The sequence below is a fragment of the Dendrobates tinctorius genome, unplaced genomic scaffold (genome assembly GCF_039654945.1).
Source record: "Dendrobates tinctorius isolate UK_male_01 unplaced genomic scaffold, ASM3965494v1 ptg000186l, whole genome shotgun sequence".
Taxonomy (NCBI): Eukaryota; Metazoa; Chordata; class Amphibia; order Anura; family Dendrobatidae; genus Dendrobates; species Dendrobates tinctorius.
In genome coordinates, this window is record NW_027361853.1 from 346,267 (window position 1) to 468,162 (window position 121,896).

The 121,896-nt window shown below is 46.3% G+C and overlaps 1 protein-coding gene and 1 long non-coding RNA gene across 4 annotated transcripts; one reads left to right on the forward strand and one right to left on the reverse strand.

Annotated features, from left to right (window-relative positions):
- Positions 1-48,526: 48,526 nt before the first annotated feature.
- LOC141055527 (uncharacterized) lies at positions 48,527-84,618 on the reverse strand. The gene is made up of 3 exons (XR_012221483.1): positions 84,486-84,618; positions 49,576-49,634; positions 48,527-48,697 (listed from the first exon to the last, which is right to left on the reverse strand). It is a non-coding gene; the product is annotated as an uncharacterized lncRNA (long non-coding RNA).
- A 140-nt stretch (positions 84,619-84,758) lies between these two features.
- On the forward strand, positions 84,759-120,702 carry ARHGAP11A (Rho GTPase activating protein 11A). 3 transcript variants are annotated; one of them, XM_073552145.1, is made up of 12 exons: positions 84,759-85,180; positions 95,878-95,948; positions 97,542-97,638; positions 97,808-98,064; positions 104,406-104,566; positions 106,431-106,574; positions 108,705-108,779; positions 109,208-109,378; positions 112,702-112,813; positions 115,560-115,668; positions 116,995-117,124; positions 118,413-120,702. In XM_073552145.1, exons 1-12 carry the CDS (start codon positions 84,899-84,901, stop codon positions 119,774-119,776), a joined length of 2,973 nt encoding a protein of 990 aa, XP_073408246.1. In that variant the 5' UTR covers positions 84,759-84,898; the 3' UTR covers positions 119,777-120,702. The 3 variants fall into 3 exon arrangements, with proteins under 3 accessions (XP_073408246.1, XP_073408247.1, XP_073408248.1); XM_073552146.1 differs by having other exon boundaries at positions 112,738-112,813; XM_073552147.1 differs by lacking the exon at positions 108,705-108,779.
- Positions 120,703-121,896: the final 1,194 nt, after the last annotated feature.

Here is a 121,896-nt window from a genome sequence, read left to right on the forward strand (position 1 = left end):
GCAGGGCGAGGTAACAGAACAAAGCAGGAATCAAGGCAGGGACTTTGGTACCATAACCGAGACAGACGAGATCCACAGACACGAGACACACATGGCAAAGTCATGGAGCTTTGTGAGTTGTGAGTAGCTCTGGCCCCGCCCATAGGGCAGGGTAAGTTTATAAAGGAGCTGCCCCTCAGCAATTGGCTGGGGACAGCATTTCAAGTGCACACACTAACCCTGATAAAATCAGGGGAGGTGTGGCCGCGCACACCCTAAGCACACACAGAAACCATTGCAGCACAATCAGTGCAGGAACTGCAGCTTAGAGCACCTGGCATCGTCTGCAAGCCTAGACACACATGAAAAGTCATGCACCAGCTGCAAATGACCTCACAACCTGCGGACAGCTTCCACAGCGGCGACCAGGGACCGCACATGCGAATGGTCAAGCAGCAGAGCAAAGACCTAACACCACATGTGCAGCTACGCAGCAGAGCAGGGAACTGAGCAGGCTCCATACAGGTAACAGCCAGCAGTATCCCAGCTCAATTAGGGGGAAAGGAGTAAGGGGTTAAAGCAGACACCTGTATTGTCACGCCGACAAGCAGATACAGACAGAACGGCGTGACAATATCCCCTCCTAAGGCCCCCTCTTCTGATGTCCCCAAAAAAAAAAAAAAACACAGAAACTTTTCTTGGGATAGGCGGTAAGTCCCAGTTCACAAGCAGCAGAGTTCATTGCTCCAGAAATCCAAACCGCTTACCAAGTGCAGGGTTGAGCAATCTCGTCCACTACCAGCTGGGATCCGAGCCATCTCATCCGCTGGCCAAGCGGGGCTCGGAAAAAGTCCTACCGTCCATACATGCTCAGCTGAGTCCAATGGGAGGGCTTCTGTCACGACTGCAGCTGCAGACGCGGCCCAGCAGGTGCCTCCATGCCGACGGCGAGGGGGCGGGCATCCCCCAGGGACGCAATATGGACCCTCTATATCACAGAGGGGACCCGGGCCTACGCGAACTAGGGAAGGACAGCGACCGGGATTCTGTGGCAGCTGAGCATGTGGACAAGGACACGTAGGACTTGACGACACCGCACAACTTCAGGTATAAATAAAGTAAAGTTTACTTAAAGTAAAGTCACAGTACATAGACAAAACAGGGCTAAACCAGGCTCCCAATTCCACACCTCCCAGAAGGCTACCACCCAGTGGACCCCAAGGCACCATCGGATCACTGAGGCAATCATAAGTGGGACATTGGGACACAGGCAGGACATCAGGACACACGAGGTCATCAGGACATCAGGACACACGAGGTCATCAGGACACACGAGGTCATCAGGACATCAGGGTACATGAGGTCAATAGGACATCAGGGTCACCCACAGGACATCAGAGTCACCAGCAGACATCAGACGGGAGTCGTTTGGTTCCGGACATCCAACACGACCTACAGGCACCACTGCAGTCATCCAACTCCAGGCAGCGGTCATCAGGTTCCCAGACTGCGGTTGACACGCTCCAGGCATCGGATCTAGGAAGGAACTCAATCGTGATGGTGCTAACACCGCAGGATTGCATGGCTTGCATGGAGCTAGCACCGCATGGTAGTCAGAGCACAGCATATTAGATGCTCAGCAGGAACACTGGTTACAAGAGTCTCAGAGTCACTGGGTGCGGGGCTCCAAACACAGAGGCAGGCTCGGACTGGCCCACTGAGGTACCGTTGGATCCCTCTGTGGGCCCCGCCCCCGCCCGACCATGAATGTCACTGAACAAGCCCGCTCGCGGCCCAGCTGCTGGTACCTGTGAATCACAGTCACCTCTCCTAGCATGTCTCTTGCAGCCCCCTGTGCTTATTCCATCTTCAATCTCAGCGATGTTCTATCTTCCTGTATTCAGCGGCCGCTCATTACCTATGCGCATAAGTAATGAGCGGCTGATTACATATGCGCATATGTAATGAGCGGCTCATCTGAACCACGTGGACGCTGAAAGCAGGAAGTAGAACAGCGGTGAGATTGAAGATGGAATAAGCACCGGCCTGGGGCTGCAAGAGACATGCTAGAAGAGGTGGTGAGTGCCTCTGTCCCCTCTGTTTCCATTTGCATGACTGATGATCACTTACGGTACCCCATTTGTCTGTTCCAAAAACAGTACAGATATGTGGAAGGTCTGGACAGACGTGAGCACCGCTTAACTTTTCTGTCAGTGCCTGCAACTTACACGCTGCAGAATAACAGACTCCTGTACACCACATAAGCGCCTATTGTCACATCACATCTCATTTATTAGACATACGCATTTTCAGAATACCTAAAGCTGAGAAAGCTGAGCACAATTTATGCTGCCATGGGCAAATATTCAATATGGATCCATGCCCTCTTACCCTAGCTTCACCCTCCTTTTATAACTAATCCCCCGCCTGTTTCAATTTACATATCCTACATAATATGGCATCACCTAGTCCTGTCCCTGCGCTCTGCCCCGTCCTGTTCCTGTGCTCTGCCCTGTCCACTCAGCTGCACTCTGCCCTGTCCCTGCGCTCTGCCCTGTACCCTCTGCTGCACTCTGCCCTGTCCCTGCACTCTGCCCTGTCCCCTCAGCTGCACTCTGCTCTGTCCCTGCACTGTGCCCTGTCCCCTCAGCTGCGCTCTGCCCTGTCCCTGCGCTCTGCCCTGTCCCCTCAGCTGCGCTCTGCCCTGTCACTGCGCTCTGCCCTGTCCCCTCAGCTGCGCTCTGCCCTGTCCCCTCAGCTGCGCTCTGCCCTGTCCCCTCAGCTGCGCTCTGCCCTTTCCCTGCCGCCGCTCTCTTCTCTTTGGCTATGTGCACACGTTGTGGATTGTGCTGCGGAATTGGCTGAATCCGCAGGTAAAATGACCTGTGCTTTACCTGCAGATTTAGTGCAGATTTTGTGCGGATTTCGCCTGCGCTTTTACACCTGCGTATTCCTATAATGGAATGGGTGTAAAAACGCTGCGGATTCCGTACAAAGAAGTGACATGCTGCAGAAAATAAACCGCAACAAATCTGCGTAGAATTTTCCGCAGCATGTGCACAGCGGATTTGGTTTTCCATGGGATAACATGGTACTGTACACCGCATGGAAAACTGCTGCGGATTCGCAGCCAAATCTGCAACATGTGCACATACCCTTCCTCTGCCTGTGCCAACGCACTCTTCTCTTTCTCTGCCTGTGCCAACGCTCTCTTCTCTGTGCCGCTACGCTCTGCATGCACCTGAGTTTTGTACAGGCCACAATATGTTTTGCGCTGTACACAAGAAATGGCCGTCAGTGTCAGTAAAACTCCAAGGAAATCTATCAGCAGAATTCACATTCCAATCTGCCGGCATTAGCGGACCTGATGAGGCTGGTAAACTGACTGCAAATCCATGTCTGGTTGGCTGGATAATCCTGCATGAAGGTTTCGCTGCCTGAATCTCCGCTGGGCGTTTTCTGAGCGCTAGTCGGGTTGTGAAATTCTCATCTTATAAGGTCCCAGGATTATAGAATCATTCCTACAAGCCGTGCACCAACCGGAGGAGCACAGGAGGGAGCGCTGAGTAATTACAGGGGGTGGGAGGGTGAATGCACAGGTTACACAGCCTGGAGCTGTAATACTCCTATGTCACGGGGAGCGCTGCTCCTGCAGCTGTACATTCTATCATCCCACAAGGGAGAGACGGATGTGAACTACAGCTCTGGAAAGTAATACAGCAGGTAGCTCAGGATCAGTAATGAAATGTTATAATTCTGTATGGAGGCCTATGTGGTGCCTATAATACTGTATGGAGGACTATGCGGTGCCCGTAATACTGTATGGAGGACTATGCGGTGCCCATAGTACTGTATGGAGGACTATGCGGTGCCCATAATACTGTATGGAGGACTATGCGGTGCCCATAATACTGTATGGAGGACTATGCGGTGACCATAATACTGTATGGAGGACTATGCGGTGCCCATAATACTGTATGGAGGACTATATGGTGCCCATAATTCTGTATGGAGGACTATGTAGTGCCCGTAATACTGCATGGAGGACTATGTAGTGCCCATAATACTGTATGGAGGACTATGTGGTGTCCATATTTCTGTATGGAGGCCTATGTGGTGCCCATAATTCTGTATGGAGGACTACATGGTGTCTCATAAATCTGTATGGAGGACTATGTGGTGCCCATAATTTTGTATGGAGAGATACGTGGTGTCCCATAATTCTGTATGGAGGCCTATGTGGTGCCCATAATTCTGTATGGAGGACTACATGGTGTCCCATAATTCTGTATGAAGGACTATGCGGTGCCCATAATACTGTATGTAGGGATATGTGGTGTACTGTATGCTATGCCAGGCCTGCCATTGCCATTAATGATCCCTCTTCTGGATTCTTCTGTTTGGTTCTTGTATGTGCGGTGATGGCGCTGACATCCTTGTGTTCAGACATCTTTTCTCCAAGTCTCTAAATTAAAATGTCCACTATTGTACTAATGTACGGCGAGGGGTTCCGTCGGTCCCCGCAGCTAATCGCACGGGCACCGGGAGGCTTTTGCCGCTAAGACCGGCAGGCAGCAACGCTGCCTGGCTGGTCCGGGCGAATTTTAGCCCCCCCTGCAGATCCGAACGCTTCAATTGGCTGGGCTGTGTAGCATCTACCATGGAACGCTTGTTGGGACAAAGTGATCACTATACCCCCTACGTCAATCCTTGGGGGTGTAGATTCCAAAATGGGGTCACTTTTTAACTTCAAAGTAACACAGATCAGATTTGCAAAAAAATGGCCTGGGCATTAAGGTGAAAACAGGCCTGTGGCCCTAAAGGATTAAATGAATCGTAGTGCGGAAAGATCTGCAGCATATGAACAATGGTGCAGCTTTTAGTAGAATTAGGATGCTGAAATGATGCAGATTTGGCGTGGGATATATGGCAAAAGAACCCATGGTGTAATTCTGCGGTCTCAAAGCCTAAATGTTGAGTTGTACATTACTGTAGGTGGGCCCCTAAAATTCATTCCCTTGGTGGGCCCTACACACCCCAGTCCGACCCTGCACAGAGGGATTCCAGGAACATCAGACAGTTCAGACATGGTCAGGCACAGGATAGGTACAGGATCAAGGATTCAAGCCTGGATACACCGCCTCCAGGCCAGGGCGAATTTAGACAGGGTCAGGTACAGGATCATGGATTCAGGCCCAGATATACCGCCTCTGGGGCAGGGCGAGGGAACAGAACAAAGCAGGAATCAAGGCAGGGACTTTGGTACCATAACCGAGACAGACGAGATCCACAGACACAAGACACACATTGCAAAGTCCAGGAGCTTTGTGAGTTGTGAGTAGCTCTGGCCCCGCCCATAGGGCAGGGTAAGTTTATAAAGGAGCTGCCCCTCAGCAATTGGCTGGGGACAGCATTTCAAGTACACACACTAAACCTGATAAAAGCAGTGGAGGTGTGGCCGTGCACACCCTAGGCACACACAGAAACCATTGCAGCACAATTAGTGCAGGAACTGCAGCTTAGAGCACCTGGCATCGTCTGCAAGCCTAGACACACATGGAAAGTCATGCACCAGCTGCAAATGACCTCACAACCCGCGGACAGCTTCCACAGCGGTGACCATGGACCGCACATGCGAATGGTCAAGCAGCAGAGCAAAGACCTAACACCACATGTGTAGCTACGCAGCAGAGCAGGGAACTGAGCAGGCTCCATACAGGTAACAGCCAGCAGTATCCCAGCTCAATTAGGGGGAAAGGAGTAAGGGGTTAAAGCAGACACATGCATTGTCACACCGACAAGCAGATACAGACAGAACGGTGTGACAGTAACAAGGTACTTGGTCCCCACCCGGCACTATTTCTCCCAGTCTGCCGTCACGATATTAGACAAGCAAGCATGTGTCCCACAACATTACCCGTGCCATCAACAATGCTGGTACAGGGAAAGTGCACCTAACCACGGACACGTGGACAAGTGCTTGTGGGCAGGGACGGTACATCTTGCTGATGGCACACTGTGTTTGTGTAGAAAAAGTCATGACCCAGTCGGACGTTGGGAGACCATGTCACAGATGTATGGAGGAGACAGTTTGGGGAAGGTTTTGTATGTCATACTTAGGGTTTTGAACTGTAGCCTATGGGCAAGGAGAGGAGAGGCTGTGGCATAAATGTGGGACAGTTGGATTACTCTGGCAGCAGAGTTTTGGATAGATTTAAGTGGTGCAACAGTGCTAGATAGGAGGGTACAGAGTATATGGTTGCAATACTTGAGGCGGGAGATCATGAGGGCGTGCACAAACATTTTTTAAGTTTCTTGTAATGTACGGATACAGGAAATGTTTTTGAGTTGCAATGGACAGGAGGAGGCAAGGGCTTTGATATGTACAGTAGTATGAAAGAGAGGGCAGAGTCGAGGATCACCCCGAGGCCACGAACATGCGGGAATATTTGTCCCGGTGTGCCGTCCCGGCATTACACAGGCACGTGTCCCACAACATTACCCGTGCCCTCCACAATGCTGTTACTTGGAAAGTCCACCTAACCACAAACACATGGACAAATGTTTGTGGTCAGGGACAGTACATCTCACTGAGAGTACACTGGGTTAATACAGTGGAAGCCGGGACCCACTCCGACCTTGGTATGGTGCCTGTACTCCCAAACATCGAGTATTGCGTGCCCTATGTCAATCTGGGTTGCCCCCACAGTGTACAGCTCCTGCACCTCCGGCTCCTCTTCAGCCTCCAGCTACAAAAGGTAGCACATCAGTCACAAGCTGGAAGCACTGCAGCACTGCCAAATCAAAGCGGGAACAGGCTGTGCTGAAGCTAATATGCTTCTGTGACAAATCCCACAATGCTGAAGAGTTGTGGACAGCTCTGAAAGAGCAGGCAGATCGGTGGCTGAGACCGCTGAACCCACAGCCAGGCATGGTTGTGTGTGACAATGGCTGCAACCTGGTGGCTGCTCGGTGGCGAGGCAAGCTCACACACGTGCCATGCCTGGCTCATGCGCTTGACCTAATTGGTCATCGCTTTTTGAAAAGTGACACAGAGCTGGCAGATCTGCTTGGAAAAGTACAACGCTCTAAATACCCATTTTAGAAAGTCAGCTACAGCTTCATCCGCCGTTGCCGTGATTTAGCAGCGCTTGCAGCTTCTGGCTCACTGACTGGTGTGTGATGCACCCAGGCCTTGGAAGTCTACACTGCAGATGTTGGAAAGGATTTATGAGCAGAAGAGGGCAATTGGTGACTAGTCTACCAGCATCAACAAGGTTGTCGGTATTCAGTTCTGTCTTCACACATAACATCTGAGGAGTGGACATGAATGTCTGAGATATGTAACATCCTCCAAAACTTTGACAAATCCACAAAGAAGTTGAGCGTCAATGACACCATAATTAATGCTTCCATCCTGCTTATGTGTTCTAATTTTAAGACTGAGAGTTATTATAGAGTGAAAACATATTTAGGCTGTGTGCCCACGTAAGCATTTTTGAAGCGTTTGTCCCGGTCAAAACGCTTCAAAAATGCATAGAAGCATTCTATTCATTTTAAATGAATTCCGCACTTTTTGTGCACATTGATGCTTTTTTTTCCACGCAGAAACGCTTAGGAGTAAAAAACACAGCATGCTCATTACTTTTGCAGAAACATCCGCGTTTTTAGCTATTTTCGATGTCAGAAGACGCGCGGAAAACACGCAAAAAATGTACGGAAATAAAACGCGCGTTTTCTGGGAAGGAGTCCGGTTTTGAGGCAGAAATTTTCTGCATACGTGGGCACATAGCCTTACAGTTTAACAGTTTCAAACACAACAGTTCTAAGTAAAATCGAAAACAATAATCCTATAATTAAACCAAAATAAAACTACCCTGCTGGTGACAGCTTACAATCTACACTAACAACGATAACAATAATTAAACCCAAACAAAACAATCATTCTCGTGACAACTTACAATCTAAAATGAGGTGGGGGAGAGAAAAAATACAGGGGTGTATTTACAAGAAGGTATTTACAATGATGTTTGTACAATGATATTACTGAGGTTAGCTCTAAGTGTTGGAGGCCTGAGGACAAGGAGGAGGAAATCATGGTCAGTCATCCTCTTGGTGAGGACACGGAAGTATTGACTGTTAGCAGTCTTGCACGCATGGCTGAGTTTATGTTACGCTGCCTTTCCCGTCACCCTCACGTTATCAAAATTTTGGGTGACGGGCAATACTGATTGGTGGCACTTCTAGACCCACGCTACAGGGAGAGCTTTACATCTCTTATTCCAGAGGCAGATGTGCGCTGTACTCACAGTCAAGGAGAGCAAGGCGCCTCTGTTATGATTGGGTCACTGAAGAGGAAAGAAAGACCAAGCTAAGCCACAGAAAACCAGAGATGTTGGTATCTAAGCGGATTGCAGACCCCTGATCCTAGCCACACAACTAGCAGTAGCCGTGGAGCGTGTCTACGATGATCCTAGATGCCTCGAAATAGCCAGAGAGCTAAATAAGCCTAAAGCAAGAAAGGGGAAATCTAAACTGCCCCAGAGCAGACCCCAAAGGAATAGAGAGCCCCCAAACATATATTGTCGGTGAGACAAGATGAAAACACAGGTAGGAAAATAGATTGAGCAAACGATGGGGCCCACACTAACTAGACAGGACAGAAAAGGAAAGACAATGTCTGCAATCATGCAAAAAACCCTGCAAAAAATGTCCAACACGTCTGATAGAAAAATACTGAAGTCGCACGACTTCGCCCACTATATCAGCATTCTGGTATATCATAGAATCGTAGAGTTGGAAGGGACCTCCTGGGCCACCTGGTCCAACCCCCTGCTCAAAGCAGGATTCGCTAAATCATCCCAGTCAGATATCTGTCCAGCCTCTGTTTGAAGACTTCCATTGAAGGAGAACTCACCACTTCTTGTGGCAGCCTGTTCCACTCATTGATCACTCTGTCAAAAAGTTTTTTCTAATATCTAATCTGTGTCTCCTCCCATTCAGTTTCATCCCATTGCTTCTAGTCTTTCCTTGTGCAAATGAGAATAAAGATGATCCTTCTACAATGTGACAGCCCTTTAGATATTTGTAGACAGCTATTAAGTCTGCTCTCAGTCTTCTCTTTCGCAAACTAAACATTCCCAAATCCTGCAACCTTTCCTCATAAGACAGGGTTTGCAGACCGGTCACCATTCTGGTCGCTCTTTTCTCTACTATTCTGAAAGCAGAGCAAAAAGAGGCCAATCTACTAAGGGACAAAAACAAACTGGCACAAGCAGTAACATATGGATGGAAATTCAGCACAGCCCCAGCTGGAGCTGGCTGACCACACAAAACTGAAATAGACAAAACCAGATCAGATGTGAACAATAGCGAAAGAAAACTTAGCTGAGCATGCAGGGACTGAGCTGGAAACTAAGACCTCAGGAGGCAGGAAAAAATAACCAGCAGGGAAAGAGGGAGTAGGCTGTCTTAAATCCAGTCAGAAACTCCAGATCTCCAATCGTCCGCCTCATTATCAGGTGGCAAGCCTCTGTTAATCAGATCAGCTCCATTACCTCCAGTAACCACCAGAGGAAGCCCAGAAAGAGAACTCTCGACCCCTCTGTCAATATAACCAGCTCCACTACCTTCACTAGTAACCAGAGGTAGGCCAGAAAGCGAATTCACAACACGCCTCGCTCTCTGGCGGTTACTGGGCAAATGGCACCTTGCTAAATGGCAGTATCGCTTTCAGTGGCGGGAGACAATGGGAACAGTCCTTTTCAGCGCCACTGCTTTATGGACGGAGCATGCTACTCAGCCTCCTATGCGCTGCTTGTCCACACCAAAAGTCTTTGATGTCTTGCCCGTTTTCTCTTAAGCTGGCCCCATGCCTTTAGGTCACCGGGTCTGTCTGTCTGCTGTTTTTCGCTGCCACGTCAACGCTTCGGGTGCATAGTGCACTGCCCTCCTTGCTGCTCACACGGTCACAGCTGGGGACTCATTCCTGCTTTGCTTCTTTTCTCCCTCAGCTTCCGGGCAGGTTACCTTTCTTAAAACGACCCCTCTTCCTGTGTAATGGGGCCTATCCATTCCCCTATTCCTTCCGCGGGGAATCAGGGGACGCAGCCTTGACAGTTCTGGACACGGCGTAGCACAGGTACCTGCAGCCCGGTCATCCTGACTCCGTACATATCTGGCAAATCAGTTCTTTAATGCAAGCAGCATAGAAGGCATGTACTTCCAATTTTCTAGAGAAAACTGTACAGTACATCCAGCACAGTTTCAATTTGAAGGACTTTGTGGCTCATATCATTCCACAAGATGACACTAGTCTCATACTTAATTTTCGGTGGAAAATAATGTTGACATAGTTTGTACACAGTTGAACAGTTGTCAGAAAAAAATTCCTTCAATAACATGTTTGATGGATTGTCTAGTGGAAACACCTATATAGTATTATTATTATTTATATAGCGCCATTAATTCCATGGTTCTGTACATGACAAGGGGTTACATACAAAGTAATAGGTATCGTTATCAAAAAACAAATTACAATGACAGACTGTTACAGAGGGGAGAGGACCTTGTCCTTGCGGACTTTCATTCTGTGGGAGAATGGGAAAGAGGCAGAAGGTGGGGGGTGCAGCAACTCGGGTGGTGGAGAGGCGACAGCTCGTGTGATGGTGTAGAAGTCACATCTCCGACCACCACGCTCTCCAATTGACATTTCTTGAAATGCAGCCGAAATGTCCAAATCTCCAGTTTCAGTTATAGAAAATGCATGGGCTCGTTTTAAATGTCATCGTCCAACCATTTCAGTATTAGTAGGTGAGGGCTTGTCAAAATCCTGCCCAGGAACACCAGGCTTCAGTAGTTGCGAGTCCTGTCCCCGTGATCTTCAACGTTATCTTGCTATGGCTCTTCTAGGCATGATTTCATCAAGAAGATTTAGCCTTCGTAATACAGAGACAGAGTACAACACCGCCTAAGCATTCACCCTCTGCTACTCAGACTTTCTATCTGCGCAGTGACTGCCTCTAGGCTGAAGATGATGATGGTGGTAGTAGTTTGAGCATTTAACACAGTCATGAAGCTGCCATAACAACTTTTTACCGACATTCCACACTGTAAAAAAAAATTAGTTTTTATTTTTGGATAAAAAAAGAGTGCTGGATATAACGAGAGTGACAGACTGCAAAAAAAAAGTGAACTTAAGCCTAAAATGACACAATTTTTGGCTCACGGATATATGAGGCGTGTCAGAGATATACTCCACTGTAAAATGTGGCCTGTTTTTTTAAAATAATGCAACATAGTGCTGTATATAACTTGAGTACCAGACAGGAAAACCCTGGAATATCAGCCTAAAATCCACAAATTGTAATTACGCGGATGTATGAGGCATGTCAGAGATATACCCCACTCTAAAATGTGGCCTGTTTTTAAAATAATGCAACACAGTGCTGTATATAACTTGTGTACCAGACAGGAAAACACTGGAATACCGGCCTAAAATCCACAAATTTTTATCACACGGACATATAAGGCGTGTCACAGATATAACATACTGTAAAATATGTGGGGGGGGTTTGGATGCAAAAGAGTGCTGGATATAACGAGAGTGACAGACTGCCCAAAAAAAGGGAATTTAGGCTTAAAATGCCTCAATTTTTGGCACACGGATGTATGAGGCATGTCAGAGATAGACCCCACTGTAAAATGTGGCCTGTCTTTTAAAATAATGCAACATAGTGCTGTATATAACTTGAGTACCAGACAGGAAAACACTGGAATACCGGCCTAAAATCCACAAATTCAGATCACACGAATGTATGACGCATGTCAGAGATATACTGTAAAATGTGGCCTGTTTTTTTAAAATAATGCAACATAGAGCTGTATATGGGTCACCCTCCCAGGGCTGTGGGGTACTCGGTACCGGGCCGGTGTCAGTGGGATGTGTCACAGCAGCGGTGACCCGGTCCATGGCCCTGGGCGCCCAAGTAATGGTGGTTTGTAGTTAATGGAATAGTTCGTGACGCCACCTGTGGTGTTTGGCAAGCAAGATGTTAAGCCAATGCTGCGTGCAGATACTCTGGGGCTGATGGTGTGTTGCAGCATAGATGGTGTAGCTTCCCACAGGTGAAGCTGTAACCCCAGGGCAGTGTAGTTGCAATAGATGAGAATAGGCGCAGGTGGTGTGAGGAATGTTGGTACCCAGATGTAGCGGTGCTGACGGTGTTAGCGCACAAATGAATGGAAGACACCAGGGCTTGCAGTTCCAAAGCTTTACTCACAGTCCGTGGTACACACTGGTGGCTGCCTCCGTGCCGTGTCCTCCGGGGCAGAGACTCAATCAACCTCCCGGGCAAGTCAGGATTCTCCTTTCCAACACTCCTCTATTGTGCCTTTTAGTGTGAAGAGCTCCAGTACTGTGGTACTCTGGAGTTCCTCCTGTCAGATGTTCCTAACAACTCTACTTGTATGGCAGACAGCTGTAGCCTCTCTCGGGGACTCCCTTCTCCGGAGTCCTGGCTCTCTATTCAGTTGCTGTTGTGCCCCAAGTCTTTGATGGGAGTAATGCATTTACAGCCAACTACTCCACCAGTGTCTGCTGCAGAACCATAAGTGTCCATACAACCTCGGGGACCGGGCCCCGGCCTTGCGCTGAGAACTTATAGGCAGGGTTCCTCTCCCAACCCACAACTCCTCTCTGTTCTCTCTACTCCTATTTCCTATGGAAGCTTAGGTTGCAGTTCTACGTCCTTCTCCTTCTGTTCCTTTCCCGTGCCAGCTGGCTCAGATCACTGAGAAAGCTGCAGCACTCCTTCCTCCATCCCTTCCTCCAGGGATCCCCACTCCTCCCGAATGGCTTCCTTCCTCACTGACCTTCTGTCAGACTGATCTGTAATTCTAAACCTTCCAAACCTTTTATATGGATCTCCACTCCACCCACCTCCCAGCACATCAGTGTTCCATGCAGGGAACCACCAAGGCACTCCTAATGTCTAGGAGGAGAGAGACACCTCACTGTGGATGTGCAGAACTACCCTGTTGTGTGGGATGCGAGTGTTGGAGTGTGGAAAGGAGTTCCCACCTTACTTGGATGGTGGGGCACTACACCTTAGGAGAAGGTGCAGTACCTCTGTGGCGACAGCCTCAGGGGCACCACATACCCCCCCGTTAAACACAGCACATCCGCGGGCTGCAAGACAACAAAGTTGACAGTACAGGAACATACAAAAATTTTTATAATGCTGCATAAACAATTCTTATACTAAACTTTCTAGCATAGGAGGTACGTATTCTTGAACATGACAAACAATTCTTATTTAACTAAGGTTCAAGTCAAAAAGTGCAATTCTTCATTCTAAGTGCCATTATCTGTGACTCACTATCACTTCAGTATTATTCAGCTTTTCCTTCTCTAGTACACATTTATTTTTCTACTTTCACTGTCTCTTCTAGACGCAAGACGCTGACCGCAAGTACCTAGTCCGTCACCTGTCTACTTTCAATTCTTTATTTTTCAATTCTCTATCTAAAAGCCATTTCTCAGTTACTAATACTCTTATTAAACACATTATCAAATACTTCACAGTAAAACATTCAACAATTATTCTTGTAAGTGCTGGACACCGCTCCCAGCCGGGAGTTCTTGCAGTGTCCTTTGAGGTAAACATCATCTACGAAAAGTGTCCATGCAAAACACCATCTTCGCAAAGTGTCTTTATGTAAAACTAAGAGAGAGCACCTAAAGAGGTGCAAACTATTTACAAGAGAGTTTGTGATACACTCCAAATTCATGATCACGGTAGTTCAAAATTGAAGAACACTGCCACTGCAAAAATTAGGCAACAAAAGTGCTACCAGAAAAACAAAAACATGATGAACAAAAAGGCACAACTGGTGCAAACAAACCCTCCTGGGTAACGAGAGTTACTACTTATTTATTTTTAATGCTGGTCCCCTCCTGGGGTTCTGGAAGCTGCTGAATGGGAACTGCTACCAGATGTGGTACTTGGAATGCCCTCATCCTGTTGCTGGTTGCTTGACAGCTCTGGTGCTGCGGCGCCGCCACCTTCAGGGGTTCTGGTGTTCCCCCCCGGGGACTGGTATCCTGGTCCCAGACCAGATCTAGCACAACTACAGCCGCTGCAACCGTGGTACACCCCAGGGCCTTCCCAGGTGTAGGGGCATCGGACATACCTGGGGCCTCCTGGCGGTGGGGTCTCTGCTCCGGTGCCGGTGGAAGCGGGCCGGTGGCAGCGGGTGGTGGCTCCGGGTCCGCGGGGGCCTCCGATGCGGCAGTGGTGGGTACCAGTATCTGATATGAATGAGTCACCGAGGAGGAAAAAAACAAAAAGCAAGCTAAGCCCAGAAAACCCGGAGAGGTTGGTAACTAGCGGATTGCAGACCCTTGATCCTATCCACAACTAGCAGTAGCCGTGGAGCGTGCCTACGGTGGTCCTAGACGCCTCGTCACGGCCGGAGAACTAAATAAGCCTAAAGAAAGAAAGGGAAAATCTAAACTGCCCCAGAGCAGACCCCAAAGCAATAGACAGCCCCCAACATGTATTGATGGTGAAACAAGATGAAAACACAGACACAGGTAGAAAGATAGGCTGAGCAAATGATGGGGCCCTCGCTAACTAGAAAGGACAGGAAAGATAAGCTGCTGTCTGCAATCACGCAAAAAACCCTGCCAAAAAGAATGTCCAACACATCTGATAGAAAGGCCCTGAAGTCGCTAGACTTCAAATCACTATATCAGCACTCAGGTATATTCTGAAGACAGAGCAAAAGAGATCAACTGATCAGAGACAAAAATGGGGATTCAGCCCAGTCCCAGCCAAGGCTGGCTGAACACAAAAACTAAGTAAACCAGACAAAAACTCATCTGAACAATAGCAGAGAAAACTTTGCTTTAGGAAGGCAGGAACCAAACTGGAAACCAGGAGCCACAGTCAGGAAAAATCACCAGCAAGAAACTAGGGAGTCGGCTACCTTAAATCCAATCAGAAACTCCTGATGTCCAATCGCAGTCCTCTTGCTCAGGTGGCCGGTCTCTGCCATTTAGATCAGCTTCATTACCTCCCTTCACCAACAGAGGGAGTCCAGATAGAGAACTCACTACTCCTCTGTCAGCACAGCCAGCTCCATAACCCTCACCAGAAGCCAGAGGCAAACCCAAAAATGAGCTCACAACAGGTATTGCGGGTACTGCATGTGTAGGCCCCTCCTGGGCGCACTGCAGATTCAATGTCCATAGCGCTTCCTGCCTCAGTTGCAGGCGGCGTGTCAGCTGGGCAATCTCGTCCTCCAGGTGCTGGCGGTTCATCTCAGAGACGGGGTCGGAGCCTTCAGCCATGGCGCCGGGGAGATCCAACTCAACCACCGCGTGCTCTCCAGGCCTCCTTCCCTCTCCTTCCAAAATGGCATTCTGGCGTTTTTCTTCCTGCCTCGGCCCCTTTCCCGCCACTGGCTTCTTCTGCCCCTCCTTCCAGGGTCGGCGTCTTCTTCCAGCGCCTCCATACCAAGCCAGTATACGAACCCCTCGGGGGGTGGGCCATGTCGCTGTCACATAGTAATTCAGGCAGGGAAGGCCCAATACTCTTCAAGGTCTTTTCCTAGGACCTCCCATCTCTTCACACCCTTCTTCTCCGTGCCAGCGGTCATTTCTAATGTCCATTTTACAGTCTATCAAATCAGGTCTTCTGCACATTTTCAAAAGTACAAAGTCTCACAAATTTCAGGCGCACATAACCCGATGGTATCGGGTCTCGTCATCCTGTTCGTGATGCCAAGTTGGGTCACCCTTCCAGGGCTGTGGGGTACTCGGTACCGGGCCGGTGTCAGTGGGATGTGTAACAGCAGCGGTGACCCGGTCCGTGGCCCTGGGCACCCAAGTAATAGTGGTTTGTAGTTAATGGAATGGAATAGTTCGTGACGCCACCTGTGGTGTTCAGCAAGCAAGATGTTAAGCCAACGCTGCGTGCAGATCCTCTGGGGCTGATGGTGTGTTGCAGCATAGATGGTGTAGCTCCCACAGGTGAAGCTGTAACCCCAGGACATTGTAATTGCAATAGATGAGAATAGGCACAGGTGGTGTGAGGAATGTTGGTACCCAGATGTAGCGGTGCTGACGGTGTTAGCGCACAAATGAATGGAAGACACCAGGGCTTGCAGTTCCAAAGCTTTACTCACAGTCCATGGTACACACTGGTGGCTGCCTCCGTGCCTTGTCCTCCGGGGCAAGTCAGGATTCTCCTCTCCAACACTCTTCTATTGCGCCTTTTAGTGTGAAGAGCTCCAGTACCGTGGTGCTCTGGAGTTCCTCCTGTCAGATGTTCCTAACAACTCTACTTGTATGGCAGACAGCTGTAGCCTCTCTCGGGGACTCCCTTCTCCGAAGTCCTGGCTCTCTATTCAGTTGCTGTTATGCCCCAAGTCTTAGATGGGAGTAATGCATTTACAGCCAACTACTCTACCGGTGTCTGCTGCAGAACCATAAGTGTTCATACAACCTCGGGGACCGGGCCCCTGCCTTGCGCTGAGAGCCTATAGGCAGGGTTCCTCTTCCAACCCACAACTCCTCTCTGTTCTCTCTACTCCTATTTCCTATGGAAGCTTAGGTTGCAGTTCTACGTCCTTCTCCTTCTGTTCCTTTCCCGTACCAGCTGGCTCAGATCACTGAAGGAGCTGCAGCACTCCTTCCTCCAGAGATCCCCACTCCTCCCGAGTGGCTTCCTTCCTCACTGACCTTCTGTCAGACTTATCTGTAATTCTAAACCTTCCAAAACTTTTATATTGATCTCCACTCCACCCATCTCCCAGCACATCAGTGTTCCATGCAGGGAACCACCAAGGCACTCCTAATGTCTAGGAGGAGAGAGACACCTCACTGTGGATGTGCAGAACTACCCTGTTGTGTGGGATGCAAGTGTTGGAGTGTGGAGACGGTTCCCACCTTACCTGGATGGTGGGGCACTACACCTTAGAAGTTGCAGTACCTCTGTGGCAACTGAGCCTCAGGGGCGCCACATATATAAGTACTGTGAAACCCAGGACAAAAAAGGATAACAGGCCTAAACTGGCCAATCTTTGAGCATGCACAGATATCAGCTAACCACGGAAACACCACACCGAAAAATGTGTGGTCTGTATTTTTTTATTTTCTGGCTAAATACTGCTGTATATAAGTACAGTGACACCCAGGACAAATAAAGGAAAACTAGCCTAAACTGGAGAAACTTTGAGCACACTCAGATATCAGCTGGCACGGCGATACCACTACGACAAATGTGTGGCCTGTTTTTATTGTTTAGAGCTAACTATTGCTGTATATAAGTACAGTGACACACAGGGAAAAAAAAAGGAAACCGGCCTAAACTGGCCAAACTTTGAGCATGCACAGATATCAGCCGGCACGGAGATACCACACCGAAAAATGTGTGACCTGTATTTTTTTTTATTTTTTGGCTAAATACTGCTGTATATAAGTACAGTGACACCCAGGAAAAAAAAAGGAAAACCGGCCTCAACTAGCTAAACTTTGACCACACACAGGTATGAGCTGACACGGAGATACCACTCAGAAAAATATGTGGCCTGTTTTTATTTTATTTTTTTGCGAAAGTGCTGCATATAAGTACTGTGACACCCAAGACAAAAAAAAGAAAACTGCCGTAAACTGGCCAAACTTTGAGCATGCACCAATATGAGCCGGCACGGAGATACCACACCGAAAATTGTGTGGCCTGTATTTTTTTTTGCTAAATACTGCTGTATACAAGTACAGTGACACCCAGGACAAAAAAAATAAAACCGCCATAAAGTGGCCAAATTTTGAGCATGCACAGATATGAGCTGACACGGAGATACTACTACGGCCTGTAATTTTTTTATTTTTTTGGCTAAATAGTGCTGTATATAAGCACAGTGCCACACAGCCCGAAAAAATTGAATTTAGGGCTAAAAAGACCAAAATTTTTAGCAGACGGATGGATGAGGCGTGTCACAGATATACCACACTGTAAAATATGTGACCTGTATTTATTTGGGGGTTCAGCAAAATAGTGTCAAGAAATTGTGTAAGACACTCAAAAAAAAAAAATCTACTCAACCGTACCACATAAAAATTAAATATTTCTCTGCGCACTCAAAAGGGATGTTTGGGACCCCATTAAAATTGCTGGATTTTCACGCTTTCCTAGGAAAAGGATCTAGCTGTATTGTGCAGTGTCAAAAAGCAAATGGAGGGAAAAAAAAGTGCTCTGGATTGCTTTGCAATAAAAAAAGCTCTATTAGCCCTGACTCCAAAAAATGTCAAAGCCAATTACACCTGGGGCTAGGTATATATGGCCAATATATCCTACAGAATCCTACAGCAGCACCAGAATACAGGAAGGGAATGGGCCCTCTTGATGTATGCAATGATCTATATACACACATACAGTGCCTGCAGGCCTTGCACTGATGTGTACAAAGCGACGTACAATCCCCTGCCTACCTAACACTGCAACCTATATACTCCGGAATTAGTCTTTAGAAGGACTGTTGGTTTATCTGGATTTGACTAGTTTACGATGGTAGACCCCACACTGACTAATAAATCCCCAATTCTGACCCTATCTCGGCAGCAGATTTCCCTACACTATCTAAATCCAGAGCTGAATGCACCGAGCAGGGCTGCATGCGGTTTCTTATACCCCTGATGATGCTGTGCGGCCAGCCAATCACTGCACGATCACAACAAAGATGGCTGCAGTGTTTCATTGCCTGGCAGACAATCCGTGCATCGTGATTGGGTCTGTAAAGTCCACCAAAAAAGCTGGGTGCAGACCCAAGTTCCTGTCGAGTAATCCCGGGAATGCTCGGTGCTCTCTGAGTACACCGAGTACCGTGATACTCGGCAAGTAACGAGTAGTGGCGAGCACATTCGCTCATCACTAATTATGACAGAAGAAGGCACCTATACAGGAAAAATACATGGGCCCTTTTTCTGTCCAATAGCTCATCATAATGTACAATTTAACATGCTTTGGATGTAGTAATGAGCCCCCTTACGTCTTGGGCCTATTTCCAGGTGACCAGGTTGCACCAATGGGGTGACAGTCCCTGTTTATAAGCAGTATGACACTACTTATCTGAACAGGTAGAAAGTTAGGGGCCGGTTTATTTGATGCCGATTTAGGCTTTAGATATAGGTGTATCCTCTGGTCTGATAACACCAGACAGAACCAATTTACTTATTGGATGGGGACTGAGCTAAAAGTTACTTATCACATTTATAAATTATAAATTATAAATCTGTAAAAGAAAAAAACTTTTTCTACTGTCACAGTCAATTACTTTTTCACAATGTCACTGCCATATTGGGGCACACCCATCCCTAATTCATTCTTCTAGCATATCATAGCGATTACTTTCAGAATTAGACTTCGGAACAGATGTTTGCCTGCAGCTGAGTTCCTCTATGCTAAGAATAAACCTGATTACCTGATTGCTGACTTCCTCTTATATCTGCAGATGAAGAAATGTGTATGCATGATTACCACACGGCATTCAAATGATCAAGTAACACTACTCCGTAAGTTGTTAGCGGGAATCAGTACCTGCAGTAGTCAATTGATTTATGTTCACTGTTTTGAATGATATTGTAAAGTGGCCGAGCGCGGAAGCATGACCGAGCTACTGTCCCTCATACGCTCTGGCACTTTACAGGAAAACCGTGTCCCAGCCCCAGTGTGCTGTCAGGTGTGGGGTGCATCACACTCACTTGCAGGCCTCCGCTGTCTCCTGGCCTCCATCTTTAGGAGGCGCCACACACAACTCTGGGGACACAAAGTTCATTTCAACAAACTGTTACTGGACAGTTCAAGTTCATCAGGTTGCACCATGTAGGATAGAGCCAACACATCTTCAGCCCTACCATCAGTTCCTCCTGGACTATCCCTAAGCCCAATGACTGGTGCAACAGATTCTCTCCTCATATCGACAGAGATGAGACATCATTTGCTGGGGAGCAGAGAAGTGAAATCAGAATTGAAGAAATTTGTTCCTAAATGTGGAAGACTGTCTCCTAAAGTTGACATCTTCTAAAATACTATGTCAGCACTCTTCTTTATAGCGCTTAGCTGCGTACTATATGTTGGTGTAATATGTTTTCTTCCCATCCTGTAAGTCGACTGATGACCCTGCCTTTTGGGGACGAGGAAGGAGACTTTCAAAAATTACCGTATATTCTAGTGTGTTCCTTTCTTTTATATTTCTTTATTTTAGAGGGTGCTTACTGTGCACATGAAAGATTGTGTGACTTGTCCAACCTGCATTTCCTGGGTCAGATTCAGGGAAGAAATCATTGTTATAGCTGGAAACAGGTCAATTTCATTTCCTAACTAATACAAAGTTGACAGTTTAAGGCTGTGTGCCCACGATGCGTTTTGTTAAGCGTTTCCGCAGAGTTTGTGCCGGCTCAGACGCTGCAGAAATGCTTAAAAGATGCATCAAATTAGTTAGCATGCATTCTTGGCTTTTTGTGCCAATGCATGCGTTTTTAACCGCTCAGGAATCGCTTAGCGGCTAAAAACGCAGCATGCTCATTAATTCCCGCATTGCTCAGCGTTTTTAGCCATCCCCAATGTTCCCAGAAATCGCATGTCAAAAAACGCATCAAAAACGAGTCAAAAACCGCGCAAGAAACGCGTGGAAAAAGAAGCACGTTTTCTTGGAAAGGGGATCCTTTTCCTGAGCGTTTTAAAACGCTAGCGTGGGCACATAGCCTAATTTAGGCTTTCATGATAAATGATTTTAAACATTTTTGGTAATGTTTCCTATTTTTCCAATAAAGATCTTTAATAAAAAAAATAAATAAATCTTGCATTTCCTGCAGAAATCTTTTTCTTTTTTTATTTATTTTTTTTAACAATAGCCATATTTTATATTTTTTCAGGAAATGCACATTAGCAGCAAAAAAACTGACTGTGACTATCTTTTGTATTGAAGCATTTAAAGAGCATGTGCAAAAGTAATTGTAAAGGGAGGAGCAGTGACATCAATTATTGTAATTAATCTATTCTTTGTTATCAGATATGAATGTGATCTCATCTGTCATTGAAATCCTGTCTGTGATGATAATGAGAGTTCTGAAAACACAGGAAATATAATATGAAAATATCTCCAGTGGCCAATGTGACCATTACATGGTTTATAGATAGATATGAGAAAGAAAGAAAGAAAGAAAGAAAGAAAGAAAGAAAGAAAGAAAGAAAGAAAGAAAGAAAGAAAGAAAGAAAGAAAGAAAGAAAGAAGCTGGCAGTTGGTATGAAAAAAGATGTTTTTTTTTGCTCTGTGTTTTTCAAACAAGTGAAAAATTAAAAAGTGGCACACTAGTATCAACCTAATGCCAGCACTCTATGAAGGAAACTGTCCCATGTTTCTGAATGAAGGTGATATTACATATAAACATATGAGCCATAGTTGATACTTAGAATGTACTGCAGAATAAGCTGTCATGTCTGCATGAGGAATGACATTACTTTTGGCCATTATATGACCTGCGTCATGCATTCTCACAGTTTTATTCTGTAAGCTCCATTTCTTATTTGTAGTTGTCTCTGAGCTAGTGGGTGGAGACTAGCTGATATGTTTTCAATGCACAGCACACAGACATGAGTGATTTGTGCTTTCATATATTTATACAGCAAATATTCAGAAGTGTCAGCAACAAGGAGAAAAATATACAGTAATACTCAATAGTGAAGTTGGGAATCCAGCACTCGGGTGAGATAAAACACATGTTAATCAACAGTGGAGTAACTACAGTCTTATGGGCCCTGGTGCAAAATTTAGACCGGGGGCCACAGCATGTTGGTCAGTAGTGAAGACCGAATGTGCTCAGATAAAGTGCTATCCAAGCACGCCCAGGTTTTATTCGAGTATCTTGGGCATGCTCGGATAATATGCTCAGCCCCTGCTGCTGCAAGTTTTGATAGGCAATCCCCATATGTGTTGCAGCTGTCTAAAAGGCGCAAAATATGCAGCTGCAGGGACTCTAACATATTATCCAAGCACGCCCAGTATACTTGGAAAAAACCCGAGCGTGTTCAGATAACATGTTATCCGAGCACATTCACTCATCACAATTAGTCAGATGTACGTGCCCCTGTAATAATGTCCTTCATTCTGGCCCCTATCTTATAATATACCCCATACTGTAAAAAATGTCCCCCATCCTGGCCTCTTCCTGTAATAATGCCACCAATCCTGGCCTCCGCCCTATAAAAAAAGTCCCACTTCTTGTAATAATGTCTCCTATGCTTTAATAATGCTCACTGTCTTGGACCGTTCCTGAAATAATGTACCCTGTCCTGGCTCCCATCCTGTAATAATGTTCCCCATCCTGTTGTAATGTCCCCTGTCATGGCCCCTTCCTGAAATAACGTCCCTAATCCTGTTGTAATGTTCCCTGTCCTGGCCCCTTCCTGTAATAATGTCTCCCATCCTGGTGCTCTTCTGCAACACATTTTTTAAAAAAAAAAAAACATGATCCATCTTACCTGTCCTTGGTCCCACAGCAAGCAAGATCTTCCTACTGCTCCATTGCTGGTGCAGGGGAGTGGGACAGCAATGTCATGCGCCACTCGAGATAGGCACACTGACGTCATCTGACAGCCTCTGTTTGATCGGCAGCCTTTATAGCCATTGCAGTGTAGTTGCTGTCTGAACCACAGTACATTCAACTGAAAACAGTGTTGGCATCAACGGGCCCTCTTGACTTCATGGGTCCAGTCGCGGTCACACACGCTACGACTGCGATCATTACATCCCTACTAGTAACCAGCAACATTGACAATGTGCATGGAACTTCTCACAAAATTAGAATATCATCAAACATTTAATTTATTTCAGTTCTTACAAACAGTGATCTATTTCAAGTGTTTATTTCTCATAATATTGACGATTATTGCTTACAGCCAATGAAATCCCAAAAGTCATTATCTGTCATGCACAGTGTAGGAAAGACTAAGTGCAACACGAAGGGATAAGGGAACTAAACACTAGATAAGTGGGGAGTGGAGACCTCTAGACAGATCTAACATCATCCTGTCTGACCTATCGTCCCTATATAGGTTGTGCACCTATCGCCGAGCAGGATACCTAATCTCTGCCTGACCCTGGTGATAAGCCTTGCACTGGGAAAGAAAGGATGAACACTAGTCAATCCCACTAACACTAAAGACAGCAAGTAAAAATTAAACAAGGGGACACTTAGCTTGAGTAGACTCAGAGAGAAACACCAACGTCCTCCAAACTCCAAATAGGACGATAGCAGATTGCTATAGCTCCAAGCCTCAATAGGAAATTGCAAACAGAAAATATCACCCGCACTTACCAACACCAAGCAGGAATTAATTGAACACACGGGTCTAGGTGTGGCCATTAGCTGGGGGAGGTGGCCACTGGGTCCTAGCTTCAGAAGGACCATACAGAAGTCTGCAAATCAAACTGCTGAGACCCTCTGTAGTCAGATGCAGTGCAACTGTCAGCAGCCACTGACACATCCGTGATATTATCCCAGTAAATTACAATAATTAAGGAAAAACACCCGCAAAGGCTTCCAAAGCATTTAAAAATGTCCCTTAGTCTGTTTCAATAAGCAAAACAATCATGGGGAAAACTGCTGACTTTACAGATGTCCAGATGGCAGTCATTGACACACTCTACAAGGAGGGTAAGCCACAAAAGGTCAATGCTAAAGAAGCTGGCTGTTCACAGAGTGCTGCATCCAATGTATTCAAGCATATTAATGGAAAGTTGAGTGGAAGGAAAAAGTGTGGTAGAAAAAGGTGCACAAGTAACCAGGATAACCGAAGCCTTGAAAGGATTGGTAAGAACGAGCCATTCAAAAATTTGGGGGAGATTCACAAGGAGTGGACTAGTCCCTGATTTGCCCATGCTGAGGTACTGGAACAGATTGCTAGGTGGATGGTGGTTAGTAGCAGCAGAAAGCATGACTTCACTCGGCCATGTCCAGCCAAGCCCCCTATATATATCGTCCCTTTAAATTATGGTTATACTATGTGGGCAATTTAAATGATAGTTATATTATGTGGGCGCTATTTCTTTAAATTATTACTTAGGCTAGTTTCACACTTGCGCCTTTTAGCGCTGCATTTCGAGCGCACATCAAACGCATGAAAAAACCCGCTTTCAAACGCTGCGGTATTTTGTGGCATCATCGTGCGCATGAAGCCAAAAAACGCAGCATTTTTATGCGTTTTCACGCGTTTTTCCATGCGTTTGCATTTTTTATGCGCATGGTGTCACAATCACAGGAGGAAAATTCTAGAAAAATTCTTGCAACAGACACCACCAATGGGACATCAGTGGGAGTGTGTTATGGTAATTCTTTATACAGACCATGTCTACAGCCGTATTCTTCACATTTGCTTACTTTTTCTCGTGTCAACATGGATCTGCGCTGGAAGAGTTTTCACTTTAACTTGGATCTGGACATCAGGATGGCTCAGGCTTATGCAGTTGCTTGCCATCAACAAAGGGAGAGAAACAGCGAAGACGGCAGCGGAGGCGTTTGTGGATACATCCGATTGTTGAATTCCGGGAGAGCCGTGGAGCGTACCACACCCTCTACAGCGAGCTCCAGGCAAACCCGGAGAAATTTACGGACTATACACTGATGTCCCAACAAAGCTTCAGTGATTCACTTGCGCGTGATCAACAATTCATCCGGAGACAGGACATGCAGCTCCGTCATGCGATTCCTCCTGAGGAACGGCTCCTGGTCACATTACGGTACGTAATATTTACAAACCAATGCCTGCATAATTTTCTTTGTTGTGACATGTACTTTTTTTCTTTTATTGTTTTAAAAAACCATATACAGAAAGATTAATTTTACTTCTTTCTCTGTTTCGCAGATTCCTGGCGACAGGAGAGACCTTATCTTCACTACACTTTCAGTACCGGATTGGCATCTCCACCTTGTCGGGAATTGTTGTGGATACCAGCCGGGCTTTGTGGAACGTTCTTTGTCCAGAATTTATGCCCCTGCCCACTGCTGAAAAGTGGATGGAAATTGCTGACAGCGACGCCATGGACTGTGACAGTGATCGGGCCCACTCCGGGGGATTTGACACATTGGTCACGGTCGCAGGGGAGGGCTCCTGGGCGCGTTCGGATTCGCAGGCTTCACATAATCGCTTGCTCTGCGCCCGCGGAAACGCAGCCCGACAAGAGATGCATGCAGCGTAAAAGAACGTGTTCGTCTTTGCCTTTTCGGACATACTGTATCTGTCCGCTGCTGGGGATGTGAGGAGGTAGCACCTCGTTTTCCCTGTAGCGTGGCCTCTCGGGCAGCACTTACCCCAGTCCTGCACCCCTCCGTCCTGGCTGCTTCCTTCAAATCGCGCGCCACCAGCTGTGGGAGTGAGCCAGCATGTAAAACCGCTCTAGGGGCGATGCTTCCGTTCTATGGCCTAGCCACGCTCCGAAGCCGGAGCTTAAATTTCTTCACCGCCGCCCAGTGCGGGGTGGGCCGCCAAAAGTGACGCGCGGCTCCAGGGGCGGGACTTCCGGCCACGGCCTCAATTTTTCCCCTATCCGACTGCTGTGGGGGGGCGCGGTACACAAAACATGGCGCCACCAACTGCGCGGCGCCGCCTGACGGATCCAGTCACCCTCAGCCTTGCATGGCCGGTGGCTTCCGCCGGCTGGGGGCTCCAGCCCTGAGATCTTCGCAGAAGCCCTCCCAGACCCTCTCCTCACCGATGATCCTCTTCAGCCTGAGCGCAGGTATGTGAGGGGGCCTTGATAAAATAGGATGGTGCAGGCACCCTAGCTCCATCTAACCCCTTCAAGGGGTGAGGAGAGGGACCGTCCGCCACCTTGCAGCACCGCAGTCTAAGCATTGGTGGAGCAGTGGGGGCCGCACGGACTAGTCTTGTGCCTCTGTACAGCCCATGGTTTCAATACCTAGGAGTGGTCAGAGCTAAGTCCGGCATTGTGTCCCACGACGCGGGAGAGGATACATGGAGGGACACTCGCACGTGCTCGCTCGTTGTTGGTTTGGGGAAATCGGACCCTTTCAAAAGGATCCGTTGCCCCTGTCACATCTTCATGGAAAAAACAGAAAAAGTCTGGAGAAAAAAAACAGAATGTGTGCCTCCATGGACACTAAGCAAAAAACTGATTTCCGCCTGCAATAGGGGCGAGAGTGTATACGGCGGAGGAGGAGCTAATCTCTTTTTTTCACTTAGTGCCAGCCTCCTAGCGGCAGAAGCATACACCCACAGTATCTGTGTCCCCCAATGAGGCGAAGGAGAAAAACACATTAATCAAACTTTATTATGGTAAAACAGAAATGTAAATTTATTTTAAACAAAAAAAAAAAAACATTTATTTTTTACCGCGTATGGGGGAAGATGATAGCAAGTTTGGGGTGTGCAGTGACGACGAACGGCTTATAGTGGATGAAGGTATTCTAGGGGAAGGGTGTGACAAAAGTTGTGGGGGAAGGGAGGTCAGTGATGGAAATGGAGGTAGACACACTAGGAGGAGAGGGGGGAGGTACAGTTAAAGTTTTGCGAACTTTTTTGTGTCTCCTGAAACTGTCCTGCCTGGACCTCCTTGTGCCCAAGGACCGCCTGGAATTTTGGGCAAATAAGGAATGGGGGACCCCCGTTTGCTGCTGCTGCTGTGGCTCAGTGGTGGCGGTGGCAGTGCTCGTCCTTGCAGGAGGACTGGTGGCGGCAGTGCTGGTCCATGTTTGCGGAGTGGTGGCGGCAGGGCTAGTACATGTAGGAGTGGTGGCGGCAGGGCTGTTCTATGTTTGAGGAGTGGTCACGGTGGCTGTGCTCCAAGCAGGCGTGGGGGTGGCGATGGTGCTCCAGACAGGAGCAGCGCTTGCCATGGTGGTGGCGGTGAATTGACCAGCAACACTCCGACTTGTGGTGGTGTAATGTTGGCTGTCAAGGCTTTGAATAGAGGTGGCCGTGCAGTGGTATGCAGCAGAAGTTGGTAGTTCGGTGTGGCGAGTCAGTGGTGGCACAGTTGGAAATGACACCACTGACTGCTGCACATACCGATTCTGCTGCATAGCCTGCAAGTAAGCAGTGTTGCAGGCCTGCAACACACTCAGCTGTTGATCAGGACTAAGGTGTTCCACCATGCCCCGTTCACTTTTACTGAAATGGTGCGCTGGTCTGTTGAGGTTGGCCTCCAGACGGTCAAGGCGCTGTTCGACAGACTGGAAGCGGTGTTCCATGTGGGTAAAACCTCGTTCCATGAGTGAAAAATCGCTTTCCTGTCTGACAGCGACTTGAGGCTGGCATGAAAGGCCTCGCTCAAGTGCATGAACTTGGGCAAGATATTCCTGTCCAAGGCCCTCTGCCGCTGGCGGGTAGTGCCCGCATAACCAGTGGCAGAAACCTGGGACAGGGGAACACCTGATTGAACAGCTTCCTGGGCACAAGCTGTCCGTGTTGCTGACCTGCAAGCTGCTTCCTGGCTGTCGGATGGCTGGGACGGGTCCGAGGTCGTCCGATGAAGGACCGCTCCAAGGACAGGTTGCAGGGTGCTGCTCCAGGTGCTGTGGAAAGAAAAGAAAAACATGACTATCATGCATTTACAAGAAGCATCAGCTGTGGAATAGAAAAGCATAGATAAAAAAAAAAAAAAAAAAAAAAAAGAGAAAACTTACGCTCTGGTGTCAAGGACTGGTCTTAGGAACGCCAAATTGCGATGGTACTGGTATTTGGTTGTGGTCCTTGCCGCTGAACCACTGCGAACCTGTCCCTCAGCACGAACATCAGTGTTGAAGCGGTCCTTCATCGAGCGCCAATGTGTTCGGACTTTGTTCACTGTTGGAAAAACAAAGAAAAGACATTTATGTGTATGATGCAAGATATATTCTATCAGTAAACACCACAGTGCCATCAGGAAAAACAGTCAAGGCAGCACAATTCAGCAATACAATACTCAAAGCAGTCACTCTTGATCCTGATATTACTGTTGTGTTTCCTGCTAGAATATATCTAGCAGTAAACACAACAATGCCATCAGTAAAGACAGTCAATGCAGCACAATTCAGCAATACAATAACCAAAGTAGTCACTGTTGATCCTGATATTACTGTTGTGTTTCTTGCTAGAATATATCTAGAATATATCTATATATCTTCCCCTGACGAAGCTGCAGGTTGCAGCGACATGCGTTGGGTGCTGGCAGGCAGTGTGATCTCCCTCGGCAAATATTATGTGATTCTTATTAATTGCTTTTTGTTCTCTTTCTCTTTTTTTTTTACATGGATGGAATGATTTTTGTTCATTACATGGCTCTGTCTGAACACATTATTACTATGTAAAATTGACATTGTCTCTTTTCACCCACATATGTGTATCAGGCACATTGCCTCTTGTGTATTAAGATTCAGGTCCACTTGGCAAAATTGTTCACTTTATTGTGAAATCATATTATATATTGGCTATAGTTTGGACCTTCTTTTAGAGATAAGAGACAAATAAATAAATTAAGTACCGTATTTTTCGCTTTATAAGACGCTCCGGATTATAAGACGCACCACAATTTTTGAGGAGAAAAATAAGAAAAAAATATTTTTTAATAAAATGGTGGTGCCTCTTATAATCCTTGCATCTTATTGCTTACCGGGGTTGGTGGCTGCGGTGTAGAGGGGTCCCAGGCTCGCTGCTGGAGGAGGCAGGCGTGGAGTGATGCTGCAGGCCGCATTCAGGGATGAGGGGGGGCTCCGATGTGTACTGTTGCTGCTGCAGAGTCTTTTGCTGGTGTCAGGTTTCTCCACTTGTCCGGCGGTTGGAGGCCGGTGCTGCGGGTGCTCCGTTGCGGCGTTGTGTGCCCATCGATGCCCGGGGCTCTGCCGACATTGTTTGACAGACCAGAGCCCCAGCATTTCCTTGGTTCCCCGTATATGTGCGCTGAAGTGCCGGTAAAAAAAAAATGGCCGCCGGCGCATGCGCAGATGGGATCTCGGGACCAGTTCTCGAGAGATGAGATCTGAAATCTCATCTCTCGAGAGCTGGGTCCCGAGATCCCATCTGCGCACGCGCGGCGGCCATTTTTTTGCAGGCACCACCGCGCGCACACAGGGAACCCAGGGAAAATGGCCGCCGGCGCGTGCGCAGATGGGATCTCGGGACCCACCTCTCGAGAGATGAGATTTCAAATCTCATCTCTCGAGAACTGGGTCCCGAGATCCCATCTGCGCACGCGCCGGCGGCCATCTTTTTACCGGCACACAGGGAACTGAGGAAATGCCGGGGCTCTGGCCTGTCGCACAATGTTGGCAGAGCCCCGGGCATCGACGGGCACACAACGCGGCACCGGACACACCCGCAGCAGCGGCCAGCAACCGCCGGACGCCCCGATCACAGCTTAAGTAAGGCATGTCCGCTTTGTAAGACGCACCCCTGTTTTCCCCCCAATTTTTGGGGAAAAAAAGTGCGTCTTACAAAGCGGAAAATACGGTAATCCAATATATCAACTTTCACACTTGCTGGGAGAAAAGAGCATTGATGAGATTTAATATTACTTGTTATATCATGTCTTGTATGCTTTATTTATATATGCATGCTCTTATTCCACCTGCCCACCATCTCCATTTTGGTGTTTTTTTTAATTGTTTTTATCATGTATTCGGCCTTCCTGGCATTTGTTTGATTACTAAAAGTCCCTTTTGCATATCCACATCTGGCTGTGAGTGCGCTTTTTCTACAATTCAGCAATGCAATACCCAAAGCAGTCACTGTTGATCCTGATATTACTGTTGTGTTTCATGCTAGAATATATCTAGCAGTAAACAACAATGCCATCAGTAAAAACAGTCAATGCAGCACAATTCAGCAATACAATACCCAAAGCAGTCACTGTTGATCCTGATATTACCGTTGTGTTTCATGCTAGAATATATCTAGCAGGAAACACAACTGTGTCATCAAGGATAATAGTCACTGCGGCATCACAGAGCAGGGAAATACTTACGAAACGCCTTTTTGGAGGTTGCAGGGGCACTGACCCACCCATCCATCAACGCTGCGGCCACCTCATTCCATAGCCGCCAGGTCACCACATTGTTCTTGTGCAGCTGGTCACGGCTGTCCCACAACGGGACACGCTCCTGGACCAGGCGGATCAGGTGCTCATTATCCAGATAGACGTCTTCATCCCGTTGTGGAACCTATAAAAAAATTCATTAGAATATTGGAATTTTGTGTGAATGAAAAAGTTCAAAAAGAAACAGAAAAGAAGAAAGATGGAAGATTAAAAAAAAAAAGGACATTCAAAATCATTTTATACTTACATTACGTCTCACCGCCGGGACTTGACTTTGCTGCTACCGCTGTTCAGCCTCACTAGCCGGGTCCGATGATGATGATGTCTGAAAAAAAGAACAAAAATTATTAGACATTTGTAGATGCAGCAGCTATACTTACCTAAAGGCACGAAAATAATCACCTCACGCTCTGCTTGGGCCATTTCCTGCCGGGATGGTGAATAATCTGATCCAGAAGACATACTGCATGTAAACAAAAAGAAAAACATTAGTACAGAATACATTTGACAAGACAGGCATACATTTTAGATGTAAGAATACTCACATTCTTGCTGCTGAAGCTTTAATCCAAAATGCTCTGTTTTGCAAGCTGTCTGCTCTCCAGGCTGTCTGTAGAGTTGTGGTACAGTGCAGGCAGATGCCTTCTTTATCTAGACTCATCTCAAACAATGTTGATTGTGGAGGGGGTGGTTTGAACCAGTGTCTAGACATTGTTTACTCAAAATTTGCATGCGCTGATAAGCGCTGACGTGCGCTGAGCCATGCGCTCGCCAGCGCACCCATAGATTGTAATGTTATTTTTTTGAGCATTACGTGCGCACATGTGCGCATGTGCTTTTTTTACGAGGTTGGGCGGAACAAAAAATGCAACATGTAGCGTCTGCACGAAAAACGCTGATGAACGCGTGCAAGCGCTAGACCATGTGCCCCCATGTTAAAGAAAGGGGAGCATTGCGCATGCTTACTATAGCGCACGATGCGCTGCGCGATAAAACGCTAATGTGAAACCAGCCTCAGTGGGTGCTATTCCTTTAAATGATAGCTATTCAAAGTAAATGCTATCCCTTTAAATGGTGGTTATATTAAAGTGAATGTGACACCGGGTATGTGCTGCCCAATCCGTAGGCAGCATGTATCAGGCACTGGCTGTGCGACCTCAGCCAAGTATCTGTTACTCTGAAACGCGACAGCAGACTAGTAGTCACAGTTATATACCCAAATTCGGACTTGCATCCCTTTTAGCCGAAAGAAGAGAGTCATAAATAAATAAATATATATATATATATATATATATAATCATAATAAAACTACATGTAATTTATCACAAAGTGCCCAGTAGGGGGAACCCCAAACCAATCCAAAAATTATACAGTGTCTCCATATGCTATATCATTATTAAATGGATAACAGAAGGTTCATTTGCAATATATCCTAACTATCAGGGTGCAGTGACGATCCATAAAAAAATAAGAACTAAGATCCAATACTTAGGCATTATAGATTCCTGTAGGCACAATTATTATGATAATAGAAAGCATGTCTGCATCACTTCATAGCATTTGTCTTTTATATACACCAAAACATCACTTTCACCTATTTAGTCACTTTTTAATTTTTAGGCTCGCACATCTTTCTAATTTTACACCTGGTAACTTTAATCTGCACTATATGTGTATACTGTATCGCACCTGATAACACAGTGTCCCAATGTATAGATACATAGATGGCCATATTATAGCCTACTCTAGCCATCCGTTCTCGTTTAGTCATAGCACCTCAGGATTTCAGATAGCAAGCACACCTTTTCGCACAGCCCCAAGTACTTCTGGGAACACACTGTCCTTGGTCCACATGCGTTCCAGCATGCGTTCCAATGAGCGTTGTCCCGGAAGTAAGTTTGTTCACATGGGGAGTGACGAGTGCTGCTTGCGCCGAATAGGTCTTGAAAGCTGATTGGCCCTGTACCTACACTAAGACTGTTACATCTCTCTTCATTGATTTAAGCTTATTTAAAAGGGTCACCACCCACTACCCAGACATAACCCTGAAAGAAGCTAAAGGCGAAATGTACGCCGAGGTGAGAGGGACGCTCCATCCATCCACATTCTGAGACCAGCGCTACTGCCTCATCACTGCAAATAAGTATTGTGGTTCCATATTGCTTACCTTATCATTCATAGATATGCGGATAGTGCTACCCTATTGGAAATATATTCATCTAGGACTAGAAAGGGACTTGTAAAAGACATATACTTTACCTGACCTTTTCAAACCTGCCTATATTTCTAGGTATTGGATCCTAGTTCTTAGTTTTTTTATGGATGGTCACTGGACCCTGCTAATTAAGATACTGTATATTGCGATTGAACCTTCTGTTATCTATTTAATAATGATATAGCATATGGAGACACTATAATTTTTGGAGTGGATTGGGGTTCCCCCTACTGGGCACTCTGTGATAGGTTGCATGTAGTTTTATTATGTAATATAAGTGAAGATTTATTATTTTAATTCTTTATATGCTTCTCTTCTTTCGGCTAAAGGGGCGAATTTGTGTATAGAAGTTTATAGGAAGTGCCATTACATTTAGATATGGACACCATAGGATAAACTTCTTCTCGCCCTCTGACAGTTACTGACAGATCTCTGCCTATATGCACAGATAGGCAGAGACTTGTCAATCCAGGGCAGCGGATGGGGAGAAGCCACTAGGGCTGCGCAGCTCGGTCCCAGGCTATTAAGCTCTTTACCAGCTTGGACGTATCTGTACGTCCCTGTGGCCTGGTACTTACTGACCTGGAACCGATGGATACATCCAGGCAATTTTGCTCGCACAAATTATGTGCGTACACAATCGCAGCCGATTGTCAGTTGATTCTAAAGGCCCCTTTACATTTAGCGATGCAGCAGCGATCCCGACCACGATACGACCCGGTCAGGATCGCTGGTGCATCGCTAAATGGTCGCTAGTGAGCTGTCACACAGGCAGATCTCACAGCGATGCAGCAGCGATACAGCGGTCATTACTTACCTTTCAGACGCGGCGATCCTGACGTCCCCGCGTCGCTCGTCGGCGCCAGCAGGAAGCGCCCAACGAGAAATGGAGCTGCGCGATCAACGACAGACAGCGGGGGAGCTGGTCGGAGGTAAGTATCACACATAGCGATATCGCTAGCAATATTGCTGCTGCGTCACCAAATAGGTGATGCTTTAGCGATATTGCTAGCGATATCGCTATGAGTAAAACCCCCTTAACAGCTGACACCCAGCCCCTCTGCGCTTGGATCAGAGACCCCACAGGGTCCCAATCATTGTCATGGTGACCCAATGTTGTCATGGCAACATCCGGATCACCAGGCACCTTAAAACTGCAATCAGACTGCAGAAAGTGAAAGTCCTATAGTGGGAATATGGAAAAAAAAAAAGAGTGAAAAGTTATAAAATATTTTTTTAAAGTCTCAAAAAAGAAAGAAAAAATAAAAATATAAACAATAATAAAAGTACACATATTGAATATTGCCGCATCCAGAACAACCCATCCTATAAAACTGTTCCATTAGTTCAGGGGTCTCAAACTCGGCAGAGTAAATGGGCCACATGTAAAAAAATTTGAGCTGGGGGGGGCGCATTCCTTTCAAACTTAATACACCTCGTACACACAGGGCTCCGCTCCATACATCTCGTACACACAGGGCTCCGCTCCGTACACTTTGTACACACAGGGCTCCGCTCCATACACCTTCTACACATAGGGCTCGGCTCCATACACCTCGTACACACACAGCTCCGCTCCATACATCTCGTACACACAGGGCTCCGCTCCGTACACCTCATACACACAGGGTTCCGCACACCTCGTACACACAGGGTTCCGCTCCATACACCTCGTACACACAGGGCTCCGCACACCTCGAACACACAGGGCTCTGCTCCATACACCTCATACACATAGGGCTCCGCTCGGTACACCTCAGACACACAGGGCTTCGCACACCTCGTACACTCAGGGCTCCGCTCCATACACCTCGTACACACAGGGCTCCACTCCGTACACCTCGTACACACAGGGCTCTGCACACCTCGTACACTCAGGGCTCTGCACACCTCGTACACTCAGGGCTCCGCTCCATACACCTCGTACACACAGGGCTCCGCCCCATACACCTCGTACACACAGGGCTCCGCTCCGTAAACCTTGTCCCCAAGGGCTCCGCACACCTCGGGCACACAGGGCTCCGCTCCATACACCTTGTACACACAGAGCTCTGCTCCATACACCTCGTACACACAGGGCTCCGCACACCTCGCAACTTTATAAATTCATTAAGTGAAGCTTTCAAAGTTTCCAACGTGCTCAAAATTTGTGTGCTTCTGAATCAGAGCAAAGTTAAATGTGATCCTCTCTAATATATTTTTTCTAATTTTTTCCAACACTTAAGAAATATTTTCCCATTCCACATTTATCATCAATTTCTCCCAGAAGTCCAATTTCTGGGATTGAGAAAACTGAAACATGGATTTTTGTGACAACTAACCGTAAAATCCTTTTCTCCGAGACGCTCATTGGGGGACACAGATACTGTGGGTGTATGTATGCTTCTGCCGCTAGGAGGCTGACACCAAGTGAAAAAAAGATTAGCTCCTCCTCCGCCGTATACACCCTCGCCCCTATTGCGGGCGGAAATCAGTTTGGTGCCAAAGCAGTAGGAGGACAACAAATCAGCCTTAATACAGGTATAACATGTCCAAAAAAAACACCACCACCCTTATATCAAATAAGTAAATGCATATTAATTAAACAAAACAAGAGCCAACTGGCTAATAGGGTGGGTGCTGTGTCCCCCAATGAGCGTCTCGGAGAAGAGGATTTTATGATGAGTTATCACAAAAATCCATGTTTCTCCTTCGCCTCATTGGGGGACACAGATACTGTGGGATGTCCTAAAGCAGTCCCTGGGTGGGAGATTGACTCACCGATCCAAGCTACCTGCACCTCTTGTTTAAAGGTGCACCACGGCGGCTTGGAGAATCCTTCTTCCCAGGATCGCATCCGCCGAGGCCTGAGTCTGGATATTATAATGTTTGGCAAATGTGTGCAGGCTGGACCAGGTTGCTGCCTTGCAAACCTGCTCCGTCGAAGCCTGGTGCCGAAGCGCCCAAGAGGAGCCCACTGCCCGAGTAGAGTGCGCTCTGATCCCTGCTGGAATCGGTGTGCCTCTAATGCGGTAGGACTAAACGAATCCATCTGGCTATGGTTGATTTTGAGGCAGCGAGTCCCTTCCTGCGCCCTTCGGGGAGCACGAACAGCGTGTCCTTCTGACGAAAGGGTGCCGTCCTCGACACGTACCTCCGAAGGGCTCTTACCAGGTCTAACGTGTAAAGAGCCTTTTCCACGCGGTGCCCCGGTGCTGGAGAAAATGAAGGCACAACATCTTCATTAATGTGACAAGAGGACACAACTTTCGGCAGAAAAGGAGGGGCTGGTCTGAGCACCAGGTTATCCTTATGGAAAGTGAGGAACGGAGCTCGGCAGGATAGGGTCGCCAGCTCTGAAACCCCCCTGATAGAAGCGATGGCCACTAGGAACACCACTTTCCAGGAAAAGGAACCTCAAAGAGATATCCTGGAGCGGTTCAAATGGAGCTTCCTGCAGAACACTTAGGACCAGGTTAAGGTCCCAGGCGTCCATAGGCGCCTTATAGGGAGGTACCAAGTGGGACACTCCCTGGATGAAAGTCTTCACCTGCACAGGATGGATAAGGCCGATATTTGTCTCCTGAGGGAACTTGGGGCCAAGTCTGAGTCTAGGCTTGACTGGAGAAAAGCCAAGATGTTGGGGATCAAGAATCTCTGCGGAGCAACCGCAGCCTCGACACCAGGCAAAGAACACCTTCCAGGTGCGGTGGTAAATTCGTGCTGAAGCAGGCATCCGGGCGCTAACCATTGTGGCGACCACCTTGCTCCCAAACCCTGCCTGGGTTAGAATCCAATATTCAACGGCCATGCCGTCAAACACAGGGCCCCTAAGTTCAGGTGGCAAATCGGCCCTTGAGAAAGTAGATATGGGCGCTCTGGCAGGCACCAAGGAACGTCGGCGAGCAGCTGCATAGATCTGCGTACTACGCTCGATGGGGCCAGCAGAATCGCTGGAACCCCTTCCGTCTTCATCTTCTTGATGACCCTCGGAAGTAGTGGCAGCGGGGGAAATAGATATGGGAGGCGAAACTGGTTCCATGGCAGAACCAATGCGTCCACAGCGATTGCCTGCGGGTCCCTGGCCCGAGCGACATATGTGGGCACCATGGCGTTCACTCTGGACGCCATCAGGTCCACGTCCGGAGTTCCCCACAGCTGACAAATCTGCTGGAAGACTTCGGGATGTAGAGACCACTCTCCGGACGCAAGACCCTGCCGGCTGAGAAAGTCTGCCGCCGAATTTTCCACGCCCGGTATGTGGACAGACGAAATCACCGAGTGGTTTGCTTCGGCCCACTGAAGAACGTGCCCCACCTCGCGCATGGTTCCTCTATTGCGGGTGCCCTCTTGGTGATTTATGTAAGCCACCACCGTGGTGTTGTCCGATTGAATTCGGACAGGGCGGCCTGCTAGAAAGTGATGAAACCTTTGCAGAGCCAGCCGAATTGCTCGTATCTCCAACAAGTTGATCGGGAGGCGTGCCTCCTGTGGCGACCACCGTCCCTGGGTTGTGTGGTGGCGAAACACTGCTCCCCAGCCGAGGAGACTGGCGTCGGTTGTCATCACCAACCAATGGTCTGGGGGTAAAGATTTCCCCTGGGTCAGAGAGGAACTGGTTAACCACCATCCGAGTGACTGCCTGACTTGAGAGGACAGTCGGCACCACCGATTGAGCGTGAAAGGATTCTTGTCCCAGGCTGAGAAGAGGGCGTGCTGCCGGGGGCGAAGATGGAACTGGGCGAACGGTATCGCTTCCATTGCTGCCACCATTTTCCCTAGAATCCTTATCCCGGATCGGATGGTATGAGGGACTGGATGGCGAAGTGTCCGGACTCCCTGCCGGAGAGCTAGTGCTTTTTCCTGAGGGAGAATTACCAACCCTCGGCAAGTGTCAAAGATCATTCCTAAGAAGGAAATCCTCTGAGCTGGCACAAGGGATGACTTCTTCGCATTGACCAACCACCCTAAGTGGGCAAGAGTATCTAGCGTGATGCTGGCATTTTCCTCGCATGCCCATATTGACGGGCCCTTGACCAAGAGGTCATCCAAGTAAGGCAAGACGACTATGCCTCGAGAGTGCAGTATGGCCATGACCACAACCTTTGTGAACACTCTGGGAGCCATGGCTAGCCCGAAGGGTAGCGCCATGAACTGAAAAGGTCGACGGCTGATGGCGAAGCGTAGGAACTCTGATGAGGAGGAAAAGTGGGAAAATGCAGATATGTGTCCTGGATGTCGATCGAGGCCAAGTATTCTCCCTGCTCCATGGCCAATATGACTGAATGGAGAGACTCCATTCGGAAAGGTCTGATCCTGATGATTTTGTTCAGAAGCTTCAGGTCCAAAACAGGCCTGACAGATCCGTCCTTTTTGGGAACCGCAAACAGGTTGGAATAGAAGCCCTGAGCTTTTTCGTGTTCTGGCACTGGAACAATGACTCCGGTTTGCTGGAGCGATTTGATGGCTCCTAACCGAGCCCTTGCCTGGGTATCCACCCTGGGCAGACGAGAAAGAAAAAAACCATCTTGGAGTGTATCTGACAAATTCTATTTTGTAACCTGAAGCCACCAACATTGACCCAGACGTGGTGAAACCAGAGTAGGTGGCCGCCCACCTTTCTGGGGTTGTCTGGGATTGTTAATAGAGGAAACACTAGGTACAGATAACAGGGTTTTAGCGGCTAGGCGCGAAACCGGTGGATCCACCATCGGGGATTCCATCCATTTTTTACGGAGGTCTGGAGCAAACGGATACCTTGTTTCGAGTGCCTTTTGACCCGAGAAACGCCTGTCTGGACATTCTCTGTGCCGCTGCGCTATGTCCTCAAACTCCGGGTGAGAGGAAAAAATTCTGTGTGGGTGCTTCACTCGCTTAAATGCCACTTTATGCCCCGTAGCCGCTGTGGGATCATCCTCAATCCCCAGGGTCTGAGTCGCAATGTGAGGTCTGCTCGCTATCAACCACTGGTGACGGGGAGCGAGAAGCAGAGCTTACGGATGCCAAGACACCGGATGGACTGGGCGACACCGTGTGGATTCGTTTCCTCCGGGTCTGCCTGGAGTGAGAGCGGCCCCTGCAGGCCGGAGGCTCTTGTGAGGTGGAGGTTCCCTCTAAAGGTCGGCGAGCCATTGTCCCGGCCCCTATCTGGGGCTTGAAGGGACTCTATTGCTCTCGTAAGCGAAGCCATGGACTGACAGTGATCGGGTCTACTCCTGGGGATTTGACACATTGGTAACGGTCGCAGGGGCGGGCTCCTAGGCGCGTTCGGATTCGCAGGCTTCGCATAAATCGCTTGCTCTGTGCCCGCGGAAACACAGCCCGACAAGAGATGCTTGCAGCGTAAAAGAACGTGTGCGTCTTTGCTTTTTCGGACATGCTGTATCTGTCCGCTGCTGGGGAGAGGGGATGAGGTAGCACCTCGTTTTCCCTGTAGAGTGGCCTCTCGGACAGCACTTAGGCTAGTTTCACACTAGCGTTTATTCGACGCAGCGCACGGCGCCGCTAAGCCCCGCCCCCTGCCCGCCCCATCCGGTCATCGCCACCTACTATCGCACAGGGTGCGCAGATCGCAAGCGTCCATATCTTTAGCATAGGGTGCGCAGATCGTGCGCTAGTAGGATTTTGTCGTGCGCTGCGCACTTTTGAAGGTGCGCAGAAATGCAACATGAGGCGTTCGGCGCGCACAGGCGCACCTTCAAAAGTGCGCAGCGCACGCCAAAATTCTACTAGCCTACGGCCAGCGCATGATCTGCGCACCCTATGCTAACGATAGGGTGCGCAAATCGCAAGCGTCCATGTGCGATAGTAGGCGGCGATGACCGGATGGGGCGAGCAGGGAGCCGGCAGGGGGCGGGGCTTAGCGGCGCCGTGCGCTACGTCGAATAAACACTAGTGTGAAACTAGCCTTACCACAGTCCTGCACCCCCCATCCTGGATGCTTCCACCTTCAAATCGCGCGCCACCAGCTGTGGGAGTGAGCCACCACCATATAAGAAACCACTCTAGGGGCGGTACTTCCATTCTGCAGCCTAGCCGCGCTCTGAAGCCGGGGCCTATATTTCTTCGCCGACGCCCAGTGTGGGGCGGGCCACTGGAAGTGACGCGTGGCCCGGAGGAGGGACTTCCGGCCGCGGCCTAGCTCCGGCTAAAGCCGCGGCCTCAATTTACCCCTACCCAACCGGGAGGGCGCGGTTCCATGGCGCTGAAAAAACATGGCGCTACTTACTGGCGTGGCACCGCCTGACGGATCCAGCCACTCTCAGGCTTTCATGGCTGGTGGCTTCCGCAGGCTGGGGGCTCCAGCCCTTGGATCTTTGCAGGAGCCCTCCCAGACCCTCTCCTCACCGATGATCCTCTTCAGCTTCCTGAGCGCAGGTATGTGAGGGGGCCTCGATAAAATAGGACGGTGCAGGCACCCTAGCTCCATCTAATCCCTTCAGGGGGTGAGGAGAGGGACCGTCCGCCACCTTGCAGCACCGCAGTCTAAGCATTGGTGGAGCAGTGGGGGCTGCACGGACTAGTCTTGTGCCTCTGTACAGCCCATGGTTTCAATACCTAGGGGTGGTCAGGGCTAAGTCCGGCATTGTGTCCCACGACGCGGGAGAGGATATATGGAGGGACACTCGCACTTGCTCGCCCGTTATTGGTTTGGGGAAATCGGACCCTTTCAATAGGATCCGTTGCCCCTGTCTCATCTTCATGGGACAAAAGACGAAAAAACTGTTAGGTGGATTCATAACTGGCTTAGTGATCGGACCCAAAGAGTGGTCGTAAATGGCTGCACATCCAGTTGGAAGAATGTCTCAAGTGGGGTACCACAGGGCTCTGTCCTGGGCCCTGCATTGTTCAACATCTTTATCAACGATTTAGATGAAGGAATTGAGGGTAAACTGATTAAATTTGCTGATGACACAAAGCTAGGAGGGATAGCTAATACTAGAGAGAGAGGATTCAAAAAGATATAAATAAACTGGAGAAGTGGGCAGCAACTAACAGAATGGTTTTTAACAGGGAAAAATGCAAAATACTACATCTTGGCAATAAAAATGAAAAAAGCATATACAGAATGGGAGGAATAGGCCTAAGCAACAGCACATGTGAAAAAGATTTGGGTATACTAATAGATCACAGACTGATTATGAGTCAACAGTGTGATGCAGCAGCAAAAAAGGCAAATGCAATTCTAGGATGTATTAACAGAAGCATACAGTCTAGATCACGTGAAGTCATTATTTCCCTCTACTCCTCTTTGGTCAGACCTCATCTGGAATATTGTGTCCAGTTTTGGGCACCACATTTTAAAAAAAGACATCAAGAAACTGGAGCAAGTTCAGAAAAGAGCAACCAGAATGGTGACCAGTCTGCAAACCCTGTCTTATGAGGAAAGGTTGCAGGATTTGGGATTGTTTAGTTTGCAAAAGCGAAGACTGAGAGGAGACTTAATAGCTGTCTACAAATATCTAAAGGGCTGTCACATTGTAGAAGGTTCAACTTTATTCTCATTTGCACAAGGAAAGACTAGAAGCAATGGGATGAAACTGAATGGGAGGAGCAGGGCTCCTTCATAAATGGCCAATTCATAACAACAAATTTACTGTTGTATAATATTAAACATCGTGCTTATTCAGTTTCTCACCATCATATAAGTACCACTTAGAGCAAAAACTACATTAGAATACAATTAGAATATAGCAAATAACTTTTATAAACTTTTCTAAACTGTAAGTAAATATGCAATAAACACTTTTATGCAGTTAATAAGAAGAAATCTATAAATTTGTCGTCAGAAAAAGTATTGCCTCTGTCAGATCCTCCTTCATGGATGCCCTCAAATCTGATCTAATTATTTTGAGAGCGGAGAACAACCTCTCTACACTAACTTGTGTTGGTGGCAAAGCAGTAACCACTCAGGCAACATCTCTGACAATGTCAGGATACAGAGGAATCGCTTGTTGCACTGTTATTTTTGATGAACGGTCAAATTTCTCAATTTCTTTTAGTGCACATGAAAAATTCTGCTGAAATGTACTGGCTGTGTTCCTTGATGGGGATGACTCTTCTATGCGGGAACGCTTTGCACGGTCCTTGTGATCCAAATATTTTTCGAAATTAAATTCTTCATCAGTTGATGATGAGGGTGAAGATGTGGCAGGACGACCAAATTCTTCTTGTTCCTCCTGACTGTTCTGCAACCCTTTCATCCTTACTGCTATTTCAAACAGAGCTTCTTTTCCTTTACTTAGCTGTTGATCATCTAGAAGAATCCGATGCATTGGGTCTACATAAACAGCTGCCAAAAGAATGTTATTTTGTAATAGTAGCTCCTCTCTCCGTTTCATTGATGTAGCAATGCCACTTGAAATTAACCCTCCTCTTTGGGACAGGCGAAACGTCAGGTTCTTCCACTCCTTTAAGAAAATACCTGGAGTTAAGTCCTCTGCTTGTAATTTTTGAGTCACTGTAAATGGGTGGTCTAGCAATTTTTCCAGCTCAGTCACCTGATTCCACTGACTTTCATTTAGCGTCAGTTGAGGGTTAGCCATGTCTACAAGAAAGGTTTTCAGTTCAACCAATCGCTGAATCATTAAGTAAGTACTGCCCCATCGTGTGGCTTGATCAATAATTGCCCCTTTTCCAGCACGTCTCTTCAAAATTGAGTCAACTTTAGGGGTTCTGGCAACAGTAGCCAATTTTCTCACCTTGCCAATCAGTGCAGCAGCATGTCCTTCTTGCAGACTGTCTCTTTTAGCCAGCTGTAGCATATGCACAACACAGCGCAGGTGATGAATGAAAGAACATATTGACACAGTTTCAACAAGATAATCTAAACTATCATGTTGCTGTTCATCTGAAGCAACTTCAGTTTGCTCCTCAGTTACAATACTGTGTTCCTCTATTTCAAACATTTCTGTGTCTGTGGACCCAGAATGTTCTTCTAGCTGCTGGTCACCATCATTACTCTCATTCATTAGCTTAATAGTACTTATCATATTTGAAGCATTGTCAGTTACGACAGAAAGAACTTGCTCTTTTTTAAGTTCATAGTCTTGCAGAACCTTTTCCACCAAGACCTGGAGAAACTCACTGGTGTGATGAGCTTTGGTGTCTTTTACTGCCAATGTCTTGGTAACTATTTCATTTTTGTCACAAACAAATCGGACATTGATGGCAAAATAGTTCACTCTGTGACGTGTGCAGGCATCCATTTTAAGAAACAGAAAGCGTCCCTTGAGAGTTTTTTTAAGTTCTTCCTTTTGTTTAAAAGCTTCTTCGATTACTAATTTTCTAATACTCTCTCTCTCCAGAGAAACACCAAGCTTGCGGGCCATTTCCCCATTCAGACACATAAAAGCTGGTCGTGAAAATAATGAAATAGGCACACTATCCTTTACAACAAGCTCTATGATCGGTTTTTTAAATGTATCTACTGTCATTGTCACAGTAACTTTGTCACTGACAAAATATCTTGCAACTGATGGCTGCAAAGTTCTCTGCTCCTTTGTTTGGCTGGAAGAGTTGGGCACTGGTTCATTGGTTTGGATGCAGTCATTCTCATCCACTGCTTTCAGTACTTCTGGATGAAAGCGCTGTAAATGTCTCTTTAGATTAGAAGCTCTGGTAGGAGCATTTTTATCTTTGCCTGAATATGCACTCATCTTGGCTTCACAGCATTTGTTTTCGTCTGGATCATTTGTCATACACTGACAGACATAATGTTTTCTATCTTGAGTGATGGTGAAATGTTCAAATACAGCTGATTTAATGTGATGCTTCTTTGACATTCTCAGGTTTTTAATTCTGCATTCACAATCCAAATGACAATTGTTTTTCCTAAAAACAATTGTACAAAATTATTGCCATGTCGTACAACTGATATAGTGGTCAGTAATACTGTTATTATTCCTCATGTACTCACAGTTAACTGATGCAAAGTTTGTTGAAAGGATAATACTTCTTACAGTCTTCCTCTTCTGAGTAGCAGGCAGCTGTGAGATGCTTGGAAGAGGCACACCTAGTATGATCTAGTCTAGCGGAGGAGCTTTACTACTAAGAATTTGCAACACATTTTCATTTTCAGTTTCATACATTGTAAGTAGAAGGGTTGGGGCAGCATGAGGTTAACCAAGTATAAGATTAGATAAGGGCAGTGGAGAACAGTGACACACAAGAAGTAAGAAATGTCTCTATCTCCAGCAGAACTGCTTATCACTGTTGTTCATAGTTTGATAGAACATATATTTGAGTAACATTTATAAAATTCAATTATGAAATATTAATACATTTTTTTTTAAAGCTGGAGTCGGTACATTTCTACCGATTCCAACCAAAATTAACTCCGACTCCACAGCCCTGGGGAGGAGACACAGATTAGATATTAGAAAAAACTTTGACAGTTAGTGATCAATGAGTGGAACAAGCTGCCACGAGAGGTGGCGAGTTCTCCTTCACTGGAAGTCTTCAAACAGAGGCTGGACAGACATCTGACTGGGATGATTTAGCGAATCCTGCTTTGAGCAGGGGGTTGGACCAGATGGCCCAGGAGGTGCCTTCCAACTCTACGATTCTATGAAAAGTCTGGAGAAAAACTAGACGTGTGCCTCCATGGACACTAAGCAAAAAAATGATTTCTGCCAGCAATAGGGGCGAGGGTGTATACGGCGGAGGAGCTAACCTCTTTTTTCACTTACTGTCAGCCTCCTAACGGCAGAAGCATACACCCACAGTATCTGTGTCCCCCAATGAGGCGAAGGAGAAAACTGTAGTTTTCTGTAGCGTTAGTTTGCCAGCCAGATTTTATATTGACTATGTAGGAGCTGTGCTAGGTTTCTGCATTATACTATGCATTTGGGTACAGTGTTATATTATTTGCATTTTTTCCAGTGCGCTTAGTAATTTTTTTTTAAAAGATATAGAAAAATTTAATTTAAAATTGCACAACAATTACAGATCCTAGTTTCCAACTTTCACTCCTATGCCCAAAGCCATTTTGTTGCTATCCGCAAATATCTTCATTATGGTGACAATAATCTCTATCCACCCCCAAAGGACATACATTTTAGCTGGTTTTGCAATATAACACCAATAATTAACCATTACTGCCAAATCTTTTCTTAATTTTACACCCAACAAAACATTGCCATGTAATTTTTAAGGGGAGACTTGCGTTTTGGCAATATCTTTTAAAGAGAGACTAGTATGGCATTGAACTGGATAAATTCTGCAACAGTGCCACAGGGTCCAAAAACAGACCTCTCCTTTTCTGGGTTAAACATAAAGGCTAAGTTCACACGTACCGGAACTCTCGCGGAAATTACCGCGAGAATTCCGGAATTCCATTCCTCGGGAAAAATCGCATTTTAAATTCCCGCGATTTTCCCGTGGAAAAACTAGCATTTTGCAAGCGTATTTAGCTTGCAAAATGCTAGCATTTTCCATCCGATCTGTAGCATCGCTTGGAAAACTGATTGACAGGTTGGTCACACTCGTCAAACATAGTGTTTGACAAGTGTGACCAACTTTTTACTACTGAGGCCGCCTATGCAGCATCAGTAGTAAAAGATAAATTGCAAAAAAAAATAAAAAATGGTGTTATTCTTACCTTCCGACGTCCCGCGCAGCCGTTCCCAGTAATCCTTTGCGAAAATGCCCGCGATGACGTCCGTTCTCGCGGTAATTCGCGATGATGTTGCGCGAATGACCACGAGACTTCGCGATCCCACGAGAACGGACGCCATCGCGGGCATTTTCGCAAAGGATTACTGGGAACGAGAGCGTGGAGAGAAGCGGGAAGGCTGCGCTGGACGCCGGAAGGTAAGAATAACAATTTTTTTTTTATTTTAAATTCTAAATTTTTTACAGGGTTATGGTACCCAGAGCCCGGAGGACAGTCTCCTCTCCTCCGGACCGTGGGTACCATCCGCAAATGTTCTGCTTACTTTCCGCATGGTTGGCACAGCCACATGCGGGAAGTAAGCGGAACAATGCATTCCTATGGGTGCGGGATCGCCGCGATTCCGCAAAATTAATGAGCATGCTGCGGTTTTTACCGCGAAGCGATTCCGCCGCGGTAAAAACCGCAGCATTAGCACAGCATTGCGGAATCCCATAGGAATGCATGGGATGCTTATTTTTCGCGTTTTCGCGGCTAAATCGCACGGTTAAATCCGCCGCGGAAACGCGAAAAAAACGCCACGTGTGAACTCAGCCTAAGAGTGGGAGAGAGCAGGGATGTGTAGCAGAGATTCTCTACTTGTTAAATAGAAGCAAAAAGAAAAAAAAAAAAAAAGATGTCCTAGTTCTAATCACATTCCATGTTAAGCAACAGCTTCCTTTCCTTTAAGCAAATTCTTCACCCAAGCTTCCAAACTTCTGTGTGTAAAGGACTAAAATAAATTGTAGAAGTAGATTTTTATCAAATAATAAAGCCAAACATACAGCGCAATGTGCAAAACAAGAGTATAGTATGAAAAAATTTTTTTGTAAATGTCATTCAAACCACCACTGTGCCTAATTAATTTGTCCTATACAGATATGCTGGTAATTGTCTTAAATTTCAAGCATAAGTAATTAACTCTAGTATTTTCTGACCAGTAACAGGAAGATAGTGCATTTGGCAGTTATCTAAGGACTAGATGGAGGCCATGTGCGAGGGCGGTAATGTCACGATGGCGGCAGGCTTTGCAGCACTGAGAATCTCTCCTCCCATATGCTCATCCACCTATCCACTCTCTGTTTCCCCATGTGCTGACTTCTCCCATCTGTGCTCTCTTCTTTGACCTGTCTACCCCATGTGCAATCCCCCTTGTCTCCTGTCTCTCATTCCTGTGCTGTGTTCTCCCCTCATGTGCTGTCATGTATGAGCTGTTTCCCCCCTGTGCTCTGTCTCTCTCACCCCTGTGTCTGACAGTGTACATTACATACCAGAGCTCCTGGGCAGGGGAGGAAGTAAAACACAAAACTGATATTACAGCAGGAGATCGCAGCGGATACATTTTGTGAGGTAAAATATTGTTTAAAAACAGTCAGTGAAATATTTTACCACACAAAATGAATCCTCTGTGATCCCCTGCTATAATGTCAGTATTGCCTTTTGCTTCCTCCCCTGCCCAGGAGATGTGGTATGCTTCGTATACGGTCAGACACAGACAATTTTTTAAATGAACTTTCGTTTGTGGGAAAACCCCTTTAATGTGACCGGATTCCTCTGCCTGTAGACATGTTGCGCATCCGCTGCCAGGAACAGCCGAATGATTCGTGCAGGCGCAGTGCGACTCCGCTGGTGGTACCACGCAAGAGGCTGCGTGTGTGTGAGTGAATTTATGAGTGTGAGTGTGTGTGTGTGGTGAGAAAAGCGTATAGTGTGTGTGTGAATCATTCAGCTGATCCCGGTGACAGAGTGTTTGCGACAGTGTTCCGCTGGTGGTACCGCTCAAGAGGTTGCGTGAGTGTGTGAGTGAATTTATGAGTGTGAGTGTGTGTGTGTGGTGAGTACAGCGTATAGTGTGTATGTGTGTGAATCACTCAGCTGATCCCGGTGACAGAGTGTTTGCGACGGTGTTCCGCTGGTGGTACCGCTCAAGAGGCTGAGTGTGTGAGTGTGTGTGTGGTGTGTACTGCGTATAGAGTGTGTGTGTGGTGCGACGGTGTTCCGCTGGTGGTACCGCGCAATAGGTTGCTACCAGCAGCAGTTTCCAACACTTGGGTGTCCCAATATGGCAGTCGGTGAACATCTGGACAGAACAGGAAAGGAATAATAGATAATTCCTGGCCCACCTTTTCTCATAGGAATGCAACCAACTAAAAAAAACAGCGGCCCCAAAAAAGATAAAGGGTGTCTATAAAACAAGGCATAAGAAAAAAATAAAATCCACCAATGTGAAACATGCCCCCCAAAAATTAGACTATGTATCAAAGAATGCTTGAAAATTTTCCAAACTTTTTTGGATTTTTACATTTCTTTACTCTGTTTCACCACTACGGTCTCACATATTGCCAATAACAAATTATTTTCTTTTTACTGAGCAGCTTCATGGCTCACTCACAAATTGTAATATTAGTAATGCCCCAAATTAAAACTAAAACTTTCACTATACCCTCAGATGAATATCATGTGTGGTGTTATTTCACAAATAAAATTTCTCACTGTACCCTGTTAGTATCAAAACTGGAATACTACAGGAGGGAGTGTCTCACTCATCCTGGCGAGAGTGAGTATAAGTAATCCAGGAAAGCAGGATCGTATCAGTGATTTTATTTTTTGCATGGGTGTAAGCTTTTCATACTTTTCTGTTTTTGGAATAGATTTCTGGAGCAAAAAACAGGTTGGCAACTGGACCTGCCAATTCCTCTTCCTCCTATGTGGAATTTTCAAGTTGCCCTCTGTCACTTCACAAACTGAAAATTTTCACTATACCCCTAAATAAATAAACTAGACTATTAAAATTACCCTCCTAATTACACATTTTTATTTACATACTATAAAAGGTGGGACTAATGGGTTCAATAGGATCAGATAGCATTATAAAGGAGAAGGGAAAATGGGGTTAGCCCTATATCAGTCTCACCCACTTTCCCTACCTTGCTGAGAAGGTTGGCACCCTAAAATTATGATGTAGTCTCCTAGCTCCTTGTCGGCTCTTCCTCTCTGACCCTGTTATACCGTAAGTGTAAACACCCAAAAATTGCGTGATGAGGTGACAAAAATCGTGAAAATAACGATACCAATATAAATAAAAATATTTCACGTCGCAAAAAAAATGAATAGATGGTAAAAGCATCAGTGGAGCTACTTTTGGTCAGGAGCTAGGACGCCACATCGCAATTTTAGGGTGACAACCTCCGCAGCAAGGTAGGGAAAGTAGGTGAGACTGATATAGGGCTAGCACCACTTTACCTTCCCCTTTGTAATGCTATCTTATCCTATTGGACCCTTTAGCCCTGCCTTTATATAGTATTGAAATAAAAGTTTGTAAATAGGAGGGTTTTTTTTTTTATTGTTTTTTGACCCTTAAATAAATATCATAAGGTATGTCACTTCACTTTGCAAAAATGTATTTTTTTTACTCTTTGCCACCCCATGGAGTATTATTGGCTTTAAACCATTTGTGCTGTTAAAATGCTCACTGTAGCCCTCAATTAATTTCAAGGGGTGAAGTTTCCAAAATTGAGTCACTGTACTTTCTTATCACATATGGCAATTGAGAAAAAAATGTAATATATTCTTCCTTATTAAAAAGCAAAAATTGAAGAATTCAACACCCTATTCTGGGAGTTTTATTGAGTTGTAAGAATAGTGTACAGGAAAAACGTTTTGGTAATCTGACCTTCATCAGTTATGTCTGACGTCTGTCGCTGAGGTGGGGTCCTATCTATGCACCTACATTTATACAGGAGTGCAGTTCTTCCTTCCCATTATACTTTTTTTAATAGCTATTGGAAAAATGAAAAAAAAAATATGGGATAAAACAATATTTTAGTAGAAAAATTTTAATTTTGCATTTCCACGACATTCTGTGAAACACATGTGGGTTAAAAATACTCACTATGCAACTAGATTAATTCATAAAGGGTATAGTTTTCAGTATGGGAGAAACTACTGGGGGTTTTCTGCAAATGGCAGCATGTATTCTGTTCCAAATGTTGTGTCAAATGTACTTCAAAAGTCAAAATAACCTCTGTTTATTGGGTATTGCCACAGTCGGGAGAAAATAAATTGTTTATTTTCTACTTTACACCTGGTAAAAGTGAAAAATTTGGTGCTAAAACAACATTAGTGTTAAAAAAAAAAAAGTTTAACCTTTTTTCCACTCCAGTCTGCTGGTGAAGCACCTGATAGGTTAACAAACTTCCTATACCTAGCTTTGAACACTTTGAGGCTATGTGCACACGTATGCAGAAAATTTCTGCATGAAAACCGGACTGCTTCTCAGAAAACGGGCGTTTTTGCCGCAATTTTTTTCCGGAGCATCCCCAGACACAGAAAATAGCCAGAAATGCGGAATTTACCGCAAAATTAATAAGCGTGCTGCGTTTTTTTTCGCGGTAAAAAAATGCATTAATATGCACAAAAAGTGCAAAATGCATTAAAATGAATGGGAAGCTTCTTTTAGGCGTTTTTTTGAGTGGATTTTTTGGTAAATCAGTGGGAAAAACGCGAAAAAAACGCAACATGTGAACACAGCCTGAGGGTAGAGTTTTATGAACGGGGTAATTAATGGGTGTCACTTTCTAATATATGGCCCCTTCAACCTGAATTGGTCACATAAATAATAGGTTTTGGAAAATGAGAAAATAGGTGTTAGACCTACCGGTAATGATGTTCCCAGGAGTCCATCCTGACAGCGCCATGGAGGACGTCCTCCTCCTCCTTACAGGGACAGGAAAGCACACGATAGGTTAAAAGGCCCCGTCCCACCCCTTTCCCTCAGTGATTTAACAACTACCACAGCGTAAGACACAGAAAAAACACACTGTATGACAAACGTGCATAAATACTCTGTTGTAAAATATATGTAACAGTAAGTGCTAGTAAAGATGATAACAAAACCAGGGTATTTTGTTGATACTTTTTTTTGCAAAAAAATGTACGCTAAGTCACTCCACCACGTCACGGTATACCCTTCTCGGAGCAGTCCTATCTAATATATTTAAAACCTGAACATGTGAACAATACCTTCATGAGCAGGGTTCAGAAAGGTGCTGCCCGGTATGGGCTCGCTGGGCAAAATGGCCTTTTATGTGCAGGTCCCAAAAGAGAGAGATGGTTTACTGATTGCAAATTTTAGTAAGCTTTGAGATGAGGGATGGATGGGGACCTGATAGTATGCACCCTTCAGGTCCAGAGTACACATGACGGCATTCCTGTCTATAAGTTGAATTGCCGAATGTATTGATTCCATTCGAAACCTTTTGTATACCACCCAAGCATTTAGGGGTTTTAAGTTTATGATCGTTCTGGCCTCGCCAGATGGCTTTGTAATGGAGAATAGGGAAGAGTAATGACCTTTTCCCCTCTCCTGCTGCGGAACTGGCACTATGACCTGTGACCTGAGCAGGTCCTGTAGATCTGCCCACATGGTAGAGTCTTCCGGGACTACGGTGGGGGCGATGTATCTGTCGGGGGGGAGGGGAATAACATTCTATGCTGTACCCTTCTGTGATGGTTCTGAGGACCCACTGGTTCTGGGTTACCTGGCACCACCTTGCTGCGAATCGTCGCAGTCTTCCCCCGACACCTATGGCGTCATTGCCTTCTAGACCTGGAGGATGACGCGAAAAGAGGGGCTTTTCTTCTCCCTCCCTGGCTCTGAGTGTTTCTAAAGGAGCCCCTGTTGGATCTACCCTGGCTCCTAAAGTCGGTCTGTCTCCTGAAAAAGGACCCTCTACGAAAGGACTGGGGACGCTTGGGCTTTTCTTCTGGAAACCCCTTGTTTTTATCAGACACCTGCTCTAGGATGCTATCTAGAGCTGGCCCGAACATCCTTGAGCCTGAAAAGGGGATGGAGCAAAGTTTTGCCTTTGAAGCATTATCCCCAGACCAAGACTTCAGCCAAACCGCTCGCCTAGCTGCATTGGAAAGGGACCTGTTTCTGGCTGCGAATCTTACTGACTCGGAAAGGAAAGGAACGCAGTGGCTGATTTCATCAGAGGGAGGGAAGCTAGGATCTCAGATCTAGGGGTCTTGTTGAATAAATGCTCTTCCAACTGCCCCACCCATAGGAACATGGACCTGGCCACCGAGGTGGCTGCTATGTTAACCTTAGTAAGGGCAGCTGCCGTTTCCCATGTTCGCTTTAATAGAACATCCACCTTCCGGTCCATCGGTTCTCTGAGATTTGATGAGTCCTCGAAGGGGATGGCGGTCTTTTTGGTCACCTTAGCTACAGGAACATTGATTTTAGGAATTTCCTCCCACAATCGTGTTTCCTCTGGGTCACAGGGCAGTTGGCTCTTAAAGTCCTGAGACAGTACGAGTCAGCGTTCTGCCTCTTTCCATTCTTCTAGGACCATTGTCTTAATGGGGTACCCTTCTCCTGTACAATACAGAACAGGGATAGTCGGGTCAGTTGTCCTGGGCTGCGGGGAAGGCCGTGTGGGGGTTGGATTGCGCCAGGCGCACTTACCCCTCTGTCGGCTGGCGCCTCTGGGTCCATACCACCGAAGCAGCTGTTGCGTGCGGTGAGCTGCTGGCGTGCAGTGAGCCCGCTGACGTGTGCTGAGCCTGCTGGCATGCGCGGAGCTTGCTGGCGCGCTGATTTCAAGTCGGTCGCGAGATCGCGCCGGCAACTTCCGCTTCCTGCCCAGCTCTGAAGCCCCGCCCGCCGGGCGTCCTGCAATGGCGGCGCCCACCCGGCTTTCTGCGGGGACCCGGCTTCTAGCTGCCCCTGCAGCATGGCCCGGGTTCTCTGTCGCCGGCACCTGCACCGCCCGCTGCGTGCGGGGACCCGGCTTACCGCGGTCCGGTCTGGAGCCGAGAGCCTCCCACCGGGAGGAGCAGCTCCCTCCAGGAGCGACATCCTGCTCCTGGCTTTTGGGCAGAGGGACTCCCCACAGGGAAGTGTCGGCCCTGGGCATCCTGACAGGGGGAAGGATTGGACTGGCCGCCCGATCCCCCTGCGCCCTCCGGTAAGCTTCCTGCTCTTCCTCTCGTATGTCCCTCCATGCAGGGACAGGAAAGACACTGAGGGAAAGGGGTGGGATGGGGCCTTTTAACCTCTCGTGTGCTTTCCTGTCCCTGTAAGGAGGAGGAGGACGTCCTCCATGGTGCTGTCAGGTTGACGTCCTGGAAAAATAAGTTGCTAAACTTACAAGTCTTCTATCAGACTATAAGAAATAAATGTATGCTCCAGAAGCAAGAATGGAGCGGCAGTATGCATGATTCATTGCTCCATTCACATGAGGTTCTTCAGAACCCCAGTTCTCGGAAACATCGGGGGTTCAAGTGATTAGAAAATTTTCTCTTAAAGGGAATCTGTCACCAGTATTGACATCAGGGGCTTATCTACAGTATTCTGTAATGCTGTAGATAAGCCCCCAATGTAACCTGAAAGAGCTGGACCGGACCACGACACTCATCAGACTGGACCGCCCCCGGTGAGTATAATATAACTTTTTTCTTATCTTTCAGGTTACATCGGGGGCTTATCTACAGCATTACAGAATGCTGCAGATAAGCCCCTGATGTCAATGCAAGCAGCTCATACTCCAAAAAAAGGGGGACAGATTCCCTTTAATTAACTTACAATCTTGAGAATACCCCGTTAAGGCTGTGTTCACACACAGCGTTTTTTTTTGTGTGTTTTTCCTGCGGATTTACCAAAAAATCCGCTCAAAAAATGCTTAAAAGAAGCTTCCCATTCATTTTAATGCATTTTGCACTTTTTGTGCATATTGATGCGTTTTTTTACCGCAAAAAAAACGCTTTGCGGTAAAAAACGCAGCATGCTCATTAATTGTGTGGTAAATTCCGCATTTCTGGCTATTTTCTATGTGTCTGGGGACACGTAGAAAAAAAAATGCGCGTTTTCTGGGAAGGAGTCCTGTTTTTATGCAGAAACTAGCTGAAGAGCCCGGTGCTGGCCGGGCAAAGTAACTAACTGGTTAGTTATAACAAATTATAATTATCCGCCATCCCATAGTCCCGTGCCCATATACCCCTCATACATATCCACCATCCCATAGGCCCGTGCCCATATACCCATCATACATATCCTCCATCCCATAGTCGAGTGCCCATATACCCATCACACATCCTCCATCCCATAGTCCCGTGCCATATACCCATCATAATATCGTCCATCCCATAGTCCCATGCCCATATACCCCTCATACATATCCACCATCCCATAGGCCCGTGCCCATATACCTATCATACATATCCTCCATCCCATAGTCGAGTGCCCATATACCCATCACACATCCTCCATCCCATAGTCCCGTGCCCATATACCCATCATAATATCGTCCATCCCATAGTCCCGTGCCCATAAACCCATCACACATCCTCCATCTCATAGTCCCATGCCCATATACCCATCATACATATTCTCCATCCCATAGTCCCGTGCCCATATACCCGTCATACATATCCTCCATCCCATAGTCCCGTGCCCATATACCCATCATACATATCCTCCATCCCATAGTCCAGTGCCCATATACCCATCGTACATATCCTCCATCCCATAGTCCCGTGCCCATATACCCATCGTACATATCCTCCATCCCATAGTCCAGTGCCCATATACCCATCGTACATATCCTCCACCCCATAGTCCCGTGCCCATATACCCATCGTACATATCCTCCATCCCATAGTCCCGTGCCCATATACCCGTCATACATATCCTCCATCCCATAGTCCCGTGCCCATATACCCATCATACATATCCTCCATCCCATAGTCCAGTGCCCATATACCCATCGTACATATCCTCCATCCCATAGTCCCGTGCCCATATACCCATCGTACATATCCTCCATCCCATAGTCCCGTGCCCATATACCCATCATACATATCCTCCATCCCATAGTCCAGTGCCCATATACCCATCGTACATATCCTCCATCCCATAGTCCCGTGCCCATATACCCATCGTACATATCCTCCATCCCATAGTCCCGTGCCCATATACCCGTCATACATATCCTCCATCCCATAGTCCAGTGCCCATATACCCATCATACATATCCTCCATCCCATAGTCCCGTGCCCATATACCCATAATACATATCCTCCATCCCATAGTCCAGTGCCCATATACCATCATACATATCCTCCATCCCATAGTCAACCATTATGACATAATAAGTGGCGGGGCTTGCAACCTAGACGACATCAGTGTCGCCATGGCAACCATTATGACATAATGAGGGGCGGGGCTTGACACACAGTTTTTCCCCCATTATGTAGCTAGGGGCAAAATTGTTTGGTGAATTGGAACGTGCAGGGTTAAAATTTCGCCTCACAACATAGCTTAGGACGCTCTCGGGGTCCAGACGTGTGACTGTGCCAAATTTTGTGGCTGTAGCTGCGACGGTGCGGATGCCAGTCCCGGACATACATTGAGCTTTATATATTAGATTTTCTGCATACGTGTGCACATAGCCTAAAAGGGAACCTGTCAGGCACTGACTGACCGAGAAATACGCCCCGGCTGTCAGTCCATACCGAGGTCTGATTACAGCTGCCACTCTCAAGTGTTGTGAGCGGTGCCAGCAATAGCTATGGCCACACCTCTGTGACTGAAAACCGGTGACTCCAGGGAGTTAATTTCCTCCCGGTAGCTGCACTTTCAGTACAGCGCTGAGCACCACCCCATTAACCTGGAGATTAATCCTATATCTGCAGGGTAATATCACGCGATTTGGCTAGAACTGGCCATTGCTACCAGGGGTTAGGGAGTTAGGCTATGTGCACACGATGCATTTTTCCTGCGGCTCCGCAGCGGATTTTACCGCGCAGAAACGCTGCAGATCCGCAAAGTGATTTACAGTAGCATGTAAATCAATGAAAAAAAAACCCGCTGTGCAGACGCTGCGTTTTTTTCCGTGCGGTACAAAAAAATGCAGCATGTCACTTCTTTTGTGCGGTTTTCCACCTGCTCCATTCTCCAAATCCACAGGGGGAAAACCGCACAAAAACAGAAAGAAATCCGCAGGAAAAATGCAGGTTATTTGACCTCCGGATTTCTTCAAATCTGCGCGGAAAAATCCGCAGGACAAAAAAGTACGTGTGCACTTAGCCTTATTTCTCCATATAAAGTGGCCTAACAGGGAGTGTGCCTGAGGCTGTTGTGAGGACCGAGTAATTACGAGGGAGCTCGGTATGTTGTGGAAAAACTGCAGATTTTCACATAGGCTATGTGCACACGTAGTTTTTTGGGTGTGCGGATTTTGTAGAGAAAACCGCAGGTAAATCTGCAGTTTTACACCTCATAAGGGTATGTGCACACGTAGTGAAATCTGCTGCGCTTCTGCAAACAATTGACATGCTGCGGATTGTAAACAGCAGCAAAACAGCGCGGAGAAAAAAAACGCAGCATGTGCAGTGTGCTTTTTAATTTCCATAGGAAATAAAGGTACTGTACAACGCAGCAGAATCCGCACCGTGTGCACACAGCCTTAGGATTCTCCCAACTGCAATATATAATGTGAACATTATAAAAATTCACTGGGAGACTTGCTGTGGAATTTACAATGAAATCCCTGGGAGAGATTACGCCTCAGGTGGGCAGATTATCACATTTTTTCTTTTAATTTGAACAAATCTTGGTCTCCTCAAAACTATCCACTTTCAGGGAATCCTAAGGACAGTGGCAAGAGACATCAGCGGGTGCCATCTTGCCCACAGCCGTTGGAGCGGAGGTAAGGCTGGTTTCACATTAGCGGTTTTTTGTTCAGCGCATCCATGCGCACCTATGTTTAACATGGCGTGCGCATGGTCTTGCGTTTACCATTACAATCAATGGAAAATGAAATCCGCAGTGCACACGGTGCAGAATTTTCCATGCGGATTTGCTGTGGTTTCAAATCCGCAGCACGTCACTTCTTTGTGCGGATTCCGCTGCGGGATTTACACAATTCCGCAGCATGTGCACTTAGGCTGTGTGCACACGCTGCGGATTAGGTGCGGATTCATCCGCGCGGTTTTACCTGCGGATTGCTCTGCGGTTTTTCATCTCCTCAAATGGAGGAGATGGCAAACCGCAGGAGAATCCGCAGAAAGAATTGACATGTCAATTCTTTCTGTGGATTGAAAACCGCGGAAAATTCCGCACCATCTGCACTGCGGTTTTTGATTCCCATAGGGAATTATGGTACTGTACACCAACAGGCACTCCCGGTTATTCCTGCGTCACTGAGATCCCAGTGACTTATCAGCAGGCCATTTTCAGCTCCTTCCTTCAACATGTAACTTTGCTGACAAGAGCGGCTTTAGTCTGTGCCACCCACTCCCACCACCCGTCACGTATTGTAATGGGCTTGCCATTGCCAATACCAAAACTGCCGTGACTGACAGACAGAACCGCACTTTTATGGTAGATGCTAGAGAATACAGGCTGCTTGCAGGTTATGACTTCACTTCCGGGGCGTATTCATCTACTGTTAGGGGCGTGTCCTTAGGGGCGTGTCCTTTATTCAGCACGCCAGGGAAGCAGCCAGAAGCGCGCCAGGGAAGCAGCCGCAGCCACGCACCAACCCAGGCACCGGAGACCCACACTCAACCCAGGCACCGGAGACCCACACTCCATGGACCCTAGGCACCGGAGACCCAGGCCTCATAGATACAGAGACACGTTAGTAGGCTGCAGGCATGCAGTTGTGTGATGATGATGATGATGATGATGTGAGGCTGCACGCTAGAGGGTTTTGGAGGCTGCACGGTGGAGGCTCGGATGATGATTATGATGGGAGGCTGCACGGTGGAGGCTCGGATGATGATTATGATGGGAGGCTGCACAGTGGAGGCTGGGATGATGATGATCATGATGGGAGGCTGCACAGTGGAGGCCGGGATGATGATGATGGGAGGCTGCACAGTGGAGGCTGGGATGATTTTGATGGAAGGCTGCACAGTGGAGGCTGGGATGATTTTGATGGGAGGCTGCACAGTGGAGGCTGGGATGATTTTGATGGGAGGCTGCACAGTGGAGGCTGGGATGATTTTGATGGGAGGCTGCACAGTGGAGGCTGGGATGATTTTGATGGGAGGCTGCACAGCGGAGGCTGGGATGATGATGGGAGGCTGCACAGCGGAGGCAGGGATGATGATGATCATGATGGGAGGCTGCACAGTGGAGGCCGGGATGATGATGATGATCATGATGGGAGGCTGCACAGTGGAGGCCGGGATGATTTTGATGGGAGGCTGCACAGTGGAGGCTGGGATGATTTTGATGGGAGGCTGCACAGTGGAGGCTGGGATGATTTTGATGGGAGGCTGCACAGTGGAGGCTGGGATGATCATGGGAGGCTGCACAGTGGAGGCTATGATGATGATGGGAGGCTGCACAGTGGAGGCCATAATGATGATGGGAGGCTGCACAGTTGGGGCTGGGATGATGATGGGAGGCTGCACAGTGGAGGCTGGGATGATGATGATGGGAGGCTGCACAGTGGAGGCTGGGATGATGATGGGAGGCTGCACAGTGGAGGCTGGGATGATGATGATGGGAGGCTGCACAGTGGAGGCTGGGATGATGATGATGATGGGAGGCTGCACGGTGGAGGCTCGGAGGATGATGGGAGGCTGCACAGTGGAGGCTGGGATGATGATGATCATGATGGGAGGCTGCACAGTGGAGGCCGGGATGATGATGATGGGAGGCTGCACAGTGGAGGCTGGGATGATTTTGATGGGAGGCTGCACAGTGGAGGCTGGGGTGATGATGGGAGGCTGCACGGTGGAGGCTGGGATGATGATGATGGGAGGCTGGCTGCCAGGAGGATGGATGGGGGGAGTGGAAGGAGGCTGCCGGGATGTCAGTTTTTGTGTTTACTGCATGCAATTGGCTACATGTAAGGCCGGCTTCACACCATGGTTTTTAGGATCCGGGGCTGTCTGATGTGAATCGGACAGCCCTGAATCCGATTTGGCCCCTATTGTATCCCTATGAGGCTGGATGGCAGCTACTTGCTATCTGTTTTGCTGTGTGTCCGGCTGGATCTGGGGGATATGGTTTTTTGCCCCGGGCAAAAATTGATCAAAACCGGATCTCGTGCGATCCAGCACCCAATAACATGGGAGTCTATGGGTACCGCATCGTTCCAGAACTTTCAAAAAATCGGGCCGGTTCCTGGGTGCTGAACGAGCGGCGGCTTTGAAAGTCAAGCCACGCTTGTTCAACACCTGGACAGAGCAGCTGATAGAGCCGCCGGCTGAAATTTCAGCATTTGGACAGCGGCAGGAGCGCGCACTAATGATTCCAGCAGAAAACCGTATCGGACGGGTTGTTTCTCCGGGCCTGTCGGGTTCTGTCCGTTGCATCCTGCAAAACACAGGAGGGCGCCACCGCTTCCTAAGTGCATGCACAAACCCAACGCACTTAGAGTGCCGCCATCTTTGCATACCCAAGTGTTCAAAGACTGCAGCAATGTCAGTAAGGCTACTGTATGTGCTGACAGGAGTGCATTTGCTAGTCATTTTTCCAGCGTATACATTGCTTTCGTGCGTGCACACTTATGGGGTCACTATCTGGAGGGTAGGGAGGCAGCATATACCGGGAAGAGCACAGAAGCGGCCAGAAACAGCACACAGGAAGGGGGCAAAGACATCTCAAGAGAGGCCACGGGGGGACACGAGAAAAAGCATAACATAAGACCTCACGCAAGGAAAGTGCATGGAGCAAATGGCTGCCGGCCACAGCGTCCCCATCACTGCCCTCCCAGTGCTGTAGCATTGGGCACCCACTGTGTGTGTGTGTACATATATGTGTGTGCACTGTAATCATACAAATTCCTAAAATGCTGTATTTCTTTTTTTTTTTCTAGACAATACAATGGCACAAATAGATTCAAAATCTGAGTCACTATTTATAGATGTCCACTGTTCCATCCGCTGATATGGTATAGTATCCTCAGTCCTCTAATTATAGATAAACAGTAACAACACATTTTAAAGTTATAACTTCAAGTGTGAATATATGATACTATAAGACGCACCTAGGTTTTATAATAGGAATATTGTTGTTGTCAAGTCAAAACTGTGGTTGTGATGCTCTGTTTTGGGGGTGGTCTGCTGACACTTTGGGGGGGTAATGTCCACTTATTGTGCACTAATATGCCCCATCCTAGTGTCTAAATGTTTACAAATGCTTGTATTGTGTTTTCCTGTTCTCAGTAGAATACATAGTGAATTCACATAACACTGCATGAACCAGTCTACAATCAAGATCTGTAAATGTATATGTAAAGTGCTATTAATTGCATGGAGGGTGTAAACATGATACAAGGGAGCAGATTTTTAGGGCAAAATAGCGTAAGATATCAGTAAGGTGGGGTTATACAAAGCGCTAAAGCAATTCTCTCTTTAGTGCATGCTGAAAGCTGGGGTACTGTAAATCAGTCAATGTGTACTGGGTAGTGAAGGACATACAATTAGCACAGCTACAGACACGTGTGTCGGTGATAGAGATGGGAAGGAAATGTAGGGCGGTGAAGAACTTTTGTGAAGACAGGTAAGTGATAACTGACATGTAGCACAGCGCAGATCTGTTAACATGACGGGTAGGTTATCTATAGAGATTAGAAGGAGATGTAAGGGCACTGTCTCAGTAAACGACGTACCAGCGATTCCGACCACGATATGACCTGGTCAGGATCGCTGGTGCGTCGCTACATGGTCGTTGGTGAGCTGTCAATCAGGCAGATCTCACCAGTGACCAGCCACTCTTGGAAATGATGCTGCGCTTGGTAACCAAGGTAAATATCGGGTAACTAAGCAAAATGCTTTGATTGGTTACCCGATATTTACCCTAGTTACCAGCGCACAACGCTTAGCGCTGGCTCCCTGCACTCATAGCCAGGGTACACATCGGGTTACCAAGCAAAGCGCTTCGCTTATTTACCCGATGTGTACCTTGGTTACCATCGTCCGCAGCTTCCAGACGCCAGCTCCATGCTCCCTGCACATTCAGATCGTTGCTCTCTCGCTGTCAAACACAGCGATGTGTGCTTCACAGTGGGAGAGCAATGAGCAAAAAATGAACCAGAGCTGGGTGTAACCATCAGCAATTTCACAGCAGGGGCCAGTACGCTGCTCAGTGTCACACACAGCGAGATCGCTAATGAGGTGACTGCTGCGTCACAAAAAACGTGACTCAGCAGCGATCTCGCTATGTGAAAAGTACCCCTAAAGTGATGCAGAACTGTGGAGCGGACGGGTAGGTAATAGACAGAGATAAGGAGATGTAAGGCGGTGCAGAACTGTGTAGAGTACGGGTAGGTTATATACAGAAATGAGATGTAGGCTGGTGCAGATCTGTGGAGATGATAGTTAGGTGATACACAGAGAGAAGGAGATTTAGGGTGATGCAGAACTGTGGAAAGGACATGTAAGTAATGAGATGAGATGTAGGTGGTGCAGAACTGTGGAGAGGACGGGTAGGTGATACATGATGGATGAGTTGTAGGTGGTGCACAAGTGTGGATAGAGTGGGTGATTCTAGGGAGGAGTTGAATATATTTGTTTTGTTAAAGGGAACCTGTCAGGTCGCTCTACCCTATCACTACCTGTCCCTGCACCTTCCTATGTAATCCCTAACTATCCCTGTCCTAAAGGAGCCCAATAATGAGTGAGAAAAATAACTTGTATAGTTACGTGTAGTATCCAGTTGGAGACTAAATAGGTGGGCTCTAGGCTCCATTGTTCCCTCCTCGCGCTGTCTCCACATGTCCCGCTGGGCGTCGTCATTCCCCTTTGGCTGTGCCACGTCCTTTTTGAACTGGCCACCTCTTCGGATCACATGATAACCGGGCCGAACTGTCATGTCCGGTCTGGTGCATTGTGGAGCTGATCACGTGGTACAGGCTGTGCTCCAGCGCATGCACAGTGCGCATATTGAAGCCGGCCCATACCACGTGATCAGCCCCACAATGCACCGGACCAGACATGACGGTCCAGCCCGGTTATCACATGATCCGAAGAGGCGGGCAGTTCAAAAAGGAGGTGGCACAGCCCAAGGTGAATGTTGACGCCCAGTGGGGCATGTGGAGACAGCGCAAGGAGGGGAGAATGGAGCCCAGAGTCCGCCTACCCAGTCTTCAACTGGATACTACATGTAACTCTAAGTTTATTTTTCTCCCTCATTATAGGGCCCCTTTAGCTGAGATAGTGATTTGTTAGAGGGGTAGCATGACCTGACACGTTCCCTTTAAAAAAGCATTTAATAGTGTCACTTATTCATTTTTTTTTCCTCACACTTTGTATAAAATATAGGCATATGGTATACTTTGCATGTGTTTTATTTTAATGTATTTTAGTTTCAATCTATAATAAAATACTTATTCCTCTTCTAAAAAATTTTTTAGGCATTGTCGACCGAACCCAGCGCCCAGCTACAAACGTTTGATTACTTACAGGATGCTCTGCAAGCGATTAAAGAATTCGAGGAGTGTACAACCTCAAATTGTTGTTGAGAAAAACAAAGATTTTGGCAATGAAGGTAATGTTTAGGTATAGGGTGTGTATATTAAAAAGGAGCTGTCACCCCCCTGGTGCTTTGCAAACTGAAAGCATCCCTGAATACAGCTTGTCTGCTGCATTCAGGAAAGAGCTCCCCCATGTCTCTAGCCCCCCTGTACTACGAGAAATACACTTTAGAAAGTTTCCAGATAGTGAGTCCGGAGGGCATTAGTGGTTATGGAGTCCTCGCAGCTCATGGGGCTTCTCCCCGCCTCCGACTTCTCTGTGCCGCTTCCTGTTGCTCTGTGCCCCCTCCTCAACCGGAACAAGTGTGTAAGCGTATGATCTCACGCAGGCGCACAGCAAGACCGTGACGTGAGCTGCCGGATCCTGCTCTTGACAAGTCCTCGCTGAGAAGGAACAGAGAAGCAGGGAGAACCCCATGAGCAACGAGGACTCCATAACCACTAATGCCCTCCGGACTCACTATCTGTAAACTTTCTAAAGGCTATATCTCGGAATACAGGGGGGCTAGAGACATGGGGGACCCCTTACCTGAATGCAGCAGACAAGGTGCATTCAAGGGTGCTTTCAGTTTGCAAAGCACCAGGAGGTGACAGGTCCTCTTTAACCTAATTGTGTAAATTTTATTTGAAATTAATTTTTTTCTTATTTATATAAAATGAGGAATCACCACGCTTTTAAACCAAAATTTCGTATGTTTAATATAAATTATTTATATTGCCTTTTCCACAGAAGTTCAATAACACAAAAATAAACTTGAAGGATGAAGGCTGCACTGAATAAAATGAATCCTGACTTCTGCCTTTTGTTTTTGCTGACAGCACTTCTTTTCCTTACTACACTTGCAGGTTTTATACTACTGTGACCTCATTTCTCCGCAAATAACTGTTCCATACTGTTACTTTCCCAATATACTTCTGCTACCCACCCTGCTCCTGTAATTCCATCTCCTAAACTAGGGCTCTGAAACTTAGCAAGGTATATGGGCCGCACATAGATATTCAAATTGGGGTGCCATATTCTTTGTAGGACTAAAGCCTGCTTTACATGTATGAATTTCTCGTGCAATCGCACCCGCCCCCATCGTTTGTGCGGCATGGGCAATTTATTGCCCGTGTCGCACAAAGTCGTAAACACCCGTCACACTTACTTACCTTCCCAACGACCTCGCTGTGGGCGGCGAACATCCACTTCCTGAAGGGGGAGGGACCTCACAGCGATGTCACACAGCGGCCGGCCAATAGTAGCGGAGATAAACGATGTGTGCTGCCCTGGGAACGATGAACAATCGGCGCACAGAAGGACGTGGGTTTTTTTTTTTATAAAAAAAATTAGCGACGTGTCAACGAGCAACGATAAGGTGAGTATTTTTGCTCGTTAACAGTCGCTCGTAGCTGTCACATGCTACGATGTATCAAACGATGCCGGATGTGCGTCACTTACGACGTGACCCCACCGACATATCGTTAGATATATCGTAGCGTGTAACGTGCCCTTTAGGCTACTTTCACAATAGCGTTTGTGTCTGCATGCAGAGGGCGTGCAGACGCAAACGCTGCGATACTGATGTGAACGCAGCGGAGAATCTCCGCATGCGTTCACATCAGTATGGTGCCCGGCCAGCCAATCAGCGATCTCTGCGGCGGCCAGGAGGCAGAGACCAGCGATGGAGATTATTATTATTATTTATTTATATAGCACCATTAATTCCATGGTGCTGTACATTAGAAATGGTTACATACAAACTTATATAGTTAACAGTAAACAAATTAACAATGACAGACTGGTACAGATGGGAGAGGACCCTGCCCTTGCGGGCTTACATTCTACCGACATCCCCTCCTCCTGGCCACCGCTGATCTCCTGGGACATCAGCGGCTGCTTCAGCTGATGTCCCAGGGACGGGAGCCACTAATCTTCCGGCGGGGTCAGCGCGGAAGATTTGAATAAACCTGATTTGACAGCTGTTTAAACCTCCTGCGCTGACCCCGCCGGAAGATTAGTGGCTTCCGTCCCCGGGACATCAGCTGGAGCAGCCGCTGATGTCCCAGGACATCAGCGGCAGCCACCGCAGAGATTTTGAGATCCAGAGCGTTCTCCTGCGCTGTCATGCGGAGGACACTGCTTGTGGGCGCTTGCTAATAAAACAAGCTCCCGTGACCGCACAAAAAAATGCAACAGGCTGCGTTCGGAGGGCGCACAAATTATGCGCATCCGAACGCAGCCATACGCAGGTACCATGCGTTCCCATGTTAAAAATAGGAAGGCAGTGCACATGCGTTTGGCTGCGTTCGGTCCGCTGCATTTTCATACCCAAATGTGAAACAAACCTAAGTTACATTTTTATTAATTTAATTTTTTTTTTAGCTGGATTAATTTTTTTTTCTTCTAAAGATAATTTATGGTATGGGTTAGGCTGGTTTCATATCTATTCCCTATGGGACTTGATACAAGTGCTTCACATGACCACAAGTCTAAAAAAACACTGCTAGCAGTGTGGTATTTAAATTTTTTTTTTTTTTTCCCCCCCCCATTGCCGCATGTGCTGTATTGCAGCAAGTGACGCACATGACTGCAAGTCCCATAGGGAATTAATTGGGCTTGTCGCAGTCTTGCCAGAAGTGATATGGTAGTTTTGCCACGTCTTCCGCGAATGATTGATGTGAATGCAGCCTTAAATCAGATTTATAGGTTTGGTTGTTATTGATGTATCAACTATAAGCATGCAGTTTATTTTCATTTATTTTAAAGTGCCCTTTTACTCTAAGAAATGTCATACATTTTATACTATTCTTGTAAGTAATATTGTCTTACAATTACCACACTGGTCTCCGGCGCATGTGTAGTGCGCATATCGAAGTTAGCCCGTGCCACGTGATCAGCCCCACAATGCACTTGGCCGGATGTGACGTTCTGTGCCGAGCATCACATGATTACAAGAGGAGGGCATTTCAAAAAGGACGTGGCCCTGTCCAATGTGAATGAGGACGTCCTGTGGGGCGTGGGGAGATTGTAGCCCGGAGCCCGCCTTTCCAGTCTCCAGCTGTAGACTGTCAGGATATGTTATTTTTCTCCCTCATGATCGTACTCCTTTAGCTCACAGAGGGATGGCTAGGGATCAGATAGTAAGGTGCAGGGACAGGTAGAGATAGGTCAGAGGTGTAGCACGACTTGACAGGTTCCCTTAAAATACCTTTATTCTCACTGAAGTGTTTATCTATCCTTGCTGCATAACAGAATTTTCCAAAATGAGCAGGGCACATCACTGGTGGGGTTGTCATTCTTTGAGTGACAGTACTTTGGGCATCCATGCCCAAATTAAATGTTACTATCCTCTTAGCCGCCATCATATGATGTGTCCTGCCATGTTTGCCTGGAACAATGAAAGTTACAGCCAGAAAAAAAAAACATTTTACAAGCGTCGTAGAGCTCATTTTACAGGAGCAGGGTTCAGTCATATATTTGAAAAGTATTAGCTATGAAGATATAAAATAAAGGGGATCACATTAGTGGTGGTAAACCTCATTACCACACACCAATTAAAAAGGCATGCACGGAGCACCCTTTCAGCCAAGAAATAAGCCCTTGTACAGCGCCGTCCAGATGAGGAAAAACAGATTTTCAAACAAAGACCTTACATGAATATCTTTTTTGAACACAAAAATAAAGAATGTTTGCCATAGGTTTCAGTACATTATATACTTAAGGCAATGATGGTAAATCCAAAGTGCAATCTATTTCATCAGACACATGCCCTCTTGTCTGTCCGCTCCCATTACTGAGCCAGCAGATTTATTACATGACAATGACTCAGAAGAATTGTAAATGTGGATGTACAATGAAGAAATATAAAAAACATGGACTTTGTAGGTGTTTCAATAGATTGAACATTGATTTTAGGATACATTAAAATGTTCAATAATAACCTTGTGTTTAAACAGAATATGTTACATTTTCAAATTGTTGCTTTGTGTAGCAAAAAAAAAAAAAAAAAAAAAAGACTCGAGGGTAGTGTTGAGCATTCCGATACCGCAAGTATCGGGTATCGGCCGATACTTGCTGTATCGGAATTCCGATACAGACTTCCGATATTTTTTCAATATCGGAATTCGGCATCGGAATCGGAAGTTCAGTTGATTGACGGCCTGACGTCATCATGATGCGCGGTGTGTGCGCATCATGATGCGCCGTCATTTCGGGCCTTCCGGGGGTCTCTGCCGGCCTGCCGGGGGGCTGTGCCGGCCTGCCGGGGGGCTGTGTGGACTGCCCGGGGTCTGTACCGGCCTGCCGGGGGGCTGTGCCGGCCTGCCGGGGGGCTGTGTGGACTGCCCGGGGTCTCTGCCGGCCTGCCGGGGGGCTGTGCCGGCCTGCCGGTGGTCTGTGCACCCTGTGGGGGTCTGTACCGGCCTGCCGGGGGGCTGTGCCGGCCTGCCGGGGGGCTGTGCTGATGTCCGGGGGTCTGTGCAAGCATCGTCCGATGGGACTACAAGTCCCATCGGGCGATGCCTGCTACCATGACAGTGATTGACACATTAGCCAATGATGGGACAGTAGTAGTCCCATCATCCGGCTAATGTGTTAAATGTTAAAAAAAAAAAAAATACTACATGCATGCTACATACATACTACATGCATGCTACATATATACTACATACATACTACATACATGCTACATACATACTGCATGCTACATACATACTACATACATACTACATACATACTACATATATACTACATACATACTACATACATACTGCATGCTACATACATACTACATACATACATACTACATACATACTACATACATGCTACATACTGCATGCTACATACATACTACATACATACTACATGCATGCTACATACTACATATATACTACATACATACTACATACATGCTACATACATACTGCATGCTACATACATACTACATACATACTACATACATACTACATACATACTACATACATGCTACATACATACTGCATGCTACATACATACTACATACATACATACTACATACATACTACATACATGCTACATACTGCATGCTACATACATACTACATACATGCTACATACATACTACATATATACTACATACATGCTACATACATACTGCATGCTACATACATACTACATACATACTACATGCATACTACATATATACTACATACATACTACATACATGCTGCATGCTACATATATACTACATGCTACATACATACTACATGCATGCTACATACATACTACATATATACTACATGCATGCTACATACATACTACATACTACATATATACTACATACATACTACATATATACTACATACATACTGCATGCTACATACATGCTACATACATACTACATACATACTACATACATACTACATGCATGCTACATACATACTACATGCATGCTACATACATACCACATACATACTACATGCTACATACATACCACATATATACTACATACATACAATACATTCATACAATACATACATAGACATACAGTACATATAACATAGAGTAACATACTTACCAATACTTGTCACATTGTTCCCCGAAGCCATTGTCTATTCCGGGATAAATATTAACATAACAAACCACAAAAATACTCACCCACGATCCGAAGCAGTCCACGAGTGTGTCCCACGACGATCTTGGGTAGAGAACTGCAGCATCAGATGATGCTGCCGTTCTCTACGGGCTGCAGGAATCCAATGACGGAAGGTAGGTATCCTTCCGCACTGTATTCCTCCGCCACTTAAAAAAAAAAAAGTCCCTAGTCTCACTTTATGCCATTGCTGCATGGGAAATTCCCACACAGCAATGGCATAAAGTGAGACTAGGGACTTTTTTTTTTTAAGTGGCGGAGGAATACAGTGCGGAAGGATACCTACCTTCCGTCATTGGATTCCTACAGCCCGTAGAGAACGGCAGCATCATCTGATGCTGCAGTTCTCTACCCAAGATCGTCGTGGGACACACTCGTGGACTGCTTCGGATCGTGGGTGAGTATTTTTGTGGTTTGTTATGTTAATATTTATCCCGGAATAGACAATGGCTTCGGGGAACAATGTGACAAGTATTGGTAAGTATGTTACTCTATGTTATATGTACTGTATGTCTATGTATGTATTGTATGAATGTATTGTATGTATGTAGTATATATGTGGTATGTATGTAGCATGTAGTATGTATGTGGTATGTATGTAGCATGCATGTAGTATGTATGTAGCATGCATGTAGTATGTATGTAGTATGTATGTAGTATGTATGTAGTATGTATGTAGTATGTATGTAGTATGTAGTATGAATGTAGTATATATGTAGTATGTATGTAGCATGTAGTATGTAGCATGCATGTAGTATATATGTAGTATGTATGTAGTATGTATGTAGCATGCATGTAGTATATATGTAGTATGTAGCATGTAGTATGTATGTAGCATGCATGTAGTATGTAGCATGTAGTATGTATGTAGCATGCATGTAGTATGTAGCATGTAGTATGTATGTAGCATGCATGTAGTATATATGTAGTATGTATGTAGTATGTATGTAGCATGCATGTAGTATGTATGTAGCATGTAGTATGTAGCATGCATGTAGTATATATGTAGTATGTAGCATGTAGTATGTATGTAGCATGCATGTAGTATATATGTGTTATGTATGTAGCATGTAGCATGCATGTAGTATGTATGTAGTATATATGTGGTATGTATGTAGCATGCAGTATGTATGTAGCATGCATGTAGTATATATGTAGTATGTATGTTGCATGTAGTATTTATGTAGTATGAATGTAGCATGTATGTAGTATGCATGTTGTATGTATGTAGCATGTAATTTTTTTATTTTTTTTTTACATTTAACACATTAGCCGGATGATGGGACTACTACTGTCCCATCATTGGCTAATGTGTCAATCACTGTCATGGTAGCAGGCATCGCCCGATGGGACTTGTAGTCCCATCGGACGATGCCTGCACAGACCCCCGGAGCCTGCACAGACCACCGGCAGGCCGGCACAGCCCCCCGGCAGGCCGGCACAGCCCCCCGGCAGGCCGGCACAGCCCCCCGGCAGGCCGGCACAGCCCCCCGGAGCCTGCACAGCCCCCCGGCAGGCCGGCACAGCCCCCCGGCAGGCCGGCACAGCCCCCCGGAGCCTGCACAGACCACCGGCAGGCCGGCACAGACCACCGGAGCCTGCACAGACCCCCTGGCAGGCCGGCACAGCCCCCCGAAAGGCCCGTACAGACCCCAGAGAGGCTGTACAAGGGCAGGAAAGGGTTTTTCTTATTCCGATACCGGAAGTCCCATAGACTTGAATGGGACTTCCGGTATCGGAATCGGCGATACCGATACTTTTTTTTAAAGATCGGCCGATACCATCCGATACGATACTTTGAAGTATCGGACGGTATCGCTCAACTCTACTCGAGGGTAAAAAGGATTAAGTTCTATTTACTTCAGTCAAATGGTAACAGGCTTTTCATTACCAGTATGATATAATAATCATGCTATTTTACTGTAACATAAAATATTTATTACAACTTTACAACACAAGTATAATATACTGGTAATATGCCATACACTATACAATAAATCTTAACGTTATTTTTGAAATAAAAAGGTAATGAAAACATTTGTGCAGTGTATGAATTTTCTCTCACAAATAGATTATTTTAATGCTAGAGAACAACATCTCTACACTAATGTGGGCTGGTGGAAACTGTGTACCACACACTAACAGCTAATAACTTCAGGGTAGAAATGAATTGACTTGTGCACTATCCGGTTTCATGAACACCCTTTTGAGAGCACATGAGGAATTTGTCTGGAATATGGTCAGATTCACCATCTGAGGAGGCTGAAGATATGGCAGCAGCTGCACATTCAGGACCTGAGTTCTCTTGCTACTGGCAGTCCTGTAGCTCAGTCATCTGAGCTGATACTTCAGTCAGAGCTTCTTTTCGCTTAGTAAGTTGTTTATCATCAAGTACTATATGGTGATGGCTCCACATAACCAACTGACCAAAAAATTTGTAATAGCAGTGAATCTCTAGGTTTCATTGAAGCATGAATGCCATAAGCTATTAAGAGTCTGCAACAGGCAAAACAGCCCATTCTTCTAGTGTGTTATAAGAATGCCTGAATTTATATAAAAATTATCAACATGACCTTTATTTGGTGTTACCTGACTGTTTGCCATGTGTACAATAAAGGTTGTCAGCACAATCAATAAATCAGTACTGATCCCTCATGTGCTCGAGCATGATGCTCACAGACAAAACCGGATGGAAAATAACTGCCATCCAGCACCATAGGGACACATGGGGGCAAAACTTGATCATGTTCTGTCTGGTGCATCCTGCAAAACACCAGAAAGAATCTGACTGGGTAAAATCGTGGTGTGACGCCAGCCCTAGGCTGGTTTCACACTGCAGGATTTTCACTGATCAGTGTCCATCCAGTTTGTGCCCCCAAAAGCAGTAGAGGAACTTGCAGAGGAAAACTATAATTAAAAGATTGACACCTGTTCTGAGTTTTGGAGTCACTCCTGTTTTTGACACACAAACTGGATGGGCAATGATCATGGAAAATCCTGAAGTATGAAACCAGCTTAAGGCAATGCAAAACTTGAACAAAAAATTTTTTTAAGCTGGCTTCACACCACGGGTTTTTGATGTCAGGCTGTGTCTGGTGTTTTGCTGGATGCAGCGTACACAGACTGACAGCTCCGGACCGAACAGAATCGGAGGGCAAATATGCCCTCAATTCCTGTTTTCTGCCGGAATCGGCAGTCATGGCTGCTGTAGCTGACCCATGCTGAAATGTTAGAATCGCGGCTAGCAGGGAGCTCACAAAAATGCTAGACAAGTTCCTTGCAGGATGTAGTTTCAAAAATAGGGTCACTTGTGGACAGTGTACACTGTTTATGAACATCAGGGGCTTTGCAAATGCAACATGGTGGCAGTAAATGATTCCAGATGATTTTAATATTTGACAAGACTAATGACACTCCTTCCCTTCCGAGCCCTGTCGTGCGACAAAACAGTGGCTTTCGAACACATATGCGGTATCAGTGTACTCATTAGAAATTGCAGCTTAAAATGTCTGGTTCATTTTCCCCTAACTTTATAACAAAAAAGTGTATAGTTCAGAAATTGTGCTGATGTAACGTAGACATGTGGGAAATGTTATTTATGAACCATTTTGTGGCATATATCTGCTTTAGGGCAAAAAAGTTGAAAGTTATCATTTTCAAAATTTATTGTAAAAAAGCAAAAAAAAAGGACAAAAACACATGAAGAACAATCTCCGAATAACTGGGATCCATTGAAGTGTTCCAGAGTTATCATCTAAAATTGAAATGTGAAAAAAGGTACAGTCAGGAAAGTGAAATTTGTTTAAAATATTGTTAGGAAAGTGAGAGGCTTGGTGATGAAGGCTTTAAAAACAATTACATTTTTTCAATTGTTATATTTATAAATTTTATATGACGCAATTTTTTTACATTTTTCTTCACCTATTGAATGAATAAAGTGACCTAGAGACACACTGCTATGTAGAATGTATCTCTATGTACCTATATCATGTGTCTGGGTTTAGCCTGCAATAGAGCTCACTGATAACACATTTTTAAATCTTCAGTGTGGGCTGTGGCTCATTGAGACATCAGTTACTTGCGAACATTCAGTTAATGAGTCGGAGTCTTGGGGAGATGTATTTTTTTAATTATGTATGTGTGCAGAAAGATGACATACATTCTTCAAAATGAGCAGGAGCGCTGGACCCAGCAAAGAGAGAGGCAAAACCTTGATTTGTCGGGATAACGGGACTAAGATCGCTTGATACTGGACGGTTGAGAGTTTTGCATTATACTGTCTTCCCAAGTAAATGGCCTAGAATGCAAATGGCCTGCAATGAAAACCTACCAGGACCCCATACATTCTGAAATCCTCACTAATATATACCTGGAAGCAGTGGCATAACTACAGTCCGATGGGCCCTGGTGCAATATTTGCTCTGGGCCCTCCCTCCCCACTCCACATTGATTAGATGTATGGGCACCACTTAACGTTCTATATCCTATACTCACAAATTCATCCCTCTCCCCCTTCATTATGTACCTCACCCTGCTATATAATGTGCCACATCCTGCTCTGTATGGTCCATCTCCTGGAATATGCCATTATCCTGGTATACATGTCCCCCATTCTGGTATATATGGCCCTCCACAATAGTATAATGCAGCCTGATAGCCCTTGGTATAGTATAATGCAGCTTTGTAGCCATTCATATAGTAAAATGCAGTCTCATAGTCCCTCCAAATAGTATAGTGCAGCCTCATAGCCATCTATATAGTGTAATGCAGACTCATAGCTCTCCATATAGTATAATGCAGCCTCATAGTCTTCAATATAGCATAATACAGCCTCATTGCCCTCCAGATAGCCTAAATTCTCCCCACACAGATACACTGCCCCTATATAACTTCCCTATACACAGACACACTGCCCCCTGTATACCCCCCACACAGACACATCCCCTGTATAACCTGCCCCCACACAGACATACTGCACCATACCGCCCAACCAGGAAATGGCAGGATATAGATTCTCTAGCTCGTCCATGGAGCGCACGCTTACCATTACCGCATCAAGGTGCTGCACGCTGCACCATGGGATGACAGTTTCCTGGCCGCAATTAAATGTACAGTGCCAGTCCTCCGGTGGCCGTGAACCCGGGAACAACCAGGGCAGACTGCCGCACAGTGACAGAAGCAGACGCTGGGTTCAGTGGTCGGCAGAGCCAGGCCCCTGTAACTCTAAGGCTGATCATGACCCCTACAAGCGCCCTATTGTTACGCCCTTGCCTGGAAGGAGCCAATACATTCAGATGTAGTCACTAATATATACCTGGAAGTAGCCTGCACTCTCTAGCGTCTTCATTAGTGAAGCAGCTAGACTGTATGGGCTGCAGTCAGGACCTGGAAGGAGCTTGTATTCTCTACTGTATGGGCTGCAGTCAGGCCCTGGAAGTAGCCTGCACAATCAGAATTAGCCAATAATATAAACCTGCAAGGAGCCTGTATTCTCTAGCATCTTCAGCAGTGGAACTGCTAGTCTGTAAGAGCTGCAGTCAGGGCCTTCAGGGAGCCTGTATTCTCTGTACTGGCAGAAATTTATACCTGCAAGGAGCCTGTATTCTCTAGCATCTTCATTAGTGAAGCAGCTAGACTGTATAGGCTGCAGTCAGGCCCTGGTAGGTGCCTGTACAATCTGAATTAGCCAAAAATATATACCTGCAAAGAGCCTGTATTCTCTGTACAGGCAGTAATTTATACCTGGAAGCAGTCTGTATTCTCTGTACTGTGAGTAATATATACCTGCAAGGAGCCTGTATTCTCTAGCGTCTTCAGTGGTGAACCAGCTAGACTGTATAGGCTGCAGTCAGGACCTGCAAGGAGCCTGTATTCTCTAGCGTCTTCAGTGGTGAATCTGCTAGACAGTATAGGCTGCTGTCCTCAGGACCTGCAGGGAGCCTGCATTCTCTAGCATCTTCAGTGGTGAAACTGCTAGACTGTATAGGCTGCAGCCAGGACCTGCAAGGAGCCTGTATTCTTTAGCATCTTCAGTGGTGAAACTGCTAGGCTGTATAGGTTGCAGTCAGGTCCTGCAGGGAGCCTGTATTCTCTAGCGTCTTCAGTGGTGAATCTGCTAGACAGTATAGGCTGCAGTCAGGTCCTGCAAGGAGCCTGTATTCTCTAGCGTCTTCAGTGGTGAATCTGCTAGACAGTATAGGCTGCTGTCCTCAGGACCTGCAAGGAGCCTGTATTCTCTAGCATCTTCATTAGTGAAGCAGCTAGACTGTATGGGATGCAGTCAGGACCTGGAAGGAGCTTGTATTCTCTACTGTATGGGCTGCAGTCAGGCCCTGGAAGGAGCCTGCACAATCAGAATTAGCCAATAATATAAACCTGCAAGGAGCCTGTATTCTCTAGCATCTTCAGTGGTGAAATTGCTAGACTGTATAGGCTGCAGCCAGGACCTGCAAGGAGCCTGTATTCTTTAGCATCTTCAGTAGTGAAACTGCTAGTCTGTAAGAGCTGCAGTCAGGGCCTTCAGGGAGCCTGTATTCTCTGTACTGGCAGAAATTTATACCTGCAAGGAGCCTGTATTCTCTAGCATCTTCATTAGTGAAGCAGCTAGACTGTATAGGCTGCAGTCAGGCCCTGGTAGGTGCCTGTACAATCTGAATTAGCCAAAAATATATACCTGCAAAGAGCCTGTATTCTCTGTACAGGCAGTAATTTATACCTGGAAGCAGCCTGTATTCTCTGTACTGTGAGTAATATATACCTGCAAGGAGCCTGTATTCTCTAGCGTCTTCAGTGGTGAACCAGCTAGACTGTATAGGCTGCAGTCAGGACCTGCAAGGAGCCTGTATTCTCTAGCGTCTTCAGTGGTGAATCTGCTAGACAGTATAGGCTGCTGTCCTCAGGACCTGCAGGGAGCCTGTATTCTCTAGCATCTTCATTGGTGAAACTGCTAGACTGTATAGGCTGCAGCCAGGACCTGCAAGGAGCCTGTATTCTTTAGCATCTTCAGTGGTGAAACTGCTAGGCTGTATAGGTTGCAGTCAGGTCCTGCAGGGAGCCTGTATTCTCTAGCATCTTCAGTGGTGAATCTGCTAGACAGTATAGGCTGCAGTCAGGACCTGCAAGGAGCCTGTATTCTCTAGCATCTTCAGTGGTGAATCTGCTAGACAGTATAGGCTGCAGTCAGGACCTGCAGGGAGCCTGTATTCTCTAGCATCTTCAGTGGTGAAACTGCTAGACTGTATAGGCTGCAGTCAGGTCCTGCAAGGAGCCTGTATTCTCTAGCGTCTTCAGTGGTGAATCTGCTAGACAGTATAGGCTGCAGTCAGGTCCTGCAAGGAGCCTGTATTCTCTAGCGTCTTCAGTGGTGAATCTGCTAGACAGTATAGGCTGCTGTCCTCAGGACCTGCAAGGAGCCTGTATTCTCTAGCATCTTCATTAGTGAAGCAGCTAGACTGTATGGGATGCAGTCAGGACCTGGAAGGAGCTTGTATTCTCTACTGTATGGGCTGCAGTCAGGCCCTGGAAGGAGCCTGCACAATCAGAATTAGCCAATAATATAAACCTGCAAGGAGCCTGTATTCTCTAGCATCTTCAGTGGTGAAATTGCTAGACTGTATAGGCTGCAGTCAAGACCTGCAAGGAGCCTGTATTCTCTAGCATCTTCAGTGGTGAATCTGCTAGACTGTATAGGCTGTAGCCAGGACCTGCAAGGAGCCTGTATTCTTTAGCATCTTCAGTAGTGAAACTGCTAGTCTGTAAGAGCTGCAGTCAGGGCCTTCAGGGAGCCTGTATTCTCTGTACTGGCAGAAATTTATACCTGCAAGGAGCCTGTATTCTCTAGCATCTTCATTAGTGAAGCAGCTAGACTTTATAGGCTGCAGTCAGGCCCTGGTAGGTGCCTGTACAATCTGAATTAGCCAAAAATATATACCTGCAAAGAGCCTGTATTCTCTGTACAGGCAGTAATTTATACCTGGAAGCAGCCTGTATTCTCTGTACTGTGAGTAATATATACTTGCAAGGAGCCTGTATTCTCTAGCGTCTTCAGTGGTGAACCAGCTAGACTGTATAGGCTGCAGTCAGGCCCTGGTAGGTGCCTGTACAATCTGAATTAGCCAAAAATATAAACCTGCAAAGAGCCTGTATTCTCTGTACAGGCAGTAATTTATACCTGGAAGCAGCCTGTATTCTCTGTACTGTGAGTAATATATACCTGAAAGGAGCCTGTATTCTCTAGCGTCTTCAGTGGTGAACCAGCTAGACTGTATGGGCTGCAGCCAGGACCTGCAAGGAGCCTGTATTCTCTAGCATCTTCATTAGTGAAGCAGCTAGACTGTATGGGATGCAGTCAGGCCCTGGAAGGAGCTTGTATTCTCTACTGTATGGGCTGCAGTCAGGACCTGGAAGCCCATACATTGTGATGTCCTTACTAATATATACCTGGAAGGAGCCTGTACTCTCTAGAGTCTTCATTAGTGAAGCAGCTAGACTGTATGGGCTGCAGTCAGGCCCTGGAAGGAGCCTGCACAATCAGAATTAGCCAAAAATATATACCTGCAAAGAGCCTGTATTCTCTGTACAGGCAGTAATTTATACCTGGATGCAGCCTGTATTCTCTGTACTGTGAGTAATATATACCTGCAAGGAGCCTGTATTCTCTAGCGTCTTCAGTGGTGAACCAGCTAGACTGTATAGGCTGCAGTCAGGCCCTGGTAGGTGCCTGTACAATCTGAATTAGCCAAAAATATAAACCTGCAAAGAGCCTGTATTCTCTGTACAGGCAGTAATTTATACCTGGAAGCAGCCTGTATTCTCTGTACTGTGAGTAATATATACCTGCAAGGAGCCTGTATTCTCTAGCGTCTTCAGTGGTGAACCAGCTAGACTGTATAGGCTGCAGTCAGGACCTGCAAGGAGCCTGTATTCTTTAGCATCTTCAGTGGTGAAACTGCTAGACTGTATGGGCTGCAGCCAGGACCTGCAGGGAGCCTGTATTCTCTAGCATCTTCATTAGTGAAGCAGCTAGACTGTATGGGATGCAGTCAGGACCTGGAAGCCCATACATTGTGATGTCCTTACTAATATATACCTGGAAGGAGCCTGTACTCTCTAGCGTCTTCATTAGTGAAGCAGCTAGACTGTATGGGCTGCAGTCAGGACCTGGAAGGAGCTTGTATTCTCTACTGTATGGGCTGCAGTCAGGACCTGGAAGCCCATACATTGTGATATCCTTACTAATATATACCTGGAAGGAGCCTGTACTCTCTAGAGTCTTCATTAGTGAAGCAGCTAGACTGTATGGGCTGCAGTCAGGCCCTGGAAGGAGCCTGCACAATCAGAATTAGCCAATAATATAAACCTGCAAGGAGCCTGTATTCTCTAGCATCTTCAGTAGTGAAACTGCTAGTCTGTAAGAGCTGCAGTCAGGGCCTTCAGGGAGCCTGTATTCTCTGTACTGGCAGAAATTTATACCTGCAAGGAGCCTGTATTCTCTAGCATCTTCATTAGTGAAGCAGCTAGACTGTATAGGCTGCAGTCAGGCCCTGGTAGGTGCCTGTACAATCTGAATTAGCCAAAAATATATACCTGCAAAGAGCCTGTATTCTCTGTACAGGCAGTAATTTATACCTGGAAGCAGCCTGTATTCTCTGTACTGTGAGTAATATATACCTGCAAGGAGCCTGTATTCTCTAGCGTCTTCAGTGGTGAACCAGCTAGACTGTATAGGCTGCAGTCAGGACCTGCAAGGAGCCTGTATTCTCTAGCGTCTTCAGTGGTGAATCTGCTAGACAGTATAGGCTGCTGTCCTCAGGACCTGCAGGGAGCCTGTATTCTCTAGCATCTTCAGTGGTGAAACTGCTAGACTGTATAGGCTGCAGTCAGGTCCTGCAAGGAGCCTGTATTCTCTAGCGTCTTCAGTGGTGAATCTGCTAGACAGTATAGGCTGCTGTCCTCAGGACCTGCAAGGAGCCTGTATTCTCTAGCATCTTCATTAGTGAAGCAGCTAGACTGTATGGGATGCAGTCAGGCCCTGGAAGGAGCCTGCACAATCAGAATTAGCCAATAATATAAACCTGCAAGGAGCCTGTATTCTCTAGCATCTTCAGTGGTGAAATTGCTAGACTGTATAGGCTGCAGTCAAGACCTGCAAGGAGCCTGTATTCTCTAGCATCTTCAGTGGTGAATCTGCTAGACTGTATAGGCTGCAGCCAGGACCTGCAAGGAGCCTGTATTCTTTAGCATCTTCAGTAGTGAAACTGCTAGTCTGTAAGAGCTGCAGTCAGGGCCTTCAGGGAGCCTGTATTCTCTGTACTGGCAGAAATTTATACCTGCAAGGAGCCTGTATTCTCTAACATCTTCATTAGTGAAGCAGCTAGACTGTATAGGCTGCAGTCAGGCCCTGGTAGGTGCCTGTACAATCTGAATTAGCCAAAAATATATACCTGCAAAGAGCCTGTATTCTCTGTACAGGCAGTAATTTATACCTGGAAGCAGCCTGTATTCTCTGTACTGTGAGTAATATATACCTGCAAGGAGCCTGTATTCTCTAGCGTCTTCAGTGGTGAACCAGCTAGACTGTATAGGCTGCAGTCAGGCCCTGGTAGGTGCCTGTACAATCTGAATTAGCCAAAAATATAAACCTGCAAAGAGCCTGTATTCTCTGTACAGGCAGTAATTTATACCTGGAAGCAGCCTGTATTCTCTGTACTGTGAGTAATATATACCTGCAAGGAGCCTGTATTCTCTAGCGTCTTCAGTGGTGAACCAGCTAGACTGTATAGGCTGCAGTCAGGACCTGCAAGGAGCCTGTATTCTTTAGCATCTTCAGTGGTGAAACTGCTAGTCTGTAAGAGCTGCAGTCAGGGCCTTCAGGGAGCCTGTATTCTCTGTACTGGCAGAAATTTATACCTGCAAGGAGCCTGTATTCTCTAGCATCTTCATTAGTGAAGCAGCTAGACTGTATAGGCTGCAGTCAGGCCCTGGTAGGTGCCTGTACAATCTGAATTAGCCAAAAATATATACCTGCAAAGAGCCTGTATTCTCTGTACAGGCAGTAATTTATACCTGGAAGCAGCCTGTATTCTCTGTACTGTGAGTAATATATACCTGCAAGGAGCCTGTATTCTCTAGCGTCTTCAGTGGTGAACCAGCTAGACTGTATAGGCTGCAGTCAGGACCTGCAAGGAGCCTGTATTCTTTAGCATCTTCAGTGGTGAAACTGCTAGACTGTATGGGCTGCAGCCAGGACCTGCAAGGAGCCTGTATTCTCTAGCATCTTCATTAGTGAAGCAGCTAGACTGTATGGGATGCAGTCAGGACCTGGAAGCCCATACATTGTGATGTCCTTACTAATATATACCTGGAAGGAGCCTGTACTCTCTAGCGTCTTCATTAGTGAAGCAGCTAGAATGTATGGGCTGCAGTCAGGCCCTGGAAGGAGCTTGTATTCTCTACTGTATGGGCTGCAGTCAGGACCTGGAAGCCCATACATTGTGATATCCTTACTAATATATACCTGGAAGGAGCCTGTACTCTCTAGCGTCTTCATTAGTGAAGCAGCTAGACTGTATGGGCTGCAGTCAGGCCCTGGAAGGAGCCTGCACAATCAGAATTAGCCAATAATATAAACCTGCAAGGAGCCTGTATTCTCTAGCATCTTCAGTAGTGAAACTGCTAGTCTGTAAGAGCTGCAGTCAGGGCCTTCAGGGAGCCTGTATTCTCTGTACTGGCAGAAATTTATACCTGCAAGGAGCCTGTATTCTCTAGCATCTTCATTAGTGAAGCAGCTAGACTTTATAGGCTGCAGTCAGGCCCTGGTAGGTGCCTGTACAATCTGAATTAGCCAAAAATATATACCTGCAAAGAGCCTGTATTCTCTGTACAGGCAGTAATTTATACCTGGAAGCAGCCTGTATTCTCTGTACTGTGAGTAATATATACCTGCAAGGAGCCTGTATTCTCTAGCGTCTTCAGTGGTGAACCAGCTAGACTGTATAGGCTGCAATCAGGCCCTGGTAGGTGCCTGTACAATCTGAATTAGCCAAAAATATAAACCTGCAAAGAGCCTGTATTCTCTGTACAGGCAGTAATTTATACCTGGAAGCAGCCTGTATTCTCTGTACTGTGAGTAATATATACCTGCAAGGAGCCTGTATTCTCTAGCGTCTTCAGTGGTGAACCAGCTAGACTGTATAGGCTGCAGTCAGGACCTGCAAGGAGCCTGTATTCTTTAGCATCTTCAGTGGTGAAACTGCTAGACTGTATGGGCTGCAGCCAGGACCTGCAAGGAGCCTGTATTCTCTAGCATCTTCATTAGTGAAGCAGCTAGACTGTATGGGCTGCAGTCAGGACCTGGAAGGAGCTTGTATTCTCTACTGTATGGGCTGCAGCCAGGACCTGCAAGGAGCCTGTATTCTCTAGCATCTTCATTAGTGAAGCAGCTAGACTGTATGGGATGCAGTCAGGACCTGGAAGCCCATACATTGTGATGTCCTTACTAATATATACCTGGAAGGAGCCTGTACTCTCTAGCGTCTTCATTAGTGAAGCAGCTAGACTGTATGGGCTGCAGTCAGGACCTGGAAGGAGCTTGTATTCTCTACTGTATGGGCTGCAGTCAGGACCTGGAAGCCCATACATTGTGATATCCTTACTAATATATACCTGGAAGGAGCCTGTATTCTCTAGCGTCTTCAGTGGTGAACCAGCTAGACTGTATAGGCTGCAGTCAGGACCTGCAAGGAGCCTGTATTCTCTAGCGTCTTCAGTGGTGAATCTGCTAGACAGTATAGGCTGCTGTCCTCAGGACCTGCAGGGAGCCTGTATTCTCTAGCATCTTCAGTGGTGAAACTGCTAGACTGTATAGGCTGCAGCCAGGACCTGCAAGGAGCCTGTATTCTTTAGCATCTTCAGTGGTGAAACTGCTAGGCTGTATAGGTTGCAGTCAGGTCCTGCAGGGAGCCTGTATTCTCTAGCGTCTTCAGTGGTGAATCTGCTAGACAGTATAGGCTGCAGTCAGGACCTGCAGGGAGCCTGTATTCTCTAGCATCTTCAGTGGTGAAACTGCTAGACTGTATAGGCTGCAGCCAGGACCTGCAAGGAGCCTGTATTCTTTAGCATCTTCAGTGGTGAAACTGCTAGACTGTATAGGCTGCAGTCAGGTCCTGCAGGGAGCCTGTATTCTCTAGCATCTTCAGTGGTGAAACTGCTAGACAGTATAGGCTGCTGTCCTCAGGACCTGCAGGGAGCCTGTATTCTCTAGCATCTTCAGTGGTGAAACTGCTAGACTGTATAGGCTGCAGCCAGGACCTGCAAGGAGCCTGTATTCTTTAGCATCTTCAGTGGTGAAACTGCTAGGCTGTATAGGTTGCAGTCAGGTCCTGCAGGGAGCCTGTATTCTCTAGCGTCTTCAGTGGTGAATCTGCTAGACAGTATAGGCTGCAGTCAGGACCTGCAGGGAGCCTGTATTCTCTAGCATCTTCAGTGGTGAAACTGCTAGACTGTATAGGCTGCAGCCAGGACCTGCAAGGAGCCTGTATTCTTTAGCATCTTCAGTGGTGAAACTGCTAGACTGTATAGGCTGCAGTCAGGTCCTGCAGGGAGCCTGTATTCTCTAGCGTCTTCAGTGGTGAATCTGCTAGACAGTATAGGCTGCTGTCCTCAGGACCTGCAAGGAGCCTGTATTCTCTAGCATCTTCATTAGTGAAGCAGCTAGACTGTATGGGATGCAGTCAGGACCTGGAAGGAGCTTGTATTCTCTACTGTATGGGCTGCAGTCAGGCCCTGGAAGGAGCCTGCACAATCAGAATTAGCCAATAATATAAACCTGCAAGGAGCCTGTATTCTCTAGCATCTTCAGTGGTGAAATTGCTAGACTGTATAGGCTGCAGTCAAGACCTGCAAGGAGCCTGTATTCTCTAGCATCTTCAGTGGTGAATCTGCTAGACTGTATAGGCTGCAGTCAAGACCTGCAAGGAGCCTGTATTCTTTAGCATCTTCAGTGGTGAAACTGCTAGACTGTATGGGCTGCAGCCAGGCCCTGGTAGGTGCCTGTACAATCTGAATTAGCCAAAAATATAAACCTGCAAAGAGCCTGTATTCTCTGTACAGGCAGTAATTTATACCTGGAAGCAGCCTGTATTCTCTGTACGGTGAGTAATATATACCTGCAAGGAGCCTGTATTCTCTAGCGTCTTCAGTGGTGAACCAGCTAGACTGTATAGGCTGCAGTCAGGACCTGCAGGGAGCCTGTATTCTCTAGCATCTTCATTAGTGAAGCAGCTAGACTGTATGGGATGCAGTCAGGACCTGGAAGCCCATACATTGTGATATCCTTACTAATATATACCTGGAAGGAGCCTGTAGTCTCTAGCGTCTTCATTAGTGAAGCAGCTAGACTGTATGGGCTGCAGTCAGGCCCTGGAAGGAGCCTGCACAATCAGAATTAGCCAATAATATAAACCTGCAAGGAGCCTGTATTCTCTAGCATCTTCAGTAGTGAAACTGCTAGTCTGTAAGAGCTGCAGTCAGGGCCTTCAGGGAGCCTGTATTCTCTGTACTGGCAGAAATTTATACCTGCAAGGAGCCTGTATTCTCTAGCATCTTCATTAGTGAAGCAGCTAGACTGTATAGGCTGCAGTCAGGCCCTGGTAGGTGCCTGTACAATCTGAATTAGCCAAAAATATATACCTGCAAAGAGCCTGTATTCTCTGTACAGGCAGTAATTTATACCTGGAAGCAGCCTGTATTCTCTGTACTGTGAGTAATATATACCTGCAAGGAGCCTGTATTCTCTAGCGTCTTCAGTGGTGAACCAGCTAGACTGTATAGGCTGCAGTCAGGACCTGCAAGGAGCCTGTATTCTCTAGCGTCTTCAGTGGTGAATCTGCTAGACAGTATAGGCTGCTGTCCTCAGGACCTGCAGGGAGCCTGTATTCTCTAGCATCTTCAGTGGTGAAACTGCTAGACTGTATAGGCTGCAGCCAGGACCTGCAAGGAGCCTGTATTCTTTAGCATCTTCAGTGGTGAAACTGCTAGGCTGTATAGGTTGCAGTCAGGTCCTGCAGGGAGCCTGTATTCTCTAGCGTCTTCAGTGGTGAATCTGCTAGACAGTATAGGCTGCAGTCAGGACCTGCAAGGAGCCTGTATTCTCTAGCGTCTTCAGTGGTGAATCTGCTAGACAGTATAGGCTGCAGTCAGGACCTGCAGGGAGCCTGTATTCTTTAGCATCTTCAGTGGTGAAACTGCTAGACTGTATAGGCTGCTGTCCTCAGGACCTGCAGGGAGCCTGTATTCTCTAGCATCTTCAGTGGTGAAACTGCTAGACAGTATAGGCTGCTGTCCTCAGGACCTGCAGGGAGCCTGTATTCTCTAGCATCTTCAGTGGTGAAACTGCTAGACTGTATAGGCTGCAGCCAGGACCTGCAAGGAGCCTGTATTCTTTAGCATCTTCAGTGGTGAAACTGCTAGACTGTATGGGCTGCAGCCAGGACCTGCAGGGAGCCTGTATTCTCTAGCATCTTCATTAGTGAAGCAGCTAGACTGTATGGGATGCAGTCAGGACCTGGAAGCCCATACATTGTGATGTCCTTACTAATATATACCTGGAAGGAGCCTGTACTCTCTAGCGTCTTCATTAGTGAAGCAGCTAGACTGTATGGGCTGCAGTCAGGACCTGGAAGGAGCTTGTATTCTCTACTGTATGGGCTGCAGTCAGGCCCTGGAAGGAGCCTGCACAATCAGAATTAGCCAATAATATAAACCTGCAAGGAGCCTGTATTCTCTAGCATCTTCAGCAGTGAAACTGCTAGTCTGTAAGAGCTGCAGTCAGGGCCTTCAGGGAGCCTGTATTCTCTGTACTGGCAGAAATTTATACCTGCAAGGAGCCTGTATTCTCTAGCATCTTCATTAGTGAAGCAGCTAGACTGTATAGGCTGCAGTCAGGCCCTGGTAGGTGCCTGTACAATCTGAATTAGCCAAAAATATATACCTGTAAAGAGCCTGTATTCTCTGTACAGGCAGTAATTTATACCTGGAAGCAGCCTGTATTCTCTGTACGGTGAGTAATATATACCTGCAAGGAGCCTGTATTCTCTAGCGTCTTCAGTGGTGAATCTGCTAGACAGTATAGGCTGCTGTCCTCAGGACCTGCAAGGAGCCTGTATTCTCTAGCATCTTCAGTAGTGAAACTGCTAGTCTGTAAGAGCTGCAGTCAGGGCCTTCAGGGAGGCTGTATTCTCTGTACAGGCAGTAATTTATACCTGGAAGCAGCCTGTATTCTCTGTACTGTGAGTAATATATACCTGCAAGGAGCCTGTATTCTCTAGCGTCTTCAGTGGTGAATCTGCTAGACAGTATAGGCTGCTGTCCTCAGGACCTGCAAGGAGCCTGTATTCTCTAGCATCTTCAGTAGTGAAACTGCTAGTCTGTAAGAGCTGCAGTCAGGGCCTTCAGGGAGCCTGTATTCTCTGTACAGGCAGTAATTTATACCTGCAAGGAGCCTGTATTCTCTAGCGTCTTCAGTGTAGTGATGGGTAGCTCCTGAAGGAACCGGCTCTAAGAGCCGGCTCTTTATAGTGAATCATATGAGCCGGCTCCTGGCAGGGAGCCAATTGAAATTTAAACGGCTCTTTGCCAGTTCACGTTCCACAGTCAGTCCCCTCTTGCCCCGCCCCTCCCGGCAGTAGTCACTCTGATCTTATCCAGGAGACTGAGAAAGAATGCATGCGCCTCCTGCTGCCGCACATAGCACTCACAGCCCCGCCCCCCTCCAATCTGTGACAAGCATTCCTTGCCCTCTTGTGATTGTTTTTAAGTTAACACACACAGTTAACATGTTGCACTTTTAAAAATGGTTTTCTGCTGCTGTTTTGAGCATTTGTTATATTTTTGCACATTTTATATTTGTTAATGTTTTCATACTAAACAGAATACACAAAATGTTATTTTGGAAATTATCAGGTTTAAAGGGGTAGGCTCAATTCTTACCTTTCCCGGCTCCAGCGCTGCATTTTCTCTTATGCCCCTGCCTCAGGGGGCGGGGCCGGAGATGCGACAGGCAGTTCTGTGCGCACGCATGACATGCGCACAGAACTCCGTGATTGGCCTCCGGGGACCGATCGCACAGCTCTGTGCTGTCACCGCCCGACCCACAACAGCACAAATTCCTTATCTAAATCCGCCTGGATGCAGATGCGACATGTGACACTGCAGTTTTGCTGCAGACTGTTTGCAGCAGACAGCCCACAGCGAACTTGCGAAGTGTGAAGGTAGCTTTAAAATGTGACACTGATAATTAGGATCTTGTTGCTATTTTGCATGTTCATTTTGTGTTTGTTAAAGTTTTTACAGCAAATAATATAAAATCTGGTTATTCTGGAAACTATTCTGTTTTATGTCATAAATTGGCACATGTGTAGATTTTTACTAAAAGGTATACAATCATGGGTTAACACATACCAGAATTTGGCTTCAAATTTAAAGTCAAAGGTAATAGGAAATGAAGAGCCGTTTTCGGAGCCAAAAGAGCCGGCTCACCAAAAAATCGCATTTTACCCATCACTACTTCAGTGGTGAAACTGCTAGACTGTATGGGCTGCAGTCAGGACCTGCAAGGAGCCTGTATTCTTTAGGCTCTACCGCACTTTTATACACCTTGCCACGTGACATGAGGAGGCCAATCACCTTCGTCCTATCAGGCACAGACTTAGACAGCCTTGTTACTAAGGAAACCTGGAGGGGGCCTGATATTTGAACTAGCGCTGACCAATCAGAACGAAGTAGCCGAGAGCGGGTAGAGAGGAAACGGAGCAGAGGCAGCGGGGTCATCAAGGCAGGGAGAAGAACAGCGGAGGGCAAAGCATGTGAGATGGATGTGGGAAGTGAAGGGACGGAGGGGAGAATTCGCGCTGGGGCCGTGGTCTAGGGTAGAGGAAGGTGTGAGTGCTGGGCACGGAGGGTACAGCGAGGGATTGGACAGTGGTGCAGGCAGAGTACAGTGGCTGGCGGGGACAGCAGTGACGATGAAGCAGAGCCCTGACTACCACAGCCTGGCCCGGCTGGCCGCCATCCAACAACTACGCTCCTATGGCATCAAGATGAAGCACTGGAACAAGGCAGCGCGGGGTGACGCTGGCAGAGGAGTAGTGCCCACTGTGAGTATGGGTAGTGGGTACCTGTGATGGCTGGTGTGTGCCTGCTGCTCTGGAGGTGCCAGGACCGGATTTACACCACATATAATGCTTTGTGCCATGGCAGCGGCTGCTGGGTGACTGTGGGCACAGATACTTGTATATGGCACGCTGGCAGAGGAGCAGTGCCCACTGTATGGCCAGCGGGTACCTGTGGTGGTTGCCATGACCGATACTTGTATATTCCAGTCATGGCATGCTGGCTCAGGAGCAGTGCCCGCTGTGAGTATGGCCAGCGGGTACCTGTGGTGGGTACCATGACCGATACTTGTATATTCCAGTCATGGCATGCTGGCTCAGGAGCAGTGCCCACTGTATGGCCAGCGGGTACCAGTGGTGGGTACCATGACCGATACTTGTATATTCCAGTCATGGCATGCTGGCTCAGGAGCAGTGCCCACTGTATGGCCAGCGGGTACCAGTGGTGGGTACCATGACCGATACTTGTATATTCCAGTCATGGCATGCTGGCTCAGGAGCAGTGCCCACTGTATGGCCAGCGGGTACCAGTGGTGGGTACCATGACCGATACTTGTATATTCCAGTCATGGCATGCTGGCTCAGGAGCAGTGCCCGCTGTGAGTATGGCCAGCAGGTACCTGTGGTGGGTGCCATGACCGATACTTGTATATTCCAGTCATGGCATGCTGGCTCAGGAGCAGTGCCCGCTGTGAGTATGGCCAGCGGGTACCTGTGGTGGGTACCATGACCGATGCTTGTTTATTCCAGTCATGGCATGCTGGCTCAGGAGCAGTGCCCGCTGTGAGTATGGCCAGCGGGTACCTGTGGTGGGTACCATGACCGATGCTTGTTTATTCCAGTCATGGCATGCCGGCTCAGGAGCAGTGCCCACTGTATGGCCAGTGGGTACCTGTGGTGGGTGCCATGACCGATACTTGTATATTCCAGTCATGGCATGCCGCCTCAGAGCAGTGCCCACTGTATGGCCAGCGGGTACCTGTGGTGGGTGCCATGACCAATACTTGTATATTCCCGTCATGGCATGCTGGCTCAGGAGCAGTGCCCACTGTGAGTATGGCCAGCGGGTACCTGTGGTGGGGTGCCATGACCGATACTTGTATATTCCAGTCATGGCATGCTGGCTCAGGAGCAATCCCCGCTGTGAGTATGGTTAGTGGGTACCTGTGGTGGGTGCCATGACCGATACTTGTATATTCCAGTCATGGCATGCTGGCTCAGGAGCAGTGCCCACTGTATGGCCAGTGGGTACCTGTGGTGGGTGCCATGACCGATACTTGTATATTCCAGTCATGGCATGCTGGCTCAGGAGCAGTACCCACTGTATGGCCAGCGGGTACCTGTGGTGGGTGCCATGACCGATACTTGTATATTCCAGTCATGGCACGCTGGCAGAGGAGCAGTGCCCACTGTATGGCCAGCGGGTACCTGTGGTGGGTGCCATGACCGATACTTGTATATTCCAGTCATGGCATGCTGGCTCAGGAGCAGTGCCCGCTGTGAGTATGGTTAGTGGGTACCTGTGGTGGGTGCCATGACCGATACTTGTATATTCCTGTCATGGCATGCTGGCTCAGGAGCAGTGCCCACTGTGAGTATGGTTAGTGGGTACCTGTGGTGGGTGCCATGACCGATACTTGTATATTCCAGTCATGGCATGCTGGCTCAGGAGCAGTGCCCACTGTGAGTATGGCCAGCGGGTACCTGTGGTGGGTGCCATGACCGATACTTGTATATTCCAGTCATGGCATGCTGGCTCAGGCGCAATGCCCGCTGTGAGTATGGTTAGTGGGTACCTGTGGTGGGTACCATGACCGATACTTGTATATTCCAGTCATGGCATGCTGGCTCAGGAGCAGTGCCCGCTGTGAGTATGGGCAGCGGGTACCTGTGATGACTGGTGTGTGCCTGCTGCTCTGGCGATGCCAGGACGGGACTTACACCTCATATTGGGGCTTTGTGCCTTAGCAATGACTCGGCTGGGTGACTGCAGGTACCGATACTTGTATACACTGCTCTGAGGCTTTTGCTCGAACATTACAGATTTATAGTTGTTTTTTTGCATATTGTTTAAAATTAAAAAAAAAAAAAAAAAAAAATGCCAAACTTGTCCCCAGGCAAAGCCTGGAATGTGCGGCCTCCACATCAGGCTCTGACTTGCTGAAATCTGCCGTCAGCAACTATCATCAAACAGCATGAAATCAGTCACTTGTCCTATAGAATCCTCTTCAGAGACTATCAAATGTACTTTGAAAATTTGGAATAAAGGAGTTTTTCAGAATTTCTGAACCTGTCGGCTTGGGACAACTCCTGATGCAGACAAGTCATTGTCACTTGTCAGGACTGGCTGCGGTCTGAAGAATCACTGCTCCCGAGAAGTTGTATCAGAAGTACACGTGCTGGAGAAGTATGTGACAAAATAACTACATCTTTTCCTCAGCATGCCTAAGCACAGAGGAATTTTTTTTTTTCTCCAGGCTCTGTCAGCCAAGGGTGAAGATTTGAGTGCTGAGGGTACGTGCTCACGATCAGGAACCGCAGTGTTTTGGAGGCAGCTCACCTGCGCTGCTTTCCACATTACACGCACAGTAGATGGGATTTATAGAAATCTTATGCCCACTGTGCTTCTATTTAACGCTGCGTAAACTCACCCGTGGTACGGGTTTATGAGCAGCAGGACGTCAATTTCTGTAGAGGAGACGCTAGTCTAAGCTGCGTAGTTTCACCCATAGCCATTCATTAGATGCGGTAAATCCGTATGGTTCACTGAACACATGCAGATTTAACTGTGTGATTAGAACGCAGCAAAAATACTCTGCGTCCAAAACGCTATTTCCTGATTGTATGCACGTAGCCTTGTGATGCTGCTCCTCTGTCAGTCTCGAGAGCAGTGTCTTTTCAGACTGTAGCCCATCCTGACACGTGACTAGGACAGGATGGCGTTTGAATTATGTGACGGAGGCCATTTTTTACTCTAGTCTTAGAAAAAACCCTTTAAAGGTGCCGCTTAAAAAAAGAACAATCTAATAAAATGAAATCTACGTTCAGAAAGCCAAATGACCTCCTCCGGCCTGCCAAAACCACACTTAAAGGTAATCTGTCAGTAGCATCAACCCTCCTAAGCCATATATTTGAGCATGTTTGGTTGTAGAGATATGAATAAAATGATTCATTGATATCTGTCATCTGATGTCTTATTCCAGAGAAATCCACGTAGTTTTTATTCTGTAAACGAGATGTTAAGCTATATGAGACGGACATAGAGCTCCTTAAGAATTTGCCTCCAGAGATTATTTTAAATGGGTCGTTACCAGTGTGAGACATGTAATGACTGACAGTCTGCTCTCATCTACATGTCTCACACTGGTAACACCCCCATTCATGTAAAAGAAGATCTACAGTGAGATCAGGAGAGCACTCAGTCATTACATGTCTCTCACTGGTAACTCCTTTCATTTTAAAATAAACTTTGGAGGCAGATTCTCAGGGAGATGATTATCTGACCCATAGATCTTAGAGGTTGTCCACTACTTTAGTATTGATGACCTATCCTTAGTAAAGGTCATCAATGTGTAGTCGTTCAGGGTCTGACATCCGGCACACCCGCTGATCAGCTGCTACTGGTGTTGGTGGCTGCTGGCCGCAAGCACTCACTTGCAGAGCTGTATTATAGTGGCCACCACAGGGTACTACACATCTGCCTCCTATTGATTTTAATAGGAGGCAGATGTGCAGTACCCTGCCGTGACCACTGTCAGATGATGGAGCCACCCCCCGTAAGTACTCACTTGCTGGTGGCTGGAAGACACCGATAACGGCTGATTGGTGATGTCGGATCCTGACTTATCAGACATTCTAAGGATATGGAGATGATCGCATAGCTGCATCGGTTACCTGGAGCGCTCCGGATAATCAGCTGTTCGGCGCCGCAGCTACGTGTGTCGTGGCTGTGTCGTGGCATGGTAACATTTAATTCAGCTTCCTATGACCGGCATTCCTATATAGACAGCTTAGGAGATTAGATCCTACTGATAGATTCCCTTTAATGGTGAAAAACCGGATGAGAAAACACGGTTGACACATGGTTGTGGTCTGAAAATCTGCAGTGTATAAGGCTATGTGCACACGCTGCGGTTTTTGCTGCGGTTTTGGCAGCAGTAGAACTGCAGCAGTTCTGCTGAGTGCTGACAGTGTACGGTAGCATGTTATCCTATGAGATTTACATTCTGCTGTGCACATGCTGCGGATTTTTAACTGTGGAAAAGCTGCGGTTTTGAATCCGCAGAAAGAAATGACATGTCACTTCTTTTCTGTGGATTCTGTTGCGGTTTACCATCTCCTCCATTGTAGAGGTGATAAACCGCAGGTCATTTTACCTGCGGTTCTGCAGATAAAAATCCGCAGACCAATCCGCAGCGTGTGCACATAGCCTAAGGCTATGCTCACACGTTGCGTTTTTGCTGCACTTTTCTACTGTGGGAAAAACCTGCTCTTTTGCATCATGTCAAGAAGTTGAATCATATTTTTTTGGGGGGACACTAAACTTTATCAGCATGCACAAGAGACAATAAAAACGCAGCAAAACCTGATACCTACATTTTTTTTTTTTTGCTGCTGCGTTTTTGCCCTTCTTTTTGTGGGTTAAAAAAACACTCGAAGTGACGTGCTGCAGTTTGCAAAAATGCAGCAGTTTTCCAATTCAGTGAGGAAAAAAGTGTGTGCATGAAATTTCTGAAATCTCATAGCTTTTGCTATTACTGTAAAACACAGCTTAAAATTTGCATTAAAACAACACAGCAAAAACGCAACGTGTGAAAATAGCTTTACAGGAGCACCAAAGTAGATGAGATTTTACTCTGTCTCATATACCAAGAAAAAAATCTGCAGTGTAAATTAACAATGGATATCAATCTCCCTTTCTACATGCATAGTCAATGGACTGATTTATATGAAATCCAACAGAGGGAAAAAAAACTGTTATGAATATAATCCTAGGAAGAAATCTGCCCTCCATTTAAGGGTATGTGTACACATTGCGGATTCGTGTGCGGAATCTATTTTTGACAGAATCCGCAGGTCAAAATCTGTGCGTTTTACCTGCGGATTTAGTGCGGGTTTGGCCTGCGTTTTTACACCTGTGGATTCCTATAAGGCCTCTGTCACACATCCGGTTTGTGCCGTCAGGCACAATCCGGCATGTGTGTAAAAAAAACAAAAAAAAAAAAACGGATACGTTTTTTTGTCATTGAGAAGCACATGCGCTGCATGTGCTTCTCTTTGTTCCCGGTTTTTACCGGATCCGGCTGAATTCCTCTGTCCGGCGGCCGGACAGGACGGGTGCTGCAGTGTTTTTTTGTCCGGTGAAAAAAGCCGGACATGAACGTATGCGGCCCTTCCGGCTCTGCGGGACAATGTTTCTCAATGGCACATTCCGGCCGCCGGATCAGGCTTCTACCTGTCTACCTATAGATATATATATCTATCTCTTTCTCATACCCCGTTCACCGGCTCGTGGATCCTTTTCTTCCCCGGTAACTCCTTTGCAACATAGCCGTGTCAGGCGCCGTAAGATGCGCCGCATATACTTCCGGTCCCTCCGTTCACGACTGGAGCCGGCACTCCATCTTTTTGCCGCACGGCGCCGGAATGCCACCGACGGACATGTGAAAGTAGCCTTATGTAATGGGTGTAAAAACGCTGCGGAATCCGCACAAAGAATTGACATGCTGCGCAGGGCTGTGGAGTCGGAGTCGTGGAGTCGGAGTTGGAGTCGGTATAAAATGGACCGACTCCGACTCCTAAAATATATAATAAATTGGGTACAGTAATTCAATGCAGAATGTGCTGAATATTTTTTCATAGGAGTTTGGGAAAGTTGTGAAATGTCCTATAAATGGCTGTTATATTCCTGATCTAAGGCTACATTCACACACAGCGTTTTTCCTGTGTTTTTTGAGGATACGTTTTTCAGCTGCAAAAGCTGATCATCTTTTTAAAAAACTGCATCACCTGAAAGGTTTTTGAGCTCATAGATAATGTTTTCAATAGCAAAAGCAGATTAGAAATCTGCTCTATCTATCCATTTATCCATATCTGTCTATCCATATCGTATCTGTACCAAAAAGAATGAAAACTGGGTAGTACACCAATATATATTCTGTTCTATCTAAATATCTTGATTATTGGATCATAAAAATGATTAAATGTCTGAGGTTCACATTGTACTACAATAAATTTTTCACTTAAATATAAGCAATATGTGTGGGAGTCGGAGTCGTGGAGTTGGAGTCGGTGTAAGGGAAATTGAGGAGTCGGAGTCGCAGGTTTGGCTTACCGACTCCACAGCCCTGATGCTGCGGAAAATAAACTGCTGCGTTTTTGCGTGGATTTTTCCGCAGCTTGTGCACAGCTGTTTTTTTTTTTTTTTTGCATAGACTTACATTGTAATGTGAATAAGTAGGAAATCTGCAGCGGGTCCGCAGCAAATCCACAAGGTATGGCATGTAGAGGGGCACTGTAGGCAGAGAATATTAAAGATGGGAGTTTCTGCAGAGTTGTAATACACCTGTGTGCATGAGCCCTGAAATCTAGCAAAAGTTTGGATCTCTGAGCATTCATGATTCTTGCCATAACACATAGGGGATAAAAGACTGGAAACCGCTCATGGCACTCCTATATTTCTATGGGTGAGAAGGGAAGAGATAGATATAACTAGCCCCAGCCAGATGACTTGTCCACACCACCTAGAGTAAAATGCTGCAGATGCAGCAGAAGTGTGAAGATGTCATGTCCCTCATGATGTCTGGCACATTTCCTGTCACAGGATGTCTCTGAGGAAAGATCTGTCATTAAAGATACAAAAGCTAGAAACATATGTCCCTTTTATTTGGCTAAAATATCTGGCTGCGCGCAGAATTTTAGGGGTTGTGGTAAAAAGAGAATGTCTATATTACCTGTTGGAGGGGTTTTCACCATTTGAGAAACAGCTATAGGGAAAAGTGCAACCTAAAAGGGTGATTCGATGAGGACAACCCCTGCTCAAATGCCCAATTAGAGCATATGGACGACATCATGTAGTGTCTTCACTTTATGACCCTGAATAGTGAGCATCTCCCTTTCTGGCATCCCAAAGCTGTTAGATTTTAAGGGATTGCATAAATCTGAAAGATTACTATTAGTGATGAGCCAACGTGCTTGGATAAGGTGTTATTTGAGCATACTTGTGCGTGAACAGTGTCTTCAATAGTGATGGGCGAGTAGCATCATTGCTCGGGTTTTCCTGAGCATGCTCAGGTGTCCTCCGAGTATTTTAGTGTGCTCGGAGATTTAGTTTTCGTCGTCTCAGCTGCATGATTTGCGACTTGCAGACAGCCTGAATACATGTGGGGATTCCCTAACAAACAGGCATTCCTCGCATGTATTCAGCCTGTCTGCAAGTCACAGATCATGCAGCTGAGATGACGAAAACTAAATCTCCGAGCACAACAAAATACTCGGAGGAAACCTGAGCAACGAGTATACTCGCTCATCACTAGTCTTCAACATGCTCGAAAAATATGTTCAAGTCCCCACAACTGCATGTCTCGCTTGCCTGTTTGTTAGGCCTCTTTCACACTTCAGTTGTTTGACGTCCTTTGCAAACCGTCAGTGTGAAAAAGCAGATCCGTTTCCGCTTTGCAAAAAACGGATGGATCCTCTGCAGCCGCTAATGTCGGAAATTTAAAGCAATAGGACTCGAGAGAGAGTTTTCGGTGCCAGAACGGCTTTTGGGGTTAAATTACACGAATGGAAGTTCTTCCAGGCATGCTCAGTATAAAAAAGCGGTGTCCGCTGGCAGATTCCGTCAATAGACGGTCTGCAATGGATCCGTCGCCCATAGGTGTCCATTATAGCACATGGCGGACAGCGCCGGATCCGTTGCTATCCGCTGTTTCAACGCAACCAAAAAACGTTTCCTTGTCCGTCCACTCAAGACAGCGGACGCCAAAATTATAACGCATCCGTCACTAATGTAAGTCTATGGGAAAAAACGGATTCTGCCAAAAAAATGGCGGATCTGTTTTTTTCTACAAACGGCAGATTTTGACTGACGTCAAACAACTGAAGTGTGAAAGAGGCCTTAGGCAATCTCTGCATGTGTTGCGGCTGTCAAACAGCCATGAGACATGCCCCCGCGGGGACTCGAACATATTTTTTGAGCACGCCAAAGACACTCGGTTACCAGAAAAGCATGTTCGGATAACACCTTATCCCAGCACGATCTCTCATTACTAGTTACCATATTGTACTACAGAGTCTCATCTGAAGGTGATGCACCGACAATGGATGGTTAGCTGCTGCTGCTCTCCCTGGTAAAATCAGCTCTTTCTAAGGAAGATCTCCTGACCACCGGTCAGTGGCATTTTGAAAGATGTTACCTCTGGAACAACCCCTTTAAGGCCGGTTTCACATTAGCGCATTTTCAACGCGCGCACGGCCGGGGGTAGCTCCGCCCCCGATCCGGCTCTCTGCCCGGCGTGCCCGCCCCTTCCTTGTAGCGCCGCCTCCTAGCGGACAGCGGCGCCTGCGATCGGCGCACCCTATCTTTAGCATAGGGTGCGCCGATCGTGCGCAGGCCGTGCGCTAGTTGCGCTTTGACCTGCGCTGCGCACTTTTGACGGTGCGCCGTGCGCGCCAAAATCCGAAAAGTTTGATTTTGGCGCGCACGGCGCACCGTCAAAAGTGCGCAGCGCAGGTCAAAGCGCAACTAGCGCACGGCCTGCGCACGATCGGCGCACCCTATGCTAAAGATAGGGTGCGCCGATCGCAGGCGCCGCTGTCCGCTAGGAGGCGGCGCTACAAGGAAGGGGCGGGCACGCCGGGCAGAGAGCCGGATCGGGGGCGGAGCTACCCCGGCCGTGCGCGCGTTGAAAATGCGCTAGTGTGAAACCGGCCTAAGAAGGGAACCTGTCAGTCAGCCACCCATCTGGAGAATATCTGCTCAATTGAAAATTATACATGGAATTTTATAAACAGTTAGTGAATGATGTTAGACATATTTCCGTTCTCTTCAGGTACAGCTAGCACAAGGGTGTTTCTTTGCTCTTGGTGAAAGCCAATAAAAATATGTGAATGGAGGAGGCTTTCTTTTCCATTCTCATTGGACATCATGTGAATACAAATGTGGAACGCTCCTGTCCTTTACATCTCTGGAAACTCAAGGATTGGGTACATCAGTACCTGGAAATATGTCAGGTAGTTGCAGTTTGTTGAGCTAAAGTAATGGATCTCACTTGCTGCTCTAACTTCTGAGTGTAGGTGCACATGGTCAATAAGTGCTGCTGGTTGGACGCTGCATACTTGCAGTGTCCAACATGCAGCGTCCAGATGTTACAACATAGTGGATGGGATTTCAAGAAATCGCATGCCCACTATGCGTCCAGAGACACCCATGGAGACGGACAAGCGAGCACGTCTTTCCAGACCGCAGCATGTCTATTTATCTTGCGGAGACACGAGTCTTCTCAAGAAAGATGTCACCTGTACAATGTATTGGACGCAATGATTCCGCAAGGTTCAATGATTACATGCGGATTCGCCTCCATTCAATAGCCGGCAGTGTTTTGGACGCAGCAGACATGTGCGGCGTCCAAACCGCTGTCAATTCCTGACCATTTGCACCTACCCTAAGGCCACTTTCATACCTTCAGTATTGTACCTCGGTAATTGTAAGCCCAAACCAGGGAATATGAGAAATGCAGAAGTAGTGAAGATGTTTCTATTCTACTTTTCCTCTGTTCCACTCCCACTCCTGTTTTGGCTTACAATTGCTGATGTGAAATACTGATAGTTTGAACGTGGCCCAATATGTAAAAAGTAGTGATCGAGTGTGCTCGTTGCTCGGGTGTCCTCCGAGTATTTTGGGTGTGCTTGGAGATTGTTTCAGTCCCCAGAGCTGCTTGACTTTGCGGCTGCTAGACAGCCTGAATACATGCCAGGGATTGCCTGTTAGGGAATCTCCACATGTATACAGGCTGTCTAGCAGCCGCAAAGTCATGCAGCTCTGGGGACTGAAACATAATCTCCGGGCACACCCAAAATACTCGGAGGACACCCGAGCATGCTCGGAAAACTCGCGTAACGAGCACACTCATCACTAGTGATCAGTCAATTTGAAATCAGAGACTATACATGTAGGTCGCAGCTTGGATGACATGTATTTTGTCCCTACATGCATCCAAGATCAGTGGTTTTGTGTCTTAACAGGAGTTAGAATACAGTGTCAGTGATTTGTGCTCTCCATTATTGTGGCCCTCTCGATTCTGTATTTTGTAGAATGAGAAATACCAGCTCCCCCCTACAGTAGCTCCTGGGGGCGGGTGAGGTTTCATTGATTATTCATCAGATTCACTTAATCTAATTGCAAAGTGACTGGTGGTAATTATCTTGCGAACATTTGGCCAGGACAATAGAGGATTTTATACTGAGATCCTAGAACTTTCTGAACCCTGGTGACTGTTGTGTTTTCTCTTGGGATTTAAGAAATCTACAATTACTACACTTATTGTTCTGGCCTTCACTCCTGTGATTCCCACGTTTTCCTCAATGCTGTATGTGTTTTCTTATACCTCAGTTTTTGTTTCTCACAATGTCGTGAATCTTCTATTCATTATAAATAAATAACTTTATTGCTTTATTTTTAGGGTAAGGTGTTTGGAGCTCCTCTTTATACCCTGCCACAGCTGAATATTCCAGTGTATGGAAATATACCATCGTAAGTGAATTATTCACTGACCTATAGAAAAGGTCAATTAAGTTTTTTGGGTTTATTTGTATTTTTAATTTTTGCCCTTTCTTTGACATATTGCAACAATTGACGTCCCCTAAGGGGACTAAACAAAGTAAAACTGAAAAGCAGAAATATTGTAATATTAAAAATGTGGGAGTATAAATCACCACCACCTTCCCCTTTCTCACTTCAAAAATATAGAAATGACTTTTTTCCCCCTTTGGCGTCGTTGTTTCTGTCCAATCTATCAAAATATATTAATGAGAATACACAGCATTCACAAAAAATCAGGGTGTTCAATTAGAGCACCAACCTGTAGTCCAACGTAAGGAGAATTTTGCACTCTAAATTATACTGCAAAAGGATGTTCAAAGCATCACTTTAGTGTGTTTTTTGATATCTCGTGCTCTGTGTGTGTGTGTCGGTATATTATTGTATTCGTATTTTTTTCAAATTATAAGATGCACACTTTTCTCCCAAATGCGGGGGAAAAATGGGCGTGTGTCTTATAATGCATAGATACCTTACTGGTACCGTTGCTGCAGGCTGGGATGAGGGGGGTGCCCGGCAGTACTGCGGGTGTCTCCGGTGCTGCCGGGGCTCTGACATTTTGTGAAAGGCCAGAGCCCCAGCAGTTCCCATGGTTTCCTGTGCGTTGGACTCTGGGGGGGGAAAATGGCTGCCAGGGGTGGCACATGCGCAGGTGGAGATCTCGGCACCAAGCTCTCTGGAGATGAGATTTCAGCACTGAGATCTTGGCGCTGAGATATCAATCTGCGCATGCGCCGCCCCCGGCGTCCATTTTCCCAGAGTCTACCGCACAGGAAACCATGGGAACTGCTGGGGCTCTGGCCTTTCACAAAATGTCAGCAGGACCCCAGCAGCACCAGGCAGCAGTGTGCCGCACATTGGAACACTCCCTCATCCCAGCCTGTGGCCTCCAGCACCACCTCACTCCTTCCTCTTCCAGCAATGACCCTGGGACCCCGCTTCACTGCAGCCACCACCCCCGGTAAGCAATAAGATGCATGGATTATAAGAAGCACCACCATTTTATTAAAAAAAAAAATCCTATTTCTCTCCTCAAAATTTAGGGTGTGTGTTATAATCCGGAGAATCTTATAATCTGAAAAATATGGTAATTATTTTTTTCACTCACCACAATCCTCCTCCCTCCCAATCCCTTAAAAAAAAAAATTCAATGAATGGAGATTAATATATCAGAAGTACCCCAAAATGGGTTCAATAAAGTGAGTTTGGCGTGCAAAAATAACTCTACCCAGCTCAAAATATAACTATACAAACTTTATTTTTAATTTTTTTCTATGCAAACTTTAATATTGAAGTTACCTGATGAATTCTCTTGCAGTGGCTGGTTGTACTTATCAGGCAACCATTTAATACTTGAAAGCACTGAGTCTGCCCAATTGAAAGATGGATGTTGTTTTATAGTTAGGCTCATAGAAGGGGCGCTGACTGAGGCTTCCACCCACCCAAAGGAGAGGTTTTTATTGTCTGATAAGACGTGCCATCAATGTTTTATTTGCTACTGTGCAATGTACTTTCTATCTACACCAGGTTTCTTGTTGCTGTCTGCAAATATTTGGAGGAGCATGTACAGACTGAAGGACTTTTTCGAAAGTCTGGATCGGTTGTGAGGCAGAAACAGCTAAAGGTAGGCATGAATCTTCAGGTATTGTATAGTTGTTCAAGTTTTTATTTCTGTGCTGCCTTAAATGAAAGAACTTTTCATGATCTGTACAGGACAGGAAACCAAAGGGTGAATTAGTAGGCAACCAATAGGAAATTTAAAATAAAGCATGTTTTTTTGTTACTTTCTATAGACAAAACTGGAAAAAGGTGAAGATTGTATTTTGGAAGCACCTCCTTGTGATGTTGCTAGCATCCTCAAACAGTTTTTTAGAGAATTGCCAGATCCTATACTGCCTGTGGATCTCCAAGATGCTTTGTTCAAGGCCCAGAATTTGGGAAGTGACGAGGAAAGAACCTCTGCAACTATGCTTATCTCCTGCCTAATGTCTGACCAGACAGTATCCATACTGCGCTACTTTTTCAACTTTCTTCATTCTGTTTCTGTGAGGCAAGTATGGTCATTGTGTTAAAGTCCTTATCAGTCATTAGTTGTTTTTTCCAGGTCACCACCTGACAGCACATTGGAGGACGTCCTTCTCATCCGCAGTGGGACAGGAAACCACGAGAGTTCAAAAGAATCCTCCCCCCTACCATCCCTCAGTGTTTTTCCTGTCCCACTGCGGATAGGAACGGCGAGAGGAATGTCCGTTCCATGCAGATGGTCAGGATCGGGGGCCCAGCCTTTTCCCTTCCTACCTGGAGAGATCTGCAGCTGTGAAACCCGATAAAGGGTCCCTCAGCTATCCCGGTGTAGCGCTGCTCCCGGATGCAGAGTCGCTTCCTCCTGACGGGGGGCTCTCGACTCTGGACGCCACCACCGCCAGACCGCCTCTGGGAGCTGACTGAGCCCACAAGCGGCTCACCGACAGCGACCGCACTTGCCTGCCTGGAGAACCTGTCGCCGTACCCGGAGTCAGAGGAGGAAGGCCGAGGGCGCCGCAGCAGTCGGCCCCATCCACGGGGCGCGCTGCACAGAACGGGCGCGTTACTTTCGGCACGAGCAGGGCGCGCGTCGCAGGCCGGGGGGGTCGCGTCATCAGCGGTGACGCGTCACTTCCGGTCGCGTCGTCAGCCGGGGACGCGTCACTTCCGGTCGCGTCGCCAAAAGCCTGCTGTCAGCCACCGCCCGGTCCCACAAACCACAGCGGTATAGGCCCACCAGGGAAGTGGGCAGGCGTCCGTAGGAACGGACCAACGGTGCCACCAGCCATTCTAGGCCCAGCGGGACTGCTTTGTCGCAGATGGCACAGACAAGGCAGACGCAGGCTCTGCTCCGGGGGGCCAGGGGGAGACCCATCGCCACTTACAGGTCCACTTACAGGTCCACAGTGGCCGACACAGCGATCCACCATTACCAATGGAGGACCAGAAGACTGAGACGGGAGCAGAGAGCCAGGGTCACGTGAGTAACCTCTGAAGAGGTCACTGCAGAGCCCATAATGATAGACCCCACAGAACCCGTATTTTATATGTTCTAGGGGGGAGCCTCCACCTCTGAGAGAAAGGACCCTAAGCGGAAGGATAAGAAGTGTCCGGTTTGCTCTATGAAGCTAAAGGACACGTGGCAAAAGACCCTCTGTGGCGCTTGTGCAAAGCGTATAGTGGGGGAGGAGCAGGATACTTTCATGTCTAACATGAGAGCGATAATCAGAGAGGAAGTACAGGCCTCGGTATCCGGTCTAGCCACTTCACAGACCCCGCAGGCGAATCCCCACTTATCCAGGAAGAGACAGAGGGAATCGGATACGTCGTCTGAAGACATTCTGTCCGAATCAGATGCAGAGGAGGAGGAGATCAGAGAGCACCCGGAAAGGGGAAGGAAATATCTGTTTTCGTCTGGGGATACAGACGAACTATTAGGGGCGGTACGGCAAACTGCAGATCGAGGAACCCCCTCCTTCCCGCTCAATTCAGGACGAAATGTTTGGAGGGTTGCGTTCCCAGACTTCAATGGTCTTCCCAGTAAATACCCACATACGGGCAATGATACTGGAGGAATGGGAGGAGGCAGAGAAAAGATTAACTATCCCCAGAGACTTTAGGCTTCGTCTGCCGTTTGACCCTGAGGAGGTCAAAGTCTGGGAGGAGGTCCCTAAGATAGACATCCCAGTGGCAAAGGTATCAAAAAAGACAGCAATTCCGTTCGAAGATTCCTCAAGCCTGAAGGAACTCCTAGATCGGAAAGCAGATGGGCTCTTAAAAAGGACCTGGGAAAGCTCAGCAGCGGTCATAAAAACGAATATAGCTGCAACGTCAGTAGCGCGCTCCATGCATCTATGGATAGATGACCTGGAGGAGCATCTATCAGATAGAACCCCGAGGGAAACCATTCTGAAGTCCCTCCCTTTACTGAAGTTAGCTACTGGGTTTTTGGCCGACGCCTCGGCAGAATCGGTTAGGTTCACGGCCAGGAGCCAGGCCTTGTCCAACACAGCCAGAAGGGCTATCTGGCTTAAAAGTTGGGGTGGCGACATGCAATCAAAAAATAAGCTGTACTCAATTCCCTTCTCGGGGGGCAGGGTCTTCGGGCCCGTGCTCGATCATATTTTGGAAAAAGCCTCAGATGAAAAGAAAGGGGTTCCCTGAAGAGAAGCGTAAGAGATATCAGCCCTTTCGTAGACCCCGTTACAACCAGAGAACGGACTACGGGGAAAGGCAAGTTGGGTCGATGGAGCTACCCCAAGGGGGGCGAGGGTAGAAATAGGAACAGAGATAACATCTTTTCCGGCCCCGGGTCCAGCTTCCGAAAAAAATGACGCCACCAGAGTAGGGGGGCGATTGCTCAAGTTTGCAGGAGAGTGGCAGAAAATTACCTCCAGCCCCTGGGTACTACAGGTCATTTCTCAGGGGTACAAAATAGAATTCAACTCCCTGCCCCCGAACAGGTTTCTAGTCACCAATTCGCGTCTCAGTTCCGCTTCCCCCATGTGGTTGGATATTCAAGATCTCCTACTCATGGGAGCGATTGCTCCGGTTCCCACCCAGGAAGAAAGCAGAGGACACTACTCAAGCCTCTTCGCAATAAAAAAAAACCCTCGGGGGAGAACACAACCATAATAAACCTCAAACCCCTAAACAAATGGGTAACATACAGACGCTTCAAAATGGAATCAATAAGATCTACGATTCCACTCATAGAATCATAGAATCGTAGAGTTGGAAGGGACCTCCTGGGCCATCTGGTCCAACCCCCTGCTCAAAGCAGGATTCGCTAAATCATCCCAGTCAGATGTCTGTCCAGCCTCCCCAGCCTCCTGGGGAAGGGAGCAGTAATGTGCACGCTAGATCTAAAAAAACGCGTACTATCATGTCCCTATCCACCCGGATTACCAAAAGTACCTCAGATTCGCGGTCGAAAAAGACAGCACGATTTACCATTATCAGTTTTGCTGCCTACCCTTCGGCCTTGCGTCAGCCCCGAGAATTTTCACAAAAATAATGATAGAGGTAGTGGCCTACGTAAGAGACCGGAACATCTTGGTGGTCCCGTATCTAGACGACTTCCTAATTATAGCCGATTCGGCAGCCCAGCTCAGGGCCGACTGTCAGTCTGTGATCTCCACGCTGCAGAGTTTAGGATGGATCGTAAATTGGTTGAAGTCAGATCTTGTACCCAAGCCCAAAATAAAATTCTTGGGGGTCATGCTAGACTTGGAAAGAAGAATGTCATCTTCCAACCGAAAAGCAGACCATGATGCCGAAGAAGATCCGGCAATTCTCAAAGAATGGGGTATCGATCAGGGACGCAATGAGAGTCCTGGGGCTGATGACTTCATGCATTTCCTGTGTCAGATGGAGTTAGTTCCACTCCCGCGACCTGCAATGCGCAGTCCTAGCATCCTGGGACAGAAGGCAGAGCTCACTGGACAGCAAGATACTGTTGACCCCCCGAGCCAGATGATCGCTATTGTGGTGGACCATTCTGAGAAACCTAAAGAGGGGTGTCTCAAGGGTTCAGTCACCGGAGGTTGTAGTAACAACGGATGCAAGTCTATTCGGCTGGGGCGGACATGTTGCAGGGAAGTACTACCAGGGGAGATGGAGTCCAGAGGACAGCAACAGGTCCTCCAGCGTCAGAGAATTGCATGCAGTCCGGAAAGTACTGCTCGTCGCCGGGTCTCACGTGAAGAACAGACACGTAAAAATTATGTCAGACAATACCACAACAGTGGCCTTTCTCCGTCACCAGGGCGGACCAAGACACCCAGCACTTCAGGGCTTAGCGGATCAGATTTTCAGATGGGCAGAAAAGGAGGTCCTCTCAATCTCGGCCGTGCATTTGGAGGGCTCCCGGAACCAGATCGCAGGCTTCCTCAGCAGGAAAAGGATAACTGCGACAGGCTGGGAGCTCAACGACGAAGTGTTCAGCAGCCTGTGTGATCGTTGGGGACAACCGACAATAGACCTGTTCGCGGACAAATGGAATACAAAGCTCAGGACCTTCTACTCCCTGAACCCCCTGGGAGATCCGGCGGGAATAGATGCTCTATCACAATCCTGGAGCAGGGGTCTGTTGTACGCCTTCCCGCCCCTAGCCCTCGTGTCACGGGTCCTCAGAAAGATCTGCGAGGACAAAGCCAGGGTCATACTGGTGGTTCCCTACTGGCCAAGAAGAAGTTGGTTTCCCCTACTCAGGAAACTAGCGGACGAGGAACCCATTCTCCTGCCAAGAAGAGAAGACCTCCATCAGGGCCCGGTCCTACATCAAAGACCAGAGGCTTTCCAGTTGTCAGCCTGGATTCTGAACGGCAGGTCCTAAGAGCAAGAGGTCTATCGGACGAAGTTATTTCCACCTTACAAGCCAGCAGGAAACCCGTGACCGCGGCGATATATGACAAAATCTGGAAAAAGTTCTGCAGCTTTTGTGGAGAGGCGACAGTCGGAACTGACCAGCCCAACATCCCGAAGATACTTGATTTCTTGCAGGAAGGGTTCAGAAAAGGCCTTAGGCCCAGCACGCTGAGAGTGCATATAGCAGCCTTGAGCATGTTCTACGACACGGCTCTATCATCACACCCATGGGTAGCACGGTTCTCGAGGGCGGTGAAAAGGCTAAAACACCTAATTAGAAAGAGCATACCACCCTGGGACCTTAACCTAGTCCTCAATACGCTATGCAAACAGCCATATCAGCTAGGGGCAGAGATAAATATCGGTAATCTCTCTCTCAAAACAGCCTTCCTAGTGGCAGTCACCACGGCCAAAAGGTTAGGAGAACTGCAGGCCTTATCAACCCAAGACCCCTATTTACAGGTGTTTAGTGACCGTTTAGTCCTAAGACTCAACCCGGCTTTCCTGCCCAAAGTTATCTCGAGCTCTAACATGAACCAGGAAGTAGTACTCCCTTCCTTTTTCTAGTCTCCCAAGAATAGCAGGGAAAGAACCTACCATAATTTGGACGTAAGGGAAACTGTACTCAGGTATATGAACGCAACCAGACCCTGGAGGCAGGATTGCAACCTCTTCGTGCAATACAGAGGCCCCAACAAGTGGAAGAAAGCGTCAAAATCAACAATAGGAAGGTGGATTAGATCCACTATTAGCATAGCATACAGATCACAGGGTCAGATTCCCCCGGGGAACCTTAGAGCCCACTCAACGAGGGCCATGGCCGCTTCATGGGCAGAAAGGGGGGGAGCCTCGGCAGAACAAATCTGCAGGGCAGCGTCTTGGACCAGTCTTAGTACTTTCTCCAAGCACTATAAACTAGACATAGCATCCACACAGCTTACTTTTGGGAGAAACGTACTCCATGCAGTAGTCCCACCCTAGGACCAATATACTTTGGTACTACTCCAATGTGCTGTCAGGTGGTGACCTGGAAAACGGTAATTAGACCTACTGGTAATTGTGTTTCCAGGAATCCATCCTGACAGCACTGTTTGCATCCATCCAGATGTGTTACTTTGTGAGATCACTGAGGGATGGTAGGGGGAGGATCATTTTAAACTCTCGTGGTTTCCTGTCCCACTGCGGATGAGAAGGACGTCCTCCAATGTGCTGTCAGGATGGATTCCTGGAAACACAATTACCGGTAGGTCTAATTACCGTTTTTTTAAATAACTACCACTGAACATGTTCGATTGATGGTAGAGGGCCAGAGACCCACACTGATAGCTCAAAAAGCTGCTTTGCAGAGTGCTATTCAGTAGGCTCAAAATCTGAGTTTCTGACCTCGCCCGCTTACAGATCAGTGTATGGGCTCAGTAGAAAGTATGAACCTGTAAACATATTGGCACATAGACTTCCTAAAGAGCCAATGCACTGTTCCGTCTGAAGCTCAGCGGCTTTTTGAATGATTGGTAAGGGACCCCACCGAAATGCTATATATGTTAAATAAGTACTCATTTAATTAGAAAAAAAAAACCTTTGCAAGGGATGTGATTGATTTAAAAAAAAAAAAAAAAAAAAATCCCATCACAAGTCCTCCACTGCCCCTGCTTCCCTTGACAGCTCCTGCTCTGACATTCATCCCTTCCTTGCTGGTCTCTACTTCCAAGATCTGCCTTGACAAATAGGTCACCACTGTGGCCAGTAAATGACTGACTTGGGCATTACTCACTATTTCCTGCATAACGAGGTCAGGAGGAAAATACCAGCAGGGAATCTGTGAGGTTGAGTATTCATGAATTTTAATTTTATTTTTACATTTTGTCAACGTGGCTGTATGAGAGAAAAAACATGCTCGCTTGTTCTTGTTATAACCCTCGCTCTCCCTAGTGCAGCTGACAGTCTAATATCCCTATTAGAGTTCTCTTTAGTAAAGCATACCTGGGATTTCTTCTACAGATGCGACTCTAATAGGATGGACAGCCATAACTTGGCTGTGATATTTGCTCCTAACCTACTACATTCAGATGACAACGAGAAGATCTCTCCCAGCACGGAAAAGAAATTGCGAATTCAAGTAGCAATTGTAAAAACTCTTATAGATCATCCTGCAGATATTGGTAAGATGCTAAACTGAATCTTTCCTAACTTCCGGACAATCTAAAATGTACCAAATGTATCACCAAATTTATTGTTCCTTTTTAATCTCTGCACTCACTCAACAAACTTGGGCCTTATCTGCATCACATTGATAACATACTGTATATACTCTAGTATAAGCTGACCTGAGTACGAGTCGAGGCACCTCATTTTACCATATAAAACAGGGAAAACTTATTGACTCGAGTATAAGCTTGTTATGCATCGTCCCCTCATAACTGTCCTGGCGTGCACGGCCTCCTCACCCTTGTCCTTGTGTCCACCAACCCCCTGTCCTGGCGTGCACGGCCTCCTCACCCCTGTCCTTGTGTCCACCGACCCCTGTCCTGGCGTGCACGGCCAGCGATGCCAGCGGCAGCAGGGCGATCGCGTGAGCCCGCTGCTAAAGAGAAATGAAAGGGGTTGTCTGGGCTTTTCACATAATCTCAGTGCATATCTGGGCTGCAGAATGCTGACAATAAGTAATTTACCTTCTGTGGCGGGTTTGCTAGATATCAGCTCTTGCTTGTAATAAAAACGTCCAGGAGGGGGTGTTCTGGCATTGAAATGAGAACTGGTCGTTTCCTCCTACTCTACTAAAAACCTGCCCTCTATAGCAACAACCCCACCCTCCATAGCAACAGGCCCTCCCTGTCCACATGAACAAGCCCTCCTCACACAGTAACAAATCCTCCCCCTCTAGCAGCCTCACTGCAGAGAGCAGAACCACCCAGCTGCTCCTCCCCCAGACACACGCTGAACAATGATCTATGGAAAGTGAAACTATTGAGGAAACGACCAGTTCTCATTTCAATGCCAGAACACACACCCCCCCGGACGTTTTTCTTACAAGCAATAGATATCTAGCAAGCGCTGCAAACTGGCCACAGAAGGTAAGTTACTTATTGTCAGCATTCTGCAGCCCATATATGCACTGATATTATGTGAAAAGCCCGGACAACCCCTTTAATATTCACTGTGCTTGCAGTGAATATTCATTTCTCTTTAGCAGCGGGCACAATCTTTAGCCGCTGAAGCCAGCTCCTGCCTCCTGTGACCCTCCACTGCAGCTTCCCCTCCATCTTCTGGGACCCTCACTCAAGTATAAGCCGAGAAGGACTTTTTTTTTTAGCACAAAAAGATGTGCTGAAAAACTCGGCTTATACTCGAGTATATACGGTAAGTCTTCCCTCTACAGCAGAAGGGCAAACTGCGAACCACATCGTACTTTTTCAGTCTGGCCTGCAGACAGACAGCAAAGGGGCTGAAAACAGTGGCCCACAGGCCGCACCAAACTCTCGGCCAACCATTGTTACCGCTATCCAAATCCTAAACTCCCACACAGGCACCGTTCACGTGGTGTTGGCACTTGCTCTGACCAGAGCTGTAATGCGTTGTTGTAACACATGACGTCTATGCCCAATCGACGCTGGCGTCACTGTCCCCACCTTCGGGCAAATCAAACTTAAAGAGGAAGCCAGGGCTGCAGCTTATCCTGGACTTCCTCTTCATGTTCAGCTTGTCCGAAAGCGTAGATAGTGACGCCAGCACTGACTGGGCCCCAGGTTCAAGTGTCATCTCACCGCACCACAGCCCCGCGACAGTGAATGCTGACAATCCTGGAACGGACCTGGCACAGGAGGTGGGTATAGGCTTTATTATTTTATCAGGGCCAAACATTTAGTTTAAGAAGGGGTTGTTTTCAGTATTCATTTTGTCTTGCAAAGCAGAACTTTCTGTGTGGTTTGATATTGTGTCCTGACATTTGAAGTTCTTGTACAGTGCTAGAATGCTCCTAAAAGTACTGTACTTGGGCTTTGTTCATATATTGCCATTTGTTTCCAGGATGTGTTCCTGATTTCCTTCTTGAAAAGATTCCAGGCATGTTGGGAGTGGATATGGGAGCTGATACCCCTGGACTGGAGGTATCTGAAGAAGATGTAGAATCTCCTGGAGAGAGGAAAAGGAGGAGGCGGAGAAGTGTTGGAGGTATGTCCCGTGCCATGAAAGAGTCATTGAATCAATATCAAAATGTTTTTTTTTTTTTTTTTTTTTTTTTTTTTTTAATGCTTCCTTTTCTATAACCATGTCTAAAACTTGATTGCTTGGTGTACAGATTGTGCTCTCATGTGCTGATGTAACTTTTTGGGGGGGTTTCTTGTCAGTAATTAGTAGCTCCTGATTAAAAAGCTTCTTTCATCTTAATTCTGGTAGATTTTATATTTTGCATTTAGGCTAAGTGCACACGTAGCAGAAAATTTCTGCTCAAAAACCTTACTCCCTTCCCAGAAACCGCGCCTTTTTTGTCTTTGCGTTTTCGTCGCATGTTTTGATGCGTTTTTTTCTGGCGCGTTTTCAAAACGCATTGAACTAGCCAGAAACGCGGAAAAATCCTCGAAATTAATGAGCATGCTGCGGTTTTTACCGCGAAGCGGTTTTTTTTTTTCCCGCGGTAAACGCATCAATATGCACAAAGTGCAAAATGCATAGAAATTAATGGGAAGCTTATTTTTAGCGGTTTTATTGGCAAAACCACTAAATACTTCTAAAAAACGCTGTGTGTGAACACAGCCTAATATTGCATAAAGGAATGGTTTGGTTTGCAGCCTCTGAATATGAAGTGTTCTCATTCATTGGCAGCAACCAGATATCTTGGAAAAACTAGGAAGAATGGAAACCATTGAGCAGATTTATCTATGGCTATGTTCACACAATGCACTTTTGCTTCTTTTTTATGCAAATTAAAATCTGCTTTTTACAGTACCAGCAAATGCTGAGATTTCAGAAATCTGCATATACATGCTTGTTTTAACTTACTGATTTGGAAAACTGCAGCATGTCACTCCTTTTTCCAGCATTTTTGCAGCGTTTGTTCACCCATAGAAAGCAGTAAGTGCAAAAAATCAGCAAAAATGTTGCCATCAGCCTTTGCAGCAATTTTGGGTTAAAAAAAAAAACGCAGATACAGCAGGATGTGAAACCCATTAATTTTTGTGATCCTTTTTTTTTTCTTTTTCACCCCCCAAGTCTAAAACTTATTGTCTTGCTCTCCTCACGTGAGAATGGATGTTAGTATTAGTACAGCTTAATTAGTGATATGCAAGTATTCAATACCCTGCCAATGTGTAAAAACTGCAATACCATTGTGTATTTTTTTTCATGAACTTGTATAAACGCTTCATGCATAAACGTGTTCAGAAAAGTCACTATTTTTGTCACATAGAAAAAACTTTTTCCCAATAATTTAATCAAATTGCCCTTTTTTCAAAAATGTTTTATGGTTTCACATACGTCTTGCATTGGCAGCCTAACGCCTTTTTATGTTAGTTTGCAAACTTGAAATAAAGCTGAATTTTGAGTTCCTGAAAACGCATCAAAACCTGCATTTTGTCTGCAACTTTTTTTTTTCTGCCCAGAGATCAGGTTTTGGCTGCAGCCCAAAAATGTGTGAACATAGCCTAATTGTAAAGGTACTGTCACACTAAGCGATATCGCTAGCAATATTGCTATAACTTGTGACGTTATAGCGATATTGCTAGCGATATCGCTGTGTCTGATACTTACCTACAACCCGCTCCCCCGCTGCTTATCCCTGATCGCGCGAGAACGTCCCGGACCGTTTCTCGTCGTCAGCTTCCTGCGGCGAGACTAGCGTGGAGCCGGGTGGGAGGACGTCAGGATCGCCTCGTCTGACAGGTAAGTAGCGACCCCCGTCCCCTGCGATGTCGCTGGTGAGATCTGCCTGTGTGGCAGCTCACTAGCGACCACTTAGCGATGTACCAGCGATCCTGACCGCGTCATATCGCTGGTCGGGATCACTGGTACATCGCTAAGTGTGACAGTACCTTTACAGTGCAACTTGACACTAAGCAGTCTTGAAATGTGCTAGTTTTATCCTATTGGTTCTTGCTCTTTGATAAATCAGGCACATCTTTATACTGTCTATTCTATGTTTGCACCACTTAGTTGTTTGCGGTGCCAGAAAGTAAAACTTACTTTGTGCGATGCCCCAATGCATCTCTACTGACACTTGGTATGAAAAAGCCCTTTTAGAGAGAGCAAACCCATTCTGTGAAGCACTCGCATTTATGGAAGAATACTTTATATCTTGCATTTCAGATCTTGTTAGTGGCGCATTGAATAAACTTAAAACTAATAGAACACCTTCCTCTACTCCTCAGACAGGCAGGACTGGTAGGTAACTGGTAACTAATACTTAGTTGAATGGCTGCGTGGCACTGTATAACTTGCTTTAAGCAATATAAAGGGTTTCAGATGCATCACTTATTCCATAAAACACTGGCTGAGTCGTGCATGTTCAGCTGAACTTCACACGCCACACGTATGAGATGTGATGGCATCAATCATGAACATCAGCGAGTCTCTGTGTACATGAAACCTTTTCAAGAGAACCTTCCCTGAATGCATGGTGATAGAACAAGCGCTTTTTCCGTACAGCTTAAACTCCTTGCATAGAAAATACTTCTATTTACTTGCTAACTGCTTTTCAAATGACCTGGAATGAGGGCGGCTTCTTACTAACGGCTAATACCTAATATTTCTGTAATGTTCCCAAACCTTCATATTGGGTAACCAAAGACCCGTGTATCTGTTCCTTCCAGTTCTCAGTTCCATGGTAACTCCATTAATTCTTACACCAAGTGCCAAAAGGAAACTGCCGTTAGATTCTGCACAGGGAATTTCTAGTAAGAAGAGGAAATCCATTAAGCAGAACCTGACTTCTGAACTGCTGCCGAGCATGCTTTTCAGTGGAGGGTCCACTCCAGGCTCTGGTGAGTATTAATCAGAGTGCAGGTTAAGACATGGAAGATGTTATTTAACTGGTTAGGGCTTAGTCTGCAGAAAATGCACTAGAAGTAATAAACTTCTGAGAAGTTGACCTTAAAGTTGTCTATCTAGGTTATTTATATTGGATTTTAAAGGAGCTGTCTCAACATAGGTCTTTGAATGCATCGCTCCCCTGCCTCCTGACTATCTGCTTTCTGGGCTGCCCTTCTGATTGACAGTTCGGACCCTGAGCACGATGGTGCCACCGGCCTGAACTGTTCGCTCTCTGATGCTACATTTTGCTGCACAGAGATTCCAGCTGCCCTGTTCCAGTGATCTGGCGGCCAGATTTGTGTCGGCGCTTACAAATACTACAAAAAAGAGCTTGTAACCACTGCACTTGCCTAGGAGACCAGACGCCCCTAAGCAATGAGAAGTAACAAAATTATCTCTTATCGACATGTGACGTAATGATATGTTGTATGTCAGCGCCCTGATTTTGTTGCTGGCAGATGATGGCTGTGTTATGCGTTCCTCTGTCTCTTACAGCTGCAAGTGGAGCAGCTGTTAAAGGGGTATTCCCATCTCCAAGATCCTATCCCAGTGTGTAGTAATAACAAATGCCTCCAATTAGAAGTGTAGTATACTTTTTCTGCTTCGCTTTGTCCTTTCTCTTATGTGCAGGCATTGCTGGACCTTAGGCATCCATGGTTACAACCGCTAGTAACTAGTTAACTGTCACTTCATCAGTGAACGTAGCAATGTATTACAAAGATCCTGCACATGAGGAAAGAGACATAGCGTATCAGAAGAACTATACTGCATTTCTAATTGTAGGTATTTGCTGATCTTATTACACCTGCTACATATTGGGATAGGGTCTTGGAGATGGGAATACCCCTTTAATCTATTTAACTGGTGCTGTCAGTCTCTGACATAAGTATTTACAGCACATGGTCTAATGGTGCACTGTTCTAACAGCCAGTAAGGCTGGAGAGTCCTCTCAATTCATCCATTCCCACTAGCATTGTACATGTTTGGCTTTTTGTTGCCTTGGGGTTAAATATCCAGAGAGACTCCCTTTCTGGGTTTTGTAGAAGAACATTGATTACACTATTTAAGTATTGGCTCCTTTATCTCTATATTGCTGTACTACGTAAATAAAATAATCAAATAATGTGGTGAAGTACTTAAAATAATAAATTTAGTGCTCCAATATATAGGACGAATGCTAAATAAGTTTTAAAGAGAGGGGTGTTAAAAAAAATAAATAAAGACCCTACAAGAATAAAGGTAAAAATTCCCATAATCGATTAAAAAAAACAAAAACTTGCATCTTGATTAGAATATACAGTTAATAACTATGTAAAAATGGAGTCGCACAGAATGGGGGAAGATGCCACAGGTTTTAGTGGACACACGGCGTATGCTGCCTGTAACGCTAGTATTGAGATATATAATAGAGTGACTATAGATATTGTCTCTTTACTTACATGTATGTAATCACTGCTTCTAAGAATAAGTACTGACTGACATTTATTATCTGCAGTCTTACAATCAAAAGACAATAGAATTTATATTAAATGACTAATTATAACACTATCTGGAAAATTATAATTAACTCTCCCATAATGGTCCGTTCCATTTGGATTTGGGCACTGTCTTTGCCAAATAAAGTTAAGAAATAAATATATATATTTCTAAAAGAAAATATCGTATATTTCAGACTATAAGACGCACCCCAAATTTTCAGAAGGGAAAATAGGGGAAAAAAAATTGTGTCAAATGGTGGTCTGTCTTACAGTCCGAATTCAGCTTAGGCTAGTTTCACACTAGCGTTTTGAGGCGCAGCGGACGCTCGCCGTGCCGCTCCGCCCCCTGCCGTGCCTCCTCCTGTCAGCTACGCCTATGGGTGCATGACGCTGCATGCGACCTGCGTAACCTATCTTTAGCATTGGGTACGCAGGTATGCTTTTGCTGGCACATGCATCCTTTTGACGGTGCGCCGTCCTGCGCCAAACGCATCATGTTGTATTTTGGTGCGCTCTCCGCACCGTCAAAAGGACACATGCGCCAGCAAAAGCATGCCTGCGTACCCAATGCTAAAGACGGGTTACGCAGGTCGCATGCAGCGTCATGCACCCATAGGCAGCGTCATGCGCCCATAGGCGAAGCTGACCGGAGGAGGCGTGGCAGGGGGCGGAGCTGCACCTCAAAACACTAGTGTGAAACTAGCCTTAGCTGGGGGGATCAGCAGCACTGGTGGAGTGGGGTCACAGGAGATTTTTATTAGTCCGGTGACATGACTTCCATCCCAGGCTGGTGTGGTGGCCTCTGGGAAATCACATCCCAGGCAGGTTCGGCGTTGGTTTTCGGTGCTCCTCCAGCATCTTGTGAAAGCTTGGAAGTCCTGCATATCCGAACCTGTCGCATCAGCTTGGGAAGAGGGAGTGTGATCATCGCCCGGCAGCGTCACACCGGAACCGCCGCAGAATCGCCTGACTCCTGCTGCTGCCACAGTATTTATAAGTATATTCCGACTATAAGACACCCCCCCCATTTTCCCAAAAAAAATTTTTGGGAAAAAAGTGCATCTTATAGTCTGATAAATATGGTAAGTTTATATCTACCACCTTTACCCGGTTCAAAAAATATAAATAAATTCAGATATTTGGTTTCTTATCTGTAAAAAGTCTGATCTAAAAAAAAAATCACATTTAAACCGTATGGTAAATGGCAGGAAGCAAAAAATATTGAGATGGAAAAATTTTAGTATTTTGGTGCCTGCACCCTCGCCAAAAAACGCAATTAAAAAAAGACAGTTTGTTTTGTAAGTTTGGTATGACCGTTATCATACTGATCTGAAAAAAATATTGGCAGGTTATTATTACTGTGTGATAAATGCCGTAAATACCAAACAATGGCAACTTTTTTTTTTTTTAATTTTATTTTTCCCCAAAATTTCACCCCATTTCTAATTTCACCCTAATCCACCAGTTTTCAGTAGATTGTTTTAAAGTGAATGGTGTCATTCAAAACTACAACTTGTCCCACATAATCCAAACCCTCACATTGCTATGTTGAAAAAATGTAAAGTTATGAAAAATTGCCAGGTCGTTAAAATAAGCTGTCTGGGACATACTGATATCCTCCACATCTGTCTCTGCAGGAGCCACAAAATATACAGGGCTGCTGTGTTCCACTCCATGTTATATCTGGCAACCACTGGAGCCGATAACAACTGATCATTGAAAGTATCAAACCCCCACCCTGATTTGGATATTGATGACCCCTCTAAGTTTGACCTTTTACAATTTCTCCTACTTAGCGCTGGCTGATGGAAGCCCTTGTGTTTCTTTTGAAGCATCGGGATCCTCTTTCTCCCCATCGAGCAGCAATTTAAAACGTAGCAAGAGAAGAGAGAACAGGAAAGTGCAGAGGTATGTCTCTTTACATTATATGGTCACTTTGTAAAATATTTTACAGTGGTAATTTAGTATGAGGTCATCAAGGCTATTAACATTCCCCTTAAAAACACTCTTTACAATATATATATATATATATATATATATATATTTATTAGATGTGGGCCCGATGCTATCGCATCGGGAGGGCAGTAACATCACGGTGGCGGCAGCTTTGTGGCGCTGGGGGTGGCGGCCCACCCACTTCCGTGCAGTCACAACCGGCAGGAAAGATGGTGTTTTGCGGCCTGTGCTGGAGATGGTGTACGGCGCCACCAGAGGTTGGCCGCACCCAATCTCCAGCACAGGCCTCAAGCCGCGGTCTTTCCTGCCGGCTGTGACTGCACAGAGGTGGGTGGGCAGGCAGCGGCGGGATCCGGCGCGTGTAGTCAGGCGGTGGGTCCTGGCGGGGGTCCGTCGGTGGCATCCCTCATTACTCCCCCCTCATTACACCCTCTCATTATACCTGCTTTATTACACCCTCTTGTTATATCCCCTCGTTACACCCCTTTCACAACCTCGTGATCGCAGCAGCGGCCTGGATCCGAGCGGTGGCTGCGATCCAAGCAGCGGCAGCTAAGATCTCAGCGGCGGTTGGAATCACAGCGGTGGCCTGGATCCGAGCTGGCAGCTGAGATCCCAGCAGCGGTCGGGATCGCAGCGGCGTTTGGGATCGCAGCGGGTTCCTGGATCCGAGCGATATCACTTGGGTGTTCCAAAATGGTGGTCGGCGTACTTCCGGTGTGGCGCAGTGGATTGTGGGATTTGAGGACATCCAGACGGAAGTGAATGGCATACATATAATGTGTGTGTGTAATATATATATGTATATATGTGTGTTATATATATTCGAGTATAAGCCGACCCCCCCCTAATTTTGCCACAAAAAACTGGGAAAACTTATTGACTCGTGTATAAGCCGAGGGTGCACAGTGAGTGGCCCCTGTTATGCTGCACAGTGAGTGGCCCCTGTTATGCTGCTGCTGCCCCTGACTAAAAAAAAAACTGCATACTCACCTCCGTCGCTGCCCCCTGCTCATCAGCGTTGCGCTCTGCAGTGACTGTGCCGCAGAGAGCGCGATAGCGCTCTCTGACCTGAATGTCACTGCAGAGGACGCAAGAGCGCAGGGACAGGTGAATATGCCTCCCAACCCCCCCGTTCATACTCACCGTGTCCTGGCGCTTGTCTCTGCAGCTCCTCTGCTTGTTCCATGTATGTCGGCGCTGCTCTCTTCTTGGTTCAGCGGTCACGTGGTACCCGCTCATTAAATATGCACATATTTAATGAGCGGGTGCCATTTGACAGCTGAAGCAGGAAGAGAGCAGCGCCGACAAACATGGAACAAGCAGGGGAGCTGCAGAGAAGGGTGACCAATATAGCCACCTTTCTTTACGACACTCAAAAGCCTTCCATCCATAGATTGTCAGTTGCTTGATCTGTTTACGATCAACATTGCGTTGCAGCAGCCACCACATCCTCCCTGACACTGTTCCGAGAGGTGTAATGTTTTCACTCCCTGTAGATCTCACATTTTATGAGGGACCACAGGTTCTCTATGGGGTTCAGATCAGGTGAACAAGGGGGCCATGCCATTATTTTTTTCTTCTTTTAGACCTATACTGGCCAGCCACGCTGTGGAGTATTTGGATGCATGTGATGGAGCATTGTCCTGCATGAAAATCATATTTTTCTTGAACGATACTGACTTCTTCCTGCTTGAAGAAGGTGTCTTCCAGAAACTGGCAGTAGGTCTGGGAGTTGAGCTTCACTCCATCCTCAACCTGAAAAGGTCCCACAAGTTCATCTTTGATGATACCAGCCCATACCAGTACCCCACCTCCACCTTGCTGGCATCTGAGTCGGAGTGGAGCTCTCTGCCCTTTACTGATCCTTCCTCGGGCCCATCCACCTGGCCAATCACGAGTCGCTCTCATTTCATCAGTCCATAAAACCTTAGAAAAATCAGTCTTAAGATATTTCTTGGCCCAGTCTTGACATTTTATCTTATGTTTCTTGTTGAAAGGTGGTCGTTTTTCAGCCTTCCTTACCTTGGCCATGTCCCTGAGTATGGCACACCTTGTGCTTTTTGATACTCCAGTAACGTTGCAGCTCTGAAATATGGCAAAACTGGTGGCAAATGGCATCTTGGCAGCTTCACGCTTGATTTTCCTCAATTCATGGGCAGTTATTTTTCGCTTTTTTTCGCTTTTTTTATCAACACGCTTCTTGCGACCTTGTTGGCTATTTGCCATGAAACGCTTGATTGTTCGGTGATCACACTTCAAAAGTTTGGCAATTTCAAAACTGCTGCATCCCTCTGCAAGATATCTCGCAATTTTTGACTTTTCAGAGTCCGTCAAATCTTTCTTCTGACCCATTTTGCCAAAGGAAAGGAAGTTGCCTAATAATTAAGCACAACTTATATAGGGTGTTGATGTCATTAGACAACACCCCTCCTCATTACAGAGATGCAAATCACCTGATTTACATAATTGGCAGTTGGCTTTCAAGCCTATACAGCTTGGAGTAGGACAACATGTATGAAAAGGATGATGTGATCAAAATACTCATTTGCCTAATAATTCTGCACCCAGTGTACATACATATGTATATACTGTATATACATTTTTTTGCTAACTAGTTTGTACTGTTCTTTAAAGGTATTTTAATGCATTTATGGGAATTTGTTAATATATGGGCACTTTTTTTTCCGTTTGTCAGAGTGGAATCAGGAAAAACTGGTTGCTTTTCTCCTAAAATAAGTCGTACAGAGATGGTGCGCCGGTCGCTTCGTCTAAGATTCAATCTAGGAAGAAGTAACAAGGATGTGGTAAGTCTAGGCGTAAAACAGAACACTGGATTTATATCTCACGTGTTGTCTTTTATGTATGAATTAGAAAATTAGGTTAGCACAGTATTCCCATTGGAGACATTTATGGCATATGACAGGAGAAAGTACATCTCGCTATACTAATTTATGGCTTGCTGATGGTTGCATCCCCAGATTTCAAGTTTTTGAGCCTATACTGAGGAGACGCCATAAATGGACCCCCCTTTTAATAATGGTCTGTAGAAATGTTTCAAAACACTGATGTTCTTAATAGAGAAAAGAGATATCTTGGACTTTGCAGGTGTAATTGACAGTGGCACACTCCGCTCTAATTGTAGCCGTTGTGGCATAATCGTATAGCTGCACCCAAATTACTCTTCAGTGTGCCGTCTACCGCTGGTAATCGTACACACCAGTTATCCCTTTACTTTGTAAAACCTTTCCAACAGGTTCTTTCCCCAGTTAGCCTGACACTGCCGGCACAAAATTGGTCAGATTGTCTTTGCCAGAAAAGAAATGACTCCCAATAAATTCCTAGATTTCCAGGAAGAATGATTTCCAGATGAATGAAGAAAAAAAAAAAAGGCTAGGAGAAGATCCAAAATGTATTATGAGGAATCCAAGTGTTTGCTAAACCCGACATGTTAGGAGAACCTACATACTGTACAGCGTAGGGTATCCTCCTAGGAGCTGATTATATTCTAGTGTGTATGCATCAGTGTACAAACTTTAAAGAAAACCTGTCGGTGTGATTTTGCTAGGTAAATAAAAGGCATGGCTGTAATGGCACTGTTCAGATTAAATTGATACTTTAGTGAAGTCCTCTTTGGTTCTTTTTTAATCCACGTTTCAAGTAATAAGATATAGTGGAGAGACATGGGGCTTGGTATTCGGCTACTTCTGCCAGCCCCTCATCCTGCTTCTGGTGTCTATATGACGGTTCACTGCTTTGAGTGACTTGCTTCAAATTTCACACCAGCGCCGTCCTTGCCGCGGGCAATAAAATGGTGCAGGTGGTGGCGCAAGCGGACATTGAGATCTTGGCTCAATGACGTCCTTTAGAGATAATTTAGCTGAGATCTTAATCTATGCATACGGTGACAGCAGTGTGATTTTATTAAAGAGCGCTGGGACATCAATCTGCGGCACTGGTATGAAATTTCAATCGGTGGAGGCAGGGGATGACATTACCCACAGTTACACCCCTATGCATCTAAATCTTGTTACCCAAAAGCTTCAAATGTGGATTACAGTACGGCCTACAGAAACAGGTTTTTGTTAGATTAAAACTTTTGTAAAATCACATTTTTTTTGGCTTCTTCCCAGAGCGCTGGATTTTCTGCCAGTAGCCGATCCCAAAGCATTGGCTGGAGGCTTGCAAAGTCTCAAGAATTGAATATTTCTGGGAGCAAGACTGATGTTCCTTCACCAGTTGACAGTCCCTTTGTAAGTACAGGTAAGAGACGGGCTCCCGCATCCAGGTTTAGCTTCAGTATTAAAGGGGAGTGACTTGGGAGTATTGTGATCACGTGACTATAGAGTACCTATTTCTTTATGTTCCAGTTCTAAATAATGAAATACATTATGGTCTTGACTTATAAAGGATCACATTGCAGCCTTAGGAAAAACGCCTCATATGCCTTTTGAACAGCTCAGTTTACTAAATGTGAAATGAGCAAACGGTATTATCATTGTAATGTACAACAGAAGCAAAATCAGCATGTTTATGTTGCTAGAACTTTTCTTTGACTTAACCCAAGGGTTAAGGTCTTAATTTTGGATAAACTGTACATAAAATGAGATTTGGAAGCGGCAAGCTTGTTGCTTTGTCTGGTGACCTGGATGATACCCTTGGACCTCCCAAGGGGATAAAGAACATTTCCTCCACTATTTCACAAGTGGGGCATTATTCATTACTTTTTGGACAGCACCAAGCATTTTGGGTCTCTGGCTGCTGTAGTTCATCAAGGGCTGATGAATTTCAAAAGGTGGAATATCTCTTACCATTCTTTTCAGATGTTAACCAGTCTATAAGGCCAATTCATCTACCAAATATTTGATCTGTAAGAACTGGGCCATATTGACGTTGTAGAAAATGCTTCTGATTGTAGCAAACAAATTTTCCAACATGCTGGATATAGACAGCACGGTTGCTCAGTGGTTAGCACTATCAGTGCCAGGATCCTAGACTATAATCCCTACCTCCGTTTTCTTCCCACGCTTAATATAATGATTGTGAGCCCTACTGGAGACAGTGATGATGTCTGTAAAGTGCTGTGCAATTAATGGTGCTATATAAGTAAAATGAATAAAGAAAAATGACCAATGTTGAGACCTATAAAAATTTCTGTAGACACCCAAGTTAATCAGCTATGTACTATTGTTGTATTTTCTTTTTTTTGTAACCTTTACACTTTCTTGTAAATTGTGTCTTGACCACATAAGGTTCAGAGTATTACCTTTTTATCAATATTTGTGACACATAAGATAAATGGTAGTTCTGAGGCCAAATACTGACATCTGAAGATCCAGACACTTTACTAAATAAAGAGAAATTCTTACAAAATATTATATACTGATATATATGCTTCTGAGCACAATTCATGTAAACAACACTTTTAAAGCTGTAAGTTTTATATTAGAAATATTCATTTAATGGTTTTAATTCTATACAAAAAAAATGAAATTTATCTTCTAGGTTATTTTCCGCTGTAGCTCATGACATTCTACTTTCTTCTTTGCAGGCTCAAAACAGATAAGTAAATCGGAAGATAACTTATTAACCCCCAAGAAACCTGATAAGTCTAGTCATCGTATGTCTTGGACTGGACCTCTTCCTGTTACTGAGTTGTGTGACAAGACTTCGACAACTGGATACTTCCATGGTGAAAACTGCGCTTCTGAGCAGCCTGTCCTTGTGACTGGGAAGCCCCCGGCCATGCCCAAACAGTTCATGTCTCCTGCAGGAAGTTCTGAGGAACCCCCGAATAGCTCTCTCTGCGAGGAAGGAGAGAGTAAAGTACAGAACACTCTACAGATGATCACAAAGGCATTTACAGAATCTGGAAGCGATCTACATATGGTTGTTGAATGTTGGAAGTCTCCAGATGTAGAAGACTTTCCTGAAGTTCTTTGTGATCCTCTTGTTAAGGCAGCTCGGGATTCCAGCTTGGCCTGCGAGCAGATTACTGTCAATGACGAAAGTACATCTGATGAAGTGTTGTGTATAGAAGAAGAAACTGGTGAAAGGGAATTAAATACACAAGGCATTGACTTGGAGATCATTGCTCAATCTTCTGACGTTTTATTGAAGATCGTGGAGGATAATGACTGTATTGGTGACTGTGTGTTTGTGCAGCACAAAGAAGAAAGCAGTATGGATGAACTTTGTAATATAAGTAAGTCGGTCTGTCCCGTTACTAATTTACATGACACAAGGGCAGTATCTGAGCCTGTACTGCAAAAGGCAGCGTCCATCCCATCTGTATTAACGTGTTGTCAAGTTCCCCCACCTAAGACACATCGTAGAACCAGCAGAGTGTCTGATCACATACAGCACTTCAATAAACTTTGCCTAAGCGATCACGGGGCTTTCCAGAAACTGAAGTCGCCCATCAAATTGGAGCGTACACCCGTACGGCAGTCTGTCCGGCGCATAAATTCCATGTCTGGGGTAAACGCCCAAGTGGACAACAGACAGAAAAAGGACAACTCTGCTCGCTCACCAATGGTAAAAGCCGTTAGCTTCGATGGATCGTTGTCATCTGAAAGGCTTTTAAGCAATGGCAGTAGACTGGAACCTTCGGTGGATCATTCTAGTAGTATTCATTCTTTTCGAGGTAACTTTAGGATTCCAAAACCGCATGTACTGAACACGCCCAGATCTCGCAATCTCAACGCAAACATGCAAAAAACTGTGCTGGAAGATGTGACCAATCAGGATCTATCCCAACCTTCATGCAAGAAATCTGATCCTTCTGCTAGTACGCCCAATAATAACTCCATGCGCATGCTGTCTGGTAGGGATCATAGTCGCTACCGAGGATCGCCAAAGAACCCAATAGCAAGAGTGACTTTCCTGCCGGCTACCAAGCCCTTAGACTTGTAAGGCTGGTCTCAAGCTTTTGTTTACATGCTAGATAACATGCTAGTCAATGGACCCGAATATTTTTTTTTTTTTTTTTTTTTTTTAAGAAGCAGCACCTTGTATGCTTGATATGTCGCTGTTAGGAATGGTTTTGGAGTTGGTGTGTCCTGTAGTATTCAGGAGCCGGTGAAAGCGGTTATTGACTTTCTGTTCTACATTTTATTTTGGTCATGAATGACTTTGATGTGATTGGAAGACAGATTAGAACCTATGACCTTAATTTTGTTTCCATGCCTCCGAGCTGGAAGCTTAATCCTTTCCTCATAGGTTGTCGTGCATGACTGGGACCATCTGTATGCGAACACACACAAAAAACTTGAAGATTGCTTAATTATCAGTCTTCTTAGATTCTACTGTATAGACGGGTAATGTAGCTTGACTTTTTTTTGGGAGACTTTAACTTCTCAGTATTCACCTGAATTTTTAGTTTCTTCAGCTAATAGCTAATGTGAGGTTTCAATTTATGATTTCAATGGTTTGATTCAGGTCTTATGATTTTTATTTTTTTAGTAATATTTTAATTCCTTGGTAGAAGAGATTGCACCAACTTATGTCTTATATTAATCTTTGGTGTTTTGTTTTCTCAGGTTGTATCGAGAGGAGTTAACGTTTTTTTTTTTTCGATATGTGAAATTTTAAATGTAAATTGAAAACTATTTAAGTAGATTTAAACTGAATGAAAGCAGGGGTAGTGCAGATTATCGTACGATTGTATAGTGGCTTATTTATTGTTACTGAGCTTGTTTTTCCCCACAAAGCATCTTTAATAGGAATTTGGACGGATACTATACACCTCTAATCTGTTATCTAATGTTGCAGAATTGCCCGGGACGTATGATCTTGACCATCTTAAATTCACAATTGTCATTAAAATATTTTACTCTCAAGTGTAAATTACTTGTGTCTGATGCTTGTAAGGCTAGTTTCACACTAGCGTTAGGAGGCGCACCGCACAGCCGCCGTGCAGCTCCGCACCCTGCCGCGCCTCCTCCGGTTAGCTCCTCCTATGGGCGCATGACGCTGCATGCGACCTGCGTACCCTATCGTTAGCATTGGGTACGCAGGCCGTGCGCTGGTATGATTTTGACGGTGCATGTGCCCTTTTGACGTTGTGCCGACGTGCGCCAAACTGACCGTGTTTTTTTGTGTGCTCGGCGCACTGTCAAAAGGGCGCATGCGCCGTCAAAATCATACCATCACACGGCCTGCGTACCCAATGCTAACGATGGGGTACGCAGGTCGCATGCAGCGTCATGCGCCCATAAGAGTAGCTGACTGGAGGGGCGTGGCAGGGGGCGGAGCTGCACGCCGGCCGTGCACTGCGCCTCCTAACGCTAGTGTGAAACTAGCCTTACCAGTGATGATTTAATGGAATTTCTTGCCATCTAGATTTTTGCATGGAATTTGAAAGCACAGACTATAACACCTATAAGTTACAGGACGAAGCAGCTACTTCCATCTGTATGCATTCTTGCTTTATAGGTCTCACAGCACATCTGTGTAATATATTTTAATGTATTGTCTTACGTTATTTTAACTTTATAGTTTTGTGATTTTTGGTGAGCGCTTATTTCTCAGACTGTCTGACTTATATCTTTAACATGCCTTATACCAGGAAAGGCTAACATTTGTTATTTGTACCATATTTTAAGTTTTAGCCTTTGTTAACTGGTAATAATTGTAATAAAATGTCAGCTGTAACTGAGACCGGTGACAATAAATTTTCTGCTGAGGAAATGTTTGTTTTACTTTCAAGAAAACGCATGCTCGGATGACTGGATTTGGATTGGCCATGCATATGTTTAAAGCTTTAAACGAGTTCAGAGCAAATCAAGTTTATGGCCAATAACAGCTGAGTAGGACCTGACTGCAGACAGAAACGTAATGACTGCAAAGGGGGTCCATCTGACTTTTTTGTTTTTGTCCCCCTTAAGGGCCTTGAACCTGTTATCGTTTGACCTCTTGTACTGTATATTACAATACCACATTATTGCAGTATAATAGATCACAATCTCATATGAAGCTCAGCCTGTGACTAGGCTTTACAGGTGTACCATGAGGCTTTCAATAGGCCCCCACTG

What these genes read in the sequence shown, in the direction of transcription:
- ARHGAP11A (XM_073552145.1), top strand. Translation starts at nt 84,899, where the DNA reads ATGTGGGAAGTGAAGGGACGGAGGGGAGAATTCGCGCTGGGGCCGTGG. An exon ending in CTTCATTCTGTTTCTGTGAG is followed by an intron (nt 98,065 to 104,405) that starts GCAAGTATGGTC and finishes TTTCTTCTACAG; the next exon opens with ATGCGACTCTAATAGGATGG. An exon ending in AGATCATCCTGCAGATATTG is followed by an intron (nt 104,567 to 106,430) that starts GTAAGATGCTAA and finishes ATTTGTTTCCAG; the next exon opens with GATGTGTTCCTGATTTCCTT.